The following is a 144,179-nucleotide window of genomic DNA, read 5'->3' on the forward strand; positions in this document are numbered from 1 at the left end:
CATGCCAGTTGATCAATGTATTGGGGATTGCTATAAGCCGCAACACTACCAACTGTAAGACAGGTCCCTAGGTATTTTATTAGCACAACTTAGGCTAACACAACTTAGGCTACCTCACTGAGAATGTGGCTCAATACAAGAGTGATATGATATTGTGTTACTAAACAGTAACAAATTAATTGTTTTATAATGATAATAAACAAAAGATTGGTGATAAAGCCTTTCCCAAGGCTCTCTGCTCTGTAGATGTACTCTGTTGGCTGGTCACAGTCACATGCAGGCTGCAGCAACCGTTTGCATCACAGTCTGTGCCGCTGATGCACTCTCCTGACTTCAGTGGTTCTAGCTGAGAACAACTGTATCATATCTATGCTCATCTAATCAAGTTAGACTACTATGTTGGTGATGATTCCAGCAGCCAAAATGAAGAGCATCCCAGCCAGGGCCAGACCCCTACGCAACACCAGAGCTCTGTAGTCCATCACTGTTATGACAGCTGATCTGTTCCCAACATCAGCCAGTTCCTTTGTATCTGTGTGTCCCTCGCAGGGCCCCGTATCTTCCAAATTACTCCCTGCAGGGGAGACATGTCAGTTAGATATAAGTCATACATGTTCAGTAGATACTTTTCAAATAATTGAGAAGGATTTCTACTCAAATGTTCTACTCTTGGACTTTCAGAACATGAGCAAAGACTCTTTAGCCCAGAGGTTCCCAACCACTGGTACGTGTACCACTGGTGGTACTTGAGCCCCCCTCTGGTGGTACAGAGTGTTGCCGAAAAAAGGCAAAAGTGGAATGAAATATTTATATGACTACAGGTAGTTCTTCTGACCAAACAATTGGCTATCCAGCCGTGCTGAAATGGGCATGACAGCACACCGTTAAGAAGATTTGAGAACGGATTAATCACATAAAAAATATCATCAGTTGTGCTGATTAGTGATTAGACAGAGTTTTGTCAGAGCAGCAGCATTATTGGCTTAGGAATGGAACAAAAAGGGCAGGTATACGCTTCTGTATTTTAACATCAGTTATTATGGTGGTACATGGAAAGCCAAATATTTTCATAGGTGGTGTATAAAAAGGTTGGGAACCAATGCTTTAGCCCACAGATCTCTCACACAGACATGATGACAGGTGGAGTAAGGTAAATATTAAATCTTGAGAATGTCTCTTACCCTGCATGTCTGTAGAGCTCCCATGCACTCCGGCTCTCATTAGTGCCTGGGAGGAAATTTCTTATTACATTCCCAGAAAGGTTAGATCAAGACAATTTGACAATCAGACAATTATAAATCTGCCTACTCACCTCTGTCGTGGCTTTCTTCCAGTTCATTTTGGTCAGATAAACCATTAGGCCGGTGGACTGAAGGAAAATGCCGGTAAACATACCTGTCCACAGACCTGGAGAGGCACAAAGGCCATTTAATGGGCCAAATTCACAACGGCGTTTACGATGATAACATGACGTGACGCTAGCGGAAAGGCATTTACGTGGATTTCCCACATTAATTTGGAATTCATGGAAATGTTTATCTATGCCAGTCAACTATTGAAGATATCTCGCCAATATTTGTTGGTTGGTGCACTGGTATGATCGATATGCCTGAAATTTGTCCAGTGAAAAAGGTTCTGTGGTGCAAAAACTAAGCGCGTTAAATCTCGTAATTTTTTTCTGTAATTAATGAATCAAAATGAATCAGATAAAGTCCCAGCCCTATATTCTTCTTACCTTTGATTCCTAATTTGGCAGCAAACATTAGAGGCACGCCAATAGGAAAGGCCACACCATAATAACCAACCACGTTAAAGATGGCTCCAATCTTCTGCTTCCCAGCTCCTCTGATAACACCTGACATGGCACACTAGACAAGCCAACAGAACAAAGACATGGCTGGACTGCATGGACTTCCAGTCAAAAGGGTGTCTTGTATTCTTACTGACAGTATAAGCCATTAGAAATGTTTACATGATTACAAGTAGTTCACAGGCACTGTAGTCTGTATCATGTTGTCAAGGTGAAATACAGTGGCAAGAGATACTTACTGATATTGCATCTAGCAGGAGGAATGGTGCGTAGAAAGCCATAACTTCAGCAACTCGTTCTCTAATTTGTCTGTTGGAAAGGAAAAAGGAAATTCCATTTTAAACCTGACAGACTGTTAAATCAAAATAACATACCGGTACATGCTGCTGTATATAGGCAGTATTATTATTATTATTATTATTATTATTAATAATATATTGTACACACAAAGGAAATCACTGATTCAGCCGATGTTAACAGAGCTACACCTCGATCAGCATCAGTACCCAATATTGGCTGAATTCTTAGACCCCCACTCTCTCTCTCTCCTCCTCTCCCTATTCCTCTGTCCCCCACTCTCTCTCTCCTCCTCTCCCTATTCCTCTGTCCCTCTGTCTCTCTCTCCTCCTATCCCTATTCCTCTGTCCCTCTGTCTCTCTCTCCTCCTCTCCCTATAGAGCGCCGCAGTCCCTCCCCCTTTCAGAAAAACGAGTGGCCCAGGAAATGAAAACCCAATGCATTCTCCCATCGGCACTTCTAATATAATTTATTTAAAGACGGTTACGCCGCGGACAAAGCCAACTCGGATCGTGACAAATCATGACAATGAACACAATGTTTTGGGCCGATCAAATAATTTATAAGACGAAAAACAAAACAAATAGTGTTGTCTCCTGACTTTCTTTTCTTCTTTCTAATGATTTGATCGGCCCAAAACATTGTGTTCATTGTCATGATTTGTCACGATCCGAGTTGGCTTTGTCCACGGCGTAACCGTCTTTAAATAAATTATATTAGAAGTGCCGATGGGAGAATGCACATGTGTTTTCATTTCCTGGGCCACTCGTTTTTCTGAAAGGGGGAGGGACTGCGGCGCTCTATTCCTCTGTCCCTCTGTCTCTCTCTCCTCCTCTCCCTATTCCTCTGTCCCTCTGTCTCTCTCTCCTCCTATCCCTATTCCTCTGTCCCTCTGTCTCTCTCTCCTCCTCTCCCTATTCCTCTGTCCCTCTGTCTCTCTCTCCTCCTCTCCCTATTCCTCTGTCCCTCTGTCTCTCTCTCTTGCTGATAGAGATCTGGTCTGATGTCACACACATCGTCCCTCGCTCTCTACCTTCCTCTCTATTTCTTTCTCTTCCACTTATCTTTGTCCAGACAAACAACCTATACCGATATTGCCAAGAGAAAACCTCATAGACAAGATATTTTCCAATGAAAATAAACCCCTTTCTGGCCAAAAAGTTCATTTTATATGTGTGGTGGGGGTCTCAGAGTGCGCAAAGAAAAGTACGCTTTCTAATTACACAAGCCGCCTTTGCATTTCATGTGACGACAGGAAGAGAACAGTCCCATGACCAGAGCTACTGTAGGTTGCTCCAGTGCCTTCCTTTCTACTTCTGTTGCCATTGTCCTGCTCCTGTGATGCAGTGGACATGCCAAACTTTACCTATAGGCCTAGTTGATGCATTTGAGTGTTGAGTGATTTATCACTTGATAAACAAAAATCATCACAAAAACTGTTAAAAGTCAAACCTTGGTTACATTACAGGTATTGTACAGTGCAAAGGCCACTCATCACTTGATTGAAGTTAATATGTAAAGGAAGACAGTTCATGATTTTCTATCGTACAGTCAGTCACTGTCAAGTGTCAATGTAATTCAAACACACTAAGACTGCACTGTTTTCAGTAGGTTTATTCTGAGTCAAGGGTAAGCAGAAATCATAATACGCCTGCAATGAGCACACAACATTACTCAATACTCACTCATCATATGTAAAGACATAGGCGATATGGTCCTTCAGACTCCCAAAGAATACTGATAAGCACAAAGAGATTGACCCTGGGAATGAGATAATGGAGTCGCACAATTACATTAATTAATCCTGCCAGGACTGTAAAGACCAATTGTTATAATCAAGTAATTAATATCATCAAATCATTGTTAAATTAATCTGTAATAAAAAAAGAGCTTCATTACAAAAAAAGATATCAATTCTCTTCCAAAGAAGTAAATAATGATTTTCACATAATGTTGTTCACAACGAAATTTGAATATGATAACTAAACATCAATTTCTGGACATTGGTTAGAATGTGTAATAACCTGCACAGAGTAATGTCATTTTGGCAGATAACTTGGCCTGCTCTGTATTTCCTGCCCCCAGGGCATTGCCTATCCTTACACTGCCTGCCACACTGAACCCTAGAGGAAACTACAAACAAGAACTTACAATTGCATTACATACATAAACATATGGTTCATTTTATTTCATGATTCTAGAATTGCTGTCCATAACAGATGGATTTATATACTTGTTCATGTAATAACTCACCACATATGCAGCATTTGCCAGTTGGAACACAACTGACTGAGCTCCGAGTTCCACCTCGCTAATTAGGCCTGACCAAGAGAAGGAATATAAGACCACTTATTTGCACCAATACATTTTTAGAAACATAATAAGATGTCCTGCTTCCTTACCTGCCAGAAGGCCTCCAATCTCATAAGTCCACCATTCCACACACAGCATGAGCATGCTGGGAATGGCCAGGCGGATGAATGCTCCCCAGTCCTGCAGGCACTCTTTAGACCAGCCTAGATAATCAATTAGTCAATTAGTTTATTTATTAACCACTTGAGGTAGGAACAATCGCCAATCTCCAAGCTTACAACGCATCACAACCCAACACATTGTGAGCTTGTAGATCGGCTATTTTGGCCAAAGAGTTTTGGTGTATGTGTACATCGAACAAAGAGCACACCTTCACACTGATAGCACAGATTAGCTGCACACACACAGACACACAGAAAGACAGACAGATGAACAGATGGACAGGAGTGAAAACTGTAGTCTACACAGCCTGGTGGAGACAATAATAAAATGTAGTTCAGCTATATGTATTATACAAGCCACTGTACTAGTCTATTGTCTACCCTAAGCCATTCCAAACTATCAAAGTGAACAGGGGTAAGGTGAGTGCTAGGATTAATGCCATGCAATAGTCTGAGCAGTTTGTTTTGACTTTGTGGTGTCATGGTACCATGGCATGAGGTGGTACCATGAGTGAGGCGTCTTCTTATAATAGTACAATAGAATTGACAATACATCTAATATTAAAGATGTAACCCTGTTATTAATGTAGTACTAAAATCATGCCACTCTGCAAATGTGGTACTTACCATCCCAGGTGGTCTTATGAAGTCCCTTCCATATAATATATGCATATAGTAATAGTGCCAAGGAGAACTGGGAGACAGTGTTGGCAACAGCAGACCCTCTGTTAATGATATTTCATAACATTAAATAGGCCACATGTAGCCATCACCAATAAATATGAGGAAAAATACGAGAGTGGTGATCATGTACAAAGTGATACTCACACTACTCCCAGTTTGAGTTCATATAGAAAGATGTAATTGATGAGAGCATTCAGAAGATTAACCACAACTCCTGTGATAACCTCTGGCCATATGATGCCCTGAAAAAAGGGATATACAACTCAGTTGAACCAATATCCCAATACCCTGGACAGAGCAAAACGTACACAGCAAAATCCAAAGTATTCCTTTAAATCGGGGTCAACAAATTAGCCTGAATGTTCAGACAAGAGTTGTTGGATTGAATTGAACAGTTCTAGGCTGTTCAGTGTTCATCTATATCACATCATCACATCACATCACATCACATGGTATACAATAGGATCTTCTTTCTGGTATCTGGATGTACAGAGATTTTGTCAACCTTAATCATGAATTACATTATGTAAAGCTTAAAACCAGTGAGTGCATTTTAATATACAGAATGATATACGGTAACTACTTACCTGATTCTGTAGATATTTTGTCTCCAGGGCATAAAGAAATGTGGCCTGTAAAAAGTCTCAATAATAAATGCACTTGTTTAACTGGGTGTGTGCTCAAGGTCAACTTTATTGTACCCAAAGGTACATTTGTATTGCAGGGAGGAAATAATGTGTCTGCTGTGACATACAGTAGGGTTGGGCAATATGTTGATATTACATATCATATAATGATATGAGAATAGACTTTCTGAACATATCTGGATGTTTTGGCTATTATATTATTTGCCTTTACCTACTTAGTTATTATTTAGACATTATGGATGATTATCTATCAAAACATCACATCCGTGTGAAGTGTGGAGCGCTCTTATCATCATACATCATCATACATCATCTCATTCCGGCCAATCACAATTTGAGCCATTTTAATGGTTGTGTAGGACAAAGTTTGTGCACACTGTACACACACCAAAAGCTGGACAAAGAAGGGAATAGCACGCCTCAAAAATATAATTGTGTAAATATTGTTGCTCAGGTCTACTGCGATCATTTCTGTTAGCACACATGCAAGGATACTCACAGGTAGTGCTGGCATAAAGATCTTCACATACATCTGAGACACCCTAAGAAAGACAAAGCCTGTCAGGAGTCATGACCAATCTAGTATAATATAAGACACATCATACATAAAAACACAATGTTATATTAAAAACATAAGTAAACTTCAGCTGGAGTATATCAATATCTCTACAAGGCTGACCTTGCCACTTCTGGAGTCTGTTTGACAGCCAAGAGAATAGACTCTGTATTTATTAGAACAGCCCAGCAAGGAAAACATGCCAGCATCAGAATCAGTATAGCCTTCTGCAGAATGACACCAACTCTCAGGAGATTACCACTCCCATAGGTCTACAGGCACAGAAAAATAGATATTGATTAAAGATGGAGTGCCACAATTCTTGTATTTTTCCAGTTTTTCATGTGTCTATGAGGTGACAGTACTTCATTCAACACCCTGGAGTCGTTTTTATGTGCAATGGTGTATTAACTTTGTATTTAGGGTTTCTTCCTGGAGGCTGAACCATTGACAGTCAAACGGGCCAATGAAATAAACAGTAATATATAGTGACATCACACTATCAGCCCCTCCCTTATCATACAACTACATGGGTGCGGCTTCAGTTCAGGTGGATTACCACCCATCACCACTCACCAGGCAAACTAGGCATACTTATTGAACTGGTGGGCGTGTCCACATAAAAGCATGATTTTAACAAATACTGTACACTTTTTGGAAAAAGTTCTTCCTCCTTATATAATACCTGATGATCGTGTGTGTGTGTGTGTGTGTGTGTGTGTGTGTGTGTGTGTGTGTGTGTGTGTGTGTGTGTGTGTGTGTCTGTTTATTTTTATTTATTTTATTTTATTTTAGTTAACATTTATTTAACTAGCAAAAACACATTGAGACTGAGTCTCTTTTGCAAGTGGGAACTGGTCAAGAGGCAGAAACAAAATTACACTTCAATGCTACATCGTATATGTCAAATTACACAACAGCCAAATACATCCATGACATACCTCAAGAAACGTATACAAATCTCCAACAATGGTACACTAACAGTAACCGGGCGCAAGGAATTGTGCACAGAGCAAATACACAATGTACATTATAAACAGGATAATATGATGTATGTGTGTGTGTGTGTGTGTGTGTGTGTGTGTGTGTGTGTGTGTGTGTGTGTGTGTGTGTGTGTGTGTGTGTGTGTGTGTGTGTGTGTGTGTGTGTGTGTGTGTGTGTGTGTGTGTGTGTGTGTGTGTGTGTGTGTGTGTGTGTGTGTGTGTGTGTGTGTGTGTGTGTGTGTGTGTGTGTGTGTGTGTGTGTGCGTGCGTGCGTGCGTGTGTGCGTGCGTGCGTGTGTGTGCGAGTGTGTGTGTGTGTGTATAGAAGTGAGTGTTCTTACCTGAGATATTAATGTATCACATGCTAATGCTAAACCAACTCCAATCGATACACCTGTAACATTAATAACCTGGTGAAAGGAAGCAATGGTTATTTTCATTTGTTAATTGATATATAAGTCTTGTTGTGTAGGATATCTAGTTTTTATGTGCTGTGCACACAATCCATGAAGCTGTGTTTTTAAGAGCTGCATGTGACAAATAACGGGTTGAATGAAATTGAATTGAATATCTCTTGAAATAATAATAATAATCTTAAGAAGGTTAACAGTACTACTTACAGCTATAGCCAGACTCACTCCTGCCAGCTCTGTCTTCCCCAAATGGCCACAGAACACAGTACTGACGAAACTCACAGAAAACATCATAAGCTGGGCCATAAACTTAATGAGAAAAGACAATTAGCTTGATCTGCTTCTTCAGACCCCATATCTTGCACTTTCAATATAGACCGGCTATATGCCTATAGTAAATCCGTTAGTTTCATGCATGCAGATCACAGGTCAGTGTATATTATTGTAATTAAAGGAAGGGCATGATTTTCTTTTGTAAAAAATCACACCATCATAGATCATGCTTTGCACCCTGCTTGTTTGCACATTGCCGTTTGCACAGTACTGATATAAGGACATTTTAATAGTTAATTGTTTTATTTGGTTAAGATTTTAGTTAGTTAGTTTTATTTAGGATTTTAGGCTTAGGGCGTTTTTAATATTAACTCTGCATTTTCTATTGGCCATTTTAGAGTGCCCACTGTATTAGGACAATACAATTACTTTTGTAACCCCCCCCTTTAAATACATTTGGTAAGCACACTCATTCATATAGTTGTACAGAACTGGGAGGAGAGTGAACATAAACATTTACATAATTATTGTACTTTTGTTTTTAGTTTTTTTTTCTCCATTAACTCTCCCCACTCAGTGTTCCATTTCAACAACAAAAAATCACAGTAAATCATGTGCCATCCCCCCTCAACCGAGCGGTAATAATAATAAGTCGTTTTCTGTCTATTCTACTTACCGCTGGAAAGGCCAATTTTGCAAGTTCAATTAATTCTGTCTTGGCACCAACAGGAATCTTTTGACGAATTTGTCTCAAACAACCTCCACAAATACTTGATTTGACAGATGAACTGTCAATCCCATTTACTGTAGGATTCTCCATAATTTCCATAACTGCTACCTATAGCTGGCGAAGCTGGCAAATGGCAATGATGACCGTACAATGTTTAACTTAAGTGTTAAATATTGACGTGGGAGCCAAAGTGCAGTTGCATGGAATGCACGCCCACCACACAGAAGACGTGCACTGCGCACACTCTTGCTCATTGGTCAAATAATAACGTTTTAAATATCAGATTCAGTCAGATTCTTCACAAAATAAAAATCATTGCAATAGGTCTTAAAATGAAATAAACCCCAAATTCTTAGTGCAAGGCAGGTTGCGTGTAGATCAGCTATTTTCAAATAGTCTATAGGCTATTTGAAGCCTTGGCTTGAATACATGCATTGTGTAGGCCAGGGGTATAGGCAACCTTATAGGCACGGGTGGCACAGTGAAGGGTGGACTACTGGCACACTGGCATAAGTGTGAGACAGTGAGAGAGAGGATTTTTCTTTTTAAAATAAAATAAAATTAAGCTCTCTCAAATGCATGCACATCATGTATCCTGTACATAATTGTACATTCATTCAAACTGAACTGTGAGTGTGATCTGCCGTCTGGACAATCAATCTAACTGTTTTTATTTTTTATGTGGTGTCATAATTATTTGTTTTTTATTTCTCCTATGTTTTTATTTTATTTTACTATGTTTTATTTTGAGTTAGTGTTTGTAAACAATTGTAAGTATTGCCTATGTTAAATGTTTGTCTGTGTCCGACCCCAGGAAGACTAGCTTTTGTCAAGGCAAAAGCTAATGGGGATCCTTATAAACAATAAACAATAAACAACATAATGTTGACATGGCACACTGACTATCAAGAAAATAAAAACAAGGCACTTCATGTCAAAAAGGTTGCTGACCCCTACTAGGCCATTGGCCATAGAGTTATAAGATGTAGCAGGCTACATCTACACTCTGCGTAGTACATGCTAAGGTAAAGTGCGAAGGGCTCGATTATTTTGGGCTTGTTTCCGTCAATCTGAGAACCTATCGGCAAATAAAGGCGAAACAGCGCCCTCTTTTCCTTTGAATTTTCTGTCTCGAGAGACTATAATTTTCATAGACATAGTTGCTTATTTATCTCACACAATCTGAGGGGCAACCAGCTGCAGCCTCGAACAATCTGGCAACACTGGCTTGATCCAGAACATTCCAGAGCAGTTTCGTGAGAGGAGGAGGCGGAGCCATCCGCCCAGATAATAGATATCTATTCGGAACCGGAGAGGGATTTTCAGTTTTTCACAGGAAGCTGAGCTCAAGCTGCCTGCGTCAAAACCGCCGGTTTAACAGATCTTCATCACCATAAAGAACACTTCCAAAATCCACACGTCGATCCGGTATAACCGTAAGTTACTTGTTTTTACGTTATCTTGTCTCCAAGACCAATATGAACGAGTTGCCAAACCTGATGTATTGTAAATTTAGCCTAGTTCGTTTTTCATTACTCACGTTGCCTGTAAATACTGCGGAATGCGGATGGATTAGGCCTGTTATAGCAATGAAGTGCAATCTGATAATGCAAATCTGAAGTATTTTAGGCCAGCATTTTAATTTAGGCCAGGCTCCGTTGGAACCTCGGAGGGTGAAATTCCAAACTGGTCTGTTTTTAGTAGATTGTTTTACTGAGTAAAATCGTCGAGGTCGGAGGTTGTCATTTTACATCTACGTCTTCAATTTAGAAATGTGTGTCACTCTCGTGTCTCGATGATGCGTTGAGCACTAGCTGAGCAGAATGTTCCAGCATTTTCTCAACCAAATAAGGACTTCCTCCCCGTCCCCTGTAGCTCATCATCTGCTAATGTAGCATTGTAATAATCCGTTGATATAATGAACAGCATCGTATTCAATTATTCTAAATTGTAACCAGTTTAGAATGAAAATACAATGTCTTGATGTTCTAGAATCCTTACATCCCTCATGGATGGTTGAGTAACCTACTACAGTATGTGGGTGGCTGCCTTTGTCACCTCGGGGCTAACTGTAGCTAGTAACACTAAACCGCTGTAGCCTACTGTTGCAGTAACACTAAACCGATGTACTGTTGTGGTAACGCTAAACTGCCGTTGCCATAATAATGAGACAGTTGTGAAGCTTGTCAGAATAAAGTGTTGGAAACAGGTGCTCATCGGACAATTTTAAACCCATTTACAACAAAGCCCACAAAGTAATTGTAGAATCATATGCATCTCTTGTGTAAGAAATTCTACACTATTCCAATTGAAATCATGAATTTGTACAATTGACTTTTGTAAAGTGGACACAACTTGGCAATCCTAAACGACTTTTTTCCCCAACAGTATAGGAACCATGTCAAAGGGACCAGCAGTTGGCATTGACCTGGGCACCACCTACTCCTGTGTAGGGGTGTTTCAGCATGGCAAGGTGGAGATCATCGCCAATGACCAGGGCAACAGGACCACACCCAGCTATGTTGCATTCACAGACACAGAGAGGCTGATTGGGGATGCAGCCAAAAATCAAGTGGCCATGAATCCCACCAATACAGTATTTGGTAAGTATGCCATTAGTGAAGTGCAGAGTGAGGGGCATTAGTGAAGAGCTGAGCCAGAAGGCAAAGCTTTCTGTCTGCCGCGCAATCTTCGTTCCTCATGAAGTGTGGGGGCCATCTTACCGAGGGACAGCATAACATTGTGTCTATGGGCATATACTTTTTAAATAACCATAACTTGCTTAATTTTCAACCCGTTTGGTTTGTTATAAACGTCAGACGTCCACATACTTGTATGCTTTTATATGACGTTTTTATAAAATATAAAATTAAGCAGATAAGCATCCTGAATCATAGCCACGTTGATAACGTTTGTATTAAACCAACTCGTTTGTAAATCCATCAAGATTTGAGCGAGTTATTACTATTTTTGTTTGAGCTGCCATAGAACATTCTGGCCCCGAAGCAAGATGGCCGCCGGTTGAACTACGTCAGAGACTCCGCCATGAGCCATCTAGCCTTTATATATGTCTATGGTTGAAGATGTGTGGAAATTGTTAAAGTTTTCCTTTTCCTTTTTACTCCTCAGATGCAAAGCGTCTAATTGGACGGCGGTTTGACGACGCTGTTGTCCAGTCAGACATGAAACACTGGCCATTTACAGTAGTCGATGATTCTACACGCCCCAAAGTACAGGTGGAGTTCAAGGGAGAGACCAAGGCTTTCTACCCAGAGGAGATCTCTTCCATGGTGCTGGTCAAAATGAAGGAAATCGCTGAAGCATACCTTGGCAAGGTAATTAAATAAAAAGATGCACAAAACCACTGTAAGGGTGAAACAAGGAAATGATCAGAAACTAATCAAAATACAATTTTATTAATCAGGTAATCATGTTTAAAAGCAAATATCCTAATATGTCCTATTTAAAGATTTACCTTATATTTTTGATCTAAAAAAACCCTGCATGATTTGCATGCAGTCAGCTCACATGTTATGTTTCAAACTGGGTAAATAAAGGCAAAATGTGACTTCATATTATGTTGCGAACCATCATTGTTCATATTCAACATTAATTTGATATTTCTGTTCCTCCACAGACGGTGTCCAACGCTGTGGTAACAGTGCCTGCCTACTTCAATGACTCTCAGCGTCAGGCTACTAAAGATGCAGGGACCATTTCTGGACTCAATGTCCTCCGCATCATCAACGAGCCAACAGCAGCTGCTATTGCTTATGGGCTGGACAAAAAGGTACAGTGCTGCAAAATGTTTCATGATGTGCTTTTTGTAGTAGCATGTTCAAGACTCATCAACCTGTCCAACTTATGAAGCCCTTTATGGTCCAATACATTTCACTTTGTATGATTTATTTTATTTTCAATGTTTCCCTTGCAGGTGGGAGTTGAAAAAAATGTTCTTATCTTTGACCTTGGTGGCGGAACATTTGATGTCTCCATCCTGACCATCGAAGATGGCATCTTTGAGGTCAAGGCCACAGCAGGGGACACGCACTTGGGAGGAGAAGACTTTGACAACCGCATGGTTAACCACTTCATCGCAGAGTTCAAGCGCAAGTACAAGAAAGACATCAGTGACAACAAGAGGGCTGTGCGTCGTCTGCGAACAGCCTGTGAAAGGGCAAAGCGTACCTTGTCGTCCAGTACACAGGCCAGTATTGAGATCGACTCTCTGTACGAGGGCGTCGACTTCTACACCTCCATCACCAGGGCCCGTTTTGAGGAGCTTAATGCTGACCTGTTCCGTGGCACCTTGGACCCTGTGGAGAAGTCTCTCCGTGATGCAAAGATGGACAAGGCCCAGATCCATGAGATTGTTCTGGTGGGAGGCTCCATTCGTATCCCCAAGATCCAGAAGCTGCTGCAGGACTTCTTCAATGGGAAGGAACTTAATAAGAGCATTAACCCAGATGAAGCAGTTGCCTATGGTGCAGGTATGGCTCAGACTATGACATTTACTTTATTTATTTTATATTGTGTATAATTTAACCTGTACTAAGAAACAATCTTAATATCTATATAGCAGAGGATTTCAATTGTAAAATGTTTTGCAGCTGTACAGGCCGCCATTTTGTCTGGAGACAAGTCAGAGAATGTGCAAGACCTGTTGCTCCTAGATGTCACCCCTCTGTCATTGGGAATCGAGACTGCTGGAGGAGTCATGACGGCACTCATCAAGAGGAACACCACCATCCCTACCAAGCAGACTCAGACCTTCACCACCTATTCAGACAACCAGCCTGGTGTGCTCATTCAGGTATTGAATGGAGGTGGTCACACAGTATATCCTATATTAAATATATTAAAATGTACCTAATTGGTGGGCGGTGGGTCGTCATCACAAGTGTAACCTCCGGACTTGTGAGGTGCACCGTTTTGTACACGGGTTACAATCTTTGCACAACTGTTCCATGGTCTGCTGTAACAATTGTTAACACCAGGGGCCAAGTGTGTCCCCCAAGGGCCATGCAGGGGCACCTGCGTTCAAGGTTGTACTTTATTGTTGGATCCGTGGGGCGACTTTTGTGTTGGATCTTGTGTACCTACCAATATGTACCTATATTGGGTAAAACTTATTTTAGTTTGGCTTCCTTCAGACAATGCAGCAGCATAGATGACAGCAAACGAAGGGATAGAATAAAGTGCAAAAAAGAGAAAACAAAGGGTATCATACTGTGTGTGCATGTTTTCCCTGTAGTAGCAAAGTTAGGTGAACTTTGTGTGCCGCAGGTGTGCCATTGCTTCAAACTGCACCAAACCAGACATAACCTAAATCTAGTGAATTAAATTGTCTTCAGTACATTGTGATTATGTATGCGAATAACCATCGAATGAAAACGTAACATTGGCCCGATATGCCTAAAACAATTTGATTGTGGACTATGAATTTCCAATTTTGTCCTCAGGTATATGAGGGTGAAAGGGCGATGACTAAAGACAACAACCTTTTGGGGAAGTTTGAGCTGGTTGGAATCCCCCCAGCCCCACGAGGTGTTCCGCAGATCGAGGTGACATTTGACATTGATGCCAATGGCATCATGAACGTCTCTGCTGCTGATAAGAGCACTGGCAAGGAGAATAAGATCACCATCACCAACGACAAAGGTACACTTAAGAACTGCATGCATTCTAAATGCATTCTACCATGCCCTTCTTATCAACATTCTAACAAATCCGCTCCTTTTGTGTTGCTCCTCTCCAGGTCGCTTAAGCAAGGAGGACATTGAACGCATGGTCCAGGAAGCTGATAAGTACAAAGCTGAGGATGACGTGCAGAGAGACAAGGTTTCTGCAAAGAATGGCCTGGAGGCTTACGCCTTCAACTTAAAGTCCACTGTGGAGGATGAGAAGTTGCAGGGCAAGATCAGTGATGAGGATAAAAAGAAGATCCTCGACAAGTGTACTGAGGTCATCAGTTGGTTGGATCACAATCAGGTATGTTTTATCTAGATCAATTGCTAGATTTGAACTCAATTCTTAATTTGTGTCAAATGTACTGACAGTTCTAGGTCATCTGGTATAAAATTAAGGTTTAAATGCATCCCCCCCTGTTCTTAGTCTGCAGAAAAAGATGAGTTTGAGCATCAGCAGAAGGAGTTGGAGAAGGTGTGCAATCCCATCATTACTAACCTGTACCAGAGTGCTGGTGGAATGCCAGGGGGAATGCCAGGTGGAATGCCAGGCGGCTTCCCAGGGGCTGGTGCTGCCCCAGGAGGAGGAGGATCATCTGGCCCTACCATTGAGGAGGTCGACTAAACACATTCTCAGTTGTTTCCATACCCCATACACTTGTGTTTTGTTTTTTTAATTGTTTTGAGGGTTTTCACAAAACAAGTTGATTGTACCAAGCAATTACTATTCTACTGTCAGGGAGGCTTAAATTAATTCTGCAGGATTTCCATTAATATTGTTTTTGTGGCTCTTTTTGTTTTGTTTGTACTGTATGCTGTTTTATGGAGAGCAACAACTTATTTGGAATTCAATCGATAGGCACTTTTTGTACTTTGTTCGATTGTACTAATTAAAAGTTTTGGCTACCATGGCATGTTTTGCTATCGCAAAGAATTCACATTAAAAATATGATTTAAAAGATTGAGTTGATGTCTTGAAACTTTCATCTTTTCTTGTGTGTTTGGCAGGTCAGTGCGTTTGATTCATATGTAGTCATGTTATTTTCTTTAAGAAATAAAGGGAGATCCAAATATTCAACACACCAAAATGCTGCATTCACAAATTAAGTGATCTCTAAAGAGTTAGCATTTTGAATGCTTTCTGATGTTTGGAGGAGCCATTGTGGTGATGTCAGGGTCCCATTGCTCCGGTGTCCTGTTCAGTATTTATGCTCTTTGGTATGACCCCCTTTACGCTCTATGGGTATGACTGGCAGGGCATTTAACACCAACCTTCCAATCTCATGGATACTCCAGCCACAAGGCCACTGAGCTGGTTTTAATACTGGAACATAGTCGAGGTGTGAAATAAAAGCATGAATAATTATGTTGGTGACTGTTTGGTTTTATTAATATTAATCTCACAGTGATGCTAGAAACATCTAATGAGTATGACTAGTACAAAGCATCTCAATGGACTGAAATTATTTCCCCCCCCCTTCTACATTATACCAGAAGATGGAGCCATTTACTCTTATGTGTACTACACACAAGGATGTAAGATTGAGCAAAGTCAAGTAGTTTAACCTACCATTACAATCATTTAATACATTCTGAGGTTGTGTAAAATCACATTTCTGTCAAACTATGACTTCAAACTAATGAACAATTATCTGACAGTAAATATGTCACTTTAACACAATGCTTTTTATCAGCATGAAAGTGTTCTTTTGAGTGTTTAAAAACGGGCTATTAACAGAATAACCCATTGAAACCGTCTCCTTTCTGAAGAAAAAATTGAATGTCTGCAATATGGTGAGGTCACAACATAAATTGTATTTCTTCCCTATGTCACCTAAGCAGGGGCTCTGTATGTTTGCTCCCCGTCCTCTTCATTTCAACCAAACGGACAACGTTGTCTGTCTGTTTGGCAACTTGAGAAAGCTTGGATAAAGAGAGGACGGGGAGACAACATATAATATGGTGTGTGGAACATTCAATTTTTTCTCCAGATAACATAGATTGTACCGGTAGATCATTCACAGTCTGTTATTAAAAGCAGTTTAATATAGCCTTCTCACATAAACCCAAAAGGACATATCAGTGCCTCAGATCTGTCAACATTCATATATTCATTAGTGATATATGTATATTCATCATATTATTGTTATTAACTGTTACTACACATAATAGTTATTAAATTAATATTACATTTATATTTATTGACTACATTATGTTAACTCCTCTAGAAAGGCTATCAGCTGGGTGAGGCTGTAAATGCAGAGAAGGTACTTCTGGTACTCCCTTTCCTGTATTTCTCTCTTACTGCTGTTATAATGCTGACACCAGCATTTATCTCCATGCATCCATAAAGGTATATCTTATCTTTCCTTAACCACTTCATTCACTCTCTAACTGTTGAGCTGCAGGGGAAGGTTTTCATGCTGACAAATAATTGCGCTATAACATAAATAAAACAAAACATACACACGTTATGCACAATATAGCAATATTGCAAGTTGAATAAAATAGATTTGATGACTTTGGTGATCATTTAAGTTTACAAGGAATGCTTTGTCATGCCAAGTCTCTGTGGTTACTAGTACAACTGACCTAGAGAGGGTCAAAGAAAGGCCTTATTCTGTTTTAGCATTGGCTAGAGAGATAAGAATGTCTAGTAGTATACCTAATTGTAGACTCAAGTTGCTAACTGAAACAAATTTCACACAATCCTTTGAGTGTGAGGAAGAGGTAATTGTATCAGACAGTGTTGGCCGTTGATTGTTGTTGAGAATTTCCCCAGACAATCCAAATGGCAGCCTCTGGTGGACACGACCCTTCACAACTCCCCTTCCACACCACCACTGCACCCATCACCCACAAGTGTCTGCCATCAGCACTCTGGGCTGATTGCCATTGTCAGCTCAGGTGTGCTCCCCTACAAACACTCACACTTAGTCCACACACAGTTCACTCACACAGCTCTCCACTGCAGACCCATGCGTCCATGACCAAATGTAAGCTCTTGTCTACAGTATTATTTGTTACTATACTATACTCTTGAATCAAGTACTAAAATGCCACAAAGTCACAAGTCAATGTCAATGTATTTAATTTGAACATTTTGGGTGGTCAGCAAAGTCACAGGAACAACGAACTCTTAAATAATTGTGTTAGATTTAGATAAAAAAGATGATGCGCACACGCGCTATAGGGGCCCCCCAAAACATTACCCGCCCAGGGGCCCTCGTGGGGTTAATCCGTCCCTGCGAATAATGGAGGCTGCAATACACGGGGACATATTTTAATTGGATAATGATTGGGTGGCTGAGAGGCAGCAAAGTGGGAGAGAAAGGCACTGTAATTACATAAACCTTTCCCCATATGAGAGCTAAGATCATAGTGATCTGCACTGTATTATACACCCAGCTACTTGTTAACTACTCTTTAAGCACATTTTAATTGTCCCATGTAACTCTAAGGACAAGGTCAGATCTTTCTCTCACTCCTTACTATTTTTAAACAGAATGTTTAGCCTACCTTTTCAACATTACAATTAAATATAATTTTACAGCTATAGTATTGGCATACAATGTTTTATAACCCAACTATGTCTGATTCTTGTCTTGTCTGTGAAAGATGTTATCATTATGGTTCTAGAAAGATTATCCAATTATCCATTGTTAGCTTGTGCTATGAAGTCTATAAATGGACTTCATTGTGTTTGAGCCAGTACTGTCATGGTGGTGGTGTATACACATATTTTGAGTTGTTTAATACTAACCCTTGTGTTCAAAGTAAAGTGACAATCACAAAGCTCTTACTTTACCTAGGTGTGGCCATTCAGTTAAGGATTACACTGGTTTTACACACTCTGTTTATGGGATTATTCCAGATAGACTCAGAGGAAAACAAATGCACTTTCAAAATGCAGTGGACCGTCAACAATCAAGTTGAGACATGATATGACAAGTGATCAAAGTTTGCTCTCTTGGTTTTTGACTCTTCAAGATACAGGACACCACCAATACACTTAACCACTATTGTGTTTTTCATCTGCCTTTATTGACTCATCCTGACCACAAATGGTTTAAGATCTATTATATGTATGAAAGGGTGACTTGAAATGAAAACATTACAATCATTTAAGTGGACAGCATGGAGCTTGGAGAAATACTTACATGGTTGAACCAAGTTTGGTCTCTTTGTTTTCGACTCTTTGACTTTATAATAGCCTACATGAGACGCTGATAATATAGTACCACTATTGTGTTTTTCACCTGCCTTTATCAACGCATGATGTGCATGTGGTGGACCACAAATGATTAGAGACCTATTATAATGTATGAAAAGGTGACTTGAAATGAACACATCATTTTTACATGGACAGAATAGTTTGAAGAAATACGTGCATGGCTTGAACCAATACAACATTTTAAAAGGGAACTTTCAATGACTCTGGCATCATACTCAGCAGTGACTTTAAGTCACGCAGGACAGGGAATGTGAGTTGCTCTTTCTTTTAGAATGATCCAGTGCTAACCATAAATTATTTTTTTCCCCCTGCAATAGTCGGTTACAGTGGGTGTGTTTTATATTCACCATGTTCTCAAAAAAAGGCTTGATGTGGGTCGGACTCTTAGAGCTTGGAAATATCCTTACAGATTTATTCTTTAGCAAGTACAACCAGAAATTTGACATTGCATCTGAAACGTATCCAAAATACCTGTATGTAGGCGGTACCACGAACCGCTGCAGTGTTTAGATATAGGCAGACAGCACACTAAATGTGAAAATGCTGAAAAAAAGTATTTTATTTGTCTCTTGTATTTGCTAAAAACGATTAGTTTATCACAGTTTGTTAAACCAGATAATTCATATTCAATGCTGAGAACAAGTTCATACCACATATAAGCAGCCAGAAGATTGTATTTATTACTTTCTTCAATTTTCATTCACATGTGCATTCATGATGCAACTGAAAATATACTACTATAACTATACTGACTCTTAAATAAATTCTGTTTTCAACTACATTATATTACAGTTAAGTTAGACAATCCAAAAATATCAACACATGCTGACCTAAAGAATAATTCAATGTTTCTATAATTTTCACAAGGGTCTCATGCTTCTGTAGTTATGATACCACCATAAACCAGTTCAAGTGATGTTGGAATTAACTAAACATAATGTATTCTAGTGTAAGTCAACGTCAAGGTTATAAGGATGTTTGAAAAACAGTTTTCCCCATTCACATCTTGACATAATTAACCTACATTATACATGACACTTTGACATGTATTTTAAACTACATGATTACATTTTCCTTTTGTGCCTATATTCTCGTATATTTGACCTGACCAAAAGACTTTGTAATATTGAATCTTAGCTTTGTACGAACCCCAGCGTCCCTATTCTGGCCATGTCATAATAGGCAAAAATAGATTAAGATTAGATGAAAATAACATTTGGAATAAAATAGCAGCAAGCTATTTTCTTCTTAAGACATAATAACTAATGGCATATACTGTAAGTAATGAATTATTAATGGTATTTTGTTACTAGGAAACTTTCAGGTAGCCTGTATGTCCTCTTGCATGGAAATAATTGCAAAGGGAAGACAATGGAGGGTATGTAAGACGATCTGAATATTTCATCTGAATGTCAAATCTGTCTTGTTATTTATTATGGACAATTGATCAGCCTATAATCGTATAGAAAAATGAATTCATGTAACTCTGAGAGGGTACAAATTGAACCATTTGTACTCTCTCAGAGAGTTAGATGAACTTTGAGTATGGGGTAGACTAGAGGTTAGAGGTTATGGGCTAGACTAGAGGTTAAACTAAGTAGCTCGCGTTGTACTGTCTCCCAGTCCCTCTCACATTCACCACCACTTTTTCTCACAAGCAAGACTCAAGTATCAATTAAATAAAACCCAGGCTTATTCTAGCCTAGGCTTTTATCCCCCAAACACCCAAGCACAGCCACATTATTCTGTGCTGTCTGTCTGGCCAGGGCAGAGGTCTTTGTTTGGAGGCTGTGGATGAGGAGGACTTGTGTGCTTGGGACATTTCCAATGGCCAAGTCTCAACCAGGCTCACACCCCAGTGACATTGGCCCATGTGGGGAAGGTGTCAAGGTGAAACATTGCTCTGCCCCAGGTGTTGATGGCCAGTGAGATGCAAAGGATGCCGATGATGTTCATGACTATTCCTGCCTTGGCCTGAGTGATAGGAATGATGCGCAATGACATACTGTAACCAGTTTCACAACATCATAGCAAGCAAATGTATACAATCATCTCATGCCTCTATTATCACATTCTGATGACAACTACAAAACAGAAACAACTATGATCATACTATAATTTACTGAAGATACAAAGCAAACTCACCATATCAGCAACCTTAAGGTATCCATAGGAGAAGACAATGGCATTTGGGGGCGTGGCAACAGGCAACATGAAGGCAAATGAAGCACTCAGTGTACAGGGCACCATGATATACAGAGGATTGATTCCAATGGACTGGGACTGGAATAAACACAGACAGTTTGACTGGTCTTAGACTGTTGTTAGAGAACATTTGATTACAACATTCTTCAATCTCCACTCCCCCAGCTGGTTACTTTTTATGCACTGTAATCACTGACTCATAACTCACACTGGAAAAAAAAATTCAGCACAATCTGTGCTGAGAGAAAACCTTCATTAGGTGGGTGTAATTAAGATGCAATTTTTGTATGTTTCGGTGCTGCTGACTCATGAAAGCGAGCAGCGATAATGGCATACTGGACCAAATGCTTTACACTGTGGAACATTACATATTCCACAGTGCAGCAGATCACAGTGGAACAGTCATTTTGGTCAACAAAGCCTGAACTCAAAATACCTCAGCCTTCAAAAGGAGTCTTATTTAGCCAATACTGCCGTCTATCACTTTACCATGGCAGCACCCTGGGTTGTCTAACTCATTAAAAATGTTGAATGATGAAGTCTCAATTTGCAGCAATGCCACATGAAAGTACTTTACATAGGTTGTGCATTACATTCACCCATTACACACACGCACACACACACACATACAATAAATATTTCTCAGAATACCCCAGTTGTCACATTCTGGCTCAGTCCAGCTCTGGTGTTCTCCGAAGTGCTTGACTACTGACCACAGTAATACCATTCTTCAGTAGCTATGGGCACCAGCACAAGAAACTGAGCTCAACCTATATGTGTGTGGCAAAGGGCTAATGGGAGGAGGGGCCCATTGAAGGGGACTCTTATTCAGTCCAAATCGCTAACTAGAGGGGCAACCAAACAAGGGAATGTAGGCCGGCTTTGGCTGGGAGTAGTTTCAATGCTGGACTCCAATTGGGGAATTTAATTCAAAAGAACACCAGGGAGTACTAGAGCCAGAAAGAAAATGTGTGTCTCCTCACTCTCCTGGGCTGTAAGAACATGTTTCTAGCTGTACGATGGCATTGGATTCTCTTTTTTTTGCCTCCTTACCATGGATGCCAGGACAGGCAGGAAGAGAGTGGCAGTGGCCACATTACTGGTGCATTCAGTGAAGGTAGCAATCAGCAGGCAGAGAATGATAGCAATTGCCCAGGGAGGGATGCTTTGAAGCGGGGTCATTTGATCTCCCAACCACTTTGACAGCCCTGATTCCTAAAGAGACATGTATAAACATAAACAACATGCTGTTAAGGACACTTTGTATAGTCTATATTCATAAAGCTATAATCAACATATAGAACGTATAGAATTGGCAGCCACTCCTGAACTTATTATTGTACTGTACCTCACTGCCTTTTGCCAGGGCGAAGCCTCCTCCGAGAAGGAGTACTATGTTCCATGGTAACTTCTTCTGGGCCACTTTCCAGGTGAGCAGAGTTGGAGTGGGGCCATTGTTTTGCTGTGGGGCTGAAGATAAAAAATATTCCATGCTGAGATACTATCATCATGACCGCAGCTGCATAATACTATATTATTGTCTGTGTTCCAGAACGATGGCTCACCCGTGTCAAAGCCTCGAGTTCCCCAAGTACAGCAACGAGGAGCTTTAGAAGGCAAAACAAAGAGAAGGACAGCAATGAATACTGCCACTGTAGCATCGGATACATATCTAGGAACAAGAAACAAGAAAAAATCCAATTAAAATTATAAAACTCTCCTCCAAACCTGTCATACTATTTGATTAGCTGGCTATTGTTGCATTGAGCTACAGTATACATAGGGTGAAGTGTACAGTACACTGAGTGAGTGAACATGAGAAAATAAATGAGTTATGTATACAAACTCTGCTTTGGAGTTGAAGATGTCAGTTGCCCAGCCAGGAACAAAGCCAGGGTCTCTGGTGAACCACAGCACCACCAGCATTACGAAGAGACCGAGGACACTCAGCTCCCCAAAGGACATCGACCCTAGCTGACGGTGCTGCTCGCGGATCACATTATAGGCAGCAATCTCCTTCTCCGTCTTTATCGAGCCACATCCCCATGTCTTTTTAAAGCTGAAGTGGAGGGCGAGAGAGATTAGGAGAAAGGATCTTGAGGTTGAAGGTGAATTTGAACTTGAAATGTAAGTTAATGCATCTCTCGTCTACATTAAATGCATTGCCATCTTCATCAAACTCACTTGAATCCCATGAAGGCAAACTGTAGCCAGAGCCAAGCCATTGTAAGCATGATCATCATGTTTGGGAAAGCAAAGCCAAACCAGGAGGCAAAATTAATGACATCTCCATTTTGAGGAAAGAGTCTAAAACAAAAATAAATAAGATTGAAGATATAAAAAATGTAATCCATTTTATTAAATACAAATTAAAACAATACAAATGGGTGTTGTGTATATTTACTCATTCATCTGGCCCTTGAGCACCAGATTAGGGCCTGTCCCTGTGAGTGTGGCAGTGCCTCCGATGCTGGCAGCGTAACAAACACACAGAGTCATGCCTTTGCACATTTTTATTCTCTCTTTTGCCTCCTGACGCTTGGCAGTCTCCACAGCAGTATCTAAGAATGTCACCACAACTGTAAAGGCAAGTGGGAGAGATTTTACAAGAATTGAACTGGAAATCAGAAGACTCCTTCATATAAACATTGGCTGCACAATCTTATATCATACTGAGAATATCATGTAGTACAATGTTAGAAATGGACTGTCCATTCGCTAAATCCTCTTAACTGAACCTGACAAGGAGGGCTAGACTCTACTTATTGTAATCTCAGAGTCTGACTATTGTGAAGTGTTTTCATTTTTGAGCGGTGCCTAACCGCTACATACCTGGATTAACTCGCACCTGTTCAAACCTGTCATGTTACATTAACCCACACTGCTCCCTGGTTCACGGATGAACTCAGCCACCTCAAGTCCAAGGGCAGACAACTGGAAAGGCTCTCCAAGAGGACTGGGCTCACCGTTCACTCTGACATACACAAACAACACATGCAGAGTACTCTTCTCCACAATCAACAAATTACTCAAACCCATGGACACCATTTCCCACTCCTTCACTATCGAAAAATGCAATAACTTCCTAACCTTCTTCCACGACAAAATCAACACTATTCACAGCCAGCTGGCCACCTCCCCCCGGACCGGAACCCGAGACCTCCAAGGCTCCATACCCACTGCACACTCTCCTCATTTGTGGACATCACACCCTCTGAGCTTTCAACCATCATTACATGCATGAAGTCCTCAACCTCCTCAAGGACTGCCTCCCCACTCTCTCCCCACTCAACACAAAAACAATAAACTCTTCCCTTTCCTCTGGATTTGTACCCACCCCCCTAAAACTTGCCTCTATTACACCCATCCTAAAAAAACCTGGTCTCGACCCTGACTCCCCCAATAACTACCGGCCCATCTCAAACCTCCCATTCCTGTCTAAAATTCTGGAGCGAGTAGTTGTCAGCCAAATCACTACATACCTGGAAACAAACCACCTCTACGAACAATATCAATCCGCTTTTCGCACTAAACACAGCACCAAAACCGCCCTCCTCAGAGTCACAAACGACCTCCTGTTATCTGCTGATATACCGGTTCACTCAACATCCTCATCCTCCTTGACCTCCTTGAATAAGTCTGAAATTCTCATCATTGGCCCCGACTCACTCACTGAGAAGAGCGGTCCTCTCATGATTTCTCCCTCACTATTGATGGCTCCACTGTCACCCCTTCCACCCGAGTTCATAACCTCTGTGTCATTCTTGACCCCACCCTCTCCTTCCAGCCCCATGTCAACCAGATCACCAAAACTGCCTTTTTTCACCTCCGCAACATCACCCGCCTCCGTCCCATGCTATCACACACTGCCGCTGAGACACTCATTCATGCCTTCATCACATCCAGACTCGACTACTGCAATAGCCTCCTGTACGGTGCACCACCAAGGTTCTCAAGTATGTGCAAAACTCTGCTGCCCGCCTGCTCACCAGAACCCGATCCAGGTACCACATCACACCTGTCCTCCGTGAACTGCACTGGCTCCCAGTCAAATTCAGAATTGACTTCAAACTACTCACCACCACCTACAAAGCCCTCAACAACCAGGCCCCCCTCTACCTCTCTGAACTCATACAACGCCATGCCCCCACCCACTATCTCAGGTCAAGCACTGCCAACCTACTGGAGCCCCACAAGTCCAACAAGAGAACCTGGGGTGACAGGGCCTTCGCAGTGGCCGCCCCCTCATTGTGGAACACACTCCCAGCCCACATCAGAGCTGCCCCCAACTTTGACATGATCAAAAGCACACTCAAAACCCACCTTTTCAGACTGGCTTTCCCTACTCAACCCCCCAGTCGTACATACGTACGTAAAGCTGCAACACGGTAACTCTGTCATTTCTCGATTGTTTTGGACACCCCATAGCCCCATTAAATTCCCATTCAATGCAATGCAATTCATTGAGGGCTTATGGTAGGGGAAATAGCCAATAAGGAGTTTTTGGAAAAAAATACACCTGGACCTCTTTGGTGGGGACGTAACAACTACAAAGAAAGGTAAGAAAGCATTCTAGCATGGAATTCTCCTTTAATTAGATTGTTTGTCTATTATTTTGTGGGATGACTGAGCTTTGTACCATTCCTGTGTTATGGTTGGAGGACGGGGGATTGTTTGTTTTTATATTTTTGTCGCTTGTCTTGAACAAGGTACAATTTCTATATAGAAATCTTAAAATTAAGTAAAGTGCAGTGTTTCTTGATCACCCATGTAACACTATGGTATATACAGGGGGATTGTTCCTTTAACTGGGTTGGCGGGCTGAGCACACGGCGAGCAGTATTATGGGATTGCTTGTGTTTACTTTCGGTTCTGGTGTAGAGGAAAGCGGTCGCTCTATTCAGAGGAAGAAGATATATATTATTTTGATTGTTTGCTACGGACAGTTGATACAGAATTAGAACCCTGGCTGATCACGTTTGTTCTTTAGAATTATTTTTGTTTATTAAATCACCAGTTCTGCAACACGGACTCTTTTTTCTTTATAGCATAAAAATAAAGCATAAGGATTACTCCGGAGAGGAGAGACATGGTGGTTATACCCAAAACATGAACTGCTTACCTTGTCCCTCACTTTGTTTCCTTGTCTGACCAGGCTGTTTGCTCTCAGTCTCTGATGGCTGGGCCAGTTCTGAACTGAGGATTGAGGATGGCATGTCTAACTCATTATTGAGCTGCTCCAAAACGGCCTGGACAATAGGTACCATCATGGCTGTGGTAGCCGTGTTGCTGATCCACATGGACAGGAAAGCTGTGACACCCATGAAACCTAACATCAGACTGAGAGGAAAACATTTGCCTTTAATTAATATGTTTGGCTAGGCTAGGGGATCAGAAACTATGCAAGGTTTACAACCTCAAGGGAAACTTTGACAGAAAAAGACTTGCTCACCGTATAAAAAATAGAAGTAAAACTCCTTAGACTGAGACTTAAGAAAAAATATAATCTTATATTTTATCATGCTCATAAAGAGCTCTGTGCTCAAAGTGCAATTAAAAAGCAAACGTTTCGGTCCTAGACCTTCGTCAGTGCTAGATTCGCCCTGGCAAAAGGCAGTGGGGTACAGTTCTTCCTAGAAAAAAAGGACGAAGAAAGGCGCAACAGTTTTCTCAGTGCTTCAGGTTTACAACCTCCCCTTATCAAGGGTTGTAAACAGTGCAATAGAGAAACAAAGTCAAGAACGAAAGTTTATGTAGTCTTCATGATGGCAATGGACACAGATAAACATGATAGAGGACTCAAACAAATGTGATGAACATGACTTTTGTGATTGCAGCGGTGTGTTGCTGGTAATCGACTCACAGTGCTGGCCGTACGCCAACACAGAGAAGCACCCTCAACGCGATACGCTTATGCAGATTCCAGTGTTCCACGGCTACTGCCACCATCAGCCCTCCCACAAACAACATATTTGTGTCCTTCAGGTACTGCATACACACCTGAAACCGCAATACATCCGAATTAAGATATGCACATGAATTGATGACAGAAATACCCCCTTTACTGAGTCAAGCAGGGGTATACTTGTTATACGAGGTGCACATCGAAACTTCACATCTAAAGCTCACAATGTAAAAAAGCTGATTGATCATGAAATTCTGGATCAATCAGCAATAATTGATGAGGCAAAAAAGGAGTCAAGACAATAGTCTAGGTGATGATGCTTGTGCTTTATGTACATGATATCATGGGGATCAGTACATTAACAGTCTAGGTCAGTGGTATAGTAGTTCAGAGATCACAGTTATACTCAATATACTGTAGCTGCAAAAGGTACAAACTGAACCAATAACAAGATAAGCTGTATCAAAACAATATCTGCAGGACAAGTGGAGAAATCTTATCCTGGCTAATAAGCCAGACTCAAGTCAAATCACACTGCCGGGCAGGCAATTATTTTTTGCCAACGGCTGATTCACGTCTGGCTTTAGCCAGGCTAGAGAAATCTCTTACTAGTAAGCTCTTAGAGAAAGCTCTTACAAGCTACCAAATATCATAATGATACAAGTAATACTATTAAGTGATGGTAAAATATAAAGGTTGGATATAAGCAAAATCAACCATAATAACAACATAAGGAATAATTATTCTGCTCTGTCAGTGTCATAACATAAGGACTTGCTTACATCTTTGGACTTCATGATATTAAACAGTGGGAAAAGGACAGCTGGGAGGAGGGCAGTCACAGCCAGCGGCAAGGCCTCTGTGCACCAGTAGACTGCCATCAGGATGATCACATAGCCACATCCTGCCTCCTATTTGGGCATGCACACACACGCACGCACACACACACACACACACAGTCACACACACACACACACACACACACACACACACACACACACACACACACACACACACACACACACACACACACAACAATTTATTTACGTCCACACAAAGGAAATTACATACAAGGAGATAAATATTTCAGGTGAACCAAAGTTACAAAGGCCCTTACAACAAGACAAACTGGTCAGGCTACTACATGGCCTCACCCCCCGAACCCACCCATGCCTACTTTGACAGGCTGGAATGGCTTAGGGTCGACGAAGTACAGCATCTTGCAATGGGTCTGGTCCACAAGATTCGATACACCACCAATATACCCATGTACCTGTCTAAATACTTCCTTAATTAATGTTAACAAAGTCCACACCCACAACACCAGAGGAAGTGCAACAAACCATGTGCAAACCAGATTCTGCACAAACAAGGACTAAATCCATTTAGCTCCTATGCCACCAAAATGTGAAACGCCCTAACAGTCATTAAGACATGCGAATCCCTTGACACCTTAAAAACCGCTCTCAAAGGGCACCTATACGGACGGCTGCAATTCGTAACTGGCTCCCGTAAAATCTGAATCCCCCCACCACTATTCCCCCTCACGGTAGCCTATATGTCTCTTTTCCCTTTTTACCTCCTTTATGATGAATTCCTGTTCTGTTCTTTGGCTATATAGAAGTGTCTATTCGTACGTCTCTAAATGTTTTGATGAATTGAACAAGGTGGACCCTCTTGTAAACAAGTGTAATGCTTTATTGGGTCGTCCACTTACAGTTAACAGTGTTTGTATTGAGTTTGAAATGTACTGTAATTCTGCAAACTGTTAATAACGTGTGCGTGCGTGTGTGCACGCACGCACACGCACACACACACACACACGCACACGCACACACACACACACACGCACACACACACACACACACACGCACACACACACACACACACACACACACACACACACACACACACACACACACAATCATATTTTGCTTTAGAGAGATAGGTAAAACCAAAACATTATTTTTATTTTCCGTCATATGAAGAAGTTAGCCTATAGGCTTATATAAGACAATTATATTACTTCTGCTCTTGTTGTGGAGGTGTCATTAAAAAGTGTGAAATGTGGCAAAAACACAGAGCAGCATACTGCCATCTTGTTATTGTCACATAGATTTTAATGAGTAGTGATAACAGGTTGGACTGAGATAAGGATCATGGGTTAAAGATCAGTGTCCTTCTATATGTTGTATAGTCTGTTCTTACACACTTGCCAGAGCCAGGCTGGCAGACCATAGGCTAGCCTACATGACACCCCTACAATTTCACACAAACGGGTCATTTCCTGAGTGAAGGTGCAGTAATCCTTTCATGGTAGCTTTTGCTGTGCATGAGAGAGCTGCAATGACGTGAGAGGCATGGATATGCCATTGCCTATCATAACATGTAACATGACTGTTACATTCACATGTAAGTTTTTGTAACATTCTGTGGAAACATGTGCAGAGCCGATTTGCTCTGTGTTCCCACGCTGGACAGCAACCTCCATGCTTGCTAACAACAATGAGTTCAGTGAACATAACATTTAAATCACACTAGAAGGTTCAGGACTTCAGGTTGAAAGCCCCGGGTCATGTTCCCATGCATTTAGCTATAATTGCAGAGCTGATATGGCCGCAGCATCAACAGGTGCACTGCACACTGTGCACAGCTGAACAGGAGCAGTGCAACGCTAGCCTACTACATCATTTGCGCCTGCAAATTCTTCAAAATAGATTTTTTATTAATAGTTCTTATATAATATTGTAGTAGACTATAAAGAAAAGTTAGTGAGTTCGAAGTAAAAAAAAGTGTGTTGAAGTTATCCTCTTTTAATAATAATAAATAGCAAGAGCCTATAGCCTATCATATTGAAACATTAACATTCTCTTGGACAAGATCAGCACATTAATTTACATACCGTGGTTCCGATCACCAAGGGCAGTGGAAGAAGAAGAATTGGAGTAGCGAATAATATTATTTCATTCTTAACGTTCCGAATACTTTTTAAAAATGCCATCCTCGATCAACAGAACAGCGGTGAAACAGATCACCGGAGTAAAGAAAGTTTGTGCACCATGGATCGGCTTTTTAAACATCGGGTAAGGCGGGGAACGGTGAAGGGGGAGTCTCAAAAGAGGAGAGAAAAGAGCGAAGTCACGAATCACAATGAAGAGAGACAGGAGGGGGGGGGGGGGGAGAGAGAGAGAGAGAGTTTCGAAATAAAACGCGTTTAAATCAATTCAGTCTATGTAGCCTAAAAAAAGGTTAGGTCACCGTGCACTGGCAGATAGAGTTCAGCCTAGACTTAAATTAGTGGTAGCTAAGATAATATAATGCACAGCACACATTCACTAAAATGTTATAAATTGATGGTCTTACTGCGGAGACTTCGTACAGCTGTACAAGGTCATATTGTTAGGAGCCACTCAACCGCAGATAATCATGGACCAAATTATGATGAATATGTCAGTCACCTCAGCCTATAGTCTGGGGCACAAGATATCCTTCAAATGATCAAATCCCTATAATGGGCCTGAGCATGCCAGTTTCATCCCTCAAGACCAGCCCTATTTAATACCAGACTTAAAGCAAAAAGGATTGTTTAATAGTCTATAGTAAAATGTAATGAGTAACCACATTGTATTTTTGCTATAAACAGCTATAGTGTAAATTCTGTCTTAAAACAAACAATGAATGTATGACAATGAATGTATGGCAAGCCGTTTTAACTTTTCATTGAACCACCCTCCTATCTGTAAAGTATGTTTTAGATATCCAAAACCACGTTTCTCCTATAGTCAAAACTGCATTCTTACTATAGTCCTAATTGTAATTAAAGATATCCATGGTAACATAGTAGAAATCGTATTTCAAAATATCTAGAATTCCCATCCACAACTGTCATTTAAGATATCCACAATGACATTCTTCCTATCCAAAATTTCTATTTCACATATCCATAACATAATTCTACCTGAGAAATGACGTCACTTTTGCCAGTCCAGGTAGGAAATTAAGCATTACCTCAGGTGAAGGAGTTTAAGTATCTCGGGGTCTTGTTCACGAAGAAGGAGATCAGCTGGGGAATCGTAGCGACAGGGGCGTTATTGCAGTTGCTGTACCGCACTGTTGTGACGAAAAGAGAGTTGAGCCAGAAGGCAAAGCTCTCTGTCTACCGAGCAATCTTCGTTCCTACTCTCACCTATGGTCATGAAGTGTGGGTCATGACTGAAAGAATAAGGTCGCAAATAAAGCGGACAAAATTAGTTTTCTTCAACGGGTGGCTGGCATCTCCCTTAGGGTGAGAAGTTGTTGCTTCTTCGCCTAGAAAGGAGCCAGCCTAGGTGGTTCGGGCATCTGGTTAGGATGCCTCTCGGGTGTCTCCCTAGAGAGATACTCGAGGCACGTCCCACTGGGGGGAGACCCCGGGGCAGACCAAGGCGCAGTTGGAGGAAATACATCGACTCACTGGCCTTGGAACGTCTCGGGATCCCCCAGGAGGAAGTCACTAATGTTGCTCTGGAGAGGAAAGTCTGCAGGAGCACTCTGGTGGAGCTGTTGCCCCCCCAACCTGACTACGGATAAGCGATAAGGCATATGGGTACTTTTCTATCACCACCAGTGAACAAATTAACAAAATGCAGCTCTGCATTGTCAAAGATTATGTCAGATCTGTTCTGTGTCCACAGAACATTTTCTCAGGTTGGTTAGCCATGGGAAATAAGTATTAGCCTGGCCTCTGTGTAAAGCCCTGCTTTGGCTCATGTCATGTCTGACGTATGGTCTGAGCTGAATTACATTAAACTTTGGTAGGTCAGCAGTGATCCCTGTTCCATGCAAGGTGTTATGGCTGATGCCAGTCGTCGATGACTTCTGAGATTGTGTTTCATTTTAGCCTTTCCTTCCCTTGGAGACAAGGGGTGATTCTTGATATTTATTAAAACAAGGTCTAGAGGTGACCTTAGTGTTATTGTCAGTGTTTATTTGTTGTCAGATGTTCAGACATCTGATCTTTGTCAGTTTGTCTTACTAAATCAAATGATTGTGACTTATCATCTTTGCCGCCATAGCATTAACATATAGCATAGAGTTAATTACTCTTTGATACTTTCTAGTGAAAATAGAAGATCTAAACGCTCACCATGCACTGTGCTGCATGCACTGTACAAGCTTGTAGATCTGTTGAACCTTTTTTTTTATATTTTGAAAAATGTCCAAAATATAGGGACACGTACCACACCAGGTTGAAATTGCTTATGAGTAGACAATAACATTGAATGATCCTAAATCCACCAACCTCAAACTTATAAGACTTGCATTGGAATGGATGACAAGGATAAGGATAAATTAATTGCATGGCTCCCATGTGATTGACCCAAGGTTGCGTCATGAGGCCTAAAGGGCATTTGCCAAAACCTGCTTGACATAACTGCTAATGGACATAACCAAGTGATGAGCAATGATCACATGCTGATTCAATAAGTTGAAGTTTGATAGCTATAAAGTGAATTGTGACTGTGCTGGGATTGTTCATCTTGTCTTACTTCCTTATAGACAATGTTTCAGGACATTACAATTGAATGATGAAAAGAGAAATGTACACAGTGCTGTATTTATGCTCCACGCCTCCACCCATGAGTACACTGGTAACCATAGTGATCACCTATAGTCCTAACAACAGTAAAACGTAGTGATGGAACATAGATGGCAGCACTGTACATCTGGGTTGAAACACTATATTCCACCACTTTATAAAACATAACATATAAAACACTATGAAAAACATAGCAGTGACTGTCACAACTCATACAGATTAACAATGTCCTGTGATTTATTGTGTGTGGAGATATTTTAAGTTGGACCACAAGGCTACTGCAAGTTACACTATAAGGCATTTATTGCATTTTAACAGCATTATTTTCAGTTGACAACTGAACTGCTGGGGCCCATGACAATTTTAAAACCAACGTTAAAAGTCGACAGACTTTTTAAATAAAGACCTGTACATGTAGGGAATTCACTTTGGCCTTCTGAATGCTATATATTTTAAGAAAAGCTGATGAGGCCTAAAAAGTACAAATGTTTCTCCAACTGACTTGACCATGCTCTGCATGAGGTTAAGAAATTCATGTTTTTTTGCCCATAATGTACTGGAAGCAATTATATGTTGCCTAGTGGTATATGTTGTGATGAATACCACTTTTAATTTGTGTCCCTGTAATTGTAAGTCTAGATCCCACTGTGGTTTTTGTTTGCTTTGATGGCTATACTGTTGGCCTCTTTTGAATGAAGCTCAACTTTGTTATAATTTGGACAAGAGGCAATCTATTGTGCTGAATTATACTGTGCACTTACTGTGATGTACTGAGCGTCATTGCTATAGCAGTACTTGTGCATTGGTTGGGACAATACTCGGTTTCATGTGATTAGTTTTTGTCTTCCCTCCTTCAAATTGTAGTGTGCACAATGCACACTACAATTTGAAGTTTATCCTTACACACAGACTCATTGCAGATTTCCTTTCAGACACATATGACGTAAATTCTCCTTTCGTTGTCAATGGCAAATGTGACATGAGTTATGACAAAAAGCTGTATATAGGAGGAGCTAGCGCCCCTCAAAAACTTGTGTGAAGTGAGGGGCGCTCTTATCGCCATACATCATCATACATCACATTCTGTGCTCATAATCAAATCATCACAAATGTCATTCCAGCCAATCACTTTTCTTCAATATGTACTTTGCTCAGCCAAGGCAAGATTAAGAATAGATCTATTTAGCATTATTAATTACACAGATGCTACTAATTTATATGCATATGCCTCCACTTCAAAGTATCTCTCAGTCTCAGTAAAACTCTAAAAACTAAATCAGCTAATTATAATTTCCTTCTATAAAATGCATGACATATTTGGGCCACAAGCAGAAACAGTTGGAAGTCTGTTTTGCTGTTGCATGTTGGAGTATAATCAAATGGTATATAATATGCCTACCCTTATATTAGAAAATAAATCTGCTTTTATTGACACATGAGTCATGACACTCTACAAAACCAACATTATAATTAGTCTACTCGCCCTTGGCGAGTCACCCAATTAATTCAGATTCTGGACCATATGACACCTACGAAATAATGTGTTCTCATAGTGGAAGTTTGAATAATCAGCTAAATGTAAATATATTAATTTCTAGTAAGGAACATTTTTGTCCTATGGTAACCATGGCAGCCATTTTCCAAAATGGCCACCACCTGCTGTTATTTGACCAATAACTTAAGTTCTAACATTATGATCTTGATTCTGGTAACTAATCCTTATCCTACATTTTCAAGGATGAGCTCTCTCCGGGTGGGGTGAAGGCTTATTTCAGGTGCAGATTGAGTTGCTACTGACAAGACATTACAGGAGGCTTTCTGACCTTTGACTCGTCCCTTTCAGGCACAACTGCGGTGGAGAAACTTTGGTCTCTTGACACCCTGATTAGGTTCAGGGTTTTTTGGTGGAGTCTTGCCTCTCATGACATCGTTGCTGCGGCAGTTGATCTCCTTACTGCAAGTGGTGGCACACTCTGGGTCTCTGGGGCATTGTATCTTGGTGGCCTCCTGCCGCTGGTGGCCTCCTGCCGTGTTTCTCCACACTTCTCATGAGCTCTGTGTTCTGGGGCTCTGGTTTAGTCAACATACATATAGTCAGGGAATATTATCAGAATAATGTTAAATCTGGGAATACATTTCTTACCAAGAATTTTCTTCACCAATGTGTTTGCAAAGGTGTCTAGGCTACTAACATAATCCCACACTGGTTTCTATTCAACCAACCACCCTAGGGACATTTTTGACAGCTGCTGAAAGTTGGGGTACCATTCCAAGCATGGAAAAACACTCCTTGGGCTAAGTGGCACAATTTGGGTAAGTATATGGCCGAATTTGGACTTGATTCCTAATGTTGTTTAAAACAGTGGTTCCCGGGGGCACAGTTGGTAGTGCTGTCGCCTCACATCTAGAAGGTCCTGTGTTCGATTCCCGTTCGGGAAGCTGTGGGTGCTGGCGGTGTGTTTCCTCCTCCGCGTCATCAGTGCCCATACCCGAGGCAGGGTTGGCGAAAGGGCCTTTCTGTGTGGAGTTTGCATGTTCTCCCCATGCCCCCTAGGGTAGGTACCCTCACAAAAAACATGCTGTAATCCTGGTCTCTAAACTGCCTCCCCCTGGCCAGCCAGGGCGCCTGATGGAGGGGAAAGGAACTGGTTGGAATACCATGTTCCTTCCAACCAGGGAAACTCCCCCCTGTCAGGTGTAAAGGAGCAACTTGGACACTCAGGCATGAAGGAAGCATGAGTTCAAGTCCGTTGCTCTCCCCATATATATATCCCCATATATGGGGACAAGGTTGGTGGAGCGTGTGTAGAGCCCAGGATCACATTAGATAATTGACACAGGGTGAAAAATGGGTTAAACAATCGTTGGATCAAAAGTATAAAAAAAACAGAACTGTTCCCACATTTCTTCACACCAAGGAACCCCAGATAATTATATAATTGTCCACAGTCATCGACCTGAAATTAGTTTGTAACATTTTTGTTAAAATGTTTAAAAAATATTTAAAAATATTTCAATTTATTGAAAATGTATTGAAAAGTGTGTCGCTGTGAGATTGTACTATTTTCATTTGTGTTTGTTTTCATTGACCTGGCCACTTGTTTCTCTTGTTTATCTGTCAACACAGCAAGAGGAAAAGGAACTTATGCACACCAAAAATGCTTTTTTGTAAAGTGCACGATATTCGCACGTGGGCTACTACACTCAGTCAACACTGTAGTAACCAAGGCCAAGCATTTTACTGTTAAATTTGCAAAGTTGTAGCATGGAAGAGTTTTTGTGAATTTTCAAAGTAAAAAATCTTTGATGATTGACACAGTTAATTGCAATTTTAAAGCAATCATTTCCACAAATATATTATTGGGGCCCTGTACTATATTGCCATCTACAGGTTGTGAAGAATACAGCACAACATTTGCTTAAATACTTTAACACTCTCTAATTGGATAATGAAGCACATATTGCGTTCTGTTTGTTATTCCTAAACATATTGTTGATTCTGTGACCAGAATACTGCCAGAAATGTATATTTCAAAGGCTGCATAGATCAGTCTTTATTTATTTATTAATATCTTCCTTTCCTTTCTGTAAAATGAGAATGTCCATTTTTGTATGCTCAGCTGGGTTGTACTGTGGTTGGACCAGAGGTAGGGTAGGGGGAGGGTAGGGGACCAATTACCAAACCTGGGGGTCCTTCAAATTAAAAAGTTTGTAACAATTAGTAATATGCGATGGTACCAATTTGCTTTAGCATTAATTGATATAGCTCACCATGACGCAAGAAAAAGGCACGCAGCAGTACTATACAAGCACTGTAAAAAAAGATTAAAGCTCACAACTCCTCGCAATAGCGACGCGTTCTGAGCTTGTAGATCTGCTATTTTCGGCACGCTACACCGTCGTGCGATGAAGTAGACTCTGGCGTCACAGCGGTCACATGAGCTGGGTGCTGACGGCGACGGCGTGTCACGTGAGTCCTCGTTTCAACAACATGGCTCCAAGTAGAACGGAACATAACATCATCGGCTGACTTGCCTCCCTGCCCCCCTTCTGCCGTTGTTGACAACCCGCTGGACAAAATGGAGAAAGTACATGTTGTCCATTAGCGTCTATTCATCAGTTCGCCAAGTTAATTATGTTCCAAACTCACCATGCATGAAAGCGGCTGTTAGCTTAGCTGTTACACTGCCAGTTAACAGCAAGCGGTCAAGAGGTGAGCTATCATAACAATGTAGGTTCCGTTAGTTAGTATATGTTTAGTACATTATTTTCATTGGTCGTTAATACTTGTATCTGTACATTGGCTGTACTTTGTATCTGTATCTAACCACTGCAACGGTAAAGTCATGAAAAAAATGAAAAAACTCATCTCAATTTTGAAGTTTGTTATGAAGCGCAAGTTGGCTAATGTTAGCCTCTGTTGGTTTGGCTAAAGTTACTTCCTCAGTGGAAAACCGAAAGCTTGTGTAACCCAAATCTTGATCACCATGTTAGTTTCATAGTGAATGGCAACAAAAGCTATACGACGTCATGCTTTATGTCTTTATGTAGCTACAGGTGCAGTCATATTTTATGAAAGTTGAAAGTTCACTCGTAACTAACATCTAAAATAGCCATCCAAACGTAGAGGAGCTAAGTTATACTATAACAGGGGGGGAAAGCGTTTCACTTCCTACTTTGTGGATTTATGTTTCCAGATAAAAGCCAACACGTCTGGTATACATTATGAGAGTAGATGAAAGTGGTGGTGGGCGCCAAGGCAAGGCAGTCATGTGAGCCTTAGCCATGGGCTAACTCTAACATACTAAGGACAAGCAGTCATGTGCATTAAATAACATCACACAGCTCATTCATTCCAGTAACATGACTAAGTAGTCTTCTGCAGGAAATTATTAACCTCTTGTTAACTCTTAAATTCAGACTTCACTGCTTAAATGGTTTTAAAACTTTCAACGAGAAGTTTAATTATACTGCTTGCTTATTTAAAAGTTTTCCAACATCGTTTCAGCTGCATCTGTCTACTGCCATGGAGGTGTAAAAGTCATCTTCAGTAGCAGACCACTGGGGGGAAGCTGGGCAGTGTGTGGTTCTAATTGTGCACTGAAAACTCACGATGGAGTGGCTAATGCTGGCAGTAGAGAAGGACTTGGGTATTGACCGGAGGCAGCTTGGTCCAGGTCCCCGTTCCCAGGAGGTTGTTGCCCTGGTGCCCTCTCGTTGGGTGATAAATCTGAGGGACAGGAGGGTCATGCGCTGTCCTCGCTTTGATGGCATCAGCGACAGTGAAATTCGCATCTACCTTCAACGTTCCCAGACGAAGTTGCCCCCCGGCTGGACACGAGTGTGCATCCAAGGTGTTAGGAAAAGCAAGCTGAGCTTCAGGTTGGCCAGAGACCCGTGCTACCAGGGAGAAGCTTCATCACAGCATTCCTTCATAAACACCATGCATTCTGTATCGCAGCATAACATCAGGTACTGTTCATATTTCCTACAGGTCAATAATTTGCTAGCGCGATTATGCACCTGACATCTAGAGTGAAATCCTTGTGGTACTACTTTAAAAAAAAATCACACCCGTGTGAAGTGAGGGGCACTCTTATCTTACAACATGATGATGTAAAACAAACATTGAGACAAAACAAACTTCTCTTTATTGTCAATGGCGTTTTTAAAACAAACGGTGAACTAAAAACAAACATTAAACCTGTATAAAAAATAAAAATGGAAGTGAAACCCAAATCTAAAATGTCTCATGTTCACAAAATATAATCATGATTGTCTTATATTCTAGTAACACATATTTACATTTTTAGTAAGGATTTCATTATGTCATATAAACAGTTGATTCTAATGTGGGAATTCCACTTTGATAAGCTGGAATGAATAGCATCCCAAAGGCAAAGTATGTAAACCATTGCTTGATTTGCGTTTACCTTCTTTTTCAGGAATCTCTGGCGTGAAGCACATTACAACCGTGTGCAGCCGTATGCAGGGCCCACTGAACAGATGCAGGCTGCCGCTATTGATGCCATGCGTCAGGCGCTGCAGAAGCTTTTCAATTTACCGTTCATCTCCACCGACAGAGTGTCACCATCCCTTTCTCCTGCTAGGGAGAAGGAGAGAGACAGCCCTTACCAATCCTCCTTTTACAAAGACTTCCAAACTAAACTCTGTCCCAACGTTGTCCCTGCGGAATGTCTTCTGGAGTCTGCTGAGCTGCTCTATGTGGTTCTACCTTACACTCAGTATTCACTCCATGACATTGTCTCCTACAGCCCAGCTAAGCTTGCCAACAGCCACGCCAAAGTGCTGTTCATCCTCTATCAGTTACTAATAGCCTTGAAGGCATTTCAAGCTGCAGGGCTGTCTGCTGGAGAGCTCTCCCTGCAGGACATAGCAGTGGATGAGCAGCTCTGCAGCCGTCTTAGGCTCAGCCTGCACCACTACGAAGAACTGGGAGCAGTAATGGAGGCAGATGGCTATGTTGCGGGCAGACACGCGCCAAAAAGCATTCTGGTGAGGGGCAGTCCATGTACGAGCACTGACAACAAAAGCCTTTGCAAAGTCTGCTTTAATGAGCTCAAGGCTTTGGTCTTAGATTGGGTCCATGGTCGAGTCAGTAACTTTCGCTACCTGATGGAACTGAACAGGTTAGCGGGGAGACGAGAAGGGGACCCTAACTACAACCCAGTCCTTCCCTGGGTAGTGGACTTCACTGTGCCATTCGGAAGGTTCCGTGACCTCAGGAGGTCCAAGTTCAGGCTTAACAAAGGAGACAAGCAGCTTGACTTCACCTATGAGATGACCAAAGAGGCTCTGGCAGCTGCAGGGGCAAATGGGGTCGGAGTAGGTGGAGACTTGTCTGGTTCAGTAGGTGGTGGCGGTGTTGGGCAGTCTGATCACCTCCATGTTCCTCATCATATATCAGATGTGCTCTCAGACATCACCTACTATGTCTACAAGGCCCGACAGACACCCAAGTCAGTACTGTGTAGCCACGTGAGGTCTCAGTGGGAACCTAATGAATACCCTGCTTCTATGGAGCGTATGCAGAGCTGGACACCTGATGAGTGCATTCCAGAGTTCTACACAGATCCTTCCATATTCCGCTCCATCCACCCTGACATGCCAGACCTGGATGTGCCACCATGGTGTAAGTCTTATGAGGATTTTATAGAGATGCACAGGCGGCTTCTAGAGAGCAGAGAAGTCTCCCAGTATTTGCATCACTGGATTGACCTCACCTTTGGCTATAAACTATTAGGTAAAGAAGCTGTCAAGGCCAAGAATGTGTGCCTCCATCTAGTGGACAACCACACCCATATTAGTAGCTATGGGGTGGTTCAACTGTTTGACCAGCCCCACCCAGCACGCCTTGCTCCATATCAGTATGCGCCACCCGAACCTCCTCTCTTAGGTGTTGCTGCTCTCAATGTGCCTTCTCTTCAAATCCCTCCTCTCCGCACCATGAGTGACTCTGTGGACAGAATTGTGCCAGAGTCCACAGGGTGTGAATCCAGTGGCTGGACCATGGTAGACAGAGACGAGGAGCTTGAGCAAGGTATGGAAGCTTTGGACTCATTAGCTTCTACTGGTGTATCCAGCTCTGCTCCCTCTTCTGTCCCACTGCCAAACAGCATAGGGAAGACAGGAGAACACCCAGCAACTATCCTGTCCCAGTCCTCAAGTCCGTTTGCTAGTGAGGGTACTGGCAGCATGGGCTCTGGCTTGCGTAGTGCCATATCACAGAGAAGTGGTGCAATCAGTAAAAAGCACGGAGAAGGGAGTGTATCTGCCACCAACTCGGAAGACTTCAAGATCACCTTGCCAGAAGGATTCAGCCCATTACAGCCATTGGAAGAGCTGGAGAAACTGAATAACTTTCTAGTGAAGTGTCTGTATACTGAGGTATGGAATCCCTCAGAGTCAAATAAGGAGAAGGCACGGGGAATGATACATCCACACTCCCTTCCCTCTTTTGCAGAGCTCTACCAAAGGGACATGCAGGCATTCGGTGTTCTTATTGCTGAGATATTCTTCTCTTCCAAGCTGCGAAGTTTGAAACCGGGTACTCCTCTGAGAGAGCGTTACCAGGCTGTGATGAAGCTCTGCTCTGTCAGCCTCCGGGATGTGCCGCTGTCTTTGCATCATGCTCTCGACACTCTGCTTCGAATACAGAAGCACTCTGCAAAAACACAGACTGAACAAACAGATTTCCCTCATCTGCTTCTTTTCAAATACGACGCCATCTACGAGGGCCTCCCTCCTCCAAACCCCCATCAGTTACTGGATCCTTATATTACCCCCTTTCCCTTCCCTACATATTTCCCATCACTTCATCACTTCATCTTTTCTTACCATGCTAAGATGGAGACTACCTGCAACCTCCAAGGAAGAGATGTGGTCTTTCACCTTTGGCAGCAGCTGGAGACACTGTTGCAGGGAAAGATCACTGCTGAGGGTCTGGAGATCCTCTTACCCTTTGTCCTGACCCTCATGTTGGAAGAGCCAACTGCTGTCTATGCTGCCTGGTACCTGTTTGAGCCAATCTCTAAAGTACTGGGCCCCAGGAATGCCAACAAGTACTTGTTGAAGCCCCTGGTTAGCGCCTATGAAAACCCCCGCTGCCTGCGAGGCCGCTTCTATCTCTACACGGACTGCTTTGTCCTGCAGCTCATTGTAAGGCTTGGCCTGCAGGCCTTCCTGTCCAGTCTCCTCCCCCACGTGCTACAGGTCATCACCGGCTTTGAAAGCTGCATCTCGGGCACAGGAGGAGAGGGCTGCAAAGGACTGAGGGGTGGGACATGCAACCTTGGAGAGGAGGAAGAAGAGGACTTCCAGTGTGGTGACGGGCGGTCGTCTTCTGGCTCTGTCAGCGGTAAAGCGGGAGGTGGCAGCGGAGGAAGTGGTGGAGTCGGGGTGGTGGCAGACACAGGGCTGGTCGACTACTCTTCCGGCATCAGCCTCAATGACCAGGTGTTCCTTGCCGAAGGGGAGGACTTCCAAAATGACTTCTACGTCAACAGTGGTGCAGGGGTTGCGGCTGGTAAGCCGCAGAACCAGAACTCGACTACCAGGGATCAGGACCAGGAGTCACTGAGTGTTGGGAAGCTCAGCGACAAGAGCAGTACCAGTGAGCTCTCCATAGGAGACGGCGACTCGACGCGCGATCGGGCCAGTCTGAAGTCAGCTGACAGCAGCCAGGACCTCAAACAGGCCAGTGAAGGAGAGGACGGCGGAGATCTGGAAGAAGAGGATATGACGGAAAATAACGGAAGTAAAGAGGGAATGACAGACCACAGCGTGCCCAGGCAGGAGCTCACTCTCTCTGCTTGCTCAGAGGACTCCGATGCCACAATAGCCACTCTGGAGGGTGAGTTTGCAAATGGGATGGCACTTGAAGAGACTGAGAAAGACATGGTGGGGGAAGAGGATGAAGAACATGATCCACTAGAAGACTCTGGGGAGAAAGAGCAAAAGATTCTTCTTGGTGAGTGATGGACATCACATGATGTTTTTTATGTTACTTCTCTACTGCTGCTGTGTAATGTGTCTACTCTGTATGCTGTTTCTCCACACAGACACAGTCTGTAAGACAGTTAGATGGCTGTCAGCAAAGTTGGGACCAACGGTCACTTCTCGGTATGTGGCCAGAAATCTGCTCAGACTGCTCACAACTTGCTATATCGGTGAGTAACCAGTTGATACAGAATACAATAGTACCTCTGTTCACACATTTAGCACTCACCATAGCACCAACACTTTACATAGATTGTGCATTACATTCATTCACACACACATTCATACACCGACGGCGGCAGAAACCATGCAAGGCACCAACCAGCACATCAGGAGCAATTAGGGGTTCAGAGTCTTGCTCAAGGACACTTCGACACTAACTCTGGGGGAGCCCGGGTTCGAACTGGCAACCTTGCGGTTAATAATAATAAATAATAATAATAAAACTTTATTTGTATAGCACCTTTCATGACATGAAATGCAGCTCAAAGTGCTTTACAGAACAATGGAGAATAAAAGAAAAGCAAGGCACCGACATTAAAAAACAAGCAGTAATGCAATACAGTGAGGACATGAATAACAAAAATTTATAAAAGATCAATTAAAAGCAATGTTGTAGAAGTGGGTCTTGAGCTGAGCTTTAAAAATGTCTACAGAGGCTGCCTGACGAAGGTACAGTGGGAGCTTGTTCCATGCCGACGGCCCGTAGAAGCAAAAAGTTGCTTCCCCGTATTTTTTTGTTGCCATTTTTTTAGGCAAAGCGAGCAGGCCAGCAGTGGGAGACCTTAGGGGGCGGTTTGGGACATATTTAGGCAGGCAGTCAAGTAGGTAGGAAGGTGCGAGACCATTGAGAGCTTTATAGACAAGTAAAATAATTTTAAAATCAATCCTAAAAACAACCGGAAGCCAGTGCAGTGATGCCAAAACTGGAGTAATATGTTCTCTCATCTTAGTACAAGTAGTACAGCAGCCAGAGTTAAAACTCTGGCTGCTGCATTTTGGACAAGTTGTTATCTGTCAGTTGTTTTCTTAGGCAGTCCTGAAAAAAGTGCATTGCAGTAATCAAGCCGAGAAAAAACAAAGGCGTGGATTAGCGTTTTTTGCATCGTCCAAGGACAAATAGGCTCTGATTTGTGCAATATTTCTAAGGTGAAAAAAGGCAATCTTGGTAACATGATTAATGTGTGAATTAAAATTCAATTCAGAATCAATAATAACCCCCAGGTTCTTTACTGTACTGTTACTTTCTACAGTCAGGTTACCATCCGGCCACTCTACCCCTGAACCACTGCCGCAGTCACAATCATCCCTTACATCGTCACTTTGAACTTGTACTATCTGTACAAAGATACAGAACTTTAAAATGGCAAAAAGTTTGTTTTAGAAGTTTTTTGTAGGACGTTTGGTTGTCTGGGGACTTAATTTGTCTTGGTGTTATGTTATGTGTTCTTGTGTTAACAAAACTGAAGATTAATATACCTGACGGGACAATAAAGACATTATTATTATTACATGTACTGTACCATTTTAATATAATAGTTTTCTAATGGTTGTTTATTTGGAATTAGTTATTGGCAGTTTTAACTGTAATGTCCCTTTTTCTGTCCCCATCACTAGGACCTGAGAAGCACCAGTTTGTGGCCTCCGTTTCTGATGAGAGCAGTCTGGAAAGTGTTGGGATGGGTAGTGTGTATGAGAAGAAGCCAGTGGTAGGAGACCAGACTGCAGGGCCTGTATTGGACTGTCTGCTGTATATAGCACACCTTTATGGAGAACCTGTACTCACATACCAGTACCTGCCCTACATTGGCTATCTGGTAAAAAAAAAACTTCATTCACTGTTATAGACCATTAAATATATAATATATGTATGTATGTGAATGAGTGGACCATTGTAAAGCGCTTTGAGTAGGCACGTAGTCGTCGTAGTGCATAGGAAAGTACTATATATAATGTAGTTAATGAACAGAAATGGCATTTTATTGGGTGATTTATTGTATGAAGTATATTCCTAGGTTTCTGATTAATACATTGTACTGTATATACTTTCCCAGGTGTCTCCCCCATCATCTCAGCGTCTAAACACACGCAAGGAGGCAGGTTTGCTGGGGGCTGTGGTGCTCACTCAGAAGATCATTGTCTTTCTATCTGACACCACTCTCATGGACATGCTAATGAAGATTAACCAGGATGTGCTGCTCCCACTATTGGATCTGCTTACCTCACCACAAATGGGGTAAACACAGTCACATGCACTCTAATGGACGCATATGCAAGCCTATGAATGCAAATCATGATATAGTCTTAAGTCAACACAAGGTTAACTTAGAGTTGTACATACTTTGCCAAATAACCACTGCCTACTGTTGCCAAATAACCACTGCCTACTGATATCTCTGGGGAAACTATATCAAATCTATGGGATAGAACCACCTGTGACCTCCCGCTGCTGAGAAGTATAATGTTTACCTTTTTCCTACAGATCTCTGTAGTTCCGACAGCTTGCTCCAAATTTAACTTTGTACCGAATCCTGATACGGATCAGGAACACACCTCCATGCCTTAATTAAGTTACAAATTGAACATTAAGGTCTGTTCCAGAGACTACCTTTAAATTGTTGATATGATGGTAAGAAAAAGGTATGGCTATTCATCATTAGACTGGGCTATGTATGGAATACAACAGTGGTTCTCAAACCAGAGTGTTTGTAACCTCTTCAGTCCCCGGACTTTCGCTCTTTTCTGTCTGACCAATATTTTATGATAAACAATGACCAAGCGCTACATTCGAATTGAGATATTATCTGTAAAAACAAAACAAGCGACTATAATTACCATGACTTTCTCTGGCCCTTAACCAAAATTAAAATGTGGTCAAAAGAAATAAAATATACACTCAATGTGTGGACTTCACACTGATACCATTGTCCATAGCTGATCTAGAAATACTAATAACAAGAAACATCACCCATATATATAGCCAAGAAAAAGAAAATGTCAATGGCAGTATCTGTTTCCTAAAGTTGATATAATAACAGACAATCCAATACCTCTGCTTTACCAATCAATCCTGATACTGTGAAGGACCGCTCTAAAGTCTTTGCATTAGTTCTGCGATTCTTCTCATTTCTGAATTGTTCCACAGCCCATCTATTGAATTTATAAATTACTAGGCATATGATCGTCTGGCTACATGAGACTACTAAATTGTACCACATGGTTGGATTGAGTTTTATATCTAAATCTAATATATGATGTTTTGTGGTCTTGTGTTGTGAACTTGTCTATTGACACTAGTGTTGACTATTGAGTCATGTTGGAGTTACTTATTGTGTATGTATACATACACCTGTCCTACACCAACAGACAGCGTCATTCCAATTGTTTTACAATCGCTTCATGGCTCAACTAAGTAATAAAGAGTACATCAAGAGTAAGACATGGTTGTCAAACCAACATCTAACCAGGTATGAAATATACAGTATGCTGCTTGTGCATTTTTCTGTATACATTATTTCAGTCTTAGTTTTAAAGATAAATGGTAGAATGGGGAATATGTGTTGAACCCGTCACTTATTGTCTTGCTGTTTGACTGTACTTACCGTATCCAGCTTCCCCAGCGGAGTGCAGATGCGCACTGCAGTGTGTCTCAAGACGCTTAGTCTGATGGCGCTAATCTGTCTGCGCATTGGCCGGGAGATGGTACAGCAGCACATGGCTGATACCCTGCGCCGGTTCTTCACTGTGTTCTCCCTGCTGCACTGTCTGCAGTCACAGGTACACAATGCATATTCTAAGTGGCAGGTATCTGCGTCAGTCTGTTAGCCCAAGCATTTAGAGATTTCTGCATATGGATTCAAGATACTGGTCATCTGAGCTTGGAATGGTAAAATATCAACTGATGACTGAATAGCTTAAGCTTTCTTCTACTTCAGATGGAGGATGCTCCCCGTAGAGTGGTGGGAGAAATGACTGTGGTGGACGTGCACACTCCTGAGGAGTTCAATGTTCAAACATATGAGTTGGCCGTGTTGGAGGAACTACAGACTGTTTTTAACCCTGAGATGGCCCATGCCTCCTACATCCCCTTCTACTGTCTCATAGGTAAGAACCATCATCCTCTGTCAGCATCCTAATTGGCAGATAAACATTATACAGTGAATACCCTCTGCTGAACTCTCTTGCATTTACTTTTTTAGTTTTGCCTCATTGATTCATACGGCTGTTGTGCTTTGTCTTCCGTAGGCGACACAGCAATTCGTAAACTGGTTCCTAACCATGAGCTTGTCTGGCGATTGGCCCAGTCCTACCATGACAGTGTTAGCGCAGACACGCCAGATGCCAACACCACAGCAGGAACCAGGATGGATGTACCCATGGGCCTGTCCCCAGCCCTCAGCAGACGTGTGGGGCGCAGCCCCTTTCCTGCTCCCTCCACTCCCCTAGTATCAGACTCCCTTCCCGAGTCTGGCACCTTTGGAAGCCAGATGGTAGGGAACAGAATACAGGTGTCCCGGGACAGTGATGTCTGCGGTAGCCCTAACCTGGGCACGATTGACTCTTGGGGGCGCTCCCACCCCAGCCACACTGCCCCCACCATTTCCTCTGCCTCCACATTCACGGCTTCATCCACAGCTCCAGTGTTCTCTACCTTCTCTTCATCCTGGGTGACAGGCCCAACTCCAGAAGACAGTGCCCTGAAGCAGGAGCTACCTCGCTGCAGTCGTTCCCTGCAGGGCAACTGGCTCGCCTACTGGCAGTATGAAATTGGCCTGAACCAGCAGGACCCACATTTCCACTTCCACCAGATTCGGTTGCAGAGCTTCCTGGGTCATTCAGGCACTGCCAAGTGTTTAGCACCCTTGGCAGGAGAAGACTACTTCCTGTCCGGCAGTAAAGACAAGACGGTGAAGCTGTGGCCTCTCTACAACCATGGGGATGGAACGCGGGAGGTGGAGCCCAGGTTGACTTACACTGACCATCGAAAGTCTGTGTTCTACGTTGGACAGCTCGAGGCGTCCCAGGAGGTGGTGAGCTGTGACGGAACTGTGCATTTGTGGGACCAGTACACAGGTGAGGGAGAGACTGCTAACTAGCACAACTGTACAGCCCAGAGTTGATTTGATTAAGTTTTTTATTCATTCTGCCCCAATCTTTTAGTTCACGATGAGTGCAATTTTTGAGTGTTTGTGTAAACGCAAACATTACCTAAAAACACAAACATTGAAGACAAAAGTGAGGACTCTAATTGTGATTGACCGGGATGAGATGATGTATGATGATAAGAGCGACCCTCACTTAAAACACAGTGAATATGAATAATTAAAAAAGGACACCACCAGTATGAATCAGATTGGATGGTTAAGGTAATACAAACAACTGAACCAACATTCCATCACTGCTCATCTTCAAGAAGTCCTCGAGTACTGTAACACTGGTCTCCATTTTAAAGAATTTCACCAGGCTGCCAGGCAGCCCCAAATCACAGTTCAAATGTAAAATACCCACCAGCTCCCTCAACCATGATTTGAATGCAGAGACTCATTTCCATAAATGCCCCATCTCAAAATGCATCTCTTGGCAATTATGATGCCATATACAAGCTCTGTGGGTGCTGGGGACCAGTCTCTCGTAGCAGAGTGCCCAAAGTCTCTGCATCTGGAGGTTGATTTGATTGTTCGCTTGATGAATAACTGTTCAATGATAGTCTGTTGCATGTAATCACATTCCTTTCTGCTCTTGTACACAGGCAAACAGATCCGCTCATATGAAGCCCTGGATGGGAAGAATCCCATTACAGCCGTAACCACTATGCCAGCTCCACAGTCCAGTGTTGTCTTTGGCAGTGCAGATTCTGTTCTCCGCTTCATTGACCCTCGCAAACCAGGACTGCAGGTAAAGGATTTATTTGGGTAATGTAAGCTTGAGGCGTCTTCCATAATGACAGAATTCTACGCTGTAGGGTTCTACGCTGTCACTGTGAGCTAGATTTCTCACATTTGTTCTTTCTAAAAGAAGAAAATGAAGAGTTTTGATTTAAAGGGGCACCCATGCATGTTGTTCACTGAGTATTCATTACATAAACATATGTTTATGGTGTCAGGGAAATCAAATTCTCCTAATTACTTGGCTGCAATAGTTTTAACTACAGTACCTTTTTACCACTATATTGTGTGTAGTATTGCCTTACTAGGCAAAACACAATTCCCCCAACATATTGTCATGATCATGTACAAGTCCCACATTCAACATCTCAGTAAGTCACAGTAAGTCATTAAGCAATTGTCCTTGGTGGGAGATGTTTTGTATTTAGTAAGCTTGCATAGCAATTCATGGGCTTGATTTGACAGACTATGCTAATCTAATCTATCCACATATAGATATATATTAATCTAACAAATGTACTTGTGTATGTATGTATTAGTAATGTAATGTATTAGTTCTGGTATTGTTGATGCGCCTGCCATAAAATCACAATTGGAATAAAAATACCTGTCTCTGCCAAGCATGGCAGTAAGGATTGTGAATATCTTTTTTGATATTGGCATAAAGTTTGTAGTAAAAAAAAAACAATTTGAGGGACAGTACATTGTGTTGATTAGATGCTTATTTGATGATTAGTGTGTTAGTACAGGAAAACCAGATTAAATTGGAAGAACTGCTAGGAAAAGGACAGTCATTTAATGATTCTAGATTACCACCATTAGCCTTTTCATGTCGCGCACCCACTAGAAGGAGCTCGCGCACCACAAGGGGTGCATGCACCACAGTTTGGGAACCACTGATCTAGAAGTTGGAATCCACCACCGTACAGCTACTAGGGTGAATAGTGGTAAACGCAGAAATGTATGGGGCACCATGACTAAATATGGGAGAATCAACATAGTTGGCTAAACTAAATAATACAAAAAAGACTTCTCTGTTTGTTTGATTCAAATCCGGAGCACCGGTTCTCCTTGGCTAAAAGCTCACAATTGAACCCTTATGGTATACTATCAAATCTATCAAATTTGCCAAGTGTAGTTATAATATATGCCCATGGTATTATGATTTAACCCATTAAAACCAGGAAAGCATTTGTCATTTTAGATTTTTGCGTTGCCTATTAAAAAAATAGCAGATATACAAGCTTCACTTCAAGCTTTGTACATTTGTTATTTTATGAAGTGACACAAGGTTCTTGCCCTTCCTGTGTTTGCAGCACGAGTTTCGCCTGGCTTACAACAATGCAAGTGCTGGGCTGATTCGCTACTTGGCAGTGAGCCCTGGAGGTCGTACGGTGGCTGCAGGTTTCTCCTCCGGTTTCATTGTCCTGCTAGATGCACGCACAGGCCTGGTTCTGAAGGGCTGGCCAGCTCACGAGGGAGATATCCTGCAAATGAAGGTCTGACTCATTGCTGTGTGTCTGTGCGTGCGTTTGTGTCCACGTGCGTGCGTGTTCCATTTTCATAGAAGCAGTCAGTAGAGAATATCAGAGGCGAGCTCTGTAATCCTCCGTATTGTCATCCATGACGTTGCAAGGGTGACAACATGATTCCTTGGAACGGTGTTGCATCGCGCTTCTTCGCGATGCAACCTACCAAAACCTATAACGTTCATATCATTGGATATTAGTTATCATTATTATATTAACACGTCATAAATCAATCTTTAACTCCCGTTCCCTGCTGATGTTTGTCACCAACCTTTGAAGAATCACCGCGTCGCAACCGTACCTCCATTTCATTAAAATCCGCCTGAAAATAGTCCCATCATTTGTGTTTGAGTTGAAAAATCCACCACCTGCAGCGATCCGAAACAACAATCAAGGCAATCATAGGCAATGCATTGAGCCTCAATTTCCAAGAAGCCTTAGCAAGCTAGTGTGACTGATTATTTTCCGCTCACGTCATCCGAACGTATCACCTATCCCACTCTGTCCAAGGAAAACCTGTAAGTCTTAAAAGTTATCAAAAACGGCAATTTCTTTTTGTATTATATATTTTTAATGGTTTTGGTCATACAAGGTTTCCACCTGACAGCAATATATGGTTCTGTATCAGTCAGTTTGAGCAGATTCCATTCAAATTGGCTACTATGACTGCCTATGAATTCCACAGGCCTGGGTATACAACCTGGCCTGGCGGGGATATGCGGACCGTCCGCTCAGCAGCGCAGCAGCTGAACACAATTAACGTAACGAGTGAGTTGTCTCTGTTGCGCACCAAAAACGGCTTGAACAATTGATGTCAAACTGTCGTGATTCTGTCATGATTGTAACAGCAGAAAACTTCCCCTTAGATCAATGTTTAAACAATGATAGGATCAGGATGTAGCCCCGATACGTTCCCTCAGTCCCGAATGAGCGTAGGGACTGAGGGAACGTATCGAGGCCAGAGTGTAGAGTAAGAGAGTAGCGGCACGCTCTGATCTTTTTGGGGGTTGAGGGGTCAAGTTACAAGTACCCCCTTTGACCCCTCGTGGCGCCGGGCCTGGCTGGAAATAAGCGGACTTGGCAACCCTGGTTAATGCTGGCTTACGACATTGAGGGGGCAGAGGTTTATGCATGGCGGCATGTGAGCCGCCATTGGACTGGCCCCATGAAGTGAACAGAGTTGTCAGAGCTCTGTCTTACTCTACTAGGTGGTGAACTGTGTAGATTTCCATGCTATTCTTTGACCAGCTTGCAGCTGGTACATACATTTTATAGAAATTAACTTGACCTCGATAGATACACATAAAAGACTTACATAAAAGCCCTTCTGCCATTATTACTGTTTCTGGTCTGCTGAACACTCATCAGTCCTTTTTCAAGGAGGCAGATTATGTGGAAATTTCAATCATTCATTTGTTAAACAGCTGTTAATTTTTTTTAGCCAAGTGGTTTTAATTTGGCACCCCAAAACAATTGATAGAGCAGATATAAATGCGAGTAGATTGGTCAAAGTTGTACCCAGTAGAAACGTCAACAGCACAAGAGCTGCGCAAACTTTATTTAACCCCAAATAATGGGGTCAAGGATTGTGTCATTGGTTTTAAAGGCAGAGGTTTAGACAAATATGGACATAAGTTACTCAATAGAAGAAGGGGAAAAATGCTCTTTATATAGCAAAGCCTGGCCCAGACATTATTTTGTTTGCAAGGTTCCCAGTTGCCAGTGTTCAGCATTAATCATAACATTTTGAAAACCTAGTGAAATGGAAACTGCTCTGTTATTGTGCTCCAATTTAAAATGCCATGTAATAATTTACAAAATAATCTGAAACAAATGGTCTACACAGGGGTATACACATACCTGTAGATTTTGCCATTTTAAGACACCAATGGTGTGTGAGGTCCTTCCTGATTTTTGTTTTGTTTTTCAGGCTGCAGAGGGAAACCTGGTCATCAGCTCTTCAACTGACTACACACTAACTGTGTGGAAAGATGTCGAACACAAGCCTTACCGTGTGTACAAGTCACCCTCTGACCACATCCATGCCTTTGACCTCTATGGCCCAGAGATTGTGGCCGGAACAGTGGCCAACAAGATAGGGGTGTACTCGATGATTGATATCTCGGCTAACCCTGCGAGCAGCACCAAGCTGAGCTCAGAAAACTTCCGTGGCACCCTCACCAGCCTAGCAGTGCTGCCCACCAAGAGACTGTTGCTCCTGGGCTCTGAGAATGGTGCCATCAGGTTATTAGCTTAGGCTAGCACAATGGCCCTCGGCTTCGACAATTTACTGCTGACCTTAAACAGTGTCATGTTCATGACCGCTGGTAGCTGAGCTGCCTGTCAGTGAGATATTGATGCGCTTTCCACTGATGAGGCAAGGGGCCAAACCCTCTTTAACATTTTTTTTATTATGCAGCGCTAGAGCTGTAGTTGAATGAGCATCATGCCTAGCGAATCTTATTGCTCTGGCTATAGGCATTGACCAAAATAGTGAACACTATATTGAGATTTAATTGTCATTGTACAGCAAATCATGTAACTTTTTTTAAAGCATTTTGCATATTGTAGATACTATAATATGGAAAATACAGTCTTATCTAGGCAAGGTCAATTATGTCTGACGAGGTCAATTATCTTCAGAAATAACTAAAATAACTGCTCAGGAAGGTGGAACCAATCATGGTTCTAATGTAGTGTTTACACTTTCCAAATAGACGCATACAACACCAAAAAAAGAAAGAAAAGATAATGCAGTCACTTCATGATTCAGTTGCCCTTGACACTAGTACATTCAATGCACTGACTAAACTATGCAGTATTTCTAGATTAAAACATTTTTGTGTGTTTGTTTGCATTACTGTTTAATTAGCACTATTTCAAGGTAAATTGTTTATTAATGAACAATAAAACAGCTTGTCCATGTGATAGTCTTGTCAGAGCTGACATGCTTCATGACTTTGGATACTTATGTGAATAGAGAGGCACAACCTTCATAGTACTGCACAATTATAACCTGAATTGTAATATTTTTTACTTATTCAGAATAAGATTCTATGTTATTACCACTCTAATTACTTGAAATTCCTTTTGCAGAGTCTTATTCCTTTTGTAGTCTGAGCTGTATTATAATTCATTTGAATCTCATAGCCCGATGCTCTTTTAATTGGGTATGCCAGTGGTTACACAATCAAGCGTTGGAACAGACAATGCAAAGACACAACCGACTTTTCTGTACCTTTATGTAATCACATGATATAGTCACAATACATGATATACTAGATGATGACTAAATCTGTATGATGCATAAAATAACACAAATACAGAATAATTTAGTCATTTAAATGTGATTTCACTAGGGTCTTATTTATGTATTGTCAGTACATATTGTAAGAAACGTAAACCATATTAAAATGTATTCGCAATGTTTTACCTAAACAGGATTGCCAGACCACTATAACTGTTGCCAATACTTCAGTAATGAACAAAGATGTCTCTGCTCTTGTTTCATCTTTATTGTAATATACAGAAATGTTATGAATATTACCTCATTTTAATTATTTGCCTTAAGGTTAAACAGCTCTGGCATGTATACCCAGTTTTTAACGTTTTCTGTGGCTTTTATAAACTCAAAGGTGTATTTGGCCAACAAGATTTTCAAAATAATTCAGTAACTCATTGCATCTTGATAATCCATGATCCAATATCATATCCACAATTTAATGATGAAAAGATACATGAAAATGCTTATTTATTAACTGGTTTAATAAAATACTACATTCACATGGTTTGTATACGTATGTTCCAACTTTTGTATGTACATTCCGTAAAACCTACAAACATAGTTGGAGCTCTAAGGCCCCATTTCACTGGCAGCCAAATCCAACCTGAATCAGATCTAGATTGGACTGATTTGTATAAATAAATCTAAATGCATTTAGAGGTGGTGATTTCAGGATATCTGTCTCAGTCTGAAGGCAGTAACCTGATCTAACCACCCAATAAATAAGATTCCAATCTAGATGTGGAACAAATCAGATTTTGGCTGCCAGTGTAAATGGAGCCTAAGTCAACAAAGTCCAACTAACATTGTCACATGTCTATCCGCCATGACTGTCTCTGTTACTCTGTATCAAAAAGATACTTTTGTTTCTTTTCCCACACACACACTTTTGCAATCAAACAATCAGCATATTATCTTATAGTTTTGCTGTGTTATGTTCTTATAATGTTCATTGTGATACTGAATAGTGTGACCTCCACATTGGACCCAGGATTAGTCTCAGTAGTGACATTTACAAACAAGTTGTGACTTAGGCTATATGAGGCACCGATCAATGTAAGTTGATTTTTAACTGTTCACTGAGCAAGTGGCAATCTTTTACACTAGGGGTAACTGTCATTCACATTCACCTAGTCTGTTTTTTTGGAACAAGGAGGGGTTTGATCTAATTGAAAAGAAGGTAAGAGTGTTTTCTATAATATTTTATTACACCAGTAACGACTGGAACTTATAGAAGCTTTTGGTGTAATGTACTAAAAGGTAATTATTACCTTTGTAAGATTACTTTCCATGTATTCCTTTATGCATATGTGCAGTATATTAAGGAATCCATAAAGATATAAAGACACTGAAATTGCTGTCATACGGTAGGCCCTATAGTTTTTTAATTTAAAATAATTTCTGGAATTCGGCACGTGGTTCATAAAAGCATGACAAGAGCACATGCATGCTTTACAATTTCACTGAAGCGGTCCTGTTGTGAGATTCATGTTTCAGACATTGTTGAAAATAAATTATTTTTGTGCTTTTCAAAGAGAGAGAAACTAGGCCTAATATCAGCATAGTCATAAATCATGAATACTAACCTAAACAGTTGATATTGGAATTGGAAGAGGAATATTTGAGAATGTGCGTAGAGTAAAACTATAAAATGTAATCCAGAAACATTACATTTTATTGTATAATTGTTTAAGTAGCCTATTGCTATTTGGAACTGAGAATGTTACACTGTCCTTTGGTCAACATCATTTTGTGTCTCTTCTAGGAACGCTGTGAGGACATGGACCTTTTTCTGGCACTCCTGTTGATGTGTCTGTGCAGAGGAATTACAGTAAATCCCAATTTTTACATTGTCGTATGACTAGTTTGTGGCAAAGACATTCTTCATGCTAAAATAAGTATAGTTTTGTTATTTTTGGCGAGTCGGACAACAAAGCATACATTTATTGCTTGAAATGTAGAACATATATACTGCCATCATTACTTTAGTTTAAATTCAACTCTTTGTGCCATTATGTTATGCAGGTGACCTAACAGTGTTATATTGTGTTTCTGTTCAGATTGCTAATGGAGAAACTGATGAGGCAATCCCCTTGGTGCCTCTGATTCCTTTAATGCCTAGCCACCCCATAGAGGTGAGGCCCAAAAATGAAATGTTTGGATGTTTTTTGCATTACACTGAATAACCTGGCTGGCAACACTGGGATCAACACTGCTTTGGTGTACCCATGCATATGCCCCTTTGCTCAACTGTCGCCCACTATTCCTTTCCTTCAGAAAGTGACAAACGGAAGCACATCACAACCAACAACTGACACACAGCAAACCACAAATACAATTGACAAACCAGATAGGGGCTCATCTGAGGAGGAGCAAGATGGGCACTGTGTGTCTTTGAGCCGAAGCCCAGAGTCTAGGGAGGCCATAGCCAATGGCTTCCAAAGACTGGGCATGCAGCTTCTACAGAACCTAGAGACAACACCTAAGGACCCCAATGTGATCATATCTCCGCTCAGCATATCATTCGCTCTCTCCCAGCTGGCTCTGGGTAATAATCTATTATTGTAGCTTTGAAATGATGAGAAATAGTATGTGGGCTTGATGCTTTATACGTGTGTAGCGGTAGCAAGCACATCTGATAGAAATGTCTTGGCATTTGATATAAAATAGGCAGTGTATTATGCAACCATTATTTTACATCAATATTATTTAATTATTTACTTGTTTATTGTTTAATTATTATATTAATTTAGGGGCAGTAAATGAGACTGAGGAGCTTCTGATGCACCATCTCAATGCCAACACTCTACCTTGCTACCACCAGTCACTGCATACTGTCTTAAAACAGCTCAGAAACAGTGAGCTGCAAATTGCATCAGGCATCTTCCTTGACAAAGGTTAGTGCTTAAATACATACGGGGTTACTTCAGCTGTGGAGTATAAACTTAACTAACAGTTGAAACTTGAAACGATTTGACACATTTTATGTTCATTGCATATAGGGTTTCAGGCAAAGCCAGAGTTTATCCTCGAATCCCAGCAACTTTATGACTCGGAGCCAATGACCCTGGAAGGGTTGCAACAGATAAATGAGTGGGTTGAGAAGGCCACGAATGGAAAAATGACCGACTTCCTTACTTCTTTACCGCCCAACTTGCTCCTAATGCTCATTAATGCTGTCCATTTCAAAGGTAAATATAGTGGATGAAATCTGACCAAATGGCACATAACTTTGTGTTTTGCAATATGATCATTTCTAAAGAACACAACCGATTCCAGGTTATTTTCAAATATAATGAAATTTGGACTATTACTGTTTGACTGTAATAAGCTGATATAACTCGTAATGTTTTACAACAGGAGAATGGAAATCTCGCTTTGACCCACGCTTCACCTCGAGAGGTGTGTTCTACATTGATGACAAACAAATGGTTGATGTTGAAATGATGGAAGGTGCCAAACACCCCTTGAGTTTGCTCGCTGATAATGAACTGAAGGCTCAGGTAAAATACTTTTCCTAGTAACTAGAGCTACAATATGGCCAGTTTATCAACCTCCCTGTTGTGGTAGAATCTATTTAGCCTCTTTCATAGCAAAGATATCATTATTAATATAATAATAACCAGTAAGGCGCCCTGAGGTCGCGTGCACGTGTCCACCTGGGTGATGGCAGACTGCTGGGCGAACGCTGGTGCTTTGGCATGGGGGGGTCGGATCAACATATGGAATGTCAGAACAGGTCAGCTCCATATATGGAGATCTAAGGGTGGCAGTGGGAGCAGTGTCTTGAGTGTACAGGGTTTGATGAGGTCAGATCAACATATGGATTGTCAGAACAGGTCAGCTCCATATATGGAGATGTAAGGGTGGCAGCAGGGACAGTGTCTTGAGTGTACAGGGTTTGATGAGGGCCCAGGTAGGGCCGGGCCTTAATTTTTGGGCCTGTTGAGAACTGTAGTTTTCGCCCGCTGCCGAGCACGGCTGCACTAATAACTTTGGGGTGGGCCCATCTAGAGTTTGAATGGACAGGTATCAGTCAAAAGGGAGACATCGAAGAGGAAGGACGGGTGGGGAGGATCAAAATATGGTATTTCAAAACAAGTCAGCTCCATATAAGGAGATCTAAGGGTTTGAGGTCAGATATAGAGTTGCTTGCCGGCTCCATATATGCAGATCTAGGTGATGATCCAGTCTTCTCCATGTATGGATATTCAAGGTTTGATGAGGTCATTGTCGTGATGTCACGAGGCCTGACCATATACGGAGGTGTAACTGATGGGAGATGCAGGTTTTCATAGTAAACTGCAACATTCGGTTGCAATAATGACAAAATAAGAACATTATTTCTTCCCATGTATGCAGGTGGCACGGTTCCCATTTCAGAAGTCGATGAGCTTGATAGTGGTCATGCCCCTGTCTGGTGAGCTGAATATGTCAGAAATTGCAGCAAAGCTGAATTTCACAGACTTATATGAACGTCTGCCCAAGGAAAGGGCAGTGCAGGTTAAAGTCCCCAAATTCAACCTTGAGTACACTCAGGATCTACATGAAGTTCTTACCAAGTTAGGTAAGGCTGCTCAACTGTCTCCAGCCTAGTTGATGAGATGTGTATCATCAGACATTGTCACTGAATTGTCTATTCGGTCTAGATCTATTCTACACCTTGACTTGCTTGTTATATTCCATGACAGGTCTAGGGGAGATATTTTCTCAACCCAACCTAGCAGCGATGGCAGATGGCCCCCTGCTGGTAACCAGTGTGATGCACAAGTCCAGCATTGAAATAAATGAGGAGGGTGCAGAGGCTACAGCAGCAACCACTGTAGTCATCTCACGAGCATCAAACCCCATCTTCTATCTCAACCAGCCCTTTTTTCTTGCCCTTATGGATGATATGACCCAAGTACCAATCTTCATGGGTGTCATCACCAACCCTAACCCTGAAGCACCTGTCATGCAGAGAGCGGAACCTGGAAACAAAGATAAAGGGGGATTTCCTACTGATAATTATGACTATTTTGGTCGCCCACCTAAGTAAGAACTATTACCTAGATAGCTGTCAAAAAGAAATCCCAGACAAGGAACTCAGATGACTTTATGACTGTACATATTTGACCTATAGTACAGTTAGCTATAGATCCAAAGTTTGTATAAAACAGATGCTAATTTGTTTAATGTTGCATCATGAATAAACACACTGCAGAGGAATAAACACACTGCAGAGTCTAGTATTCCCTGCAAATGTCTTCTCCTTAACAGATTGCAAAATTTGCTCCTGAAGAAGACAACTTTTCAAATCAAAAGCAATAATAATACATCTTGTGAATTCAATCCCATTATGTGTACATCCAATCAGTTTGACCATGGAAATGGGAAAAAAAAGATGATAATAAAACAATCTGGGCTATATTGATCCAGAGTAAAAGAAAATCACACCCGTGTGAAGTGAGGGGCACTCCTCCACACACACCCTAGTTCTTTCACGTCACTGAGATAAGGCATTATTACAATGCCCCACACTACCACTTCTCGGTCATGTTATACCTACCCAAATAATATTAACGAGAATTATATACATAGCCGATTAGTTCAGACACATGTGACGTTTATGACATCATCAAGATCATCAAAACAAGATGCTCCAATGTACAGTAGGATAAAGGTCAATTAATGCTTTAGTTTAGTAAAATAATAATAAAAATGTACTGTGACATGTTTCCTGACATAAATACATTTTCAATTGAAAAACACAACTCAAAGGGTTGTGTTGTGTATATTTGGCAGTAAATTGATTTAGTGTTACTGTGAACCTAAACAATACGGGTGGAAAGCAAACAATAGTAAAACTACTTGTGATGAAATATAGAACTTCTTTTAGAGTCGAAAAGAGAAAAGAAAGAGTTCCCACTACAGACAAAAGGAGTCAATCCATGTCTCCTGTGTGAATTATTCCTCCATGATCTATTTGAACCGACGGGTTATGTTAGATTAATTGTGCAACAATACACTCATCTTAATTTTCTGTACAGCCAATGTTTTAAGTACTTGGATAATAGGGAGTAATTATAATAGGTATGATGATATTACCGCTATACACCACCAATAGCAATACCATATTACCAATATTTCTTAATAATTTAAACATGCATATGCCTACCATATTTTTCTTTCTCTAGAGGAAACTTTGAAAGAATGTAATAATATTTACAATATTTTTGCAATAACTTATTCTATTTATCCTGTACTGTGGGTTTGAAGTGTACTAAGCCCTATGCTCTTCACCCCCTTCATCCACACCCTAACTTCAATGAGGAGACACAGTGGTGCACAAAAGGTAGATCATGATGTACCAGTAGATCACAAAGGCTGTGCAGGTAGACCACATGACATGCCCCTAAAAATATATAGTTTAATTATGAAAAAAAAAAAAATTGGCATCTGCCACTTGAATTAGGTGACTTGATTGATTTACAAAGGGCCTTTCAGCTTAAACCCACTCTTTGTTTTCAAGAGTGTTGCGCACAAATGTCAGTAGCATTACAAAGTTGTATACAAAAAACCCTACCGAATCCCTTCCCTCCAACCCCCAACTATTTCCCATTCCAAATACGTTTATATACCTTATAAACAAATCCATTTGTTTATGAGGTTGTGGGTCTATCAGATACTGTTCATGAAGTCATTTTAAACATACATTATAAACTGTGGCTTATAACTGAAGTGACAAAGAATAAACAGTTCTTGTTGTCTACACACGTGTGAATATTTTTTATTTGTGTGACAAATTCAGATGAATTCAGAGGCGGACTTACCGTTTGGCTAGGGTGGGCTGCAGCCCCCTCCTTTTAATACTCTATGGCTGCAGCCCGGGGCCCCCGACTAGGGGTAGTTCATCAAAACTTTTGAGGGCATTTCATACTAACGAGTCCACCGGAATGTTAAGAAAGTGCCCCATCTTGTGACAAAGTAGAGGTACTACAAATACACGTCCCTGTTTACCTCAGGGTTTACCTACGCGAGACTACTGTTTACCCTACATCCCCAGTTTCAGCAAACAAGTATTTTGGCCCCCATGTAAATTCTTTGATGTTGTACAGCTAAGCTTAGGTTCTGCAAAATCTCGCAAAATACCGTTATAATTATATAACTCGTAGGACGTATGCGGCGACACTCTACGCATACGTCATAAATACATTACACCACTTGCTTCGTACTGGTCTCAGGTCAGATGTTGTACTACTTGTGTGTGTATGCTTGTAGTACAGAACACCGTTATCTGATTTCAGGTCTGTGCCCGGAAACGGAAGCTTGATCAGTACTTTTCTTTCTTTGGCGGGTTTGTACCAGCATTCGCGCCACAGCCACACACACAGAGACAACAAACAACATAGCAGGCACAGTTTAGGAGCTCTTATATTCAAACAGACCGCTGTCTATTATCAAACATTTGTTGTATTCTGTTCTGGAAAAGCTCCGCAGATATGATGACACAGCTTTCAGAAGGAACGATAGAGGTAATGTTCTGTTTTGCAGTGTGTAACAATAGCAACAGGAAGGCGACTGTTTATAGTTGACAAACATGGCCACAGTTTAGAATATAATGGTGCTTTCTTTGTATCAAGGTTTTGTGAGTCAAGTTTAGCGTCATTTCTGTCAAGGTTTTTGCTGATATATTGCTGCGAAATGAGCAGACAGACAAATCTACATTTGTCAAAATCAAAAATGAATAAACAGAACGTTAAAAAAATAAAGGCTGATGAAGCGAGGTTACTAAAGTAGCCTTTTATTCAGTTTTTGACGTTTGTGCAAAACGTGTGGAAATTAGTGAGAGGTCCTTCCCTTGAACATTAATTTGTACACTGCCTGCCAAATTGTGCCAATATTCATCCTACCCACGGTACAGAGAAAATCTAACTTAGGTTAATTTCGTTTCATTTGTAAGGAGCAGAGCACTGCAGATGTTTTACTAACTTGTGTACTGTGGCAATTGAATTATTGAAACAATACTGTCTGACAGTGGCAAACATCAGAGCATTCACGTGGAAGAAAGCGGCCCCAATGGATATTAGTCACATAACATTTCCACTAGTTCCACAATGATTTCACAAGGTGAAAAATGAGTTATCATTTTGTCTCAAGTTACTTAACTGGCTGCTCTCGTTAGCTGTCAGCCTGTCACAAATGACTTGTTAATTCTTCTGTCAAGCACTTTTTGACATTGTTCTTTAGCCTAAATGTGTATTATAATCTGACAATTTTCTCTCTGCATGCAGTCTCTGACAAAGGGCGACACTGTCACCGATTCAATGCTTCAGTTATTGGTGAGTATTGACTCCCCTTAGCATTGCTTCTTTTACTATACGAATAATTCAACCACTATTTGCAGGGTACACCTAGCCCCTTTCGGAACCCTGGTTTGTTTACCTTTTCTGAAGTTTGGATGTCTGTACCCCAGTACTTATTCCACTCTCCACGGGAGACAGATGTACATACCCTCCGTTCACGGCACGCCGTGCTGCTCTCCGCTTGAGTGTTGGTGAGATTTCTCCCACGTTTCTGTTGTCTCCTATAGCCGCTTTATGCATCTTTGAAACATCTCACCAACACTCAAGCGGAGTGCAGCACGGAGTGAACGGAGGGTATGTACATCTGTCTCCCATGGAGAGTAGAATAAGTACTGAGGGACCCTGGGGTACCGACGTCCAAAATTCAGAAACTGTAAACCAGGTTTCTGAAAGGTGCCAGGGTACACCTAACGAACAATATGCAACAATGTAATTTATTCTCCAAAGTGGCACATTTTGAGACATTGAGACCTGACTTGTATTGTTTATAGGATCTGTAATTAAGAATGTAATTGTTTTCAATTAACCTTCTTAATGCTAATGAAGGTTTAGAACTTTGGTCCTTTTGGTCAAGTCATGTATTCAGAACAACTTGGTCATAATCATACATTTCAGTTCAGTGAAGCAATCTGTATGCTGTTTGCGCCATGTTTCTCTCAGAACATTCGTAAGATTGAGAGTGGGAATGGTGCTGCCCGATTTCGTCTAATGATGAGTGATGGATTACACACCATGTCCTGTAAGTATTCACAATAAAACGTAATTCCTTGATTTAGAAAGGAATGTGTTGCCCTGATTCAATCATATTCATACAGTTTCATACAGTCACACCTGTTCTGCTCACTGTTGTGTTGTCGGCAAAGTTGACATTCACCACCCAGATTTCTCCCAGTTATCAATAGTTGAACCTATGCTCTTTTGTATTTCTACCCTCTTGTAGCTTTCATGCTCTCAACCCAGCTCAACCCCATGGCAGAGGATAACAAACTGGTCCAAAACTGTATCTGCTGCCTCAAGAGGAGTGTGACCAATGTGTTGAAGGATGGACGGTATGATGACATGGTTTTTCTTGTTTACTTTTATTTGCCGACAAAGTCCATTATCCTTCACGTGAAATGTGAGTTCACTTTAATCAAAAGAATGTGTCTGCGAATATAACAAATTACTAAATTATTACTAAAAATGGGAGGAACTGCTTATTTGAGATTTTACTTCCATCTTTCATTTTATAGCAGTCGCCAAACAATCTCTTATGTTATGGTCTGTGGAGAAGTTCCAGGATTTGTATTTATGCTCCGAATAGTTTCCATAATGTTATATATTGAATGCATTTTTCCTGCTGTTTATCATTTGTCAGGCGGGTGATTATTATTCTGGAAATGGATATAATAAAGTCTGCTGAAGAAGTTGGTGGAAAGATCGGGGAACCTGTTACTTACATAGAGGGTGATGCTTCAACACACATCAAACACATTTTTGTTGCCAAAGTCGTATATAGAGTGCTTATCTCAATTTCAGTCCTCCTTGCAGGTCAAACTCAAAGTAAAGCTCCACAGCCAGCATCCAACCCTCCACAGCGCACTCTGCAGCCCCAAAATGGAAATGAAGGTAAACGCTGCTTATTTGTTGTATATTTCTGCTAAACAGAAATTTCCAGTCTTTCCAGACTGCACAGGCAAAACAGAGAAGCATCCACTTTATTTTCAAGTAATTTATAGTATTCCTGAAGTACACACCATCAGCCTGAAGCATTTGAAAATTGTGGGAGGCAACAATCTGCCATATCCTCTTGACTATGGCCTTAAAGGCCTTCCACAGAACGGCTCGGGCTGTTACCCGTTCAAGTTTGAAAACGGGATTAAAGTTCTGAGCGTCCACATTGCGGTTATGTTAATTATGCATGTAGTTCAGACGAGAGCGATAGAGCTCCGGACACCAGGAGAAAGCTGTGTGTAGTGTAGGCTATATTATATTATGCAATGTGGCATAATCATTCAGTAGGCATGGGCATAATCAACTAGCTGTTTTTCTTTCTTTTCATTACACATCATTACAATTTTAATGATTTTACATAGGCCTACTAATATTCTCACTGGGGAGGTGCTGGCACTGGGGAGGTACTGGACATTCATATCACACACCATGATTCACTTTATTTTATTTTTTATATCTTTTATTAGGCTTAAGCAATTTTAAATTACTTGGATGTTTCTTAAATTGGCACCAGATGGCAGCATTTGTGTGTAGTTAACAGTTTGGGTGAATATAATGGTCGAATGCCCGAGAAAATGAGCTATTTTCGGTCCTTCTGTCAATTTATTGATCATCACCATGCTGATGAGTCTCTACTCATTAACAACTGACATAATAAATGACTGATAATGCCAATCTGCTATGCGAGTTATTAGCCATATGTGCCTCCTACAGTGTTTTTTGGAATATGTAATATCCTTTATTTTTTTGACTAATATGGAAGAAAAGTGCACAGCATGACTTTCAATTATATAAGGAGGCAGAGCACAGTCCACCAAACACTAGCTCAATGGGTGATGGCTGTTCTTATTAATACAATAATTGCAAACCACGTCTTATTAACGAAACAGATTTATTTTTCAAAACATTGGTAAAATGCAACTGTCCTCCCCCATGCCCGGTCCTTGTGCTGTCCTCTGATGTGTCATAACAGGTATTCATCCCCCTAATCTGCTGTCCGGGAATTGGAAATTGTGGCGACTGCCCTCTTCATCAGCACAGTTATTTCTCTGTGTGCTGCTTGATCTCTGGGTTTAATTATCAAATATGCAGTGGTCACTGGTCAGGAAAGTAGGAGGACTTAACTTTGAACTTTAATCTACCATATGAGTCACACACAAATCAAATCCAAACAAGTCTGCCAGCTCCGGTCTCCAGGGGAAAGGGCAACTTTAGTTTGTTACATATAAATAACACACTGCTGAATCTATGAAATGGCCAATACCTCTGAAATGCCATCATGTAACACACTTAGCTTTTTACAGGATCTTTGTCTCTCTCTCTAGTCCCTCTACTCCTAATGCTAGCTTTCCAGATCTACTGCAATTTGTTATACTACTAAAGTTACAAGGCTTTAAATCTGCAAACTGCCCTTCATGAACAGAGAAATTGATCAAGGCGTTGCAATCCAAAGAAAATATTTTTTTGCAATTTGTCCCTGATGAGTAAGTTGGCTCCGGGTAGAGTTAAGCAATTGAAATTGGGATTGACATTTTGCAGCTTTGCCCTCTATGCCCTTGGTACCCGCATACCTGACAAACTACCTAAAAAAGTGAGCGACACCCACAGCCACTAGACTAAGCGAGAACAACAATCTGGTACCACCCACTTTCAAAACAAACATGGGTAAATTCTCCTTCTACAGCACTGCCACCGAAGTGGAATGCCCTGACTCCCTTCCTCAAAATAGGCCTGAAAATCCACCTTTCAGCAGACCTAAGGGAGAGGAAATGATTGCTCCAGTATTCAATCAATGACATTATATCAATGTATAATGTATCATACTGTAATGTCTATTGTGACCTGAGTTCTAGTCTACTTCACTACTGCTCATTGATGTTTCTCATCATTCCTCCCAAAAGGGAACAGAGGTCCCAGAGACCTTCCCTTTGGGAAGAAGCCTTCATCTGCTCATTCTGCTGTGCCCAGCACTCCGGGGGGTAGCTCCAAAGTCGTACCCATTTCCAGCCTCAACCCGTACCAATCTAAGTGAGTATTTGATGTTGATTTATTATAACTTGGATCACAATTCATTCCCTAATCACAATGTTTGCCATAAAATACAAATGAAACTGCAGAGCCTCATTCAAGTCTCAGAAGAAGAAGAAAATAATAAAAAAAAGGCTGATTCTAAAAATGCCTTCTAAATACTGAAGCTTTCTGAAAAATGTCATATTTATTCAAAAATTTCAAATATGTTATTTTGCTATATACTGTACATGGCAACAAGAACCCCAAAAGAGTTGGTATTTTGCTGTTCTAGTCCACAGGATACATTTTCTTTGATGAAAACGTAATTTTCCATTGACAAAGAACATATGGGATAGACAATCTAGACATAGTTTGCAGCCAGACATTGTGGGGAAAGAGATGGACACATAAAGCTCGGTCATGGAGGGAAGCATGTTAACTGTTATCATTGTAAGTAAGATGAGCAGAGAAGAGATGATGTTCTAAGACTTTGTAGGCGTGGACATTTATCTGTTTTGTAATTCATGACAATTTTAAGAGACTGCTTGATCATCAGATTTCATTGAAGAGATAGCCCCTTGAGATGCAGCATCTCATTTTAGAGGGGGACCCGTAACATACAAACAAGATGCATAAGACGTACAGTACACAGATGAAGACAATATACAAATGCATAAATACACAGACGGCTTGCTCAGCCTCTCCCACCCACCCCACCACATCATTAGCTGTTAAGCAGCAGAGGAATGAAAGTGCAAATGATATTGGTGAATGTACTTTAACTGGTACTTTAAAAGCATAAACAAGGTGAATGTGCTTTAACTGGTACTTTAAAAGCATAAACAAGGTGAATGTGCTTTAACTGGTACTTTAAAAGCATAAACAAGGTCAATGTGCTTTAACTGGTACTTTAAAAGCATAAACAAGGTGAGTCAAGATGTAAATGAAGTCCTAAAGCAACTGAAGGATGAAATCGATTTAAGAGATAGAGGAAGATTATTCCAATCAAATGGGGCTTTATAACAGAAAGACCTCCGTCCAACCTCCCTTGAAGATTTTTGGTATTTTAAAGTAAGGGTATTGTAGATGTCTAAGTGGATATGATGAAGTAGACTGGGCCAAGTACTGCTTCAGAAAAGGAGGACACTTGAAATACATACATTTATAAATATAGAGAAACCAATTAAATGTAATTGCCTTCTTGATTTAGGCTGCAACCAATTATTGAGCGACTTGTACATGAAGCAGCGATGATTATCATATGGACATCTCAATACAAATCACACTATTCTTAGATCAGAAATTATATCTTGACGCAGTGTATCCAAATATAATATCTACTTTTCATTTCAAATTTAATCAACCTGACATGTATCGCCTTCAACCCTGTGTTAGATGGACCATCCGAGCCCGTGTCACTAACAAAAGCACCATCCGCACATGGAGCAACGCTCGTGGTGAGGGCAAGCTCTTCTCCATGGAGATTGTGGATGAGAGTGTGAGTGTCAAAAGGGTTATTGCAACACTTTTTACAACACAAGTTTTAAGTCTTTCAGCGCCACCTTGTGGTCACCAGTTTTGGCTTTCGTTGCCAATTAGGTTATAAAAAAAGAAAGAAAATGTAATTCTATTATGCATGTAATGTGCATGTCATCACCTGTACACCAGATTAGAGGAATTTTCTAAATATGGATAAAAAAAAATATATATATATATATATATAAAAAAGAAAAACTTTTCTTATCGTCCATGGCATGGATCGGTGCATAATTGGATTCAACTCGTCTTAACGTTTCTGGCACTTTTAATTGGTTACACACACACACACACAGGCTGATGGATTAATTGCTGTGTTTTCTTGCAGGGAGAAATAAGAGTGACGGGTTTCAAAGCGGAGTGTGACAAGTTCTACACTCTTCTTGAGACAGGCAAGGTGAGAGATGCCCCTCACTCACCGATGGTGTTTTACAGTCACACTGTCAATTGCTCTGCTGTCTAAGATGGATTTGGCTCTCACTGTTTTTTAAATTTTTGAATTGCAACCAAAGGGACTTTGAGTGAGTCATCCTGCTGCTGTGTACCAACCCAATAAGCAGCTTGTGTTGATCAGCCAGCCTTTGTTTATTCCCCCAACTGCATTAAGTCATATCTTGTTAGCACCATTCAGTCAGGTGAAAGGATCCTCAGATCTGTTTAACACATCCATCCGTACGTCCTAGGTGTACTTCATCTCCAAGGGCTCCCTGAAGATCGCCAACAAACAGTACTGCACTCTGAAGAATGACTATGAAATGACGCTCAGTGGCGAATCGACCATCATTCCCTGTGATGACACTGACAGCAGTGACGTTCCCATGGTGCAGTGTGACTTTGTCTCCATCAGCGACCTCGAGGCCAGAGAGAAGGATGATGTCGTGGGTGAGGAGAAGCAACTCATAAGTTAGAAGCCATGCAAGTAGCATTGATGAGCATTATTAATACCAGACTGATGATGATAACCTATGATAGGGCAGGGAGCGTGGAGAGGGATGTGCATGAATGGTTAAGGCAATTATGAGAGAGTGATAGAAGTAGTATTAATAATACTGACGACAGTAATGGCCTGTGGCATAGATGGGCTTTGGCCCTATGGTTTGACCCGGTTAGCAGAGGAGAAAGTGCTGTCGCAGGTAAAATTAAGAAGTAATAATGAGTCCACATGTAATTATGATAATGGAGACTGCTGCTTTTAGTACTGTTTGAGTAATTTCACTCCAAGTCCAGCAGGTGTCGCTATGGCCTTATGACTTAAAAAGGATGGGTATTTGTGAACTAAACTTAAATATTTCTTGATATTAGAATTAAGTTCTCACAAATCTTTAAAATACTATACACTATGACACTAGACCAAAGCATTTCCATACACAAATAGTGTGACATGACCTACGTACAGTAGCATGTCTGAACTCTCTTTTCCCTTTTGTTTAGTACAGTTCACAATATTTAAATTGTCCTACTCTGTGCAAGATAATGTGTCTTATAGAGCAGTGATTTATAACCTTTTTGTGGCCAGGGCACTTCAAAGGGAAAGTAAAAATCTCAAAGCACATGTATTCATATCTGTGCAAAATAGATATTAATATAATAGCGTGATAAGTTATTTTTATATATTGTACTGAATACTGATCTAGGAAATGAATTAAAATGACGTTTTATGTTGAAATAATTAAATATATGTGTTGTCACAAAGCCATACCTGGACTTGTCTCATGGCACACCGGAACCACTGGACAGTAGTGTTTCTTTGAGGGGCACTAGCCCCGGCCTCCCATGCCCAGCTTTGTTTGTTTGTGTATACCCAATAGCAATGATTTGATTGGCTGAGCACCCCATAGCGATTATTTGATTGGTTGAGCAAAGTACATATTGAGGAAAAAATGCAAGCACTGAAAAGTGAGGACACATATTGTGATTGACTGGAATGAGATGATGTATGATGATACGAACGTCCCTCACTTCACACAGGTGTGATTTATTTTATTGGTGAAATCAATGAATGGCCTAAGGGCCGATTCATACTCCTATTTTACGCTGTTTCGGCGCTGTAGTGCCGAAATGATTTCGGCTCGTCAGAAATTTTCAGTAGCACCGAAGAGCCGACTTTAGGACGGTATCCGCCCCCACGAACCTCAAATGACGTCAAATTGTAGGCTCTACAGAGCCGAACCGACTTTTATTCGGCTCTAAAATAGGAGTATGAATCGGCCCTAACACTAATATTTTCAGTCACTGATCTCACTCATTAGTTCTCACTGCTCATATTAATGGCTCCTCCTCATTTCAGCAAAATTACGGGTTCAACAATAGTGGGGTGGTGCTGGATTTGGTGGTGCTGCATTTGACAACATAAACTTGTTTGTATGGATTTTGTGCACTTATAGAATATAGTGGACGTCACCTCACACCTGAATTGAAATGAAAAATGAGTCACTGATTTCCCCTGAGCCAATTTGACCTGGAAGACGATGGGACCCTAAGTGACCTTTACCCGTCAGACACGCATTCAATATTTATGATATGTATATGTGTGAATGTGTATTTGTCTGGCAATGTAGGCCAGAGTAGGGCAATGGCACACAGCCAGGTTTTCATCCAGACAATGTTTTTTGCAAGTGTAACCATGAATCTGCCTGGCAAAGGAGACACTGCTGGCCTGCTCGCTGTGCCTAAAAAAATAAAAAGGCAACTAAAAAACCTGGTGAAGCAGCTTTCTGCTTATACGGGCCGACGGCGTGGAACACACTTCCACTGTACCTTTGACAGGCGCTGTAGACATTTTTAAAGCGCAGCTCAAGACCTACTTCTACACTCCTTGTTATTCATGTCCTCACTGTATTGCATTACTGCTGTTACTTTGATGTTTTATGTTTCATTGCTCTGTACTTTCAGCTGCATGTCATGAAATGTGCTATACAAATAAAGTTTATTATTATTATGAATAAGCCAAGTTCTCATCGCAGTGCTAGAGTTGTAAAAAATGATTTGTGTCTTCCTCCACAGATATTATTGGAGTGTGCAAGAGTGTGGATGAGCTGACCAAGATCACCACCAAGGCTGGTCGTGAGGTTACCAAGAGGACCGTGAATCTGATAGACACGTCTGGGAAGATGGTATCTGTAACGCTGTGGGGAGAAGAGGTGAGGACAAATACATGAGCGGAAGGAGCACGGAGGGTTCTAAAATACACAATCATTCCCGGGATTCCTTCAAAATAGGAGCTCTGGGGTGCCTGGGAAAACATGGCCGCGGCCTCTGCCTCAGCCAATTGATTGCCATGGCAACCCCACACCTGACAATTGATTCGCCTACTTAACCAGTCCACTTGACAACAGGTATTATTAGGTTCCCAAGTTGCATCATTCTCAAGTAGGCCGGTAGCCGACGTACAGGACTAGTTTAAAAAATGCAACATCTTGCTGCAGCTTTTGGACAACCTTATGCAACTGCAAGCAGGGAAAAGGAAGTCACTACAGGTGATGGGGATATTTGTATTCTTGTGGTTATGAGATCTCTTTGAGGCTTTTTAAGTGGAATATAAACGGAAATGACATTTACTTTAGCTTGAAATTTAGCTTGAATTGAAAATGTACCAAACGGTGTCACTGCCATGATATCGAACTGTTAACATGCTTAACCCATTCTGACCGGGAACCCATTTTGGTGTTTAGCATCATGTCATGCTTTACCTATTGAAAAATAGCAGATCTACAAGCTCATAGCGCGCCACCGAGTGGCGCGCTACGAGCTTGTAGGTCTGCTATTTTTTGAAAAATCGAAGAACGACTGACATTTCTAGAATCTGATCTCAGGTCAGAATGGGTTGATCAGACCAGTGTGTGTCCTAGTGGAAACCTCGTATGAATCTGATCTCAGGTCAGAATGGGTTAATGGAAAGACTCCAGAGCTCGTTCTTTTGCTGCCATCAATACCAAATCTAGTCGCACATTTAACTCTCTTTTTGCTGGTAACATAAATGTAGTTAAGCTGTGTCAACACCTGCGTCCACTTTTGCTATCATTAGCATTTGCACACACGGTTTTTCTGGCGGGGGCGATGCGAGACAAAGTCACAAATTACATCTGAACTTTGGATGGCTGAAGGACAAGGACCAAGGACAGCGCTCCTAGATTCCGACTTATGGAAATCCTGCTTTGAACCGTGGTAAATGGATAGGAGTTGTAATGTCCCATAGCTGGTGGTGACCGAGGCGTTGCATAGCAACCGGATCAATGTTAACAGCTTCCCTGGGGCTCAAACACTATATTCACGGAGTATACCAGTACCTGGCTGATGATGTCCTATAGGGGGTACGAATATATTCGTACCTCGCAGAGAAAGAATAAAAAATCCCTTGCAGCCAAGTTGTACATGTCCTTACAGGTAGCGACAGGCGGGCTGTACATCATCTCCCCTATCTGTTTAATTGAAAAGGTGTTTGGCGTGTCCCGTGTGAGCCAGCGCCCGGAGATTGCTATTGAGCAGTTTGAAGATGGAGGGTATTTAACAGTGCTGTGTGCTGTGTTTAATGGAAGTTGAAGATACTGACTAAATACCCTGTCATGGTGTGATGAAGCAACTGCAGTTCTGCAGTTGATTTTACGTATGGCTCAAAGGGACTGTGATCGGTGAGCCACCATTTCTTTCCTTCTGACAAGAGGCACTGTGTACCCTCTTTGTTTGTTTTGCAGATACCCCATGTCCCCATCTCCTGGGAGTCTTGCTGAAGTACTCCAGATGTATAGTTTATAAAGAAATGGCAGTGCCAAATAGAAAAGTGACAATGAATGCCCAGCATTTAAATAAACAGCACTTTTTTGAAGTTTTTTCCTTCCTGAGGTAGTTGTATTTAGAATGCGGCATGAGGTTGCTAAACTGTAATAGTTTTGACTGAATGCAAACACGATATACAGTTCCTGCCCTCGTATTAATGCCAGGAATGTGGAATGTGAAATTTTGCGCATTTGACTGGCACTGGCCACACGATCCCCGCCCTTGTGGCGGGGGGCTATATATAGTTATAGGCGAAAATATGAAGTGGGCCACCATGATGATATCTGAAACATCTGGGATGGAGGTTCTTCCTTGGCTTAGTGGGAATGTGTGTTCAAAGTTTCCCAGCAATCAATCGCTTTGCCTCTGCATTCATGATGTGTGGCATTATGTGCAAACTTTGGAAGCCAATCATAGCCAAACGGAATTGGAATATGAGAAATGTGACAGATGTCTTGATTTCTGAGATTTGGACAAAATCTGTAGTAGTAGTAAAATAATGTGTTGCGCAAATGTCTGTCTCGTGGTGGTGGCACTATGAGAGGCCGATTTGAAAAACAATTGGGTGGAGATTCTTCCTTGGCCTACTGGGAGTGTGCATGAAAAGTTTCCTGCCAAATGGTCCAGCGGTGCTTGCAGCAGGTCGTGCAAAAGGGCCCCTCTAGTAACCTTTGAAAGTCAATCGGTACAGAATCCGAAAAATCTGACCGATACATCTTGATCACCTGACTACAGAGATGAGATGTACCAATTTAGGTGAGCTGCACTCATGATTTGAGGCATTTTGTTTAGAGATGCTCCGATCAATCGGCCACCAATCAGTGATCTGCAATTTACCCCTATCTGTGATCGGCAATTTACCCTATCTGGAGAAATCGTCTTATACCATTTAAGTGGTATAATAGTCGATCATTTTTCATCTTTGTGACAGGGCTAAACATTCTCCCCTTCCTCCCCACACACAGGAACAGTTTCGACGTGGGTTTTGACATATAATAACAGGCTGAGTTGAAAGCTTGGGGGCAGAGATTTTTACTTGGGCGGTGCCGTTGATTAGCTCTACACAGACTGAATGACACACAGACGGACGGGGGTGAAGACATTCTCAGTCATGCCTTCGGCCTGGCAGAGACAAAAGTATATTATGTCTGTTAGAAAGGCTCCAAATATCAGTATCATATAATTTGCCTATTATTTACCACCTTAAGAACTGTGAGTAATACCTGCCACCTTAGTGTGCAATGCATTATGGGTCTCATTCATTCATGTCAGTAGTAATGCAACAGAGCGGTGAATTCCAGCCAGTTCAAGTTCACCTGCTACAAACTTATTCATTGTACAGCACTGCAGTGCCAGTGTGCATCCTTAACCCATTCTGGGTGGGGACCCATTTTGGTATTGGCATGTTATGCTTTAGCTATTGAAAAATAGCAGATCTACAAGCTCATAGCACGCCACCGAGTGGTGCGCTACGAGCTTGTAGGTCTGCTATTTTTGAAAAATCGAAGAACGACTGACATTTTTAGAATCTGATCTCGGGTCAGAATGGGTTAATCAGACCAGTGTGTGTGTGTGTGTCCAGTGGAAACCTCGTATGAATCTGATCTCAGGTCAGAATGGGTTAACAAGTGTAAGCTCATTGCATTCAGTAATGTCTGCTGTATTCATTTGCCATAGAGTTGGAGTCCCTGCTGTGTCTGTAGGTTTGTTTAGGCTTGGACGCTGGACTGGTTTGACAATTGACAGTGACTGATTGATTACCTCGTTCTTCATGTCAATGTTCTACATTGCGTGCCTTAAGCAAACCATTATATTTCTCTGTTTCTGGAACATGTAAGTGCATTTAGGAAGGACCGATGTGTATTTATATGTTTAAGCACCATATTCATCACGTTAGGTCTGTGAATTGGTTTGCCATGTGCATTTCACGGGCGCCGCCATTGCGCAACATCCCACGGTCGGCCCTTTGATGTCCAATTAAGCCACTTTAGCGCAGATTTAGGCAGAGACTTATAATGGGAGTTATTATGATTGATCTTATTGGGCAGCTTACATAGAAAGGTGTTGTGTGTACTAATAGTATTACAATATTAATGTGATCCAGTTAGTATCTTAGTATCTTGTGATATTGTATGGTAAACTATTTTACTATTTGTACTAGTCATACTTATTGTTTCCTCTCTGTATTTAGTGCAGAAACACACATTGTCATTTGCACTCAGTGCTGTATCTACATTCCCATGCCATTCCTGTATACCTGTCCCCTACAACAACTACAGTAAACTGCCATGTAAACCCCCTGTCACTCTCCTGTCCAGTGTGTTTTGAATGAATCACAAGTAGTCCCTGCTAATACAGTCCTTTCCAAACACAAACCCTATCTAATGTCTTTTATTGTCCACAAGATAAATTCATTTTGCTTGGGTCAGTACATATATCTGCTATTTTTGAGAACCACTGGCAATGTTATAAAATACTAGTTTTTGATGCTATGCTACACATCCTTTCCTGGCTTTAGCTGTGAACTACACCCAACTTTGAACTAGAAGGGCTATTAGTTGTCACTGCAGTTGTTGATATTCTGTTTTAAATCTTTTTTCTCTCCGTTTCTTTATCTGCAGGCAGAGCAATTTGATGGTTCTGGACAGCCAATCTTGGCCATCAAGGGAGCTAAGCTATCTGACTTTGGAGGCAGGTCCATCAGTTCCAGCTTCAGCAGCACTTTAATGATCAACCCAGACATCCCTGAAGCTCATAAACTCAGAGGCTGGTAAGTGAACCTGGAGTCGATGAATAATCAGTGAACCTGGAGTCGATGAATAATCAGGGGTTGGCACTTGCCAGTCGGGCAAGTGCAGGTCATGTTCTACTTGCCCAAAGGCATAATGGAAAGTACATTTTCCAAATAATGACATTTTGCGCTTGTAGAAAAAATATGTTATATCCATTCGATAACTTCTGAGTGAGGACAGTCACTTTGAAAAAACAGAATGAGTGCAACGGCTACTCTGCTAGTTGTAAAAAGGTAGCATTGCTTCATAAATCTAGCCTGATAATATTATGAAGACCGAATGCATATGCCCGTCGGGCAACCTGAAAGCAAACTCTAGTACTTGCCCAAACGCAGGGTTTCCGGCACAATGTTATTGGCATGGCGCCGTGCCATGCTTGAAATAAATCGCGCCATGCTTAGCTGCTTTGGAGGGGGCTAGTGAATCATGGTGTGTGTGTGTGTGTGTGTGTGTGTGTGTGTGTGTGTGTGTGTGTGTGTGTGTGTGTGTGTGTGTGTGTGTGATATGAAATGTCCAGTGCCACCCCAGTGTCTGCCCAGTGTCCCCCGAGTGCCTCCCCAGTGTCCCCCCATACTTTATTTCAAACAATATAGGGAAAATATTAATAATACAAAACAATGTTTTCTTCTTGTAGTGTAAAACTAAATGTAAAACTTTTGTAAGCTTAGTTGAAACAACCAATTTCAACCAATTATCTAGTAATGACAGACATCCCATCAATCTTAAACTTGTATTAAAATGTATAATGTTTGTTCACCACCGCTCCGGTGGTGAGCTGACCACTGGAGCTGAAATAACGTTGAGCGGTGGCGAGTAAAAACAGAGAGGACTGGGGCGGCTGGCGGTGGTTTGCTCTTCACCGCGGCTTGTGACGTCATGTTGTAGTTCGGTGGTCACCTCACCACCGAAAATCCAGACTGTGAATGAGCCTTAAGTATTCAACATTCATAAATAGAATACATTTTCACCAGTAATCCTAGTCTCTAAACTGCCTCCCCCTGGTCAGCCAGGGTGAGGCAGTTTGATGGAGGGGAAGGGAACTGGTTGGAATAACGTGTTCCTTCCACACGCTACAGTATGTCCAACCAGGAAACTCCCAGGCCAGGTGAAAAGAAGCAGCTTTGATGCTCATGCACTGAAGGAAGCATGAGGTCAGTCCGTTTCTCTCCCTAGGTTGGCGAAGGGAGTGTAGAGTAGATAATATTGACACTGGGTGAAAATTGGTTAAAGAATATAGAACAATAATTCAATGTCACCAACAAAATGGTATGAAGAAGTTAGATACTCTGAAAGAGCAGTTTTGTTGAATCTGACTACTTAAGAAATTGAAAGGATTTCAGAATTTGAATAGTAAACTTCCCATTCACAAGCTAGGAGGGCACATGCTCTTGTTCTCATTAAGGAGATTAGGCCACCTCTGTGTTAGCAAAGATGTAGGGGGTACTTCACTGAAGCATTACATGTTAATGCAAATCACCCTTTATCTGTGCAAAATACAATTTTAAGCCTTAACAGTAAACCTGCCAGGCAGACTTCTATCGTGTTGGTGAGTTGGGCACGTAGACATACATTTTTTTCATGTTAATATCTTGTATTCAAGCTCACTTTGGAATTCACTACTGTGAGCCATTTTGTAATTTATCATAAAATTACTTAAAAAGTATGCTACTAGGCAGGCATAAAGGATATTGTAGCACTTTTGCGTGCACAATCAATTGGATATTTTCACAAGGGCTGAACAATTAATCGAATCCCATTAACTGTGCAATTTCCAAATTGAACATTCATTATGTTGGATCATAAGAGAGGGCGGGGTGGATAATGGACTTTGATATTTATGTTTTTTATATTCATTTGGTCAATGAATCAAGTACAATATTCAATTCAGACTTAAAGTGCAATAACACTTTGGTAAAGGTTTGGCTTGTAAAGTTATCCTGTCACTAGAAATTGATGAGGACACCCCATATTAAATATTATTATTCACATGCAAGATGAAGAAAACTGAATGAACTTCTCCATTTGTGTAAATAAATAGTCACAAGACGGCCATCTATCCAGCCATTTATAAACTTTTTTATAAATCAATATTAACGATGCATGTTATTCTACATTCTGGAAACAGTCAGCCAATGGAGACTGTCGGGGAACGTTTTGCACTCCAGTGGCTTGTCGGGGGGCGTGGGCGTGCCAACCATTCCCTGTGCGCTCCCAAATCAAGCGTCATTGCTCCTGCTTAACCTTCACTTCAGCTCACTTGGCACATTGATTGATTTGTCCATCTTCTAGATGCACATACTCCCCCCACTACGGTGCTGCAGAAATCAAACAAACTTGGGCTGGGGCCTCTTCTTTGACACGAAGGCAAATGTCTGTGTTTTCAGATTGGACATGAGATTTTTTTGTTTACCTCCCAGTACCAATGGCCCCATCTGTCATCTGTGCTCTTTCACTTTTGAAACAAAAGTTGGCTATGTTGATTTTGAGCACTTAAGTTTTTTTATTTTAATTATCTACATAATGAGCTGCAGTGAAATGTGACTCAGTGCAGCTGGTGAGAGACAGGCCAGTCAGCTAAATGTTTCATATCAGCCACTTGATTAGGTGTTCAAGCTGTGGAAATGTCATGATCACAGTTGGCTTGAGCACATGGCTACTATTTGAAAGTACACCATTGTTCCTTGTTGCTGTCTTAAGAATTATGTTTTTCTTTGTAAAGTGCTGAACAATGTCCCACAAACTAAGGAGCTTTCAGACTAAGCGTCTTGGTGGTTTAAATGAGATAGCTTTGTTACTATAGCATATTTCGATAGTCGTAAAAAGTGCTCTGCTTACTCAATATGCAAAAGGAAATAACACTCAGAAAAGCATTTTATGGATTTGCTTGTTTACCTCATGCCATTATATAATAATAACGAGTGTTTGAGTGCTGAATCACCACAGTTTCCACGTCCCTGCTTCAACGCTGATGTTTTGACTTTCCTCGTCTCTATTTAACGGCAGCAGTCCGTTCTCCACTCTCCAGTCACTTTTCGCTTGGATGGCCAGAGATAACGATCCCTAAAGCTTTGTGCCTGTTTATCTATTCCAGAGCAGAGGAGTTGGGTCATGCAGGTCCTTCTTGGCCACTGGGTCTCTGCAGGCGCACAGTGAACCACCAATTAATAGATTTGAGAGCTTTGTCCTTTAGCCTGAGTGAGAGAATTGTGGTGAAGTTACCTGATCAACATACAACATGCCCGTCCTCATAGCACAGAAGAATGGAAATAAATAATACGGCATGCCATGTATTTATAGATCTAAGAGACTCATGCACAATGTCTACTGTTTTGGACCTCACACCTTCATCATATCGGGCACAGGTAAACTATTAACTGCATATGAAAACCGTATTTATTTTTTTGTAGGAACACTGACACCCAATCAGGGTGTACAAAATGACCATGTACTGTAGCAAACATTCAGAACATATATTGTGCACATACCGTAGTTAAGTTGTAAAATGTTGCATGCATTATGATTTTCTTGTTTCTATCCTAATTTATTTAACTTAATAGTTTAATAGTAAGCAGCCCATTTATTAAAGGTATGGATGGTATTACCGTATATATATTCTCCTGCTCATCAGTCCTGAGTCAACCCCCCTCCCCCCCACACACACACACTATGGATTCAAGGCTGCTGGAACGACATTGTTTGTTGTTTGTCGAGGCGTCTTCATTTGATCATGTTTTGGCGCAGTCTCTTGGGACTTGTTTAAATGAATAGTCATCTATCCTTGGTGGGCTGTCGACTCATCTCAAACATAATGGGTACAGTGGTTCCACATGGCACATCCCATTGTGCTTATATGGGGAGCGGAGTGCTATGCATAGCACTCCGTTAATTAATTAATGTCAGACTAATTAATTCATGTCAGACTAATTCATCTTGGTGAGGAGGAAACCGTTTTTTATTTTCTCAAACAATAATGCACAATGCAGCAATTACCTTGTGATCTAAAAATAAAATGCTGGGTCCCTTCACTCCCTTGTATATAACTTTAGGTTAAGGTTTGTGCAAACCTGCACTCACCCATCCTTGTGGCACAGTGGCAGTCAGACTGCTGCTAAAACAAAGTGAATGGGTCTTTCACTTATTGCTTTTCTGTTGCTTAGCCAGTTGCCACCCTAAACCAATGTTTGTCTCGTAAGTACCACATGAGTTACTCTACTCGTCTTGTGCACCACAAAGGCTGTCCATTAGATGGCAACAGCACATTTGGAGATTGTCCTGTTGCCCTCCTTGGCTTTACTTTCTGTTGACTAGATGGTCACTTCTCTGTCAGCTGGACCTCTTGCTATTCTGCTCCTCTGCTCTTGACACCGTTATCAGGCACTCACCGATCACTCACTCCAGGTTATGTCCTTAACAGGTTAACTGCTGGCCCCAGGCCCGTAGCACATGCTCTTAGTGACACTTGATTTATCAGATGAGTGCTGGTCTCAAACCCATGATGCTTCGATTGGGTCATTACCAGTGGTATGCACACTAAACCTGATTTATACGATACTTGGATATCGAATGTAAAAGAGAAATGTGTCAAATAATGACCGATTATGATAGCGGTGGGCAAAGAAAATAGATGAATGGATATGAGACTACTTTTAATTTTAATCATTCAGAATATCGAATCGCAATATATTTAAGAATCACAATATAAATCTAATTGGCACTCTAGGTATTGAATTGGGAAGTAGGTGAATCGTCCCACTCCTACGATATAATGGGTCGGGCTAAAGTTTTAACTCGAAATGTATGATTGTCTAAATATTTACAAATTGCTGCTAAATGTCCAGGTTGTGTGTTGGCTGAATGAATTGTGTGCATGGGTAAATGGACTGTGTAAATGGACTTTTTGTTACCATACCATTACCGGTAGTCAACAACAGTCGATACACTGGAAACAGCATTTTATGGCATTAAGTGGCTTCATGATACCGATAAAGTACTGCAACATTCTTGTCAGAAATTCCACCTGGGATCTTAACAGTGTAGTTTAGAGAGGACATTCTGTCAAAATTAGACTGGATAAGTACAGTAATCGGTTGCAAACAGTCAATCACATTAAATTCCTCATTGCAAGTGGTTGCCCGACCACATGAAGATGAGACTGACGGGTACAGGCTTTAGTTTCGACATACTGTTGGTCCGACTGTCATTTGACCAACCTACCTCAAACCCTAACCTAACCATAACCGCAAGCATGGGAGCAGCGCATGTTCGACCGCATGTCGGATTGTTTGGTCCGTCAGATCTGCGTGTGCGTCCCACTGTGACCCTGTGTGAAGTGTGAACGTGCCATTAGAGTATTGTAGTTTGTAGTGTGTTGTTTCTCTCAGTCCAGGCATTAGTCTTGATTACTGCTACTACTGGGGGTTTCCTACAGCAGTGGTTCTCAATGTGGGGTGTCTGTGACTTCCTGGGGGTGCAGAGCAAAATGAGCTAATATAGCATCAAAATCAGTTTGACTACTTTAACCCTATTTTATGCTTCAGCTATTTTGACTATTTTGACTGCACACAAAATTAATCTTTGAAAAAAGATTTTTTTTAAATGAAAAACAATTATTACACATTTTATATGGTGGTCCCTGGCACAAAATCTTCTCAAATGGGGTTCTGTGTCCAAATACATAATGAATTTGGTTGCCGAGCCAGTGCTTGCGCAGCTTGAACGTGACCCGGTAAGCAGCCAGTAACGCATCTTGATGGGGTTTGTTGGTGCCACTATGATGCTGTTAATAGACACCTCCAGGCGTTTCATAACATTGTACATCAGTTGTCTTAACAAAGCATCACATGTGGGCACACCAACAGAGGTAAACAACTGACTGGCACTGTGCCACCTAGGAACACGGAGAAGTAACATCATGGCATCGTTATATGCCACTCTAAGCCGTTGCATGCTTTTTACTCTGTACGAGGACCATAGATGGGGGGTGACCTATGATCTGAACAGTGCACATTTTACATCTACTGAGAGCATAGAAAAGGAAAATAAAATCTTAAAAGCATATTGGCCTGAGCATATATTTTTCGACACTGTTGCTGGATGTCACTATCCTTTGAGAGGATCTGTCCATGTTATCAAAATGTTTGATAACCACTGTACCTTTCCCCCTCCTGTCATGTCCTCATTAGAGGCTGAATTCTTTTTCGGAATTCCCGATTTCCAAGGGATGGGATTCAAATTTGTATTGAAAAATCAACGGGAGCGGGCAGGAGAGGGAATGACATAAATTAGCCTCATTATATTACCACAGTTCCTGGTACCATATATCTTTTGAGTTAAAACGGCATGCAACGCAGTAATCTAAGAAGCCAGTCATTCTACCAGGAGTGGGACGGGTTTTCTTTTTTAATACTCTGCCTCGGGATTGGGTCACGAGTCCTCATGTCCACAGAGACGTTGCTACGTGGCGGCCATCTTACCTCGGGGCCACATAACATTGTGTCTATGGGGCATGTACTTTTAAATAACCATAACATTGTGTCTATGGGGCATGTACTTTTAAATAACCACAACATTGTGTCTATGGGGCATGTACTTTTAAATAACCACAACATTGTGTCTATGGGGCATGTACTTTTAAATAACCACAACTTGCTCAATTTTCAAACGATTTTCAAACTGTTTGGTTTGTTATAAACATACTTATATGCTTTTATACGACGTTCATATAAAAAAACAAAATTAAGCAGATAGGCGTCCTGAATCATAGCCACGTTGACAACATTTGTAATAAACCAACCCGTTTGTAAATCGGTGAAGATTTGAGCGAGTTATGGCTGTTTTTCTTTGAGCTGCCATAGAACATACTGTACTGTAGCCCTGAAGTAAGATGGCTGCCGGGTGAACTACGTCAGAGATTCTGCCTTGAGCCATCTAGACTTTATATATTTATTCTCATGTGTCCCCCTTCCTCCTGCCTTTGATTGTTGACACTCTGACATGTGCCTTGTGATAATTTGTGGCGCCCCCCCCCCCCCCCCCCCCATCTATCTTGTGGTCCTTTCACAGTTGGTTGCCCTCACTTCAGTCCTGTTGATCAGAGCCTGGATCTGCCTGCCTGCCTGTCAGTCCAATCCCGGCACATTGTTTTTCTGCCAGCTCCAATTTGTCCTTTTGTCTCTCGTCAGGACCACTGTCTACCCTCTGCTATTTCTCTTCCTTGAGCAGCTTTATAGTCCGCATAGTCGGTCTCTGGGGTAGCGTTGTAGGTGCACAGTCCTATAGTAGTCATCAGATGTAAGTAATCATGCAGAACCTATTAACGTGGGAGTCTGTGTTTATATTAGAGAGTGTAGTTATAGTTTATTCACATTTTAGTTCTTGTTTGTGATGATCCAAGATTATATATTTTTTCCCCTCAATTTGATTTGCCTGGATCTTTACTTTTTTCAGTCCCTCGACTGCACTCTCACACAAAAAGCAGTGAGTGAATAGGTGCCACCGGGAAAGAATTGCTCCCCTTTGTAAGGACTGGGAATTGGTCCAGTGTGCTTGCTATCCAGGCCACAGGCTGGACCACTAATGGGGATATTTTCAATTAGTCATGCCTCCAGGAGCAAGTCCTGCTCTCCTTGTATTTCCAATCCCGCCATCCCAGAACACATCACCACCACCCTGCCTTATATCTAGCGGATTAGTAAGCTGTATTGATTTCTTGGATCATTTTAAATGAAGTGGGGATTTTTTTACACACACACACACACACACACACACACACACACACACACACACACACACACCGTCACCTACCTCATATCGGTTGCCTTCCTACCATCCTTGACTTCTCTGAAATCAGGAGAATGTAGAGTGTATTCTTGACCCTGCTTTGTAACCACATCCTTATTCTGGGCCGATCATTCGTCAAGAATAGCTGCTATGCGTTGAGCTACTTTTGGTGAAGAGATTTAGTGTACATCAAGAAAAGAGTCGAGTCGTACAGTGATGTACTACTTTCTAACTGCAATGAGACGAGATGCTGCCTGTTGATTATTGAGTGCAACGGCAACATATATATTTATCCTGTACTTGAATGAATGATGATGCCTCAGCAACCCTCAGAAAACATATTTGGCTCACTTTGATTGATGAAGTTGACTCCGTACTGACGGCTGTGCTTTTCTCTTTGTGTGCCTGCAGGTATGACAAGGAGGGTCACGCCGTTGATGGACAGTCCCTCACCGAGTTGAGAGGAGGTGCAGGTGGTGCAAACACTAACTGGAAGACACTGGGTGACGTCAAGACGGAGCACCTGGGACACGGAGACAAGGTACATGCGCAGCGCAAATGCTCGTGCATGGCTCACCGGGCTTAACCTTGACATGCACATCAAACATTCAAGATACGATGGCCACAGATGTATTGTTATTCAAGGGTGATTCTTTCAAGCCATTCAAGGGCAAGCTGGAAGGGCCACGTTGAATTCCAAGCAATAACTCTAATGGAGCTTACAGACAAACTTCCCCCTGCTATCAAATGCATGTATGGTAGTCTCTAGTCTAGTCTGATAATTAGGCTGCTGGACTGTGCTCTTGTTCAGAATCCTGTATACACAGTGTGTGATCTTTATTTATTTTGTTTATTATTTTGGTGTCCGCACAGGAAATACTGTGTTCTTTGAATTGTGTCTGAAATCCGAATAACCCCTTAAGTGATGGGCTGTGGAAGGCAGCCAGACCCAGATCCAAGGATCTGCTATAGCTGCCAGTCACAGTGATGAATCTTTATAATCTCTGTGGCTCATATTAAAGGAGCGTCCTACAGAGTACGCTCAAAGTTGTTTTTAAAAGCGGATCTGTTCCACCCTTGCTCATTAATCACTGGCATAGTGTGTGTCCTCTCCCCAGCCTAGCCATATTTCAGGTGAAAGTCACGTCACATTTATCTCTTGATATTGATTAGGAATATAATGTGTGCTCCATTCTTTACGTATTGTAATGAAATGATTGCCCCCTCTGATAAGTAATGCAATACGTTTCATATGTCTCTCACACATGCACGCGCGCGTGTGCGCGCGCGCGCACACACACACACACACACACACACACACACACACACACACACACACACACACTTTTCATGGTAGATTGGCTCGGGTAATGTTCCTAATTTCCAGCATGGAGATAATCTAGCTCCTTTGAGATCTCGGCTCGCATAATTTAACACAATTTAATATGTGCATAACCGAAATGATTGTACCCAGACAATTGTGGATTTCAAATAACGTGAGGACGTGGTACTATTCAGATGAACTCAAAGTAAAGGTAGTTAATTCTAACACAAATTGCTGAGAGCACCTGTGCTGTGAATGCTGTTGGCGTGAAAGATGACGGGACAAGGATGCAAGTGCAACACGTTAAATGGGGTGTATGAATGTACCACAGTGAACATGACGGCAGCACAATCTACGACTGTCCGTTTGGTGCAAAATCCTGTTTCGGTGTGAAGGATTTTGAGGAATTGCAGGAGTTCATCAGTAGTTCAGCTGTGTGTGTGTGTTGCCCCCGGCTTTAAGTGGCCCTGTCCTCCTTCCGCTGCTCTCATCATTATCTCCACTCCAGCCACACAGCTGCAGGGTCCTCCAGTCATACTGTAGATAGTCTCCATCATTGTGCTTCTGTATGCCACTATTGGTGCCTTTTGTCATCCTACCATAAATGGTAGGCTGACAATTGCATTTATGTCGCACCAGCTAGCTCCCAATCTCCTACTCTTCCGTTCAAATGGTAACCATTACCATTATTGGTTAAATGGTGTTCTCCTGCAATTAGATCCCTGCGGTGGAGGGGGTAAAGTTTGACCCCACTGTGTCTCGTGCACCACTTCAGCCTGAGAGCTTGACGGGGGCTGAGGCTGACAAAGGAGCCGAGCTCAGTTTGCGCTCATCGACTGCACAGACGTCCGACACGTGGTGGCAAGGGGTCAGGCCCCTGAAGGACCCCCCTCTCCACTGTCTGCCGCAAGTAATTGTCCTTGTCACAAAGTCTCGGCGTCACAGACTCAGATCTTCCACGTTCCGTTTGCCCCCCCTGACAGTGAGTGGCCGCCCTAACTTGTGGACTTGACATCACATGTAGAAAGAGCCTTTGACAGAAAAACACTTCCGATGATCTCTTGGCACTATGGTAACACTGAGTTACACACTAATTTAAGTGGTATTTACTTGACTAATTAGGACTCTTATAAGGAGACTTCTGACTGGTGCATGTCTAGGTTGTTGTGGTAGGTCAAGGCAGTCAGTAAAGGAGGGCTCCATGTGTGCATTTGGGATGAGTTTCATTTGGCCACTCTTATTCACCATTAACCTAAAGGCATTTATTTAACCAAAGTGATATCTGGGATATCAATTGTGAAGTTAATTGGGGTCAAAATGCTTTGCTTGCAAGTTACACAATGATCAGCACTTGGCATGTGGAGGGGTAGGGGGTGATCATTTTCACTACTGCAGGGAAATGTTCCTTTTATTTACACTTTCCTATTTAGTTCCTTTTGAAATGAACTACCTGGCCAAATGTTCCATTACTGTCTGGCGGTACCCATCCCACTGTAGGTGGATATACTAGACATCAGCAAATTACATCTGGTCTTTGTGGTCTGGATAAACTATAACATTATATTATTGCGAACGCAGTGATTGCGAACGCAGTGAGCACTTACTACCAGTAAGACGCGCAAACGCGGGAAGCGAACGCAGCTGAGACCCTGCAGATCATGTCTGTCTGTCTGTCTGTGTGTCTGTCCCGCTGTTACTGTATATGTGGACCTGGCCCCTTTTGTGCCCATATATGGAGCTGAGTGGACCTGGCCCCTTTTGTGCCCATATATGGAGCTGAGTGATTGCTGATGCAACACACTCCATATTTGGATAGCGGGACAGACACACGGACACAGACACACAGACAGACAGACAGACAGACATGATCTGCTAGGTCTCATAGTAAGTGCTCACTGCATTCGCAATCACTACGTTCGCAATGAGACCTAGCAGATCATGTCTGTCTGTGTGTGTGTCTGTCTGTCTGTGTGTCTGTCCCGCTATCCAAATATGGAGTGTGTTGCATCAGCAATCACTCAGCTCCATATATGGGCACAAAAGGGGCCAGGTCCACTCAGCTCCATATATGGGCACAAAAGGGGCCAGGTCCACTCAGCTCCATATATGGGCAAAAAAGGGGCCAGGTCCACATATACAGCATATACAGCGGGACAGACAGACAGACATGATCTGCAGGGTCTCAGCTGCGTTCGCTTCCCGCGTTTGCGCGTCTTACTGGTAGATTTGCCTTTGGCCTTCAGCACTTGAGCAGTGTCAACATATTTTAGGATTTATAGGGTGACTGGGATGATTGGTTGATGAATTCTGCTGGTTTGCCATGGCTCCAGGGTGGCAGCTTGCTGCCCTGTTCGTTCATCCTCGACGCTGAGCCTTTGGCCTGCCTCCCAGCGTGCAGGGCTGTCGTCTCCACTCTGTACCTACAGCCAGTGCTGCGGTGGAACCCTTCTATTGTCAGGGTGGTGGAGACGGCCTGATTCTATTCTATGTCCGAGCATAGACATGGTAACGCCCTGCCTGCCTCTGATTGGCCTAACGACACTGCCGGCCTTACCAGAGGCTCCGAGGTGGATAGCTATATGGTGGATAGTCTGCCGCGAGGTTACTCTGTGGTGGGAAATAATAATAGTACAATATAATACAAGAGAATGGCAACTTTTATTTTTGTAGAAGAGGCAAACTAATATTCTTTATGTCGTTTGCTTTGATGAAATAACGCCGTAGTATGATTTGATTTGGGTGTGTTCTGAATAAAGTTTTTGTGTTGATTATTGTGTAATTTATTTGTGTAAACTTGAAACATTGTACTGTAAAAGGGTCTCTTTTCCCTTGATCTTTATTCTTTTTTAGTATAATAGTCATGGGAAGAAAAGTGTTGTAACTTAGTTAATAGTGAGTCATCTCCAACCTCATCTCTTCATCACAAAACATTCATTCATAGAGTACATATAATACTACAATACAATACTCCAAGCAATAACTGCCGTTTACATTACGTTGTCTTGTGGTTTTAGTGTTTTTGTTTTTGTATTTTCAATTTTCTAGCCAGACTACTTCAGCTGCACTGCCACCATAGTGTACCTGAAAAAGGAAAACTGCTTGTACCAGGCCTGCCCCACCCAGGACTGCAATAAGAAGGTGGTGGACCAGCAGAACGGCATGTACCGCTGTGAGAAGTGCGACAAAGAATTCCCCAACTTCAAGTACCGGCTCATCCTCTCTGTAAGTCGCTCAGCACTGGCTGCCCTAAACCCTCTGTATGGCTCTATTTCAACAGTTTCACAACACAGACACACACAGTCCTCCTCCGTTCAGCCTGCCACGTCCTCAGAAGCCCCTTCTGCTGAGGCTATGGGTGTCCTCCTGAGGGTGACAGTCTTTCACACCGTCTCTCCTTCACACCACATTCCTCCACTGCTCCTCCTTTACTCGTCTATCTCTCAGGATTCCAGACCCTCTTTCGATGGCCTTCTCCCCATAGGTCATTTATTTAAGACCTATTTAATTAAAGGTTGTATAGACAACTTTTAAGCAAAACATTTAAAAAGTCTCTCTGGAATATATATATATATATATATATATATATATATATATATATATATGGGGGGGAGTTGGAGAGGGTTCACGAATGGATATATGCACACGACATGCACAGATTACAAATAAAATACAATTTATGTTGAGACTAAGCCACTGAGACAGTGAGCCACTTCCTCATTTACGTGTGGGACTCCTGCTGTGATACTGCGATTATGCAAGTTTCCTGTCAACTCAATTTAATGCAACTAAGATATTCTTGAAGTTGAAATTCATTTGTTTCCGTCTCTCCCAGGCCCACAGACTATGGCCCAACAACCATAGCTCCTCCCAGGCCCACAGGCTATGGCCCAACAACCATAGCTCCTCCCAGGCCCACAGGCTATGGCCCAATAACCATAGCTCCTCCCAGGCCAACAGGCTATGGCCCAACAACCATAGCTCCTCCCAGGCCAACAGACTATGGTCCAACCATAGCTCCTCCCAGGCCAACAGACTATGGCCCAACAACCATAGCTCCTCCCAGGCCAACAGGCTATGACCCAAGTTACCAACAACCATAGCTCCTCCCAGGCCAACAGACTATGGCCCAACAACCATAGCTCCTCCCAGGCCCACAGGCTATGGCCCAACAACCATAGCTCCTCCCAGGCCAACAGGCTATGGCCCAACAACCATAGCTCCTCCCAGGCCAACAGACTATGGCCCAACAACCATAGCTCCTCCCAGGCCAACAGGCTATGGCCCAACAACCATAGCTCCTCCCAGGCCAACAGGCTATGGCCCAACAACCAATGGCCCAACAACCATAGCTCCTCCCAGGCCAACAGACTATGGCCCAACAACCATAGCCTGAAGTGACATGGCTTGGCCAATAGAATGACGGAGGGAGACCCCCCCCTCCCTCCGTTATGCTATTGGCCAAGCCATGCGAGACATATTTGAATCTTTTTGGAAACATCACTTACTTCTGTGTATGAACACTAGAAGTTGTCTATACCAGAGGTTCCCAAAGTGGGGTCCGGGGACCCCCAGGGGTACCTGAGGGAGTTCCAGGGGGGACCCCATCTATTTTGTTCATGTTCATAAAGTGCTAAAGTGTTTAAAGCAGTGGTTCCCAAACTTTTTCATGTCAAGGACCCCCAAATTGACACTACTTAGCCTGTGGACCCCCATTTGAAAAGATATGCCAGGGACCCCCATAAGAGAAGACGTACACATTTAGACGTCTACATTTAGACGTCTACATTTTGACGTCTGTCTACATTTAGACGTCTACATTTAGACTTATACATTTAGACAGTGTCCCCCCGAGTGCCTCCCCAGTGTGCCCCCCGAGTGCCTCCCCAATGCCTCCCCAGTGTGCCCCCCCGAGTGCCTTCCCAGTGTCCCCCCAGTGTCTCCAATAGCAATACAAGAGCAATAATACAAATTAATCTTAATGTATTAATCTTATTAATTAATGAATCAAATTAATTAATTAATCAAAATTGCGGCCTGTGCCCAGCACCATGCCAAAGCTTTTTCCTGCAGGAAACACTGCTTGTGGTTGTAAATATATTGTTATCCGTGTTGCGAGGATGAGGGGGTACCTGGAAAAATATCTACCCCAAAAGGGGTACCTGGTCAAAAAAAGTTTGGGAACACCTGGTCTATACGACCTTTCAGACTTTTTGAAACTTATTTAGCCCTCGCTTGCTAGAATTGTGTAATTGGCTAATTCCAAATACTGAATTCATTTTAGAATTGTTTTGTGTTCAAATCCTTCTGGTAATTGATATATGATTATGTTTTTTATTCATCTTAGCAGGTGTCTTGCAATGAGTACAAGATGCATTCTCCTTTTTTCTCTGCTAGTCTGCAGCCAGAAATGAAACGAAAACCATAACGGCATTAAATGCTAAAACTAATTTAGTCAGCTGAGGACCTATTGCATACAGACATCTGAAATAAGAGGCTTTTCTATTCAATTGTTTTTGTACCTCTACAGTCAGTAGAAACATAAGCTGTGAATTTGCTTGTGCTTTTTATGCATAACAAGTGCAACCTTGGCCTTGTGTTTGTTAACCCATTTTGGGCGGGAACCCCTTTTGGTGTTAGCATTATGTTATGCTTTAGCTATTGAAAAATAGCAGATCTACAAGCTCATAGCGCGCCACTCGGTGGCGCGCTACGAGCTTGTAGGTCTGCTATTTTAGGTCTGGCTTTTTCAGAAAACTGTCAGGATGTAGAAGACATTTTTTCAATCTGATCTCTGGTCAGAATGGGTTAAATTTGTATGCTTGCCAACGGGGGAGGGTGTGTGTGTGCTCGTAGAGCTGCACAATTTTGGCAAAACTTATGCGTCCATATTGAGATCAGTTGTATAAAAAAGCTCTCATTGCAAAATTATTTTCTTATTTTGACTAAAAGCTAAAATAAATGTCTCCCTATTCAGTTTTAGCAGTACACGTCATGCAGTGCATGTCTGCATTTGATTTCCTTTCAAATATTTCAAAGGCAAAAAAGTCTCCGATCAACTCGAGGCTTTATTTCATCGTACTGTGTCGTGCACAGATGTGTGTCCGATCTACAAGTCTACAATATGTTGCTGATTGAACTCGTTGTAGGCTTGTAGATTAGCTCTGTTTGCCACACGGCACCGTCATACGACAAAGGACAAATCATCACACCGTAACCAGGCTCGCTCGGAGTCTACTAGAAAGCACACACGTTTCATCGCACAACTTCACTTTAAGTCCAAATGATAACAAGTCAAGTTGAAACAGTGATTCGTTTGGTAGTGAGGGTGGACACTTTACACGAGACTCGACCGAAAAAAGTTAAAACTATGGATTTGCCCTCACAGAAAAACTCTGTCCATGTCACATTTCTCTGTTGTGCATTTAAACCACGGACAAATAGATTGTTCTTTATAATTTCCTGTTTCATGTGGAGGTAAAGATTATTCCAACTTCTATCACAGCAGAATGAGCACAAATCCTCTGAGCGGAGCAATCTGTCACCGTTCTCCAAAAAGGTCTGGGCTCGTGTCTAAACCTTTACTAAAATGAGGCAAATGAATAAAATTTGGTATGAATTATTCATTTTTGTCTCGCAAGAGATCGCGTGTTTCTCAACGGCACCAGCAGCGACCGGCGCATATAGAGAAAGAAAGAGGCTTCTGCTGTGTTTGGATACGTTTACGGCACACTATTTTATATAAAAAAAATATATACAGTCACAATTGGATATTTTTGAATGGATCAAATCCACGTGGTGTTTAAAAGTAATATTCAAAAATCCTTTTGGCTAATTCTGACACCTGTGTCGGTATCAATTTGACAAAACCTGCATAAAACCAAAACTAACAGTTATGGCAGTGACCGGTCACTGATGCGGCCGGTTTGATATAAAACCAGCCATTTTGATGGGCAGACGATCGATCGGGGTGCACACACATATACTGTATCTATCAGCATCAAGGTCAAGGTTCAAGGTTCTCTATTATTTGTCTCCCGAGGAAGGCAAGACAAGCGTAGCCTTATGTCCATGTCGCCACAGTGCAGCGCCAATACATCTTTCTTGCATCAAAGAAAAAGAAAACAGGGGGGGGGGGGGGGACAGACAGACAGGCGGGGAGGGAGAGAGATTGAGAAGAGAGATGCGACCGCCTTGTTCAGAAAATGCAACATGTCAACAACATGTCTTGACTTAACTTGCCACTCCTTTGTGGTATATGTTTTCTCTGTTAGGCCAACATTGCAGACTATGCGGATAACCAGTGGGTGACATGCTTTCAAGAAAGTGCTGAGGCCATTCTGGGCCAGAACGCTACTTACCTGGGCCAGCTCAAGGATTCGGTGAGTCTCCTTTGCCTGTGTTAAAGGCTGGCCAACACACAGTATATTAAAGGCTAAGTTGGTTTTAATTACAGAACCCCAGGTTTCCTTTGTATTCTGAAGTTGAGCTCATCCAATGTTCATCTTGTTTTTCCAGAATGAAACTGCCTTTGACGAAGTCTTCCAGCAAGCCAATTTCAACACGTTTGTCTTCCGCAGCCGAGTCAAGATGGAAACCTATAATGTAAGTAAATTAGGGATGTTGCCTATTATTGTAATATGCCTTAGTGAGTGCTAATTGGCACATATTCAACACATGCCATCTTTATTGTAGATATGTGCATGTATGGTAGATGCAACCTCTGCCTCACCTTCATTCATTGAACATCCATGTGTGGCCCATTATATAGAAACCCCATTCACTCTATATTTAGCGAAACAAATAACGAATATCGTGCCACATTTTGATTTACAAAGCAATTGGACCAGTAAAATAAACGGGGGGAGGAAGGACTGTTTGCCTCAATTTCAGTGGCTTTAAAAAAATGTGCATACACAGATTAGTTGCGGTCACTACACACTACACAGACAGGCTTGTTTTTGAGGGAAGAGCATAAAAAGGGAATTGATTGGGTTGGGATTCTGAGCAGGAGGTCTGGAGTTGAGCCAATGGCTGCATCCGCCACCAACCAACACTGTGTGTGTGTGTGTGTGTGTGTGTGTGTGTGTGTGTGTGGTGTGTGTGTGTGTGTGTGTGTGTGTGTGTGTGTGTGTGTGTGTGTGTGTGTGTGTGTGTGTCAACTCGAGCATCCTGAATGCCTGTGGCACCACTACGAGGAGGCAGTGGCTGTCACCCCCAACAATCCATATGCCTTGCAGACACCTGCACCCTTCTCACCCAAACATATCCCCCCCCCCCCCCCCCCCCCCCCCATTCTCAGCTTTTTTCTTATTTGGTGGTGGCGGTTCTATTATCGATCAGTTCATCTCAGCTACTTGTATGGATATTTTACGTAGAGGCAACGAGTGTGTTCTATATATAGAGGGGAAAGCATTAGTAGTTAATGACTCCTATCAATTCTGTTGCGGCTTTGGTGTTTCGACAGGATCCGTCTAACGAAGTTTACGAGGATGTTTGGGGAAATTATGCCCTGCATTTTTAATTCACTCCCGTTCATGCAAGATATATAACGCAATTATCGCCATGTAATGTAATTGGGACACTAAGTCACTGTCAGCGGATATGAAGGTGACCCTGCATGTGGCCCCGATGTACATGCATACAATAATAGTGAAACATCACAATTGTATTGTGCTAATTGATTAGGAAACGAAAGTGTATGGGCTCTTTTCACGCTGTTTCACAAACTGTGAACACATTTTCTGTTCAAAAATCCCGGTAAGAACCTGTAATGGTTATGAATGATATCACAGGGATTCAGAATTTCTTATGATACCACTCGTGTAAGTCTTATTTTGGAGTCTCACTCCAGGAAGTCTGATGGCTATTAGTTGCCTTGACACTATTGTGGAAGATGACGTGTCTAATGAATGGATTCATACATTTTTGGCTCGCTTAACTTCACTTTTTACAATGTGAATACCATAGACTGTGAATCCGATCTTGGGATCGTCCGTTGTAGTGGTGAGTCATGTATCATGGAGCTTTTTTCATCCCTAAGAGTAGGGCTCTTAAATCTGTAATAGACATTTTTGCTGAATTTGCTTTGCTTTATTTAGAAATGGATCACGACATTGAAGACAATGGCCATGAATCCATTTGTGGTATATGTGTTATGTACATGATTTTTACTATTGGGGAGAGCCCCCTACAACACCTCATGCCCTCCTGCGCCACAAACACGCATCCTGTACAGGAAGATCAGATTGCTCACACCGTGTTGCAGACATACAATACACACTCCTACTCTCCGCCAATGGCTAAAATGTAAAAACGATATGGTTTTCTTATGGGAAATTAAGTTTTACAAATTTACAGGGTTGTTTTTGCTGTGCCAGTCGAATATTTAGCATGCCCTCATTGCCACGGCCAAATGGGATTTCTGCCTAGCCTGGTGGTGGAAGCTACCTTAAGGATTTGTACTTGTTGGGAAGGAGAGACTGCAGGGCTCTTAAAGTATTTGCATGAATCCAGAGTTCCAGAGAATTCCCATTTCACCTACAGTAGTAGCAGAGGGTTTAATGTAGACAAAGTGTGTGTAACCTCTGTTTAATGGCCCTGTTACAAATGACCTTCTCCTGTCTAGACGGCTTGCAGAGGTTGGAACTGTCTGTAAGCCTCTGTATTCTGTAGCAGTCAATAATTAGACTGCCTGCATTTTTCTGATCCCATGTCCAAAATGTCTTATTAGTTATTTTAGCCACAAATGATCACAGGTAGATGATACCTGCTTTTATCCTCTTGTTTATCTGCATTAACGGTGATATCACATTGAAGTACATTGGATCTGTTGTGTGTTTGGGTTGTTTTGAAGGAAGTGAATGCACAAGGTCTGATGGGGTTTCTTTTTAATAGGATGAATCCAGGATCAAAGCCTCAGTGATGGATGTGAAACCTGTGGACCACAAAGAGTACAGCAAGAGGTTAATCATGAACATCAGGAAACTGTCTGTGCAGTAGGAGCCTGTGGACAGTGCCCTGTGCTTTTTTTGTTTCTCGTGTCAAAAATGGCTCTTGAGTTTGTTCAATTTTGTTTTCAATGTACTTAGCTTTCCTTTAACTAATCACAAGCAAAACTAATTTTGCTTGTTCAGTTTTCCTCATGTAAAGATGATGATCAGTGGAATAGCTGGTTTGGATGATTGACTGATAAAACGGAAGGGTATGTCTTAGGCCAACGTGGTGTACATGAGGCCTGCCGTAAGCAGAGACAGGCCACATTGTAGCTAGCAGTCTTTTCATTCTGACTCGTAGTCGGAACGGCTTGACTGGACCTGCACATAATCATTCCTGATAAGACTGTATATTCTAGGCCTCTTTTCCAAATGTCCCTCAATCCCTCACATGCACACAAACAACGTGTGAGCACAGAAGCATAATAGAACGGGAAATGTTTTTCTCTTCATTGATGTAGATACAAAGTGTTTTCCATAATGCCTATACCAGGCTGTAACTTTGATTAGCATTCCTTTTTGTTTAATTACAATTTGCATGTTGCGTAGTAATGTTTTCCTTGGCACAGATAACTGTGAATAAAGTTTAAATAATGTGTGACAATGAGTTTTCCTATTTATTATTAGAAGTTATAATGTTGGTTGTGTGTGACTAGAATTTACTAACATAGTACCGGTAATAATAGTACAACTGTAATATGCATGTTGGAACAACAAATGGAACCCTTATGGGTTCATTTGTCAATCCCTTGGCTTAAACCCTATATACTTTCCTAGGGCTGTATACTTTGTCCAATCCTTTTTTATTTTTTTCGCTTCACCAAATAGTCGATCATCTACAACCTCACAAGGTGACGGATCTGCTATTTTCGCTGAATGTTTTACACTGATTTGACTGTAGGTAGTACAAGCTCTTGACTGTTGTAAAGAGGATAGTAAGTTAAGAGAAAGTAGCCAATCTGGATCTCGCTGAAGCACTGTTTTAAAGCATTTATTCAGCCACTGGCCTACAATGCTCCCCATCTCCAGAGGCCTGGTTCAGATGTGCCACAGATTCCCCCACAAGACTAGACTTTCATGTCGTATTAAAGCACTGCATCGGTGAGGCTTTGCTTCCCCCCTTTTTTTTCGTCTTAGGATAACATCTCGTTGCTGCTGAACACCGCATCTGTTGCCTGTTGTGTGTGCCGAGATGGATTAAGGCTGTCTTAAAAGGGTTGGGAGGGGGAGGAAAAAACTATTTTGCTTCCCGATATTGGTTGAGGGTGTTTCTGATCCATTTTCTTGTTTGCTACTTAATAGTTAACTTCCCTGTTAAGTAGATATTTCTACACATGGTTCCTTGTTTTCTGTCTGTCAGTCAAATATGAACTGAGGAAACGGCCTTTCACAGCTCTGTACACTATTGCCTGAATGAAAATACTAAATGCATTGATTGTGAACTTTGAAGCATTGAGCTGCTGTTGAGGCCGAAAAGAGTGTCACTACTTTCTATCTGGTTAAATGCACAATTTGCACATCACTCCCTTGAGACTCCTAGCATGTTATTCATACCTTTATTTATAGTTGACCAACCTATATGTGCTTATTTGAAATGCATTATCTGCTAATTCTGCTTCATTACCAGTACAGGGAAATGGAAAGGCAGGACACTCACTAGGCAAACAACATTGATATTATCAATGTTGTTGTTACCCTAGTGAGTGCCCTGATATGGTCTGAAATACAATAATGGATATGATGTATCGTGACGGACGGCAGGAATTTGTACATGCCAGTATTAAGTAGGCCTATCGAGAGGATAGGAATCCATATGTATGCATGTCCTGCTGAGAAGCATCCAGCCGATTGACTTCACACTTTGCGGGTGTTTTGCTAGCACGCATTCTGATTCTGAACACGCAATGCACTAGTCTAGTCAATTAGGGGTAAAATATGCATTGTACTGTGCAGCCACAACACAGTTAGCCTCGGTCCCAGGCTTACTCACCTGCGAAGAGAAAAGCAACACTGGAATGCTTTAGCCCTGAAAGTTATAACTTACCCCATGACTTGACTAAATTAGTTCCCGGTGCCACTGTGCCATGGGTATATTATCCCCCCTGCAGTGTTTAATGGACAATGTTTGTGTCTACCATTTGGCGTGGGTTTTTTTGTTAGTTTTTTAACTTGTCCTGTATCTTTAGAATTAAAATTGGCATATAGTAAGACCGGCGGGATGCATGATGTTATTTAGACAGGCGCTAAGGTTGATGTCTAACTGCCTCCTATCCTTTACTTTCTTTTTTTTGCCACTGTGTTTACTTGACTGCTTAACCAGTTTGTTAACAAGATAAGAGTCTTAGTTCATGCTGCTAAATACGATCTTGTACATTGTAAGTAACTCTGGATATAAGACCATCTGAAAATTACCATAAAGCTAAAAACCCTGCAGATTTGAGTAGCACACAAAACAAACTGTAAAATGTTTACTGTAGCCTATTTACTGTAAGTTGTTTGTTGTTTCAGAGTAGTGATTGGGGCATAACTGTTTTCTCAGCAGAACTGCGTGGTAAAGCTTTACCAGAGAGGCAGGATTTATGATGAAGAAATTCATTTAAGATACGTTTATTTCCATATGTCTCGGTTTTACACAATCTAGAATGGGTATAGTGCCATATTCAAATATCAAACGCCACCCCCCCTGCCACCATGCTGGCAGGCGTGGTGGCGTTTGAGATTTTGCTTTTGCACTCAAATTCTCTTCAATACAAGTGCACTCCAGTGATCAGGCTGCATTTTATTGATAGTGTAGAGACTGCTTTCAAGCCTTGCTTAAGCATAGAGTGATGGACAGATTGCAAGCTGTGCTGCTGTGTTATCAGCAGCCGCTCTGCTGAACCTTTTGACTGCTACGCTGGTGGTGCTCATCTGTTTCAGTCAGATGTTTGTGTATTCTCATGGGATAATAATGTGATTGCTGGAAAAAAAATACACTGCAAACTCGCCACTGCAAGCTTTAACCAAATGGGTTGTATTTTAAAATTCAGCCTTCTGAGCACTACAGTCATATCTCTGATGATCACCTGTGCCTCTATTGTGCATATAGTATGTCCATGCTTCATTGTGTGTGCAGATCAATACTGACTTTGTTTCCGTCTTCGCGAAGTCAAATGCAATAAGCGCAAGAAGGTTCTGCATTTGAATTCAATCTGAATTCCCTGCAACATGTGCACTTGTTAATTATACTTGTGTGTATTCAACAAGTTGTTTGACTGTACACGACAGTGACCTTGCAAAGATGGGGAAATTTGGGAAACATTCAGAAGTTGTGTGCAGGGCAGAATCTTACAGTGGTAATGCCTCTACACAGGATCAAGCATGAATGCCAAGGCAAGAAAAGCTACTTCCCCCCAATCATGGTCAAGAACCATTTATGTACTGTATTATTATAGGCCTGCTGCCTGTCTGCCTACTTCTACTACAACACATGCACGCACACATTTTTACTACGAATTTGAGACATAACAAATAAAAAAGCTTGAATCTTGAAGAAACAATAGGGGCATTATCTAAAAACAATATATGCTAAATTCCGTTTCAATTCTGGATCAAATCTGATCCTAAGATAAAACGTTTTTATTATGGTTGAAACTCGCTGTTTCTGCTAATATTCTGTATTCCAGAAGGCACATAGGCAGAGTATTGTACACCTGTATGCCTGCATAAGAAAGCACTCAAAGTATAAGGAATTCATATGTCTCCGGAAAATACCCAGGTTAATTTAGAAATGGAGCAGTTAATGCAGCATGGAGTCAATTATCTATTGGCATAGAAACAATGTAAAGGTGCCATTAAAGAAAGTTTAATTGCCGTCCATATTACAGCAACCTGAATGTGGAAAATGATCGCTGAGGTCAAAGAACCCAATCAAAAATAATCTGATCATTGGTCCAGAAACATTATGCTGTGTTGGGTTCCCACATCTCTCAGCCTCTTGGACGTCCATAATGCAATCACACACTGCAGTACCTTTGTAATGTAATATACCTGTATGTGTTTGCAGATGATTTGAAGATATTGTGTCAGTACACTACACACAGACTGCATTGAAACTGGGAAAGCATCTGTGTCCTTTTAGATTGTAGTTAAGCACTTTGCTGTTTTTTTTAAAGCCATAGTAGTTGGCTCCTACTGCCACATTTGGAATCTAGTAATGTTCAGCAACTATAGACTAAAGACAATAAATATTTTCACGGAAAAAAATGAGAATCGTGTGAGAATCATGATCTCAATTCTTGTGGAGGAAAATCGAGATTCACATTTGATCAATTATCGTGCAGTACTAATTCAGAATTCAAGAAATTTTGTCTTGCCTTTGAGAGAGATACTGCTTCATACCATGCCAAGCTGTTGCAGCTGCTTTGGGATCTTCCACCCGCTACAGAGTTCCCTATAACACTGAGTGGAAAATGTATAAAGTTTAAAAATGGCCAATATACCCCCCCCCCCCCCTTATTACTGTGGGAGAGTGCAATCATCCAATCCACTAAGCAACTCAAAGCAAGGGTTGAATACTTGAACTTGCCATTTTGGCAAATGTTTTGGAGTCGCTACCCACACGTTTAGCTGTGTTGCTCATTCCATGAATGCCTTGATCTTTACAATCTATACCTCGTTGTAAAGGTGACTAATCAACGATTAAAATTATATAAAATAAAATACCAATCGGTATTATAAAAGTGGAGAAAGAATAGACCAAAGTTAGGTATCCAAACCTTTTTTGCTGAGTTTCGTCCTTTTTTATTTTCCTTCGAAAAAGTGTGCTAACTATTGATTCAGAAGGCATTTGTAGAATGGGCCTCAGGTCTTGATGGCTGAAACTAGCATAAATGAGGTTTTAGCTGTGCTCTAGCAGTCCACAGTAGTTTGTCAGCGTGTGCCTACATGTATGTGGAGCCCCTGTGGGTTGAGGCCGTGCAGAGCCCAGTGTGCCGAGCGGAGCAGGCAAGCCCACAGCCCTGACATCACAGAGACAGATGGGCATGAGGACCTCTGGGGTGCAGCTGTAATTGTAATGGATGGCTGAGAGCAGTGTGTGTGTGTATCTCTGAAGATGCATGGGCCTTGTACCTTTGCATGACCATGGGGGAGTTTATGTGTTTATGTGCATGTGTGTACGCGTGCAGTCTGTGCACGTGCACGTATCTATATGCATTGTGTGTATGCATTGTAAGGCCTGGTCTAGGGACCAGGCCTTGAACAAATATAAACACTGACCGCAGCACAACTCTTTAGAGAAGCTGCCCTATAGACATATGCTATTGAGAGAGACAGAATAATGGGTCTCTGACAGGATCCAGGCTCCTTCAATTGGGTGAAGAAAATTGTGCTGACACTCAGATGTCTGCCAGGTGGAAGGCTGATCGTTGTAATAATTGTAATCAAATAAAGTAATAATCCATGTTGCTGTGCAGATTGCAATGCAGATTGAGCCTGTAGATACAACGTATCTGGATCCTATCCTGTTTCCACTTTAATTGGATTTGGGTGTAGATAGCACGGTTGTTTGTACTTCTCAAGCACTAGATTATAAGGCTGTGTAAGTGTGTACTGTGTAGTGAGTCTGTTGTTATTCTTCCTCCGGTCTCTGCTTGTCATCGTCAAGACTAGTTGTCCTGAAAGCAATATTCTCTTATATCAATCTCTGAGTCTTCCTGAGTTATGTCTTTTGCATCTCTCCTGCAACTCTTCAGAGCAAACATGTCAGGATGAGTTCCCTTAGTAAAGTAAAGTATAATGGAAAGAACACGTCAACGTTTTATTTATTTCCAAAAATGCAATTCATAGGGTATTTCTACCAGACATTGATATTGAAGCTGCACTATAACTTCCTTCACTCTTCTACCCCGGATTTGAACCCGGTTTCCTGCACACAGGCTGAAATGTTTATCATTGAGATAAATAGAGCATGCCTGCTTTCTCAGGGGATGAATTGAATCTTGACCATCAGGTCAAAATCCGTGTCATATCCTGTGTCTTTAGGTGAGGCATGACCTTTGACACAATCTTCTACATGTCTCAATAGAAGACGAGCAGGGAGACAATGGGGTGGTTGTATTTTGTCTCCCTGCTCAGGCAGGAAGGCTCTATTAGCTCACCATAGAAGAGCAAGAAATTAACTTATAACTATAAATAAATGTATAGGTGGATGGATTTCAGTACTGGCTTCATTTGCAGCGCCTAGAATTTCCCTGTATCTCCGTTGCAGTTAAACACCAGCATGACATATTGTGATGCCAATACTATCTTGCAGGCAAATGCTCCAGTCAATTTCTAGGTGGTAATTCGGGAAAGAGAGGCTGGTTTGAGAGCCTATGGAGAGACTATACTCTCTATAAGTGATATCAGGGTGATATCAGGGCTAGCATCAAGTACGGTTATAACAAACACTTCACAGTGTGTATGTGTTCTGTATACATGGCTGCTGGGTTGCAAGACAAATTTCAGTGTGAACTGACAATAAAAAACTATATCATATCATATAGGCCTATCAGATCATACTAAGCCCCATTGCCATTTATGGCATAAATTGTTTTTATGCTGTTATTTCGTCCTATTCCCGGGCCACCCACCCGCCCCAGAGTGACAGCCAGGCAGTAACAAACACGTAACAATCACCTCTCCACCGTCCACCTGTCACACATGACCCAATGGGCCCACCACCACCCACCTTGAACAACAGCCAATATAGCGAATTGTTGCTGCTTTACACACAATTTCACTTTCCAGCTACATTCTCACCAACATTAAAACACTCCTTTTGACTAATTTTTGATAGATAATAACACAATGTTTTGTTTTTGTTCCCCCTGATGCCCAAGGGCCCCTGGGCATGTGCCCAAAGTTCCCATATGGTAGATCCGGTCCTGGACCTCACCCATCATGAGCCCCATGATTGTCATAGTATGGATGACCTACACAGCTGTGCCACAGCATGTGGGAATTGTTTGTGCAACATGTACATGTGAAAAAAATGTTATCCTCATTTTTCATCATTTTTGAACATGGGCTATAGCCCCTACCGTAGGGCATACTATAGCACGCCGTTTTTCATCATTTTTGAGGATTTGAAGAAATTTCAAAATTTCAAAAAACATGGGTTATAGCCCATCGTTTTTTTAATTTTTGAAAAAAATGTTATCCTCATTTTTCATCATTTTTGAACATGGGCTATAGCCCCTACCGTACGGCATACTATAGCACGCCGTTTTTCATCATTTTTGAGGATTTGAAGAAAATTCAAAATTTCAAAAAACATGGGTTATAGCCCATCGTTTTTTGATTTTTTGAAAAAAATGTTATCCTCATTTTTCATCATTTTTGAACATGGGCTATAGCCCCTACCGTACGGCATACTATAGCACGCCGTTTTTCATCATTTTTGAGGATTTGAAGAAAATTCAAAATTTCAAAAAACATGGGTTATAGCCCATCGTTTTTTGATTTTTTGAAAAAAATGTTATCCTCATTTTTCATCATTTTTGAACATGGGCTATAGCCCCTACCGTACGGCATACTATAGCACGCCGTTTTTCATCATTTTTGAGGATTTGAAGAAAATTCAAAATTTCAAAAAACATGGGTTATAGCCCATCGTTTTTTGAATTTTTGAAAAAAATGTTATCCTCATTTTTCATCATTTTTGAACATGGGCTATAGCCCCTACCGTACGGCATACTATAGCACGCCGTTTTTCATAATTTTTGAGGATTTGAAGAAAATTCAAAATTTCAAAAAACATGGGTTATAGCCCATCGTTTTTTGAATTTTTGAAAAAAATGTTATCCTCATTTTTCATCATTTTTGAACATGGGCTATAGCCCCTACCGTACGGCATACTATAGCACGCCGTTTTTCATCATTTTTGAGGATTTGAAGAAAATTCAAAATTTCAAAAAACATGGGTTATAGCCCATCGTTTTTTGATTTTTTGAAAAAAATGTTATCCTCATTTTTCATCATTTTTGAACATGGGCTATAGCCCCTACCGTACGGCATACTATAGCACGTCGTTTTTCATCATTTTTGAGGATTTGAAGAAAATTCAAAATTTCAAAAAACATGGGTTATAGCCCATCGTTTTTTGAATTTTTGAAAAAAATGTTATCCTCATTTTTCATCATTTTTGAACATGGGCTATAGCCCCTACCGTACGGCATACTATAGCACGCCGTTTTTCATCATTTTTGAGGATTTGAAGAAAATTCAAAATTTCAAAAAACATGGGTTATAGCCCATCGTTTTTTGAATTTTTGAAAAAAATGTTATCCTCATTTTTCATCATTTTTGAACATGGGCTATAGCCCCTACCGTACGGCATACTATAGCACGCCGTTTTTCATCATTTTTGAGGATTTGAAGAAAATTCAAAATTTCAAAAAACATGGGTTATAGCCCATCGTTTTTTTAATTTAAAAAAAAATGTTATCCTCATTTTTCATCATTTTTTAACATGGGCTATAGCCCCTACCGTACGGTATACTATAGCACGCCGTTTTTCATCATTTTTGAGGATTTTAAGAAAATTCAAAATTAAAAAAAACATGGGTTATAGCCCATCGCTTTTTGAATTTTTGAAAAAAATGTTATCCTCATTTTTCATCATTTTTGAACATGGGCTATAGCCCCTACCGTACGGCATACTATAGCACGCCGTTTTTCATCATTTTTGAGGATTTGAAGAAAATTCAAAATTTCAAAAAACATGGGTTATAGCCCATCGTTTTTTGAATTTTTGAAAAAAATGTTATCCTCATTTTTCATCATTTTTGAACATGGGCTATAGCCCCTACCGTACGGCATACTATAGCACGCCGTTTTTCATCATTTTTGAGGATTTGAAGAAAATTCAAAATTTCAAAAAACATGGGTTATAGCCCATTGTTTTTGAATTTTTGAAAAAAATGTTATCCTCATTTTTCATCATTTTTGAACATGGGCTATAGCCCCTACCGTACGGCATACTATAGCACGTCGTTTTTCATCATTTTTGAGGATTTGAAGAAAATTCAAAATTTCAAAAAACATGGGTTATAGCCCATCGTTTTTTGAATTTTTGAAAAAAATGTTATCCTCATTTTTCATCATTTTTGAACATGGGCTATAGCCCCTACCGTACGGCATACTATAGCACGCCGTTTTTCATCATTTTTGAGGATTTGAAGAAAATTCAAAATTTCAAAAAACATGGGTTATAGCCCATCGTTTTTTGAATTTTTGAAAAAAATGTTATCCTCATTTTTCATCATTTTTGAACATGGGCTATAGCCCCTACCGTACGGCATACTATAGCACGCCGTTTTTCATCATTTTTGAGGATTTGAAGAAAATTCAAAATTTCAAAAAACATGGGTTATAGCCCATCGTTTTTTTAATTTAAAAAAAAATGTTATCCTCATTTTTCATCATTTTTTAACATGGGCTATAGCCCCTACCGTACGGTATACTATAGCACGCCGTTTTTCATCATTTTTGAGGATTTTAAGAAAATTCAAAATTAAAAAAAACATGGGTTATAGCCCATCGCTTTTTGAATTTTTGAAAAAAATGTTATCCTCATTTTTCATCATTTTTGAACATGGGCTATAGCCCCTACCGTACGGCATACTATAGCACGCCGTTTTTCATCATTTTTGAGGATTTGAAGAAAATTCAAAATTTCAAAAAACATGGGTTATAGCCCATCGTTTTTTGAATTTTTGAAAAAAATGTTATCCTCATTTTTCATCATTTTTGAACATGGGCTATAGCCCCTACCGTACGGCATACTATAGCACGCCGTTTTTCATCATTTTTGAGGATTTGAAGAAAATTCAAAATTTCAAAAAACATGGGTTATAGCCCATTGTTTTTGAATTTTTGAAAAAAATGTTATCCTCATTTTTCATCATTTTTGAACATGGGCTATAGCCCCTACCGTACGGCATACTATAGCACGCCGTTTTTCATCATTTTTGAGGATTTTAAGAAAATTCAAAATTTCAAAAAACATGGGTTATAGCCCATCGTTTTTTGAATTTTTGAAAAAAATGTTATCCTCATTTTTCATCATTTTTGAACATGGGCTATAGCCCCTACCGTACGGCATACTATAGCACGCCGTTTTTCATCATTTTTGAGGATTTGAAGAAAATTCAAAATTTCAAAAAACATGGGTTATAGCCCATCGTTTTTTGAATTTTTGAAAAAAATGTTATCCTCATTTTTCATCATTTTTGAACATGGGCTATAGCCCCTACCGTACGGCATACTATAGCACGCCGTTTTTCATCATTTTTGAGGATTTGAAGAAAATTCAAAATTTCGAAAAACATGGGTTATAGCCCATCGTTTTTTGAATTTTTGAAAAAAATGTTATCCTCATTTTTCATCATTTTTGAACATGGGCTATAGCCCCTACCGTACGGCATACTATAGCACGCCGTTTTTCATCATTTTTGAGGATTTGAAGAAAATTCAAAATTTCAAAAAACATGGGTTAGCCCATCGTTTTTTGAATTTTTGAAAAAAATGTTATCCTCATTTTTCATCATTTTTGAACATGGGCTATAGCCCCTACCGTACGGCATACTATAGCACGCCGTTTTTCATCATTTTTGAGGATTTGAAGAAAATTCAAAATTTCAAAAAACATGGGTTATAGCCCATCGTTTTTTTAATTTAAAAAAAAAAATGTTATCCTCATTTTTCATCATTTTTTAACATGGGCTATAGCCCCTACCGTACGGTATACTATAGCACGCCGTTTTTCATCATTTTTGAGGATTTTAAGAAAATTCAAAATTTAAAAAAACATGGGTTATAGCCCATCGCTTTTTGAATTTTTGAAAAAAATGTTATCCTCATTTTTCATCATTTTTGAACATGGGCTATAGCCCCTACCGTACGGCATACTATAGCACGCCGTTTTTCATCATTTTTGAGGATTTGAAGAAAATTCAAAATTTCAAAAAACATGGGTTATAGCCCATCGTTTTTTGAATTTTTGAAAAAAATGTTATCCTCATTTTTCATCATTTTTGAACATGGGCTATAGCCCCTACCGTACGGCATACTATAGCACGCCGTTTTTCATCATTTTTGAGGATTTGAAGAAAATTCAAAATTTCGAAAAACATGGGTTATAGCCCATCGTTTTTTGAATTTTTGAAAAAAATGTTATCCTCATTTTTCATCATTTTTGAACATGGGCTATAGCCCCTACCGTACGGCATACTATAGCACGCCGTTTTTCATCATTTTTGAGGATTTGAAGAAAATTCAAAATTTCAAAAAACATGGGTTATAGCCCATCGTTTTTTGAATTTTTGAAAAAAATGTTATCCTCATTTTTCATCATTTTTGAACATGGGCTATAGCCCCTACCGTACGGCATACTATAGCACGCCGTTTTTCATCATTTTTGAGGATTTGAAGAAAATTCAAAATTTCAAAAAACATGGGTTATAGCCCATCGTTTTTTTAATTTAAAAAAAAAAATGTTATCCTCATTTTTCATCATTTTTTAACATGGGCTATAGCCCCTACCGTACGGTATACTATAGCACGCCGTTTTTCATCATTTTTGAGGATTTTAAGAAAATTCAAAATTTAAAAAAACATGGGTTATAGCCCATCGCTTTTTGAATTTTTGAAAAAAATGTTATCCTCATTTTTCATCATTTTTGAACATGGGCTATAGCCCCTACCGTACGGCATACTATAGCAAGCCGTTTTTCATCATTTTTGAGGATTTGAAGAAAATTCAAAATTTCAAAAAACATGGGTTATAGCCCATCGTTTTTTGAATTTTTGAAAAAAATGTTATCCTCATTTTTCATCATTTTTGAACATGGGCTATAGCCCCTACCGTACGGCATACTATAGCACGCCGTTTTTCATCATTTTTGAGGATTTGAAGAAAATTCAAAATTTCAAAAAACATGGGTTATAGCCCATCGTTTTTTGATTTTTTGAAAAAAATGTTATCCTCATTTTTCATCATTTTTGAACATGGGCTATAGCCCCTACCGTACGGCATACTATAGCACGCCGTTTTTCATCATTTTTGAGGATTTGAAGAAAATTCAAAATTTCAAAAAACATGGGTTATAGCCCATCGTTTTTTGAATTTTTGAAAAAAATGTTATCCTCATTTTTCATCATTTTTGAACATGGGCTATAGCCCCTACCGTACGGCATACTATAGCACGCCGTTTTTCATCATTTTTGAGGATTTGAAGAAAATTCAAAATTTCAAAAAACATGGGTTATAGCCCATCGTTTTTTGAATTTTTGAAAAAAATGTTATCCTCATTTTTCATCATTTTTGAACATGGGCTATAGCCCCTACCGTACGGCATACTATAGCACGCCGTTTTTCATCATTTTTGAGGATTTGAAGAAAATTCAAAATTTCAAAAAACATGGGTTATAGCCCATCGTTTTTTTAATTTAAAAAAAAATGTTATCCTCATTTTTCATCATTTTTTAACATGGGCTATAGCCCCTACCGTACGGTATACTATAGCACGCCGTTTTTCATCATTTTTGAGGATTTTAAGAAAATTCAAAATTTAAAAAAACATGGGTTATAGCCCATCGCTTTTTGAATTTTTGAAAAAAATGTTATCCTCATTTTTCATCATTTTTGAACATGGGCTATAGCCCCTACCGTACGGCATACTATAGCACGCCGTTTTTCATCATTTTTGAGGATTTGAAGAAAATTCAAAATTTCAAAAAACATGGGTTATAGCCCATCGTTTTTTGAATTTTTGAAAAAAATGTTATCCTCATTTTTCATCATTTTTGAACATGGGCTATAGCCCCTACCGTACGGCATACTATAGCACGCCGTTTTTCATCATTTTTGAGGATTTGAAGAAAATTCAAAATTTCAAAAAACATGGGTTATAGCCCATTGTTTTTGAATTTTTGAAAAAAATGTTATCCTCATTTTTCATCATTTTTGAACATGGGCTATAGCCCCTACCGTACGGCATACTATAGCACGCCGTTTTTCATCATTTTTGAGGATTTTAAGAAAATTCAAAATTTCAAAAAACATGGGTTATAGCCCATCGTTTTTTGAATTTTTGAAAAAAATGTTATCCTCATTTTTCATCATTTTTGAACATGGGCTATAGCCCCTACCGTACGGCATACTATAGCACGCCGTTTTTCATCATTTTTGAGGATTTGAAGAAAATTCAAAATTTCAAAAAACATGGGTTATAGCCCATCGTTTTTTGAATTTTTGAAAAAAATGTTATCCTCATTTTTCATCATTTTTGAACATGGGCTATAGCCCCTACCGTACGGCATACTATAGCACGCCGTTTTTCATCATTTTTGAGGATTTGAAGAAAATTCAAAATTTCGAAAAACATGGGTTATAGCCCATCGTTTTTTGAATTTTTGAAAAAAATGTTATCCTCATTTTTCATCATTTTTGAACATGGGCTATAGCCCCTACCGTACGGCATACTATAGCACGCCGTTTTTCATCATTTTTGAGGATTTGAAGAAAATTCAAAATTTCAAAAAACATGGGTTATAGCCCATCGTTTTTTGAATTTTTGAAAAAAATGTTATCCTCATTTTTCATCATTTTTGAACATGGGCTATAGCCCCTACCGTACGGCATACTATAGCACGCCGTTTTTCATCATTTTTGAGGATTTGAAGAAAATTCAAAATTTCAAAAAACATGGGTTATAGCCCATCGTTTTTTTAATTTAAAAAAAAAATGTTATCCTCATTTTTCATCATTTTTTAACATGGGCCATAGCCCCTACCGTACGGTATACTATAGCACGCCGTTTTTCATCATTTTTGAGGATTTTAAGAAAATTCAAAATTTAAAAAAACATGGGTTATAGCCCATCGCTTTTTGAATTTTTGAAAAAAATGTTATCCTCATTTTTCATCATTTTTGAACATGGGCTATAGCCCCTACCGTACGGCATACTATAGCAAGCCGTTTTTCATCATTTTTGAGGATTTGAAGAAAATTCAAAATTTCAAAAAACATGGGTTATAGCCCATCGTTTTTTGAATTTTTGAAGAAAATGTTATCCTCATTTTTCATCATTTTTGAACATGGGCTATAGCCCCTACCGTACGGCATACTATAGCACGCCGTTTTTCATCATTTTTGAGGATTTGAAGAAAATTCAAAATTTCAAAAAACATGGGTTATAGCCCATTGTTTTTGAATTTTTGAAAAAAATGTTATCCTCATTTTTCATCATTTTTGAACATGGGCTATAGCCCCTACCGTACGGCATACTATAGCACGCCGTTTTTCATCATTTTTGAGGATTTTAAGAAAATTCAAAATTTCAAAAAACATGGGTTATAGCCCATCGTTTTTTGAATTTTTGAAAAAAATGTTATCCTCATTTTTCATCATTTTTGAACATGGGCTATAGCCCCTACCGTACGGCATACTATAGCACGCCGTTTTTCATCATTTTTGAGGATTTGAAGAAAATTCAAAATTACAAAAAACATGGGTTATAGCCCATCGTTTTTTGAATTTTTGAAAAAAAAATTATCCTCATTTTTCATCATTTTTGAACATGGGCTATAGCCCCTACCGTACGGCATACTATAGCACGCCGTTTTTCATCATTTTTGAGGATTTGAAGAAAATTCAAAATTTCAAAAAACATGGGTTATAGCCCATCGTTTTTTGAATTTTTGAAAAAAATGTTATCCTCATTTTTCATCATTTTTGAACATGGGCTATAGCCCCTACCGTACGGCATACTATAGCACGCCGTTTTTCATCATTTTTGAGGATTTGAAGAAAATTCAAAATTTCAAAAAACATGGGTTATAGCCCATTGTTTTTGAATTTTTGAAAAAAATGTTATCCTCATTTTTCATCATTTTTGAACATGGGCTATAGCCCCTACCGTACGGCATACTATAGCACGCCGTTTTTCATCATTTTTGAGGATTTGAAGAAAATTCAAAATTTCAAAAAACATGGGTTATAGCCCATCGTTTTTTTAATTTTTGAAAAAAATGTTATCCTCATTTTTCATCATTTTTGAACATGGGCTATAGCCCCTACCGTACGGCATACTATAGCACGCCGTTTTTCATCATTTTTGAGGATTTGAAGAAAATTCAAAATTTCAAAAAACATGGGTTATAGCCCATCGTTTTTTGAATTTTTGAAAAAAATGTTATCCTCATTTTTCATCATTTTTGAACATGGGCTATAGCCCCTACCGTACGGCATACTATAGCACGCCGTTTTTCATCATTTTTGAGGATTTGAAGAAAATTCAAAATTTCGAAAAACATGGGTTATAGCCCATCGTTTTTTGAATTTTTGAAAAAAATGTTATCCTCATTTTTCATCATTTTTGAACATGGGCTATAGCCCCTACCGTACGGCATACTATAGCACGCCGTTTTTCATCATTTTTGAGGATTTGAAGAAAATTCAAAATTTCAAAAAACATGGGTTATAGCCCATCGTTTTTTGAATTTTTGAAAAAAATGTTATCCTCATTTTTCATCATTTTTGAACATGGGCTATAGCCCCTACCGTACGGCATACTATAGCACGCCGTTTTTCATCATTTTTGAGGATTTGAAGAAAATTCAAAATTTCAAAAAACATGGGTTATAGCCCATCGTTTTTTTAATTTAAAAAAAAAATGTTATCCTCATTTTTCATCATTTTTTAACATGGGCCATAGCCCCTACCGTACGGTATACTATAGCACGCCGTTTTTCATCATTTTTGAGGATTTTAAGAAAATTCAAAATTTAAAAAAACATGGGTTATAGCCCATCGCTTTTTGAATTTTTGAAAAAAATGTTATCCTCATTTTTCATCATTTTTGAACATGGGCTATAGCCCCTACCGTACGGCATACTATAGCAAGCCGTTTTTCATCATTTTTGAGGATTTGAAGAAAATTCAAAATTTCAAAAAACATGGGTTATAGCCCATCGTTTTTTGAATTTTTGAAGAAAATGTTATCCTCATTTTTCATCATTTTTGAACATGGGCTATAGCCCCTACCGTACGGCATACTATAGCACGCCGTTTTTCATCATTTTTGAGGATTTGAAGAAAATTCAAAATTTCAAAAAACATGGGTTATAGCCCATTGTTTTTGAATTTTTGAAAAAAATGTTATCCTCATTTTTCATCATTTTTGAACATGGGCTATAGCCCCTACCGTACGGCATACTATAGCACGCCGTTTTTCATCATTTTTGAGGATTTTAAGAAAATTCAAAATTTCAAAAAACATGGGTTATAGCCCATCGTTTTTTGAATTTTTGAAAAAAATGTTATCCTCATTTTTCATCATTTTTGAACATGGGCTATAGCCCCTACCGTACGGCATACTATAGCACGCCGTTTTTCATCATTTTTGAGGATTTGAAGAAAATTCAAAATTTCAAAAAACATGGGTTATAGCCCATCGTTTTTTGAATTTTTGAAAAAAAAATTATCCTCATTTTTCATCATTTTTGAACATGGGCTATAGCCCCTACCGTACGGCATACTATAGCACGCCGTTTTTCATCATTTTTGAGGATTTGAAGAAAATTCAAAATTTCAAAAAACATGGGTTATAGCCCATCGTTTTTTGAATTTTTGAAAAAAATGTTATCCTCATTTTTCATCATTTTTGAACATGGGCTATAGCCCCTACCGTACGGCATACTATAGCACGCCGTTTTTCATCATTTTTGAGGATTTGAAGAAAATTCAAAATTTCAAAAAACATGGGTTATAGCCCATTGTTTTTGAATTTTTGAAAAAAATGTTATCCTCATTTTTCATCATTTTTGAACATGGGCTATAGCCCCTACCGTACGGCATACTATAGCACGCCGTTTTTCATCATTTTTGAGGATTTGAAGAAAATTCAAAATTTCAAAAAACATGGGTTATAGCCCATCGTTTTTTTAATTTTTGAAAAAAATGTTATCCTCATTTTTCATCATTTTTGAACATGGGCTATAGCCCCTACCGTACGGCATACTATAGCATGCCGTTTTTCATCATTTTTGAGGATTTGAAGAAAATTCAAAATTTCAAAAAACATGGGTTATAGCCCATCGTTTTTTGAATTTTTGAAAAAAATGTTATCCTCATTTTTCATCATTTTTGAACATGGGCTTTAGCTCCTACTGTACGGCATACTATAGCACGCCGTTTTTCATCATTTTTGAGGATTTGAAGAAAATTCAAAATTTCAAAAAACATGGGTTATAGCCCATCGTTTTTTGAATTTTTGAAAAAAATGTTATCCTCATTTTTCATCATTTTTGAACATGGGCTATAGCCCCTACCGTACGGCATTTGTAAGTGTAAGGCTTAATTGGGTCGTCCACTCACAGTTAACAGTCTTTGTATTGAGTTTGTGCTTGAAATGTAGGCCTACTGTAATTCTGCAAACTGTTAATAAATATTTCAATCAATCAATCAATCAAAATTGACATTTCAACTATTGATCAGACGCTGTGCATTGACGACACCTAGTGGTCATTCATTTTAATTGCATGCATGCAGAGAAATCACAACATTGTGAGACGCACTGGGTCGTTGCCATGTTTTGCCACGGAAACCAGCGACCTGCCTTGTGTAAGTAAGTAAGTAATTTTTTATTTATAAAGCACCTTTCTTAACAATGTTACAAAGTGCTGTACAGTGACACAATAAAATCAATCATAATTAAAACAGGACAGTACAACAAGCAAATAAGAACAACATAATCAAGTCAAATAAAATCAGAAAAATGTTCCCGAAATAAAAAAGTTTTCAGTGGACGAAGCCAGGCTTGATACGAGCAGACGTGGCAACGCGATCGAAACACAGGGGCAATCTCCCGTTGGCCGAGAGGTTGGAACTCACGGGCCAATGGGAGCCTGTGTCGTGTAATTTCTCCCTTTACACTGACTATAATTCTATCTATTTAAGACAGAAACGGCTAAGCAATACGGCAGGCTGTAGGCTGTAGTCAAAAGCACCGGACGAATGAAGGCAGGCAGAGAGTTTTCTGAAGTGTAGTGTAGAGTCGATCATTTTATTGCAACCGAGACCAAGACAGAGAGCTTCGCCATTGTCCCTGAGCCTGGAGCTCAGGGACTCCCTCGTACTGAACAGCTGCCGCGGCCAGTTTAAGACTCCCTAAACCTTGCATTTTACAGGACATATATACAGTGTTTTTGCATAGACACAGATATACGGAGGTGGAGACTGAAACTTTACATACCGGTATTCATCAACATATTGCCACTTGGTAAGCAAAGGTCTCTCCTGGATACAATAGAATGCTAAGTTCCCTATCACACCTGGCCAGGCCAAGCTACTTGACTAAGGCCCACGACACCTTGACATTAAATATCAAAGACAGGCCTCTGCAGACACAGTGACTGCAGATAGTGACAGTTGACTTATTTAGCATGCCCTTAGCACAGTGACCAAATGTATAAGTCGGACATTTTAACATGGCTTATATATGAATATCATGAAATATAGATACCACACCTGCATGCTTTTGGGCGGCCAATAAGGGCAGGGGTAAAACAAAGAGAATTGTTCCGGATCCTTAACATCAACTAGCACAAAAAAGCTGTGTTGTAGTAACCAGCAGTTAGCTCAGTGTGATGAGTGTCTGTGTTTGTGATCCACAGGTCCACGGTTCAAATCCCACATTATTCATGTGTCTCTGTGATGCTTTGCTTTGCACACTGACTTTCTTGAATAAAAAATAAAAACTCAAAAGCACCAGGAGACATCTGCTGAATGCCCCAAGGTGCCTTGGCTCAATGGTGTGGAGCGCTTGACCCAGTTGCCAGCTTCAGACAGTTGGCCGGTTCAAGTCCCATGTCATGACATCAAGGTGCTGGGAAGGACCATCGGGAGACGGTGCTCTCTCTCCCTGTTTCCTGAAAAGTAACGGTTGGGGGTTATGCCGTACGATATAGGCTATAGCCCACCGTCCAAAATGATGAGAAACGAGGATAATTTTTTTTTTCAAAATTTCAAAAAACATGGACTATAACCCATCGTTTTTTTTTTCATTTATTCCGCAATTTCCGCAAATTGCGGAAATTGCGGAAATGGAAATTGCGGAAATTGCGGAAATTGTAATTGCGGAAATGGTAATTGCGGAAATTGCGGAAATGGAAATTGCGGAAATTGCGGAAATGGAAATTGCGGAAATGGAAATTGCGGAAATTGCGGAAATTGTAATTGCGGAAATTGCGGAATTGCGGAAATTGCGGGAATTGCGGAAATTGCGAAATTGCGGAAATGGAAATTGCGGAAATGGAAATTGCGGAAATGGAAATTGTGGAAATTGCGGAAATGGAAATTGTGGAAATGGAAATTGCGGAAATGGAAATTGTGGAAATGGAAATTGCGGAAATTGCGGAATAAATGAAAAAAAAACAATGGGTTATAGCCCATGTTTTTTGAAATTTTATCCTCATTTCTCATCATTTTGGACCGTGGGCTATAGCCTATATCGTACAGCATAACCCCCAACCGTTACTTTTCAGGAAACAGGGGGAGAGAGCACCGTCTCCCGATGGTCCTCCAGCACCTTGATGTCATGACATGGGACTTGAACCGGCCAACTGACTGTAGCAGAGGCAACGGGCCAAGCGCTCCACACCATTACGCCACGGCACCTTTGGGCATTCAGAAGATGTCTCCGGGTGCTTTTGAGTTTTTATTTTTTATTCTAGCCTTGAAAAGTTCAAATTACTGCAGCATTGAGCTGTAGGAGGAACTCCCGATGGTCCTCCAGCACCTTGATGTCATGACATGGGACTTGAACCGGCCAACTGACTGTAGCAGAGGCAACGGGCCAAGCGCTCCACACCATTACACCACGGCACCTTTGGGCATTCAGCAGATGTCTCCGGGTGCTTTTGAGTTTTTATTTTTTATTCTAGCCTTGAAAAGTTCAAATTACTGCAGCATTGAGCTGTAGGAGGAACTCCCGATGGTCCTCCAGCACCTTGATGTCATGACATGGGACTTGAACCGGCCAACTGACTGTAGCAGAGGCATCGGGCCAAGCGCTCCACACCATTACGCCACGGCACCTTTGGGCATTCAGCAGATGTCTCCGGGTGCTTTTGAGTTTTTATTTTTTATTCTAGCCTTGAAAAGTTCAAATTACTGCAGCATTGAGCTGTAGGAGGAACAGGCCTTGAACATGGAATGTCTGTACTGAAACCCTGATGATTAGACCACTGCACCATCAGTCAGACACTCTCAGGCAAAGTCTCCTGGTAATTTTGAAGTGATCTTTTGTTCGTTAGCCTTCAGTTAGTAAAGTTTAAATAACACAGCATCATATTAATCAGATCTTTCTTAGCGCTGTTGAGGTCTTCTTTTGTATGATAGTGTAACAGCCGGGAATCGAACCCTGGTCTCCCACGTGGAAAGCCAACATCTTAACCACTACGACAATTTGAGTTATCCTCGTTTCTCATCATTTTGGACCATGGGCTATAGCCCATATCGTACGGCATACTATAGCACGCCGTTTTTCATCATTTTTGAGGATTTGAAAATAATGAAAATATGAAAAAAACGATGGGAACACATTGAGCAGGGCACTGCAGGGAGTTGAACCCCGTTCCGGTAAACCAGAAGTACCAGTACCAGTGCCTTAGCTTTTGTGTATTCAACTATTTGGGTAACATGTGAGCTTTATCCTCTAATTCATGGGCCTGGATTTTTTTTCTCCAAAAATTCAAAAAACGATGGGCTATACGATAGGCTATAACCCCGTACGATATGGGCTATAGCCCATGGTCCAAAATGATGAGAAACGAGGATAACTTTTTTCATCTCATTGTCTTCCGTCCTGTTTCTGTTGTCCCCTGCTGTCGATTGTTCATTCCTACAGATAGGATGCAGTGTTTCCAGTTTTCTGTAGTAGTTTCTTCAAGTGTTCAAACTTTATGACTGGATAGCACTTGATCTGTAGAGTCCTACATTACTATCTCCTACGATCAAGGGTTACGCAGGCAAACGCATGTCCACCGTAAGATGAACCTAAGTAGGCTAGAATGGGGTTGGTAGGTTTAAGTATGTAGGACTAGTAGCATGGCAAAGTTTGTGCTATTGCCATAGAGAATGCATTGGGCGTTTAAGTTAAATAACTCAGAAACTACAAAACATTTAAAAGTAAAAAGTTCCAGCATGTGTCTCCACAGTAAGCTGAATAATAAAAAGTGTGAATGGAGTTTCTAGGTGAAAGTGATTTTTTGACGTGCCAAAAGTCTCAAATTTGAAAGCACTATATTTCTAAAACTATGACACCTTTCAAAGATTCCTTTTCGGGCAAACATGTCCACCGTAAGATGAACCTAAGTTGGCTAGAATGGGGTTGGTAGGTTTAAGTATGTAGGACTAGTCGCATGCCAAATTTTGTGCTATTGCCATAGAGAATGCATTGGGCGTTTAAGTTAAATAACTCAGAAACTACAAATCATTTCAATAAAAATAGATGGATCCATAGCGTGCTGGTAGTGTAGAAGAGGACTGACAGTAACCCTCTGGGTGATAGCCCAGATTGACCTTGAGGCAGAGTTGCTGAATTGTTTGTGCAATTTGTTGTAAACCACTTTTAGACAAACCAGCTACGCTGAAGCACTTTTCTAAATAAATGTGACTTGCACTCCATCAAGCTGATGCATCAGCAGTAATGGAGGCCTCATTGAGTTTGTAAATGTCAATAGAGCAAGTTCTGCATGTGGGCAGTCAAAGCCTGCACGACGAGTGGATTATAAATGTGGAAGTTAAATAAATGACAAACTTCACCTGAACATTTTAATGAACAAACAACTGTTAATCTGTTTCAACTCTGCAGGCAGTAAGGTTGAATTACTGCCAGTGCCAAACTACTTTAACCACTTAAAACCTATACTCTGTTGACTGGGTTCCCTATAGGCTACTTGGTCCCTCTCCTTTTTTCTCTCTACACCAAATGATGCGTTGTGAACAAGGCTGCAGGATCTCTTGTTTGATTCTGAGGACATGTATTGCATGTCATTCCCCCAGCACCATCGTGTCTATCTACACTTCTAAATAAAGAGAAAACAGAAAAAAACTACCTGAAAATAATATGAAAAGTACAAATGGTGCCAGGGAAACATTGTTGCTTGTTTACAAAAACAAGACATTGTTCCATTGTTATTTGTGATTATATAATTGTGTAGCCTAGTCGGTATTCATGACTTGTCACCTGCCACAACAGTGCTATCACATCTCTGGTATGTGAGTTGAATTAATCATCAATTTAAATGTTGCGGCATGTTAAAGGGACACTTCAACCCTTTTGCAACCAGATCTTATTTTAATGGTGTTTGGGAGACAAGAAACACTTTCCTGGGGTTTTCATGTGGATAATATGTGTATTTAGATATTTTAGTATTCCGAAGTGGACACTGGGCTCACTTCCTTCCTGGACTACAATTCCCAGAATGCTTTGGTGCACTGCTCCTCCTTGTGGAGAGGGGGAGGACTGTCTTACATTGTTTCCACACCTGAGCGGAAAACGGCTGACAGCCGCGGACAGAAGAAGCTGTGTTTTACGTCATTTACGAGTGCTTAGATAGCTGGTGGATGGAAAAGAAGCTCCACCTCCGCGGCTGACTGCCGCGACGGACAGAGGAGAAAAGAAGCTGCGGACAGCCGAGAACGTCCGCGGCTCTTTAGTAAGTGTGGCAGCACCTCCACTGAGACAACATGTAGGAACTGTGATGATGGAGTGTTCCAGCAGAGGTACTAGAGGTGCATGAGAGTTGACCCTGAACTGAAATAATAAAAAGGATATATAAAAAGAGAATAGTACAATGTTGATGTTGTGTATAACAGACTGAAAGACAAAGGACAAGTACATTTACTAAATGTTAATGTTTTTGTATATTTTTCTTTTATGGATTTTCCATGTTCTTTTGATGCTCGCTTTGATTGTAGTGTACATGTGTTAAACTTTTATTTTTTAAAGTAAGTTAGCCTCGTTTCTCATCATTTTGGACCATGGGCTATAGCCCATATCGTACGGCATACTATAGCGTGCCGTTTTTCATCATTTTTGAGGATTTGAAAAAAATGACGAAATGACAAAAACGATGGGTTATAGCCCATGTTTTTTGAAATTTTGAAAAAAAAAAGTTAGCCTCGTTTCTCATAATTTTGGACCGTGGGCTATAGCCCATATCGTACGGCATACTATAGCGCGCAGTTTTTCATCATTTTTGAAGATTTGAAAAAAATGACGAAATGACAAAAACGATGGGTTATAGCCCATGTTTTTTGAAATTTTGAAAAAAAAAGTTAGCCTCGTTTCTCATCATTTTGGACCATGGGCTATAGCCCATATCGTACGGCATACTATAGCGTGCCGTTTTTCATCATTTTTGAGGATTTGAAAAAAATGACGAAATGACAAAAACGATGGGTTATAGCCCATGTTTTTTGAAATTTTGAAAAAAAAAGTTAGCCTCGTTTCTCATCATTTTGGACCATGGGCTATAGCCCATATCGTACGGCATACTATAGCACGCCGTTTTTCATCATTTTGGAGGATTTGAAAAAAATGAAAACATGAAAAAACGATGGGTTATAGCCCATGTTTTTTGAAATTTTGAAAAAAAAAGTTAGCCTCGTTTCTCATCATTTTGGACCATGGGCTATAGCCCATATCGTACGGCATACTATAGCGTGCCGTTTTTCATCATTTTTGAGGATTTGAAAAAAATGACAAAATGACAAAAACGATGGGTTATAGCCCATGTTTTTTGAAATTTTGAAAAAAAAAGTTAGCCTCGTTTCTCATCATTTTGGACCATGGGCTATAGCCCATATCGTACGGAATACTATAGCGCGCAGTTTTTCATCATTTTTGAAGATTTGAAAAAAATGACGAAATGACAAAAACGATGGGTTATAGCCCATGTTTTTTGAAATTTTGAAAAAAAAAGTTAGCCTCGTTTCTCATCATTTTGGACCATGGGCTATAGCCCATATCGTACGGCATACTATAGCGTGCCGTTTTTCATCATTTTTGAGGATTTGAAAAAAATGAAAAAATAAAAAAACGATGGGTTATAGCCCATGTTTTTTGAAATTTTGAAAAAAAAAGTTAGCCTCGTTTCTCATCATTTTGGACCATGGGCTATAGCCCATATCGTACGGCATACTATAGCACGCCGTTTTTCATCATTTTGGAGGATTTGAAAAAAATGAAAACATGAAAAAACGATGGGTTATAGCCCATGTTTTTTGAAATTTTGGAAAAAAAAGTTAGCCTCGTTTCTCATCATTTTGGACCATGGGCTATAGCCCATATCGTACGGCATACTATAGCGTGCCGTTTTTCATCATTTTTGAGGATTTGAAAAAAATGACGAAATGACAAAAACGATGGGTTATAGCCCATGTTTTTTTAAATTTTGAAAAAAAAAGTTAGCCTCGTTTCTCATAATTTTGGACCGTGGGCTATAGCCCATATCGTACGGCATACTATAGCGCGCAGTTTTTCATCATTTTTGAAGATTTGAAAAAAATGACGAAATGACAAAAACGATGGGTTATAGCCCATGTTTTTTGAAATTTTGAAAAAAAAAGTTAGCCTCGTTTCTCATCATTTTGGACCATGGGCTATAGCCCATATCGTACGGCATACTATAGCACGCCGTTTTTCATCATTTTTGAAGATTTGAAAAAAATGACGAAATGACAAAAACGATGGGTTATAGCCCATGTTTTTTGAAATTTTGAAAAAAAAAGTTAGCCTCGTTTCTCATCATTTTGGACCATGGGCTATAGCCCATATCGTACGGCATACTATAGCGTGCCGTTTTTCATCATTTTTGAGGATTTGAAAAAAATGAAAAAAAAAAAAAAACGATGGGTTATAGCCCATGTTTTTTGAAATTTTGAAAAAAAAAGTTAGCCTCGTTTCTCATCATTTTGGACCATGGGCTATAGCCCATATCGTACGGCATACTATAGCGTGCCGTTTTTCATCATTTTTGAGGATTTGAAAAAAATGACGAAATGACAAAAACGATGGGTTATAGCCCATGTTTTTTGAAATTTTGAAAAAAAAAGTTAGCCTCGTTTCTCATCATTTTGGACCATGGGCTATAGCCCATATCGTACGGCATACTATAGCACGCCGTTTTTCATCATTTTGGAGGATTTGAAAAAAATGAAAACATGAAAAAACGATGGGTTATAGCCCATGTTTTTTGAAATTTTGAAAAAAAAAGTTAGCCTCGTTTCTCATCATTTTGGACCATGGGCTATAGCCCATATCGTACGGCATACTATAGCGTGCCGTTTTTCATCATTTTTGAGGATTTGAAAAAAATGACAAAATGACAAAAACGATGGGTTATAGCCCATGTTTTTTGAAATTTTGGAAAAAAAAGTTAGCCTCGTTTCTCATCATTTTGGACCATGGGCTATAGCCCATATCGTACGGCATACTATAGCACGCCGTTTTTCATCATTTTTGAAGATTTGAAAAAAATGACGAAATGACAAAAACGATGGGTTATAGCCCATGTTTTTTGAAATTTTGAAAAAAAAAGTTAGCCTCGTTTCTCATCATTTTGGACCATGGGCTATAGCCCATATCGTACGGCATACTATAGCGTGCCGTTTTTCATCATTTTTGAGGATTTGAAAAAAATGAAAAAAAAAAAAAAACGATGGGTTATAGCCCATGTTTTTTGAAATTTTGAAAAAAAAAGTTAGCCTCGTTTCTCATCATTTTGGACCATGGGCTATAGCCCATATCGTACGGCATACTATAGCGTGCCGTTTTTCATCATTTTTGAGGATTTGAAAAAAATGACGAAATGACAAAAACGATGGGTTATAGCCCATGTTTTTTGAAATTTTGAAAAAAAAAGTTAGCCTCGTTTCTCATCATTTTGGACCATGGGCTATAGCCCATATCGTACGGCATACTATAGCACGCCGTTTTTCATCATTTTGGAGGATTTGAAAAAAATGAAAACATGAAAAAACGATGGGTTATAGCCCATGTTTTTTGAAATTTTGAAAAAAAAAGTTAGCCTCGTTTCTCATCATTTTGGACCATGGGCTATAGCCCATATCGTACGGCATACTATAGCGTGCCGTTTTTCATCATTTTTGAGGATTTGAAAAAAATGACAAAATGACAAAAACGATGGGTTATAGCCCATGTTTTTTGAAATTTTGAAAAAGAAAGTTAGCCTCGTTTCTCATCATTTTGGACCATGGGCTATAGCCCATATCGTACGGCATACTATAGCGCGCAGTTTTTCATCATTTTTGAAGATTTGAAAAAAATGACGAAATGACAAAAACGATGGGTTATAGCCCATGTTTTTTGAAATTTTGAAAAAAAAAGTTAGCCTCGTTTCTCATCATTTTGGACCATGGGCTATAGCCCATATCGTACGGCATACTATAGCGTGCCGTTTTTCATCATTTTTGAGGATTTGAAAAAAATGAAAAAATAAAAAAACGATGGGTTATAGCCCATGTTTTTTGAAATTTTGAAAAAAAAAGTTAGCCTCGTTTCTCATCATTTTGGACCATGGGCTATAGCCCATATCGTACGGCATACTATAGCACGCCGTTTTTCATCATTTTGGAGGATTTGAAAAAAATGAAAACATGAAAAAACGATGGGTTATAGCCCATGTTTTTTGAAATTTTGGAAAAAAAAGTTAGCCTCGTTTCTCATCATTTTGGACCATGGGCTATAGCCCATATCGTACGGCATACTATAGCGTGCCGTTTTTCATCATTTTTGAGGATTTGAAAAAAATGACGAAATGACAAAAACGATGGGTTATAGCCCATGTTTTTTTTAATTTTGAAAAAAAAAGTTAGCCTCGTTTCTCATAATTTTGGACCGTGGGCTATAGCCCATATCGTACGGCATACTATAGCGCGCAGTTTTTCATCATTTTTGAAGATTTGAAAAAAATGACGAAATGACAAAAACGATGGGTTATAGCCCATGTTTTTTGAAATTTTGAAAAAAAAAGTTAGCCTCGTTTCTCATCATTTTGGACCATGGGCTATAGCCCATATCGTACGGCATACTATAGCACGCCGTTTTTCATCATTTTGGAGGATTTGAAAAAAATGAAAACATGAAAAAACGATGGGTTATAGCCCATGTTTTTTGAAATTTTGAAAAAAAAAGTTAGCCTCGTTTCTCATCATTTTGGACCATGGGCTATAGCCCATATCGTACGGCATACTATAGCGTGCCGTTTTTCATCATTTTTGAGGATTTGAAAAAAATGACGAAATGACAAAAACGATGGGTTATAGCCCATGTTTTTTTAAATTTTGGAAAAAAAAAGTTAGCCTCGTTTCTCATAATTTTGGACCGTGGGCTATAGCCCATATCGTACGGCATACTATAGCGCGCAGTTTTTCATCATTTTTGAAGATTTGAAAAAAATGACGAAATGACAAAAACGATGGGTTATAGCCCATGTTTTTTGAAATTTTGAAAAAAAAAGTTAGCCTCGTTTCTCATAATTTTGGACCGTGGGCTATAGCCCATATCGTACGGCATACTATAGCGCGCAGTTTTTCATCATTTTTGAAGATTTGAAAAAAATGACGAAATGACAAAAACGATGGGTTATAGCCCATGTTTTTTGAAATTTTGAAAAAAAAAGTTTGCCTCGTGTCTCATCATTTTGGACCATGGGCTATAGCCCATATCGTACGGCATACTATAGCACGCCGTTTTTCATCATTTTGGAGGATTTGAAAAAAATGAAAAAATAAAAAAACGATGGGTTATAGCCCATGTTTTTTGAAATTTTGAAAAAAAAAGTTAGCCTCGTTTCTCATCATTTTGGACCATGGGCTATAGCCCATATCGTACGGCATACTATAGCGTGCCGTTTTTCATCATTTTTGAGGATTTGAAAAAAATGACGAAATGACAAAACGATGGGTTATAGCCCATGTTTTTTGAAATTTTGAAAAAAAAAGTTAGCCTCGTGTCTCATCATTTTGGACCATGGGCTATAGCCCATATCGTACGGCATACTATAGCACGCCGTTTTTCATCATTTTGGAGGATTTGAAAAAAATGAAAAAATAAAAAAACGATGGGTTATAGCCCATGTTTTTTGAAATTTTGAAAAAAAAAGTTAGCCTCGTTTCTCATCATTTTGGACCATGGGCTATAGCCCATATCGTACGGCATACTATAGCGTGCCGTTTTTCATCATTTTTGAGGATTTGAAAAAAATGACGAAATGACAAAACGATGATGAAAAAGCCTCGTGTCTCATCATTTTGGACCATGGGCTATAGCCCATATCGTACGGCATACTATAGCACGCCGTTTTTCATCATTTTGGAGGATTTGAAAAAAATGAAAACATGAAAAAACGATGGGTTATAGCCCATGTTTTTTGAAATTTTGAAAAAAAAAAGTTAGCCTCGTTTCTCATCATTTTGGACCATGGGCTATAGCCCATATCGTACGGCATACTATAGCGTGCCGTTTTTCATCATTTTTGAGGATTTGAAAAAAATGACGAAATGACAAAAACGATGGGTTATAGCCCATGTTTTTTGAAATTTTGAAAAAAAAAAGTTAGCCTCGTTTCTCATCATTTTGGACCATGGGCTATAGCCCATATCGTACGGCATACTATAGCGTGCCGTTTTTCATCATTTTTGAGGATTTGAAAAAAATGACGAAATGACAAAAACGATGGGTTATAGCCCATGTTTTTTGAAATTTTGAAAAAAAAAGTTAGCCTCGTTTCTCATCATTTTGGACCATGGGCTATAGCCCATATCGTACGGCATACTATAGCGCGCCGTTTTTCATAATTTTGGAGGATTTGAAAAAAATGAAAACATGAAAAAACGATGGGTTATAGCCCATGTTTTTTGAAATTTTGAAAAAAAAAGTTAGCCTCGTTTCTCATCATTTTGGACCATGGGCTATAGCCCATATCGTACGGCATACTATAGCGTGCCGTTTTTCATCATTTTTGAGGATTTGAAAAAAATGACGAAATGACAAAAACGATGGGTTATAGCCCATGTTTTTTGAAATTTTGAAAAAAAAAGTTAGCCTCGTTTCTCATCATTTTGGACCATGGGCTATAGCCCATATCGTACGGCATACTATAGCACGCCGTTTTTCATCATTTTGGAGGATTTGAAAAAAATGAAAACATGAAAAAACGATGGGTTATAGCCCATGTTTTTTGAAATTTTGAAAAAAAAAGTTAGCCTCGTTTCTCATCATTTTGGACCATGGGCTATAGCCCATATCGTACGGCATACTATAGCGTGCCGTTTTTCATCATTTTTGAGGATTTGAAAAAAATGACAAAATGACAAAAACGATGGGTTATAGCCCATGTTTTTTGAAATTTTGAAAAAAAAAGTTAGCCTCGTTTCTCATCATTTTGGACCATGGGCTATAGCCCATATCGTACGGCATACTATAGCGCGCAGTTTTTCATCATTTTTGAAGATTTGAAAAAAATGACGAAATGACAAAAACGATGGGTTATAGCCCATGTTTTTTGAAATTTTGAAAAAAAAAGTTAGCCTCGTTTCTCATCATTTTGGACCATGGGCTATAGCCCATATCGTACGGCATACTATAGCGTGCCGTTTTTCATCATTTTTGAGGATTTGAAAAAAATGAAAAAATAAAAAAACGATGGGTTATAGCCCATGTTTTTTGAAATTTTGAAAAAAAAAGTTAGCCTCGTTTCTCATCATTTTGGACCATGGGCTATAGCCCATATCGTACGGCATACTATAGCACGCCGTTTTTCATCATTTTGGAGGATTTGAAAAAAATGAAAACATGAAAAAACGATGGGTTATAGCCCATGTTTTTTGAAATTTTGGAAAAAAAAGTTAGCCTCGTTTCTCATCATTTTGGACCATGGGCTATAGCCCATATCGTACGGCATACTATAGCGTGCCGTTTTTCATCATTTTTGAGGATTTGAAAAAAATGACGAAATGACAAAAACGATGGGTTATAGCCCATGTTTTTTTTAATTTTGAAAAAAAAAGTTAGCCTCGTTTCTCATAATTTTGGACCGTGGGCTATAGCCCATATCGTACGGCATACTATAGCGCGCAGTTTTTCATCATTTTTGAAGATTTGAAAAAAATGACGAAATGACAAAAACGATGGGTTATAGCCCATGTTTTTTGAAATTTTGAAAAAAAAAGTTAGCCTCGTTTCTCATCATTTTGGACCATGGGCTATAGCCCATATCGTACGGCATACTATAGCACGCCGTTTTTCATCATTTTGGAGGATTTGAAAAAAATGAAAACATGAAAAAACGATGGGTTATAGCCCATGTTTTTTGAAATTTTGAAAAAAAAAGTTAGCCTCGTTTCTCATCATTTTGGACCATGGGCTATAGCCCATATCGTACGGCATACTATAGCGTGCCGTTTTTCATCATTTTTGAGGATTTGAAAAAAATGACGAAATGACAAAAACGATGGGTTATAGCCCATGTTTTTTTAAATTTTGAAAAAAAAAGTTAGCCTCGTTTCTCATAATTTTGGACCGTGGGCTATAGCCCATATCGTACGGCATACTATAGCGCGCAGTTTTTCATCATTTTTGAAGATTTGAAAAAAATGACGAAATGACAAAAACGATGGGTTATAGCCCATGTTTTTTGAAATTTTGAAAAAAAAAAGTTAGCCTCGTTTCTCATCATTTTGGACCATGGGCTATAGCCCATATCGTACGGCATACTATAGCGTGCCGTTTTTCATCATTTTTGAGGATTTGAAAAAAATGACGAAATGACAAAAACGATGGGTTATAGCCCATGTTTTTTGAAATTTTGAAAAAAAAAGTTAGCCTCGTTTCTCATCATTTTGGACCATGGGCTATAGCCCATATCGTACGGCATACTATAGCGCGCAGTTTTTCATCATTTTTGAAGATTTGAAAAAAATGACGAAATGACAAAAACGATGGGTTATAGCCCATGTTTTTTGAAATTTTGAAAAAAAAAGTTAGCCTCGTTTCTCATCATTTTGGACCATGGGCTATAGCCCATATCGTACGGCATACTATAGCGTGCCGTTTTTCATCATTTTTGAGGATTTGAAAAAAATGACGAAATGACAAAAACGATGGGTTATAGCCCATGTTTTTTGAAATTTTGAAAAAAAAAGTTAGCCTCGTTTCTCATCATTTTGGACCATGGGCTATAGCCCATATCGTACGGCATACTATAGCGTGCCGTTTTTCATCATTTTTGAGGATTTGAAAAAAATGAAAAAATAAAAAAACGATGGGTTATAGCCCATGTTTTTTGAAATTTTGAAAAAAAAAGTTAGCCTCGTTTCTCATCATTTTGGACCATGGGCTATAGCCCATATCGTACGGCATACTATAGCACGCCGTTTTTCATCATTTTGGAGGATTTGAAAAAAATGAAAACATGAAAAAACGATGGGTTATAGCCCATGTTTTTTGAAATTTTGGAAAAAAAAGTTAGCCTCGTTTCTCATCATTTTGGACCATGGGCTATAGCCCATATCGTACGGCATACTATAGCGTGCCGTTTTTCATCATTTTTGAGGATTTGAAAAAAATGACGAAATGACAAAAACGATGGGTTATAGCCCATGTTTTTTTAAATTTTGAAAAAAAAAGTTAGCCTCGTTTCTCATAATTTTGGACCGTGGGCTATAGCCCATATCGTACGGCATACTATAGCGCGCAGTTTTTCATCATTTTTGAAGATTTGAAAAAAATGACGAAATGACAAAAACGATGGGTTATAGCCCATGTTTTTTGAAATTTTGAAAAAAAAAGTTAGCCTCGTTTCTCATCATTTTGGACCATGGGCTATAGCCCATATCGTACGGCATACTATAGCACGCCGTTTTTCATCATTTTGGAGGATTTGAAAAAAATGAAAACATGAAAAAACGATGGGTTATAGCCCATGTTTTTTGAAATTTTGGAAAAAAAAGTTAGCCTCGTTTCTCATCATTTTGGACCATGGGCTATAGCCCATATCGTACGGCATACTATAGCGTGCCGTTTTTCATCATTTTTGAGGATTTGAAAAAAATGACGAAATGACAAAAACGATGGGTTATAGCCCATGTTTTTTTAAATTTTGAAAAAAAAAGTTAGCCTCGTTTCTCATAATTTTGGACCGTGGGCTATAGCCCATATCGTACGGCATACTATAGCGCGCAGTTTTTCATCATTTTTGAAGATTTGAAAAAAATGACGAAATGACAAAAACGATGGGTTATAGCCCATGTTTTTTGAAATTTTGAAAAAAAAAGTTAGCCTCGTTTCTCATCATTTTGGACCATGGGCTACAGCCCATATCGTACGGCATACTATAGCACGCCGTTTTTCATCATTTTGGAGGATTTGAAAAAAATGAAAACATGAAAAAACGATGGGTTATAGCCCATGTTTTTTGAAATTTTGAAAAAAAAAGTTAGCCTCGTTTCTCATCATTTTGGACCATGGGCTATAGCCCATATCGTACGGCATACTATAGCGTGCCGTTTTTCATCATTTTTGAGGATTTGAAAAAAATGACGAAATGACAAAAACGATGGGTTATAGCCCATGTTTTTTTAAATTTTGAAAAAAAAAGTTAGCCTCGTTTCTCATAATTTTGGACCGTGGGCTATAGCCCATATCGTACGGCATACTATAGCGCGCAGTTTTTCATCATTTTTGAAGATTTGAAAAAAATGACGAAATGACAAAAACGATGGGTTATAGCCCATGTTTTTTGAAATTTTGAAAAAAAAAAGTTATCCTCGTTTCTCATCATTTTGGACCATGGGCTATAGCCCATATCGTACGGCATACTATAGCGTGCCGTTTTTCATCATTTTTGAGGATTTGAAAAAAATGACGAAATGACAAAAACGATGGGTTATAGCCCATGTTTTTTGAAATTTTGAAAAAAAAGGTTAGCCTCGTTTCTCATCATTTTGGACCATGGGCTATAGCCCATATCGTACGGCATACTATAGCGCGCAGTTTTTCATCATTTTTGAAGATTTGAAAAAAATGACGAAATGACAAAAACGATGGGTTATAGCCCATGTTTTTTGAAATTTTGAAAAAAAAAGTTAGCCTCGTTTCTCATCATTTTGGACCATGGGCTATAGCCCATATCGTACGGCATACTATAGCGTGCCGTTTTTCATCATTTTTGAGGATTTGAAAAAAATGAAGAAAAAAAAAAAAACGATGGGTTATAGCCCATGTTTTTTGAAATTTTGAAAAAAAAAGTTAGCCTCGTTTCTCATCATTTTGGACCATGGGCTATAGCCCATATCGTACGGCATACTATAGCACGCCGTTTTTCATCATTTTGGAGGATTTGAAAAAAATGAAAACATGAAAAAACGATGGGTTATAGCCCATGTTTTTTGAAATTTTGAAAAAAAAAAGTTAGCCTCGTTTCTCATCATTTTGGACCATGGGCTATAGCCCATATCGTACGGCATACTATAGCGTGCCGTTTTTCATCATTTTTGAGGATTTGAAAAAAATGACGAAATGACAAAAACGATGGGTTATAGCCCATGTTTTTTTAAATTTTGAAAAAAAAAGTTAGCCTCGTTTCTCATAATTTTGGACCGTGGGCTATAGCCCATATCGTACGGCATACTATAGCGCGCAGTTTTTCATCATTTTTGAAGATTTGAAAAAAATGACGAAATGACAAAAACGATGGGTTATAGCCCATGTTTTTTGAAATTTTGAAAAAAAAAGTTAGCCTCGTTTCTCATCATTTTGGACCATGGGCTATAGCCCATATCGTACGGTATACTATAGCACGCCGTTTTTCATCATTTTTGAGGATTTGAAAAAAATGAAAACATGAAAAAACGATGGGTTATAGCCCATGTTTTTTGAAATTTTGGAAAAAAAAGTTAGCCTCGTTTCTCATCATTTTGGACCATGGGCTATAGCCCATATCGTACGGCATACTATAGTGTGCCGTTTTTCATCATTTTTGAGGATTTGAAAAAAATGACGAAATGACAAAAACGATGGGTTATAGCCCATGTTTTTTGAAATTTTGAAAAAAAAAGTTAGCCTCGTTTCTCATCATTTTGGACCATGGGCTATAGCCCATATCGTACGGCATACTATAGCACGCCGTTTTTCATCATTTTGGAGGATTTGAAAAAAATGAAAACATGAAAAAACGATGGGTTATAGCCCATGTTTTTTGAAATTTTGAAAAAAAAAAAGTTAGCCTCGTTTCTCATCATTTTGGACCATGGGCTATAGCCCATATCGTACGGCATACTATAGCGTGCCGTTTTTCATCATTTTTGAGGATTTGAAAAAAATGACGAAATGACAAAAACGATGGGTTATAGCCCATGTTTTTTTAAATTTTGAAAAAAAAAGTTAGCCTCGTTTCTCATAATTTTGGACCGTGGGCTATAGCCCATATCGTACGGCATACTATAGCGCGCAGTTTTTCATCATTTTTGAAGATTTGAAAAAAATGACGAAATGACAAAAACGATGGGTTATAGCCCATGTTTTTTGAAATTTTGAAAAAAAAAGTTAGCCTCGTTTCTCATCATTTTGGACCATGGGCTATAGCCCATATCGTACGGTATACTATAGCACGCCGTTTTTCATCATTTTTGAGGATTTGAAAAAAATGAAAACATGAAAAAACGATGGGTTATAGCCCATGTTTTTTGAAATTTTGGAAAAAAAAGTTAGCCTCGTTTCTCATCATTTTGGACCATGGGCTATAGCCCATATCGTACGGCATACTATAGTGTGCCGTTTTTCATCATTTTTGAGGATTTGAAAAAAATGACGAAATGACAAAAACGATGGGTTATAGCCCATGTTTTTTGAAATTTTGAAAAAAAAAGTTAGCCTCGTTTCTCATCATTTTGGACCATGGGCTATAGCCCATATCGTACGGCATACTATAGCACGCCGTTTTTCATCATTTTGGAGGATTTGAAAAAAATGAAAACATGAAAAAACGATGGGTTATAGCCCATGTTTTTTGAAATTTTGAAAAAAAAAGTTAGCCTCGTTTCTCATCATTTTGGACCATGGGCTATAGCCCATATCGTACGGCATACTATAGCGTGCCGTTTTTCATCATTTTTGAGGATTTGAAAAAAATTACGAAATGACAAAAACGATGGGTTATAGCCCATGTTTTTTGAAATTTTGAAAAAAAAAGTTAGCCTCGTTTCTCATCATTTTGGACCATGGGCTATAGCCCATATTGTACGGCATACTATAGCGTGCCGTTTTTCATCATTTTTGAAGATTTGAAAAAAATGACGAAATGACAAAAACGATGGGTTATAGCCCATGTTTTTTGAAATTTTGAAAAAAAAAGTTAGCCTCGTTTCTCAAAATGTTGGACCGTGGGCTATAGCCCATATCGTACGGCATACTATAGCGCGCAGTTTTTCATCATTTTTGAAGATTTGAAAAAAATGACGAAATGACAAAAACGATGGGTTATAGCCCATGTTTTTTGAAATTTTGAAAAAAAAAGTTATCCTCGTTTCTCATCATTTTGGACCATGGGCTATAGCCCATATCGTACGGCATACTATAGCGCGCCGTTTTTCATCATTTTTGAGGATTTGAAAAAAATGAAAAAATAAAAAAACGATGGGTTATAGCCCATGTTTTTTGAAATTTTGAAAAAAAAAGTTAGCCTCGTTTCTCATCATTTTGGACCATGGGCTATAGCCGATATCGTACGGCATACTATAGCACGCCGTTTTTCATCATTTTGGAGGATTTGAAAAAAATGAAAACATGAAAAAACGATGGGTTATAGCCCATGTTTTTTGAAATTTTGAAAAAAAAAGTTAGCCTCGTTTCTCATCATTTTGGACCATGGGCTATAGCCCATATCGTACGGCATACTATAGCGTGCCGTTTTTCATCATTTTTGAGGATTTGAAAAAAATGACGAAATGACAAAAACGATGGGTTATAGCCCATGTTTTTTGAAATTTTGAAAAAAAAAGTTAGCCTCGTTTCTCATCATTTTGGACCATGGGCTATAGCCCATATCGTACGGCATACTATAGCACGCCGTTTTTCATCATTTTGGAGGATTTGAAAAAAATGAAAAAATGAAAAAACGATGGGTTATAGCCCATGTTTTTTGAAATTTTGAAAAAAAAGGTTAGCCTCGTTTCTCATCATTTTGGACCGTGGGCTATAGCCCATATCGTACGGCATACTATAGCGTGCCGTTTTTCATCATTTTTGAGGATTTGAAAAAAATGACGAAATGACAAAAACGATGGGTTATAGCCCATGTTTTTTGAAATTTTGAAAAAAAAAGTTAGCCTCGTTTCTCATAATTTTGGACCGTGGGCTATAGCCCATATCGTGCGGCATACTATAGCGCGCAGTTTTTCATCATTTTTGAAGATTTGAAAAAAATGACGAAATGACAAAAACGATGGGTTGAAGCCCATGTTTTTTGAATTTTTGAAAAAAAAAGTTATCCTCGTTTCTCATCATTTTGGACCATGGGCTATAGTCCATATCGTACGGCATACTATAGCACGCCGTTTTTCATCATTTTTGAGGATTTGAAAAAAATGAAAACATGAAAAAACGATGGGTTATAGCCCATGTTTTTTGAAATTTTGAAAAAAAAAGTTAGCCTCGTTTCTCATCATTTTGGACCATGGGCTATAGCCCATATCGTACGGCATACTATAGCGTGCCGTTTTTCATCATTTTTGAGGATTTTAAAAAAATGACGAAATGACAAAAACGATGGGTTATAGCCCATGTTTTTTGAAATTTTGAAAAAAAAAGTTAGCCTCGTTTCTCATAATTTTGGACCGTGGGCTATAGCCCATATCGTACGGCATACTATAGCGCGCAGTTTTTCATCATTTTTGAAGATTTGAAAAAAATGACGAAATGACAAAAACGATGGGTTATAGCCCATGTTTTTTGAAATTTTGAAAAAAAAAGTTAGCCTCGTTTCTCATCATTTTGGACCATGGGCGATAGCCCATATCGTACGGCATACTATAGCACGCCGTTTTTCATGATTTTTGAGGATTTGAAAAAAATGAAAACATGAAAAAACGATGGGTTATAGCCCATGTTTTTTGAAATTTTGAAAAAAAAAGTTAGCCTCGTTTCTCATCATTTTGGACCATGGGCTATAGCCCATATCGTACGGCATACTATAGCGTGCCGTTTTTCATCATTTTTGAGGATTTGAAAAAAATGACGAAATGACAAAAACGATGGGTTATAGCCCATGTTTTTTGAAATTTTGGGAAAAAAAGTTAGCCTCGTTTCTCATCATTTTGGACCATGGGCTATAGCCCATATCGTACGGCATACTATAGCGTGCCGTTTTTCATCATTTTTGAGGATTTGAAAAAAAGGACGAAATGACAAAAACGATGGGTTATAGCCCATGAAAAAAAAGTTAGCCTCGTTTCTCATAATTTTGGACCGTGGGCTATAGCCCATATCGTACGGCATACTATAGCGCGCAGTTTTTTATCATTTTTGAAGATTTTAAAAAAATGACGAAATGACAAAAACGATGGGTTATAGCCCATGTTTTTTGAAATTTTGAAAAAAACAGTTAGCCTCGTTTCTCATCATTTTGGACCATGGGCTATAGCCCATATCGTACGGCATACTATAGCACGCCGTTTTTCATCATTTTGGAGGATTTGAAAAAAATGAAAACATGAAAAAACGATGGGTTATAGCCCATGTTTTTTGAAATTTTGAAAAAAAAAAGTTAGCCTCGTTTCTCATCATTTTGGACCATGGGCTATAGCCCATATCGTACGGCATACTATAGCGTGCCGTTTTTCATCATTTTTGAGGATTTGAAAAAAATGACGAAATGACAAAAACGATGGGTTATAGCCCATGTTTTTTGAAATTTTGAAAAAAAAAGTTAGCCTCGTTTCTCATAATTTTGGACCGTGGGCTATAGCCCATATCGTACGGCATACTATAGCGCGCAGTTTTTCATCATTTTTGAAGATTTGAAAAAAATGACGAAATGACAAAAACGATGGGTTATAGCCCATGTTTTTTGAAATTTTGAAAAAAAAAGTTATCCTCGTTTCTCATCATTTTGGACCATGGGCTATAGCCCATATCGTACGGCATACTATAGCGCGCCGTTTTTCATCATTTTTGAGGATTTGAAAAAAATGAAAAAATGACAAAAACGATGGGTTATAGCCCATGTTTTTTGAAATTTTGAAAAAAAAAGTTAGCCTCGTTTCTCATAATTTTGGACCGTGGGCTATAGCCCATATCGTACGGCATACTATAGCGCGCATTTTTTCATCATTTTTGAAGATTTGAAAAAAATGACGAAATGACAAAAACGATGGGTTATAGCCCATGTTTTTTGAAATTTTGAAAAAAAAAGTTATCCTCGTTTCTCATCATTTTGGACCATGGGCTATAGCCCATATCGTACGGCATACTATAGCGCGCCGTTTTTCATCATTTTTGAGGATTTGAAAAAAATGAAAAAAAAAAAATCCGCAATTTCCGAAATTTCTATTTCCGCAATTTCCGCAATTACCATTTCCGTAATTTTCCATCATTTTTGAGGATTTGAAAAAAATGACGAAATTACAAAAACGATGGGTTATAGCCCATGTTTTTTGAAATTTTGAAAAAAAAAGTTATCGTTTCTCATCATTTTGGACCATGGGCTATAGCCCATATCGTACGGCATACTATAGCGCGCCGTTTTTCATCATTTTTGAGGATTTGAAAAAAATGACAAAATGACAAAAACGATGGGTTATAGCCCATGTTTTTTGAAATTTTGAAAAAAAAAGTTAGCCTCGTTTCTCATCATTTTGGACCATGGGCTATAGCCCATATCGTACGGCATACTATAGCGTGCCGTTTTTCATCATTTTTGAGGATTTGAAAAAAATGACGAAATGACAAAAACGATGGGTTATAGCCCATGTTTTTTGAAATTTTGAAAAAAAAAGTTAGCCTCGTTTCTTATCATTTTGGACCATGGGCTATAGCCCATATCGTACGGCATACTATAGCACGCCGTTTTTCATCATTTTGGAGGATTTGAAAAAAATGAAAACATGAAAAAACGATGGGTTATAGCCCATGTTTTTTGAAATTTTGGAAAAAAAAGTTAGCCTCGTTTCTCATCATTTTGGACCGTGGGCTATAGCCCATATCGTACGGCATACTATAGCGTGCCGTTTTTCATCATTTTTGAGGATTTGAAAAAAATGACGAAATGACAAAAACGATGGGTTATAGCCCATGTTTTTTGAAATTTTGAAAAAAAAAGTTAGCCTCGTTTCTCATAATTTTGGACCGTGGGCTTATAGCCCATATCGTGCGGCATACTATAGCGCGCAGTTTTTCATCATTTTTGAAGATTTGAAAAAAATGACGAAATGACAAAAACGATGGGTTAAAGCCCATGTTTTTTGAATTTTTGAAAAAAAAAGTTATCCTCGTTTCTCATCATTTTGGACCATGGGCTATAGCCCATATCGTACGGCATACTATAGCACGCCGTTTTTCATCATTTTTGAGGATTTGAAAAAAATGAAAACATGAAAAAACGATGGGTTATAGCCCATGTTTTTTGAAATTTTGAAAAAAAAAGTTAGCCTCGTTTCTCATCATTTTGGACCATGGGCTATAGCCCATATCGTACGGCATACTATAGCGTGCCGTTTTTCATCATTTTTGAGGATTTTAAAAAAATGACGAAATGACAAAAACGATGGGTTATAGCCCATGTTTTTTGAAATTTTGAAAAAAAAAGTTAGCCTCGTTTCTCATAATTTTGGACCGTGGGCTATAGCCCATATCGTACGGCATACTATAGCGCGCAGTTTTTCATCATTTTTGAAGATTTGAAAAAAATGACGAAATGACAAAAACGATGGGTTATAGCCCATGTTTTTTGAAATTTTGAAAAAAAAAGTTAGCCTCGTTTCTCATCATTTTGGACCATGGGCGATAGCCCATATCGTACGGCATACTATAGCACGCCGTTTTTCATGATTTTTGAGGATTTGAAAAAAATGAAAACATGAAAAAACGATGGGTTATAGCCCATGTTTTTTGAAATTTTGAAAAAAAAAAGTTAGCCTCGTTTCTCATCATTTTGGACCATGGGCTATAGCCCATATCGTACGGCATACTATAGCGTGCCGTTTTTCATCATTTTTGAGGATTTGAAAAAAATGACGAAATGACAAAAACGATGGGTTATAGCCCATGTTTTTTGAAATTTTGAAAAAAAAAGTTAGCCTCGTTTCTCATCATTTTGGACCATGGGCTATAGCCCATATCGTACGGCATACTATAGCGTGCCGTTTTTCATCATTTTTGAGGATTTGAAAAAAATGACGAAATGACAAAAACGATGGGTTATAGCCCATGTTTTTTGAAATTTTGAAAAAAAAAGTTAGCCTCGTTTCTCATCATTTTGGACCATATCGTACGGCATACTATAGCACGCCGTTTTTCATCATTTTGGAGGATTTGAAAAAAATGAAAACATGAAAAAACGATGGGTTATAGCCCATGTTTTTTGAAATTTTGAAAAAAAAAGTTAGCCTCGTTTCTCATCATTTTGGACCATGGGCTATAGCCCATATCGTACGGCATACTATAGCGTGCCGTTTTTCATCATTTTTGAGGATTTGAAAAAAATGACGAAATGACAAAAACGATGGGTTATAGCCCATGTTTTTTGAAATTTTGAAAAAAAAAGTTAGCCTCGTTTCTCATAATTTTGGACCGTGGGCTATAGCCCATATCGTACGGCATACTATAGCGCGCAGTTTTTCATCATTTTTGAAGATTTGAAAAAAATGACAAAAACGATGGGTTATAGCCCATGTTTTTTGAAATTTTGAAAAAAAAAGTTATCCTCGTTTCTCATAATTTTGGACCATGGGCTATAGCCCATATCGTACGGCATACTATAGCACGCCGTTTTTCATCATTTTGGAGGATTTGAAAAAAATGAAAACATGAAAAAACGATGGGTTATAGCCCATGTTTTTTGAAATTTTGAAAAGAAAAGTTAGCCTCGTTTCTCATCATTTTGGACCATGGGCTATAGCCCATATCGTACGGCATACTATAGCGTGCCGTTTTTCATCATTTTTGAGGATTTGAAAAAAATGACGAAATGACAAAAACGATGGGTTATAGCCCATGTTTTTTGAAATTTTGGAAAAAAAAGTTAGCCTCGTTTCTCATAATTTTGGACCGTGGGCTATAGCCCATATCGTACGGCATACTATAGCGCGCAGTTTTTCATCATTTTTGAAGATTTTAAAAAAATGACGAAATGACAAAAACGATGGGTTATAGCCCATGTTTTTTGAAATTTTGAAAAAAAAAGTTAGCCTCGTTTCTCATCATTTTGGACCATGGGCTATAGCCCATATCGTACGGCATACTATAGCACGCCGTTTTTCATCATTTTGGAGGATTTGAAAAAAATGAAAACATGAAAAAACGATGGGTTATAGCCCATGTTTTTTGAAATTTTGAAAAAAAAAAGTTAGCCTCGTTTCTCATCATTTTGGACCATGGGCTATAGCCCATATCGTACGGCATACTATAGCGTGCCGTTTTTCATCATTTTTGAGGATTTGAAAAAAATGACGAAATGACAAAAACGATGGGTTATAGCCCATGTTTTTTGAAATTTTGAAAAAAAAAGTTAGCCTCGTTTCTCATAATTTTGGACCGTGGGCTATAGCCCATATCGTACGGCATACTATAGCGCGCAGTTTTTCATCATTTTTGAAGATTTGAAAAAAATGACGAAATGACAAAAACGATGGGTTATAGCCCATGTTTTTTGAAATTTTGAAAAAAAAAGTTATCCTCGTTTCTCATCATTTTGGACCATGGGCTATAGCCCATATCGTACGGCATACTATAGCGCGCCGTTTTTCATCATTTTTGAGGATTTGAAAAAAATGAAAAAATGACAAAAACGATGGGTTATAGCCCATGTTTTTTGAAATTTTGAAAAAAAAAGTTAGCCTCGTTTCTCATAATTTTGGACCGTGGGCTATAGCCCATATCGTACGGCATACTATAGCGCGCAGTTTTTCATCATTTTTGAAGATTTGAAAAAAATGACGAAATGACAAAAACGATGGGTTATAGCCCATGTTTTTTGAAATTTTGAAAAAAAAAGTTATCCTCGTTTCTCATCATTTTGGACCATGGGCTATAGCCCATATCGTACGGCATACTATAGCGCGCCGTTTTTCATCATTTTTGAGGATTTGAAAAAAATGAAAAAATAAAAAAACGATGGGTTATAGCCCATGTTTTTTGAAATTTTGAAAAAAAAAGTTAGCCTCGTTTCTCATCATTTTGGACCATGGGCTATAGCCCATATCGTACGGCATACTATAGCACGCCGTTTTTCATCATTTTGGAGGATTTGAAAAAAATGAAAACATGAAAAAACGATGGGTTATAGCCCATGTTTTTTGAAATTTTGAAAAAAAAAGTTAGCCTCGTTTCTCATCATTTTGGACCATGGGCTATAGCCCATATCGTACGGCATACTATAGCGTGCCGTTTTTCATCATTTTTGAGGATTTGAAAAAAATGACGAAATGACAAAAACGATGGGTTATAGCCCATGTTTTTTGAAATTTTGAAAAAAAAAGTTAGCCTCGTTTCTCATAATTTTGGACCGTGGGCTATAGCCCATATCGTACGGCATACTATAGCGCGCAGTTTTTCATCATTTTTGAAGATTTGAAAAAAATGACAAAATGACAAAAACGATGGGTTATAGCCCATGTTTTTTGAAATTTTGAAAAAAAACGTTATCCTTGTTTCTCATCATTTTGGACCATGGGCTATAGCCCATATCGTACGGCATACTATAGCGCGCCGTTTTTCATCATTTCTGAGGATTTGAAAAAAATGAAAGAAAAAAAAATCCGCAATTTCCGCAATTTCCATTTCCGCAATTTCCGCAATTACCATTTCCGTAATTTTCCATCATTTTTGAGGATTTGAAAAAAATGACGAAATTACAAAAACGATGGGTTATAGCCCATGTTTTTTGAAATTTTGAAAAAAAAAGTTATCCTCGTTTCTCATCATTTTGGACCATGGGCTATAGCCCATATCGTACGGCATACTATAGCGCGCCGTTTTTCATCATTTTTGAGGATTTGAAAAAAATGACAAAATGACAAAAACGATGGGTTATAGCCCATGTTTTTTGAAATTTTGAAAAAAAAAGTTAGCCTCGTTTCTCATCATTTTGGACCGTGGGCTGCCAATAGGTGAAGCCAAACAGTTTTCGACCATGACACTGTGCTGTTTGTTGCTGTTTGTTGCGTTCATGTCCTTTATACATCAAGTGAGTTTATCTATGGCTTCATGTGAATAAATGGATTGACATATCGAAAATGACACAACTCTCTGGACATTGAATTGTATGTGCACGCGTCAAACTTAAACCAATACTATTGCCCCTCGCTGCAGGACCTAATGGTGAGGCTCTACATCCACACTGTGCCTTCTTGCACGCAGTTCATGGAGTATCGACCTAACCCGCATGCACAAGGGACGCACTGGAAAGACACTGCACTTTTGAGGCATAATCACAGACCTTCAGAGACAGGGTCAAATGTCTTTCTCCTAGCCACTCCTAGGCACTTAGCATTTTGTCAGCAAGTGTCTGCAAAACACAGATTCAACATGACAGAGGCCTCCAACCCACAGGTGAGAGGTCTTCCGTCTGTCACTCATAATTCAAAATTATTCTAATTCTGTGTTAGAGGAACATTGTCCAATAGCCAAGAGACCAAGCATAATCAGACTCTTTAGGGCCTGACCTCCCTCCACTTCAAATGGGCCAGTGCTAAAAAGTAAGACTGGAAGCAACAGCAGTCTCCTTCCTATAGGCTGAAACTGTGCTGCTCTTTATATCTGGACCCGGCCGCGAGGCAGGATTAGATAGTATAACTATATATGGCATTAATTCAATTCAGTCAGATAACTCTCAAATAGATTGAGACCATTTTATTTCTAGAATATTATATTTGATCTTGGCGTTGCTCTGTGATTAGAAGACTTGTAAACATTTAACTTTGAAGAGCCAAATATGTGTTTCATAGCTGCTGTATTGCCATGATAACTACATTTGCCCTTTGGGATCAATAAAGGCATGTTTCTATATGTGCTCTCTTCGGCTCTATTTTTCTAAGCAGGCTGTAGTTTCAAATAGGCCTATAACTTGCAGTCATTTAGCCTTTAGAGCCCTGCCACTATCTGGGTTAAAAAGTCAGTCAGGCGTCCTTTGTCTTCCTAGAGAGAATTATTGACTTTAAGAGAGCTAGGCTACACAGATTTCTGTACCCAACCCTCTACCTATTTCATGGACTCGTGACTACAGGAGCACAAGGATTAATGTTCTTCCCATCACAGAGAATTGAATTGAAAAGAAACAGCAGCAGCTTAAATCCTGCTGTTCAGTTTCACTCTATCAGTCTGTGTATTAATATCAGGGTGTGTTACCTTGTTGTTGTATTTTGTGCATCCATTAAAATACCCTGAATATTTTCTGTTTGATCTGTGTTGTTATTTTATCATTGTAAAGCTGGCTTTACAGCGCGCGAAACATTCACGCAACTCATTGTACCTTAACTAAAACATAAGATAGTGAGGATTGAAGTCATTCCAATCCACACAAATGTCACTATACGATGTCCACACTTTGGTGTGCTGGAAATCCATTCATCTTCATCCGCAATATGAGGAAATGGGGAAGCTTATGGACCAATTTCCTTAATTAATTATGAAAGATTGCGTTTTACACTTTACACGCAGAAGCATGCCCTGTGTCATAGCATTAGAACCTATAATTAAAACCCATACAGAGGAAAGAAACCTCTGTACATGTAAACACAGATAAAAAGTGCTTTCAATGTTTGAAAGGGGGAAGAGTTGTATTGTCAAATCCTGACCCCATCAATGCCTCTGGTTAGTGAAAAAGGATGTATAGCAACAGCATAGACAAGGCCAATTCAATCTGGGGAGCCAACAGCTGCCAATAAACAGTCTAGCCAGTGGCCATTGATCAGTTGGCTTGATCAGGGTCATTGTGTGAGTATCATCATAACTAAACTAAGTGCCCTTTGTACAGCTCCTCTTTAATCACTGGACCAAGGCTGAGCAATGCAAGGACTGCATCTTGCTAGTATGACACGATTAGTATTCCAGGACATCATGAAGGCAGAGAGTTCAATAATGTTGACGGGTCCATGCTATGAGTGTTTTTTGTGCTCTATCAGAAGGATGACGTGCGTGCGTGCGTGCAGATTAAGCTGACACTGTGTGTAAATAAACTTTCATCCCTGGCCTGTACAGGGAGCAACCACTGTCAGGTTTTTCCTTTCCCTAATCATTCAAACCTTTAAAATCGCCCCTATACTTAGAACATCCAAAATGGCCTTCTCTTTATTTCTACTTAGCCCATACTCCATTGAATGGCCAATTCAAGCCATAATCTATTACAGCCAAATCAATAGAAATGGCAGAAGATAGAGCATGGTCTCAGTGTTCTCATTTTGTTGAGATTGTTCCTCGTTCAGTTGAGGATCTCAGGGAGGTGTCTGTCTCTGCTCAGACATAATAGTCAGATGGCCCCTCTATTATTTGAATGCCAATTAATCGTCAAGTAAAATTTCATGCCCTAGTAGTTTACTGTAATAGCGCTAGTTAATGAAATGATCTCATAATCACACTGTGTCACACTCACATTGTGATGCGTTGCAAGCTTGTGTCATGCATGTACAGTAGGCCTACATATTTTCACAGAATGTTAGCCCGCCATGTGGTGTTCTCGATAACACATGAAAAAATATGTAATCTTGTACACACATGTTGACATTTGCTGGTGTAACTTGCCATAGTGAATAAGAATTATACATCAGTTTTGTTTGTCACTCATCACTGGCAGAGCTGGGAGAGTGTCTCCTAGATAATTACCTTTGCCTGTATTGTGTATAAAGCTTTTAGGCTTAAATTATTATTTTACCCAAAAGAAGAGGGAAAATGAAAGCCCCGTTGGCTCAGCAGACCATCATTAGGGATTAGACATGCTGTCAGAAGTGTCAATATTTGCAAGGCTTTTCTCTGAAGCTACGCCTTGTTCCTCTCCACTCTGAATGAAGCAACGATCACAGCTGACAAGTCAAAATGACAGCGGCACACAACAGCCAAGGAGGCAGCTATTGATCTGACAGATTTGATTCTGTGTATTACCCATGCAATTCTCTTTCACCATTTAAACCCCACACTTGCTCCTTTCCCCTCTACATGTAAACTCATTAATCATATAAATTACTTTTTGTTTTGTTTTTGAATATATCCTACTAATCCAATAAATTAGTGCAATCTCTGTCCGTCTGTATGTGTCTGTAATTCACATTTCTCGAGAACCAACCCGACCAAACCGATCAACACACGCGTCAGCGACCCAGGTGAGTGCTGTGCCTGGCATTCAGTTGGTTGTCCAGAACTCCAATGCCAAGGGTAGGCAGGATAATGCAAAAATAATTTGACAAGTGAAATACCCAAACATTAACACTTTTTTAAACACCTGAAGGTTTTTCTTGTATGATGACTTGACAGTGGCACACGCCCTAATCCTAAAGCTAAAGGTTTCCCCTCATCCTGGCTTTCATTTTTCCTGAAAATCCTTTTCATCTCTCAAACATAATCTCCTATACTGTCAAATGTATTCACTGTAGATGAAAACAATGTTAACAATCTTTAGGGGGTTTAAGAACGTTACACTCTCAGTGTCACCAAACGGGTAGTCAGACAACTATATTCCATATTCTCCAAATGCTATATACGTATAGAGTCTGGAACTACACCTCCAAGAAATCCTTGGCATTTCCGTTCACGAAAATATATTTTAAAATATATATTTTTTTATTTCAATTTCTGCTAAGCAGCAATTAAGCTATATGTTTAGATGATCCTGATTTCTAAACATATAGCTTCGAAACTGAAGTGAGGAGGCTTCACTTCTGCTTTATCGCTTACTCATGGTCAGAGGTTCCATGCTCCAGACTGTATAACGGTTGCATTTGAAAATTGCGAGAGGCAACAGTCTGGCCACGCGACACTACCAAGCGGGTAACGGGGGGAACAAGCCCCTTGACACTACCAAGCGGGTAACAGGGGGAACAAGCCCCTTGACACTACCAAGCGGGTAACGGGGGGAACAAGCCCCTTGACACTACCAAGCGGGTAACGGGGGGGACAAGCCCCTTGACACTACCAAGCGGGTAACGGGGGGGACAAGCCCCTTGACACCACCACCTGCGTCATTGTGCAAATGCCACTGGTACACATCCATGCTCTCAAGATATCCTCAGGGTCAAATGTGACATATTTCCTGATCCATGATCACCCATCCATGTCAGTATGGTATACGACGGTACATGGTACCTTCTCTGCAGGCTCGGCCTTCAAGATCGTTTGTTCCCATAAGTATAGGACTTACGAACAAGCAGTCCCCATCTCAGTTCCGTGGATAAAATGTAATGTGATGCCTCTTGGAACTATTGGTAGCCTTTTGTTAGTATTATTGTTTCTCGATTGTCAATGTACTGTGTGATCTGTTTGTTTGTATGTGTTTTTTGTATCCTGATGACTCCTTGGCACAAAACAAATTTCCGAAAGGTAGTGTGGGTCTTGATGGTGTGATTGCTGATTGGATAAACAGACTAAAACTGTCCAGACATTTATAGACCTTTAACCCCACCCCACAACCGCCAAAGAAGGGCCCCAGGAGCCCTTTTCAGGGCGTCAAACCTAGTACTGCGCGGTCCAATTTCCCCTCGAAGGGCCCCTGAGAGCCAAGGGCCCCTGGGCCACGGCCCCACTGGCCCAATGTATAATGTGTCCCTGCTTTAAATACTAGCCAGAGGATACAGCTATATCACTACTGGGCCAAACTGGGACTTTCAAGCAAAGACAAAACCTTGTGTGCTACAGTAGTCAAAGCTACTTCTGGCTCATGGGGACAGTCCCACCCACACTGTAGCATTATCTCTGCCGCAGCAGACATGCATGCACTGGCCTGCAGCTCTTTGGAAGAAAACCCTGTTTGGCATCGGATGCTCTTGTTTAATTATAGCTCTTTAGAGCCACACTGCATATTATCTTAATTTTTTTCATAAAGCATTGCTCTGCTTCTCTTTCGTCCACGATGCTCTGTTTGTTGATTTTATTAGGCAAACACTGGGTACAATGGTCTGTAAGTAATGATGTGAAATGATAGCCATGGGGAAAACTGCTGAACGAGAGCCGTGCACTTGGCAGGACAGACGCCGGGGCGTATGTGGGTCTGCACTGCCCCGAGCATAGCATTATCCTCTCTCTTCCACAACGAATAACAATATGATTGTCGTTTAGAAGAGGATATGCCGTCATTTAAAGACCCAAATTAGAATTAGAGTATTATTGAGTAGTGACTTGAGTCGTTGCCAAGATGGTGTTATTACATTCTCTTGTTCATTTAGTTTGCCAGATGGAAGACATTGTTCACTGTTAGTTTGACTGATTCAACCTCTGACATTATGGCTGGCAGCATGGGCGTGATTCAAGTGTTGGAAGCTTTACGCAGGGTGTTGAAATTGTATTAGGTTCCTACAGTTTCAAAGACAGCAAGTCCTACACTGAGGTCAGGTATAGGCCTACTATCTTATAACATTATACGTTATGTGAAAATAACCGAGGGTGCTACAGATTGTGTGCATTGTTATTTTGTAGCTGTGAACTATTTATTCAACACGTCTCAGTCTATTTTCATTTTGAGTGCCATGATATAAATATATGTATACAGTAGTACTTTCTTGGTGATTGTTTTGGTGATATGTGGAATGGTGAGAGTGGAAGAATGTGCTTAAACAGTTCTTTTTTTAAATCATTTTGCAAACAACTTCATGGAGGATATTTTTGTGTCCACCAGGCCGAAGGCATGGGGGGGGGGGGGGAGTATGTTTTTCACTGCGTCCGTGTGTGTGTGCGCGCACGTGTGTGTGTGTGTGTGTGTGTGTGTGTGTGTGTGTGTGTGTGTGTGTGTGTGTGTGTGTGTGTGCGCGTGTCCATCCGTCCGTTACCAGCTATACTCTGCGGCACCGTTGGCCCGATCCATGCCAAACTGTGCACACACAGGTACATGGTTTGCCACTCATCACACACACACTCCTATCCTCCTGGTGAATACCTGTGCCCAGAAGGGGCTTTTTCTAATTTGTTCATCTTATTCCCAGTTCATTGTTGAACCTGCTGCGTGCTCCTTCCCTGTCCCTTTGCATTCACATGAATCTTCCAGATTTAGCCTTCAAGGGTCTGTAAAAAGATGTCAAAACATCATCTCCTGGAGGGCTTGTGTAAGCTGCCTGTGCAGGTGCTCTGTTGAGCTAGCGAGAGGCCGCAGTCGCTCTCCCTGAACTATTTCTTCCATCTCATTGTAGAAACTGGAAAATGTTAACCTGACAGTATAGGTAAATTAAAGCCAATTGCTCTTCAGTTGGTTAGGGGCCAGCTACTGTAAGATGGTTTGCAATGATGGCTGTGTAGATGCAGTAAAAATGACATCACTATACATCACCCAGACCACCAAGTTAGTTAGTTTTTATTTTATTATCTCAGTCATGGTTTAACAATTACAATTGAGTGAAATGGTACAGGCTGAAGCCGAAGCTTATTATGCCAACCTTATTAATGTTTATAATAATTATCACATAGAGATAAGGAAAACAAAACACAAAAGCAAAAAGGAAAACAGATTTTCAGCGATGCTGTACTTCATTATCGATCAAAGTCATAGTTGTACGATTTGTCACACCCGTTACTGCAGTGAAATTTGTTCTCCGCATTTGACCCATCTCTTGGAGCAGTGAGCTGCAGCCGTGCTGCGCTCCGGAAGTATTTGATTGATCGAACCCCGACCTCCCAGTTTCAGGGCAGACACTCTAACCACAAGGCCACGTCTGGTCGATAATAACAAAAGAAGCTAATTGAAAAGAAACATTTGGCTTTACATCAGAGCAATATACCGTATGCCTTATACTAGTTGTATTGTAATACACTTTGGGGTATTGTCATGGTATGCAGAAAGTTGAACGCAAACGCAGAGCCAAACACAGGAGCAAATTTAAGGTATTTATTCACAATATGGTGAATTGGAGCTTGTGGAAGGTTGCATGTAAAACAAACATGGAGGAATGAGGAGAGCAGTCCAGGCAGGTGGCAGGCAGACGAGCAGGCAGTAGAACAGGTGAGCTTGGTTCTGGAGGAGAGGAGAAGAGCTTGAGTTGCAGGAAACACAGGAGCAAAATATACTATAGGCAATATAACTAAACTATAACTTCACTAGTAAACACTGGCTAGAGTCAAGCTATAGTATTACCATGAAAGGTTGTGCAATGATCCGACGATGAGTGGAGTGAAGACCAGGGTATGAATACTGTCAGGGCTGAAGAGTTGATGGCCGGCAGGTGTGTCAATTGAGTGCGATGAGGTGACCACAGACAGGTGTGCCAAGGCTGGAAGCTGGGAGGAATGCATGCATGTCTGCTGGGGCAGAGATAATGCTACATTGTGGGTGGGACTGTCCCCATGAGCCAGAAGTAGCTTTGACTACTGTAGCACACAAGGTTTTGTCTTTGCTTGAAAGTCCCAGTTTGGCCCAGTAGTGATATAGCTGTATCCTCTGGCTAGTATTTAAAGCAGGGACACATTATACATTGGGCCAGTGGGGCCGTGGCCCAGGGGCCCTTGGCTCTCAGGGGCCCTTCGAGGGGAAATTGGACCGCGCAGTACTAGGTTTGACGACTTGAAAAGGGCTCCTGGGGCCCTTCTTTGGCGGTTGTGGGGTGGGGTTAAAGGTCTATAAATGTCTGGACAGTTTTAGTCTGTTTATCCAATCAGCAATCACACCATCAAGACCCACACTACCTAATACCTATAGATACTTTATTTGTCCTTTCGGAAATTTGTTTTGTGCCAAGGAACTGAGATGGGGACTGCTTGTTCGTAAGT

General features: G+C 40.2%; 6 protein-coding genes across 7 annotated transcripts; 4 read left to right on the forward strand and 2 right to left on the reverse strand.

Annotated features, from left to right (window-relative positions):
- Positions 1-386: 386 nt before the first annotated feature.
- On the reverse strand, positions 387-8,169 carry slc47a3 (solute carrier family 47 member 3; the record flags this gene model as incomplete). Its single annotated transcript, XM_080772919.1, has 16 exons — positions 387-574; positions 841-859; positions 1,313-1,407; positions 1,736-1,868; positions 2,050-2,119; positions 3,793-3,868; positions 4,132-4,240; positions 4,361-4,428; positions 4,510-4,623; positions 5,209-5,306; positions 5,410-5,507; positions 5,853-5,897; positions 6,412-6,454; positions 6,592-6,740; positions 7,792-7,860; positions 8,071-8,169. 16 exons carry the CDS (start codon positions 8,167-8,169, stop codon positions 387-389), a joined length of 1,473 nt encoding a protein of 490 aa, XP_080629045.1.
- Positions 8,170-10,149: 1,980 nt separating this feature from the next.
- On the forward strand, positions 10,150-15,518 carry LOC308321442 (heat shock cognate 70 kDa protein-like). The gene is made up of 9 exons (XM_080772327.1): positions 10,150-10,302; positions 11,255-11,469; positions 11,996-12,201; positions 12,504-12,656; positions 12,801-13,356; positions 13,477-13,679; positions 14,329-14,527; positions 14,625-14,857; positions 14,981-15,518. The coding sequence occupies exons 2-9, from the start codon at positions 11,265-11,267 to the stop codon at positions 15,176-15,178; spliced, it is 1,953 nt and encodes a 650-aa protein (XP_080628453.1). The 5' UTR covers positions 10,150-10,302; positions 11,255-11,264; the 3' UTR covers positions 15,179-15,518.
- A 3,838-nt stretch (positions 15,519-19,356) lies between these two features.
- slc13a5b (solute carrier family 13 member 5b) lies at positions 19,357-29,929 on the reverse strand. Its single transcript, XM_080772583.1, has 12 exons — positions 29,800-29,929; positions 27,680-27,808; positions 26,856-26,992; positions 26,115-26,332; positions 23,397-23,571; positions 23,177-23,299; positions 22,839-23,051; positions 22,558-22,664; positions 22,341-22,462; positions 22,046-22,207; positions 20,933-21,070; positions 19,357-20,761 (listed from the first exon to the last, which is right to left on the reverse strand). Exons 1-12 carry the CDS (start codon positions 29,896-29,898, stop codon positions 20,636-20,638), a joined length of 1,749 nt encoding a protein of 582 aa, XP_080628709.1. The 5' UTR covers positions 29,899-29,929; the 3' UTR covers positions 19,357-20,635.
- A 6,550-nt stretch (positions 29,930-36,479) lies between these two features.
- On the forward strand, positions 36,480-53,193 carry wdr81 (WD repeat domain 81). Of its 2 annotated transcripts, none has more exons than XM_080772514.1 (12): positions 36,480-36,706; positions 37,484-37,947; positions 38,421-41,965; positions 42,057-42,164; positions 43,612-43,811; positions 44,049-44,230; positions 45,606-45,771; positions 45,930-46,098; positions 46,240-47,067; positions 47,744-47,889; positions 49,196-49,378; positions 51,339-53,193. In XM_080772514.1, exons 2-12 carry the CDS (start codon positions 37,589-37,591, stop codon positions 51,663-51,665), a joined length of 6,213 nt encoding a protein of 2,070 aa, XP_080628640.1. In that variant the 5' UTR covers positions 36,480-36,706; positions 37,484-37,588; the 3' UTR covers positions 51,666-53,193. The 2 variants fall into 2 exon arrangements, with proteins under 2 accessions (XP_080628640.1, XP_080628639.1); XM_080772513.1 differs by having other exon boundaries at positions 36,480-36,688.
- On the forward strand, positions 51,675-57,729 carry serpinf2b (serpin peptidase inhibitor, clade F (alpha-2 antiplasmin, pigment epithelium derived factor), member 2b; the record flags this gene model as incomplete). The annotated part of the gene is made up of 7 exons (XM_080772920.1): positions 51,675-51,735; positions 55,042-55,239; positions 55,445-55,588; positions 55,694-55,882; positions 56,052-56,194; positions 57,054-57,258; positions 57,383-57,729. 7 exons carry the CDS (start codon positions 51,675-51,677, stop codon positions 57,727-57,729), a joined length of 1,287 nt encoding a protein of 428 aa, XP_080629046.1.
- A 2,304-nt stretch (positions 57,730-60,033) lies between these two features.
- rpa1 (replication protein A1) lies at positions 60,034-93,559 on the forward strand. The gene is made up of 17 exons (XM_080771823.1): positions 60,034-60,205; positions 60,965-61,012; positions 61,697-61,775; positions 61,977-62,085; positions 62,394-62,482; positions 62,567-62,644; positions 64,651-64,777; positions 66,155-66,257; positions 66,624-66,692; positions 66,979-67,177; positions 69,299-69,435; positions 73,690-73,838; positions 82,051-82,180; positions 86,009-86,185; positions 90,235-90,342; positions 90,479-90,565; positions 92,858-93,559. The coding sequence occupies exons 1-17, from the start codon at positions 60,173-60,175 to the stop codon at positions 92,960-92,962; spliced, it is 1,827 nt and encodes a 608-aa protein (XP_080627949.1). The 5' UTR covers positions 60,034-60,172; the 3' UTR covers positions 92,963-93,559.
- Positions 93,560-144,179: the final 50,620 nt, after the last annotated feature.

The sequence above is a fragment of the Protomyctophum bolini genome (genome assembly GCF_963924005.1).
Source record: "Protomyctophum bolini genome assembly, chromosome: 9".
Classification (NCBI taxonomy): domain Eukaryota; kingdom Metazoa; phylum Chordata; class Actinopteri; order Myctophiformes; family Myctophidae; genus Protomyctophum; species Protomyctophum bolini.

Bases quoted from the DNA above. Each gene is read 5' to 3' on its own strand.
- LOC308321442 (XM_080772327.1), top strand. From the start codon at position 11,265: ATGTCAAAGGGACCAGCAGTTGGCATTGACCTGGGCACCACCTACTCC. The intron at 13,357-13,476 runs GTATGGCTCAGA...AATGTTTTGCAG, and splicing joins AGCAGTTGCCTATGGTGCAG to CTGTACAGGCCGCCATTTTG. The intron at 14,858-14,980 runs GTATGTTTTATC...CCCTGTTCTTAG, and splicing joins GTTGGTTGGATCACAATCAG to TCTGCAGAAAAAGATGAGTT.
- rpa1 (XM_080771823.1), top strand. From the start codon at position 60,173: ATGATGACACAGCTTTCAGAAGGAACGATAGAG. The intron at 64,778-66,154 runs GTGAGTATTTGA...ACCCTGTGTTAG, and splicing joins CTCAACCCGTACCAATCTAA to ATGGACCATCCGAGCCCGTG. The intron at 66,693-66,978 runs GTGAGAGATGCC...CGTACGTCCTAG, and splicing joins CTCTTCTTGAGACAGGCAAG to GTGTACTTCATCTCCAAGGG.
- wdr81 (XM_080772514.1), top strand. From the start codon at position 37,589: ATGGAGTGGCTAATGCTGGCAGTAGAGAAGGACTTGGGTATTGACCGG. The intron at 44,231-45,605 runs GTAAACACAGTC...TACCGTATCCAG, and splicing joins CTTACCTCACCACAAATGGG to CTTCCCCAGCGGAGTGCAGA. The intron at 49,379-51,338 runs GTCTGACTCATT...TTTGTTTTTCAG, and splicing joins GAGATATCCTGCAAATGAAG to GCTGCAGAGGGAAACCTGGT.
- slc13a5b (XM_080772583.1), bottom strand. From the start codon at position 29,898: ATGGCATTTTTAAAAAGTATTCGGAACGTTAAGAATGAAATAATATTA. The intron at 27,809-29,799 runs GTATGTAAATTA...ATGCCCAAATAG, and splicing joins CCTTGGTGATCGGAACCACG to GAGGCAGGATGTGGCTATGT. The intron at 23,572-26,114 runs GTAAGCAGTTCA...TTGCCTTTACAG, and splicing joins GAAACAAAGTGAGGGACAAG to TTGTGGTGACATTCTTAGAT.